The sequence below is a fragment of the Nerophis lumbriciformis genome, linkage group LG01 (genome assembly GCF_033978685.3).
Source record: "Nerophis lumbriciformis linkage group LG01, RoL_Nlum_v2.1, whole genome shotgun sequence".
Classification (NCBI taxonomy): Eukaryota; Metazoa; Chordata; class Actinopteri; order Syngnathiformes; family Syngnathidae; genus Nerophis; species Nerophis lumbriciformis.
In genome coordinates this window covers 5,951,735-6,095,913 of record NC_084548.2, presented here as the reverse complement: position 1 = coordinate 6,095,913, position 144,179 = coordinate 5,951,735, and the positions used below count along the sequence as shown (strand labels likewise).

General features: G+C 41.1%; 5 protein-coding genes across 7 annotated transcripts in view; all 5 read left to right on the top strand.

The window, feature by feature from the left end:
* The window catches only part of LOC133612727 (interleukin-17 receptor D-like), a 35,549-nt gene extending 2,679 nt beyond the window's left edge, over window positions 1–32,870 (top strand). Inside the window, exons 2-12 of the mRNA XM_061970394.1 lie at window positions 6,592–6,736; window positions 10,389–10,473; window positions 14,139–14,297; window positions 18,867–18,985; window positions 22,179–22,302; window positions 26,224–26,262; window positions 26,338–26,483; window positions 28,807–28,881; window positions 30,460–30,520; window positions 32,106–32,249; window positions 32,323–32,870. Of these exons, the coding sequence (XP_061826378.1) occupies window positions 6,641–6,736; window positions 10,389–10,473; window positions 14,139–14,297; window positions 18,867–18,985; window positions 22,179–22,302; window positions 26,224–26,262; window positions 26,338–26,483; window positions 28,807–28,881; window positions 30,460–30,520; window positions 32,106–32,249; window positions 32,323–32,444 (1,170 nt within the window). The 5' untranslated portion in view covers window positions 6,592–6,640 and the 3' untranslated portion in view covers window positions 32,445–32,870. The remainder of the gene's footprint in view (window positions 1–6,591; window positions 6,737–10,388; window positions 10,474–14,138; window positions 14,298–18,866; window positions 18,986–22,178; window positions 22,303–26,223; window positions 26,263–26,337; window positions 26,484–28,806; window positions 28,882–30,459; window positions 30,521–32,105; window positions 32,250–32,322) is intronic.
* An 18,721-nt stretch (window positions 32,871–51,591) lies between these two features.
* Window positions 51,592–95,591, top strand: LOC133612720 (interleukin-17 receptor D). The gene is made up of 12 exons (XM_061970380.1): window positions 51,592–51,721; window positions 67,521–67,605; window positions 67,853–68,011; window positions 73,689–73,807; window positions 76,388–76,511; window positions 84,013–84,051; window positions 84,128–84,273; window positions 84,416–84,490; window positions 88,120–88,180; window positions 90,456–90,599; window positions 90,670–90,848; window positions 93,980–95,591. Exons 1-12 carry the CDS (start codon window positions 51,626–51,628, stop codon window positions 94,523–94,525), a joined length of 1,773 nt encoding a protein of 590 aa, XP_061826364.1. The 5' UTR covers window positions 51,592–51,625; the 3' UTR covers window positions 94,526–95,591.
* A 6,847-nt stretch (window positions 95,592–102,438) lies between these two features.
* Window positions 102,439–123,585, top strand: sars1 (seryl-tRNA synthetase 1). The gene is made up of 11 exons (XM_061974022.1): window positions 102,439–102,615; window positions 106,049–106,119; window positions 106,198–106,278; window positions 106,353–106,511; window positions 115,099–115,242; window positions 115,336–115,491; window positions 117,330–117,551; window positions 117,629–117,758; window positions 120,303–120,460; window positions 120,623–120,752; window positions 122,939–123,585. Exons 1-11 carry the CDS (start codon window positions 102,480–102,482, stop codon window positions 123,082–123,084), a joined length of 1,533 nt encoding a protein of 510 aa, XP_061830006.1. The 5' UTR covers window positions 102,439–102,479; the 3' UTR covers window positions 123,085–123,585.
* Window positions 123,586–123,595: 10 nt separating this feature from the next.
* Window positions 123,596–128,058, top strand: LOC133615445 (PTB domain-containing engulfment adapter protein 1-like). Of its 2 annotated transcripts, XM_061974035.1 has the most exons (7): window positions 123,596–123,654; window positions 123,725–123,783; window positions 123,870–123,941; window positions 127,337–127,435; window positions 127,514–127,651; window positions 127,723–127,827; window positions 127,899–128,058. In XM_061974035.1, the coding sequence occupies exons 2-7, from the start codon at window positions 123,739–123,741 to the stop codon at window positions 127,965–127,967; spliced, it is 528 nt and encodes a 175-aa protein (XP_061830019.1). In that variant the 5' UTR covers window positions 123,596–123,654; window positions 123,725–123,738; the 3' UTR covers window positions 127,968–128,058. The 2 variants fall into 2 exon arrangements, with proteins under 2 accessions (XP_061830019.1, XP_061830027.1); XM_061974043.1 differs by lacking the exon at window positions 123,870–123,941 and having other exon boundaries at window positions 123,611–123,654.
* A 14,382-nt stretch (window positions 128,059–142,440) lies between these two features.
* Window positions 142,441–144,179, top strand: part of tns2a (tensin 2a) — a 220,920-nt gene continuing 219,181 nt past the window's right edge. For both annotated transcript variants that reach the window (XM_061974002.1, XM_061973993.1), the window contains exon 1: window positions 142,441–142,950. In XM_061974002.1, the coding sequence (XP_061829986.1) occupies window positions 142,822–142,950 (129 nt within the window). In that variant the 5' untranslated portion in view covers window positions 142,441–142,821. The remainder of the gene's footprint in view (window positions 142,951–144,179) is intronic.

Here is a 144,179-nt window from a genome sequence, read left to right as displayed (position 1 = left end):
ACTATTATGTTAGATCCACTATGGACTGGACTCTCACAATATTATGTTAGATCCACTATGGACTGGACTCTCACTATTATGTTAGATCCACTATGGACTGGACTCTCACACTACTATGCTAGATCCACTACAGACTGGACTCTCACAATATTATGTTAGATCCACTATGGACTGGACTCTCACACTATTATGTTAGATCCACTACGGACTGGACTCTCACACTATTATGTTAGATCCACTATGGACCGGACTCTCACACTATTTTGTTAGATCCACTACGGACTGGACTCTCACACTATTATGTTAGGTCCACTATGGACCGGACTCTCACACTATTATGTTAGATCCACTATGGACTGGACTCTCACACTATTATGTTAGATCCACTATGGACTGGACTCTCACACTATTATGTTAGATCCACTATGGACTGGACTCTCACACTATTATGTTAGATACACTATGGACTGTTCTCTCACACTATTATGTTAGATCCACTATGGACTGGACTCTCACACTATTATGTTAGATCCACTGTGGACCGGACTCTCACACTATTATGTTAGATCCACTGTGGACCGGACTCTCACACTATTATGTTAGATCCACTATGGACTGGACTCTCACACTATTATGTTAGATCCACTATGGACTGGACTCTCACAATATTATGTTATATCCACTATGGACTGGACTCTCACACTATTATGTTAGATCCACTATGGACTGGACTCTCACACTATTATGTTAGATCCACTATGGACTGGACTCTCACTATTATGTTAGATCCACTATGGACTGGACTCTCACTATTATGTTAGATTCACTATGGACTGGACTCTCACTATTATGTTAGATCCACTATGGACTGGACTCTCACTATTTTGTTCGATCCACTATGGACCGGACTCACACTATTATGTTAGATCCACTATGGACTGGACTCTCACACTATTATGTTAGATCCACTATGGACTGGACTCTCACACTATTATGTTAGATCCACTATGGACTGGACTCTCACACTATTATGTTAGATCCACTATGGACTGGACTCTCACACTATTATGTTAGATCCACTATGGACTGGACTCTCACACTATTATGTTAGATCCACTGTGGACCGGACTCTCACACTATTATGTTAGATCCACTATGGACTGGACTCTTACACTATTATGTTAGATCCACTATGGACTGAACTCTCACTATTATGTTAGATCCACTATGGACTGGACTCTCACACTATTATGTTAGATCCACTATGGACTGGACTCTCACACTATTATGTTAGATCCACTATGGACTGGACTCTCACACTATTACCGGTATGTTAGATCCACTATGGACTGGACTCTCACACTATTATGTTAGATCCACCGTGGACTGGACTCTCACACTATTATGTTAGATCCACTATGGACTGGACTCTCACACTATTATGTTAGATCCACTATGGACTGGACTCTCACACTATTATGTTAGATCCACTATGGACTGGACTCTCACTATTATGTTAGATCCACTGTGGACCGGACTCTCACACTATTATGTTAGATCCACTATGGACTGGACTCTCACACTATTATGTTAGATCCACTATGGACTGGACTCCCACTATTATGTTAGATCCACTATGGACTGGACTCTCACACTATTATGTTAGATCCACTATGGACTGGACTCTCACAATATTATGTTAGATCCACTATAGACTGGACTCACTATTGTTAGATCCACTATGGACTGGACTCTCACACTATTATGTTAGATCCACTATGGACTGGACTCTCACAATATTATGTTAGATCCACCATGGACTGGACTTTCACACTATTATGTTAGATCCACTATGGACTGGACTCTCACAATATTATGTTAGATCCACTATGGACTGGACTCTCACTATTATGTTAGATCCACTATGGACTGGACTCTCACACTACTATGCTAGATCCACTACAGACTGGACTCTCACAATATTATGTTAGATCCACTATGGACTGGACTCTCACACTATTATGTTAGATCCACTACGGACTGGACTCTCACACTATTATGTTAGATCCACTATGGACCGGACTCTCACACTATTTTGTTAGATCCACTACGGACTGGACTCTCACACTATTATGTTAGGTCCACTATGGACCGGACTCTCACACTATTATGTTAGATCCACTATGGACTGGACTCTCACACTATTATGTTAGATCCACTATGGACTGGACTCTCACACTATTATGTTAGATCCACTATGGACTGGACTCTCACACTATTATGTTAGATACACTATGGACTGTTCTCTCACACTATTATGTTAGATCCACTATGGACTGGACTCTCACACTATTATGTTAGATCCACTGTGGACCGGACTCTCACACTATTATGTTAGATCCACTGTGGACCGGACTCTCACACTATTATGTTAGATCCACTATGGACTGGACTCTCACACTATTATGTTAGATCCACTATGGACTGGACTCTCACAATATTATGTTATATCCACTATGGACTGGACTCTCACACTATTATGTTAGATCCACTATGGACTGGACTCTCACACTATTATGTTAGATCCACTATGGACTGGACTCTCACTATTATGTTAGATCCACTATGGACTGGACTCTCACTATTATGTTAGATTCACTATGGACTGGACTCTCACTATTATGTTAGATCCACTATGGACTGGACTCTCACTATTTTGTTCGATCCACTATGGACCGGACTCACACTATTATGTTAGATCCACTATGGACTGGACTCTCACACTATTATGTTAGATCCACTATGGACTGGACTCTCACACTATTATGTTAGATCCACTATGGACTGGACTCTCACACTATTATGTTAGATCCACTATGGACTGGACTCTCACACTATTATGTTAGATCCACTATGGACTGGACTCTCACACTATTATGTTAGATCCACTGTGGACCGGACTCTCACACTATTATGTTAGATCCACTATGGACTGGACTCTTACACTATTATGTTAGATCCACTATGGACTGAACTCTCACTATTATGTTAGATCCACTATGGACTGGACTCTCACACTATTATGTTAGATCCACTATGGACTGGACTCTCACACTATTATGTTAGATCCACTATGGACTGGACTCTCACACTATTACCGGTATGTTAGATCCACTATGGACTGGACTCTCACACTATTATGTTAGATCCACCGTGGACTGGACTCTCACACTATTATGTTAGATCCACTATGGACTGGACTCTCACACTATTATGTTAGATCCACTATGGACTGGACTCTCACACTATTATGTTAGATCCACTATGGACTGGACTCTCACACTATTACCGGTATGTTAGATCCACTATGGACTGGACTCTCACACTATTATGTTAGATCCACCGTGGACTGGACTCTCACACTATTATGTTAGATCCACTATGGACTGGACTCTCACACTATTATGTTAGATCCACTATGGACTGGACTCTCACTATTATGTTAGATCCACTATGGACTGGACTCTCACTATTATGTTAGATTCACTATGGACTGGACTCTCACTATTATGTTAGATCCACTATGGACTGGACTCTCACTATTTTGTTCGATCCACTATGGACCGGACTCACACTATTATGTTAGATCCACTATGGACTGGACTCTCACACTATTATGTTAGATCCACTATGGACTGGACTCTCACACTATTATGTTAGATCCACTATGGACTGGACTCTCACACTATTATGTTAGATCCACTATGGACTGGACTCTCACACTATTATGTTAGATCCACCGTGGACTGGACTCTCACACTATTATGTTAGATCCACTATGGACTGGACTCTCACACTATTATGTTAGATCCACTATGGACTGGACTCTCACACTATTATGTTAGATCCACTATGGACTGGACTCACACTATTATGTTAGATCCACTATGGACTGGACTCTCACACTATTATGTTAGATCCACTATGGACAGGACTCTCACTATTATGTTAGATCCACTGTGGACCGGACTCTCACACTATTATGTTAGATCCACTATGGACTGGACTCTCACACTATTATGTTAGATCCACTATGGACTGGACTCCCACTATTATGTTAGATCCACTATGGACTGGACTCTCACACTATTATGTTAGATCCACTATGGACTGGACTCTCACAATATTATGTTAGATCCACTATAGACTGGACTCACTATTGTTAGATCCACTATGGACTGGACTCTCACACTATTATGTTAGATCCACTATGGACTGGACTCTCACACTATTATGTTAGATCCACTATGGACTGGACTCTCACAATATTATGTTAGATCCACCATGGACTGGACTTTCACACTATTATGTTAGATCCACTATGGACTGGACTCTCACAATATTATGTTAGATCCACTATGGACTGGACTCTCACTATTATGTTAGATCCACTATGGACTGGACTCTCACACTACTATGCTAGATCCACTACAGACTGGACTCTCACAATATTATGTTAGATCCACTATGGACTGGACTCTCACTATTATGTTAGATTCACTATGGACTGGACTCTCACTATTATGTTAGATCCACTATGGACTGGACTCTCACTATTTTGTTCGATCCACTATGGACCGGACTCACACTATTATGTTAGATCCACTATGGACTGGACTCTCACACTATTATGTTAGATCCACTATGGACTGGACTCTCACACTATTATGTTAGATCCACCGTGGACTGGACTCTCACACTATTATGTTAGATCCACTATGGACTGGACTCTCACACTATTATGTTAGATCCACTATGGACTGGACTCTCACACTATTATGTTAGATCCACTATGGACTGGACTCACACTATTATGTTAGATCCACTATGGACTGGACTCTCACACTATTATGTTAGATCCACTATGGACAGGACTCTCACTATTATGTTAGATCCACTGTGGACCGGACTCTCACACTATTATGTTAGATCCACTATGGACTGGACTCTCACACTATTATGTTAGATCCACTATGGACTGGACTCCCACTATTATGTTAGATCCACTATGGACTGGACTCTCACACTATTATGTTAGATCCACTATGGACTGGACTCTCACAATATTATGTTAGATCCACTATAGACTGGACTCACTATTGTTAGATCCACTATGGACTGGACTCTCACACTATTATGTTAGATCCACTATGGACTGGACTCTCACACTATTATGTTAGATCCACTATGGACTGGACTCTCACAATATTATGTTAGATCCACCATGGACTGGACTTTCACACTATTATGTTAGATCCACTATGGACTGGACTCTCACAATATTATGTTAGATCCACTATGGACTGGACTCTCACTATTATGTTAGATCCACTATGGACTGGACTCTCACACTACTATGCTAGATCCACTACAGACTGGACTCTCACAATATTATGTTAGATCCACTATGGACTGGACTCTCACTATTATGTTAGATTCACTATGGACTGGACTCTCACTATTATGTTAGATCCACTATGGACTGGACTCTCACTATTTTGTTCGATCCACTATGGACCGGACTCACACTATTATGTTAGATCCACTATGGACTGGACTCTCACACTATTATGTTAGATCCACTATGAACTGGACTCTCACACTATTATGTTAGATCCACTATGGACTGGACTCTCACACTATTATGTTAGATCCACTATGAACTGGACTCTCACACTATTATGTTAGATCCACTATGGACTGGACTCTCACAATATTATGTTAGATCCACTATGGACTGGACTCTCACACTATTATGTTAGATCCACTATGGACTGGACTCTCACACTATTATGTTAGATCCACTATGGACTGGACTCTCACAATATTATGTTAGATCCACTATGGACTGGACTCTCACACTATTATGTTAGATCCACTATGGATTGGACTCTCACTATTATGTTAGATCCACTATGGACTGGACTCTCACACTATTATGCTAGATCCACTATGGACTGGACTCTCACAATATTATGTTAGATCCAATATGGACTGGACTCTCACACTATTATGTTAGATCCACTATGGACTGGACTCTCACACTGTTATGTTAGATCCACTATGGACTGGACTCTCACACTATTATGTTAGATCCACTATGGACTGGACTCTCACACTATTATGTTAGATCCACTGTGGACTGGACTCTTACACTATTATGTTAGATCCACTATGGACTGAACTCTCACTATTATGTTAGATCCACTATGGACTGGACTCTCACACTATTATGTTAGATCCACTATGGACTGGACTCTCACACTATTATGTTAAATCCACTATGGACTGGACTCTCACACTATTATGTTACAAACCCCGTTTCCATGAGTTGGGAAATTGTGTTAGATGTAAATATAAACGGAATACAATGATTTGCAAATCATTTTCAACCCATATTCAGTGGAATATGCTACAAAGACAACATATTTGATGTTCAAACTGATAAACACTGACGCCCCCTTGCAAGGTATTTCCTGACTTCACGCCTACTTTTCAATCACACCAGCCTGCTCTCTGTTCTCTCCTCAGTGTTGCCGCTTGTTTTGACTTGTGCCGACGCTAAAGGTTTGACAGAAAAATGCGGATCGCACTGTTGGTGTCCGGTTGCCTGTTCGTGTTTGCTGATCTCCAGTCTTCGAATCCTGGGAACTGTTCCCTGACGTGCATTCGCCAGGTAAGCTCCTACACTTTTTTTGGCGCAATTTCCCTTGTAGATGGATGAAGTTTGTCTAAGTCTAAGGATCCAGTGACAACATCAACACAGAAGCTGCTCAGTAACTTTGAGTCAATGGCTGATATAGGTCAACACATTTGTGTGTATAGTCCAACTAAAAAGACACATATATTTGTGTATAGTTGTCTTTATATATGGTGATTTTCTTTTCCATATTAGGACATAAAAATTATAATTCAAAATAAGTTCTTGTTTGGCTAATTGTGTTACTGCTTTAATGACGCGGACCACACAAAATGAGTTTGACACCTGTGCTCTAACTTGTGATTTCTCTTACATCACATTGAAAAGCAGCAGCATCACTCAAAGTTTTAAACCGGCCGCGGCCTTTCTGCAAATTCTGTTTTCAAAAAACACATGTCAATGTTTAAACGTTGTTTCTGGGTTTTTTTCAACTCGGACAAGAGCCGATAGTTGCTAAGAACGGAGTCAAGGGGTCAATGACGTAAGACTTCTTAAAAAGAGGCTGATCTGCCGGCTTGACGTGAGACGGCAGATCAGCAAAAGATTGTAGAGCGCAGGGATGGACCAATAGTGCCATCAAACTTCCTGAACAAAGTTGTGAGCAGGCTGTCATGCCATGCCTCTCGTCCAATCAGAGTAGGTCTGATCATTTCTTTCTTCTGCTCACAACCAATAGGGGGAATATTTATTTTTAGCTGTGATTCCACCACTTAACATGCGCGGCTCCTCCCCTCTGGATGAGGACATGCCATCTTGCTTATTTAATTGTATTTCAATTTTCATGTTGTCATAATGTCGTTGTCTTCTTTTTGGATCTTTGCAGTAATAAAAAGTGTCAGTTGACATTAGCACTACACTTTAGTGATTATTCGCTTATTGTTCATGTATACAAACCCCGTTTCCATATGAGTTGGGAAATTGTGTTCGATGTAAATATAAACGGAATACAATGATTTGCAAATCCTTTTCAACCCATATTCAGTTGAATATGCTACAAAGACAACATATTTGATGTTCAAACTGATAAACATTTGTTTTTTTTTTGCAAATAATCATTAACTTTAGAATTTGATGCCAGCAACACGTGACAAAGAAGTTGGGAAAGGTGGCAATAAATACTGATAAAGTTGAGGAATGCTCATCAAACACTTATTTGGAACATCCCACAGGCGAACAGGCAAATTGGGAACAGGTGGGTGCCATGATTGGGTATAAAAGTAGATTCCATGAAATGCTCAGTCATTCACAAACAAGGATGGGGCGAAGTTCACCACTTTGTCAACAAATGCGTGAGCAAATTGTTGAACAGTTTAAGAAAAACCTTTCTCAACCAGCTATTGCAAGGAATTTAGGGATTTCACCATCTACGGTCCGTAATATCATCAAAGGGTTCAGAGAATCTGGAGAAATCACTGCACGTAAGCAGCTAAGCCCGTGACCTTCGATCCCTCAGGCTGTACTGCATGAACAAGTGACATCAGTGTGTAAAGGATATCACCACGTGGGCTCAGGAACACTTCAGAAACCCACTGTCAGTAACTACAGTTGGTCGCTACATCTGTAAGTGCAAGTTAAAACTCTCCTATGCAAGGCGAAAACCGTTTATCAACAACACCCAGAAACGCCGTCGGCTTCGCTGGGCCTGAGCTCATCTAAGATGGACTGATACAAAGTGGAAAAGTGTTCTGTGGTCTGACGAGTCCACATTTCCAAATTGTTTTTGGAAACTGTGGACGTCGTGTCCTCCGGACCAAAGAGGAAAAGAACCATCCGGATTGTTATAGGCGCAAAGTTGAAAAGCCAACATCTGTGATGGTATGGGGGTCTATTAGTGCCCAAGACATGGGTAACTTACACATCTGTGAAGGTGCCATTAATGTTGAAAGGTACATACAGGTTTTGGATCAACATATGTTGCCATCCAAGCAACGTTATCATGGACGCCCCTGCTTATTTCAGCAAGACAATGCCAAGCCACGTGTTACATCAACGTGGCTTCATAGTAAAAGAGTGCGGGTACTAGACTGGCCTGGCTGTAGTCCAGACCTGTCTCCCATTGAAAATGTGTGGCGCATTATGAAGCCTAAAATATCACAACGGAGACCCCCGGACTGTTGAACAACTTAAGCTGTACATCAAGCAAGAATGGGAAAGAATTTGCAAATCATTGTATTCCGTTTATATTTACATCTAACACAATTTCCCAACTCATATGGAAACGGGGTTTGTATACAAACCTCCGTCAAGGTTAGTTTATGCTGTTTAACGTCTTATAAACTCTATCGCAGTAGTGTCAAACTTGTTTTCATTGAGGGCCACATCGCAGTTTTGGTCGCCCTCAGAGGTCCGCTTTTAACAATGAGTAATATATGAATATACATGCGTATATATAATACATTAACAATATATTTTTTTACATAAGCTGCAAAAAAAATGTTGAAATTTTACTTTAAAAACTGGAACCTCAGTGACCAGAGTTTTTCAGTAAAAGCAGTGGTTTTTTTTTACAATATATACATTTTTTTTATAAATGGAATGGAATGGAAAAACAATACCACTATTGTTAGTGGTAAAATTCAAGCAACAGAGCTGCCAGGGTTTTTTTTGTTTTTACCGTAAAATCTTGTTTAGGTGTTTTTTGTTTGTTTGTTTTTTAAGGTTTTAGTGTCTTACTGAATATGGAAAAAAACAGTACCAAAGTTGATTTTACGGTAAAAACCTCAGTCGGCGGAATTCAACCGATTTTGTCAATTTTACAGTCTACAATTTGATTGATCATTTGTTTTGAAATCACAAGTCAAGCAGATATTTAAGTACAGTATTTATCTTTTATTTTAACAAAAAATATTTTTGGAATACATGATGATATAATATTTTGATTTTGATAATATTGAATTTGAAAAGATATGCAATTGCATGCAGTACATGATTTTTAATGTCAAAAGGGAAAAGATTAAGCATTTTATTAACGCATTATATTTCCAGGCTTTCGCGGGCCACATATAAAGTTAAAAAGTTAAAGTACCAATGATTGTCACACACACACTAGGTGTGGCGAAATTATTCTCTGCATTTGACCCATCACCCTTGATCACCCCCTGGGAGGTGAGGGGAGCAGTGGGCAGCAGCGGTGGCTGCGCCCGGGAATCATTTTGGTGATTTAACCCCCAATTCCAACCCTTGATGCTGAGTGCCAAGCAGGGAGGTAATGGGTCCCATTTTTATAGTCTTTGGTATGACTCGGCCGGGATTTGAACTCCCAACCTACCGATCTCAGGACGGACACTCTAACCACTAGGCCAGATTTGGCCCAGATTTGGCCCCCGGGCCTTGAGTTTGACACCAGTGCTCTATCGCGATAGCTTATAGTTACTGTTTGGTTTGAGAAAATATCCGCTGGCTTCAAATCAAATAATTGTGCTTTGTTTTAGTTAGTTAGATGACACAAATACATCATTTACACACACAAAAGAAAATATTTTACGCAAATACTCTTGTCTTGTTCACTCTTACACATTTTAAAAAGGGGCTCGGTCTTTGTATACAGGAGGACATTAAAGATATAGAAGTAGTCCAAAGACAAGCCTCATGTCTAGCCTAATCTTGAAAGTATTTCTGCCACCTACAGGGAGGACCAGGATGTCACTATTGCCGGATAAGCAACGATGAAGTGGACCAAGTGCTGGGCTTGAAGTATAGAAGTACTTTGGGAAGTGAGTGGAATCCTTACTGCCTTTCTATCAGAATTTAAAAAAAAAAAAAAAAAGGATGTGGTGGGGTGCACTTTGAAATATTTTGAGCGTTAAAGATCCTCCCTTTCAAATAGTAGTCGATACCAGACTGATACTTTTGTACTTGAAATGTCATCATCATTGAATCATTTTATATATGAAGTGGGTATGGAATGTATTCAGACCCTTTTTTTATGTTTCACTCGTTGCTTCATTGCAGCCATCCATCCATCCATCCATCCATCTTCTTCCGCTTTTTTTTTTATCCGAGGTCGGGTCGCTGGGGCAGCAGCCTAAGCAGGGAAGCCCAGACTTCCCTCTCCCCAGCTACTTGGTCCAGCTCCTTCCGGGGGATCCCAAGGCGTTCCCAGGCCAGCCGGGAGACATAGTCTTCCCAACGTGTCCTGGGTCTTCCCTGTGGCCTCCTACCGGTCGGACGTGCCCTAAACACCTCCCTACGGAGGCATCCTGACCAGATGCCTGAACCACCTCATCTGGCTCCTCTCCATGTGGAGGAGCAGTGACTTTAGTTTGAGCTCCACCCGGATGACAGAGCTTCTCACCCTATCTCTAAGGGAGAGCCCCGCCACCCGGCTGAGGAAGCTCATTTCGGCTGCTTGTACCGTGATCTTGTCCTTTCGGTTCTTACCTCAAAGCTCATGACCATAGGTGAGGATGGGAACGTAGATCGACCGGTAAATTGAGAGCTTTGCCTTCCGGCTCAGCTCCTTCTTCACCACAACGGATCGATACAGCGTCCGCATTACTGAAGACGCCGCACCGATCCGCCTGTTGATCTCACGATCCACTCTTCCCCTACTCGTGAACAAGACTCCGAGGTACTTGAGCTCCTCCACTTGGGGCAAGATCTCCTCCCCAACCCGGAGATGGCACTCCACCCTTTTCTGGGCGAGAACCATGAACTCGGACTTGGAGGTGCTGATTCCCATCCAAGTCGCTTCACACTCGGCTGCAAACCGATCCAGTGAGAGCTGAAGATCGTGACCAGATGAAGCCATCAGGACCACATCATCTGCAAAAAGCAGAGACCTAATCCTGCAGCCACCAAACCAGATCCCCTCAACGCCCTGACTGCGCCTAGAAATTCTGTCCTTAAAAGTTATGAACAGAATTGGTGACGAAGGGCAGCCTCACTGGAAACGTGTCCGACTTACTGCCGGCAATACGGACAAAGCTCTGACACTGATCATACAGGGAGCGGACCGCCACAATCAGACAGTCCGTTACCCCATACTCTCTGAGCATTCCCCACAGGACTTCCCGGGGTACATGGTCGAACGCCTTCTCCAAGTCCACAAAGCACATGTAGACTGGTTGGGCAAACTCCCATGCACCCTCAAGGACCCTGCCAAGAGTATAGTGCTGGTCCACAGTTCCACGACCAGGACGAAAACCACACAGTTCCTCCTGAATCCGAGGTTCGACTATCCAGCGTAGCCTCCACTCCAGTACACCTGAATAGACCTTACCGGGAAGGCTGGGGAGTGTGATCCCACGATTGTTGGAACACACACTTCGGTTCCCTTTCTTAAAGAGAGGAACCACCACCCCGGTCTGCTAATCTGCAGCCATTTGCTAAAATCAAAAATCATTAATGTACACTAAGCATCCCATCTTGACAGAAATGTAGAAATGATTGCAAATGTATTAAAAAATAAAAAATAAAAACAAACGTGGTATTTAGACCCTTTGCTCAGTATTTAGTGGAAGCACCCTGTTGAGCGAGTATTCTTCCTTGCAGAGCCTCTCCAGTTCTGTCAGGTGGGATGGTGAACGTTGGTGGACAGCCATTTTCAGGTCTCTCCAGAGATTGTCAATTGGGTTTAAGTCAGGGCTTTGGCTGGAATGGTCACCAAGTTGTTCTAAGGGCTGAGCACTGTGGAAGAGGTTGTCTTCCAGGATAGCTCCGATTTTGGCAGCAATGATCTTTTTTTCCAATTGCAACCAGTCATTCTGTCCTGGCAGCTGAAAAACATCCCCGTAGCATGATGCTACCACCACCATCTTTCACTGTTGTTGGATTGTATTGGACAGATCATGAGCTGTGCCTAGTTTTCTCCTCGCATACCATTAAGCAAAAAAGTTGGATCTTGTTCTCATCAGGATAATCTTAAAATTATTTAATGGTTATGACATTTCAAGTAAAAAGTTTAAGCCTGGTATCGACTATTAGGAAGCTCACATCCGCCTCGCGATGCTAACACCAGTCTAACATATGTCAACATATCAAGATTCAAGATTCAAGATGCTTTATTATTGTCCATTCTTTAACCTGTACAAGACACATAAGAACTGAAATAAAATGTTCGGCACTGTCCCACTAAGAGCAGACATACGTTACAAGGGGACAAGACGGGACCGCCAACGGATCAGCCACTTACAGCGCTCCTTAAAAAAGGTGGGAAAAAGGTGATATTGGGAAAGGGGGGAAGAGTAAAAAAAGTATCAGTCTAAGGCTGGACCCTCGGGAGGGGTCCAGACTGAGTCCAAGGAAAAAACCTCACATAACATAGCACACATAAACATGATACATATAATCACAACAACTCGCAACAGGGAGGGATTTGGGGCCCTGGAGGCCGGCTGCCGCTATAAAGCGCTACTCAGCCGTCCACAACCCCGAAGAGGAATTAAGCAGTGGTGAAGGTGTTGACTGGGGGAGGGGCGGGTGCGTGCATGTATGCCCAATTAACTTGGGTGAGATGTTGAAATGTTTTTGTGGACTGGGGCCGATCTCAAAGTTCGACACCAGGTGTTATTGGAAAAAAAAGAAGGTCAAAAGCGTCCATCGTTGAGGAGTCCTCGGGGGAGTTTTTCAGAACAGCCTGTTCCTGATAGCGTCAAGGCCATTTGACGGAGTCAAATCGTAGATTAGGATGTTGTTTTCTTCAAGCAGTCAAAACAATGACATTCCTGCTCTGTGTCCGTGCTAGTTCTCTCAAATTTAATTTAATTCTTCCTTCTTAGCAAGCTTCACCATGATGAGATCCATTTTGCGATTCAAATCAGAAATCGCCACAGTCTGTGTTCCCACAGCCCGACCCAATCCTTCCATTGCGATGAACAGCCGGTGGGCTCCTTGAGTGGCTGCCATCGTCTTCTGAATTTGACGATACACCAGAGCAATGCCCAGCCCAATCAGCAGGTGCCCCGCGATCACGGTTCCAAATAGGTAGATGTCTTCCACGTCCTCGATGGAAAGGACTGAGAGGCACATGATTCTCCATTTATCCCAGGAGTCTCTCACGTACCCCGCAGCAATGGTTCCGTCAGGGCAGCCAGGCTCCCCCGAACCTCTTTTCCTTGTCGAAAAGACTTTGTCAATTGCGTCGAGAGTCCAGCTGATCATATTCATGTTTGATGTTTAGATTTGAGGAAAGCGCAAAGAAAGAGGCATATGCTCAGATCCATCCATCCATTTCCTACCGCTTTGGGGATATCAGTACATGATATCCACATCAAAGCTTTGTGTTAATAGTGATGAAGGAAATTAGGGTTAGTATCTATTATTAATCTACATTCAAATAACAATGAATTAAATGTATTTGTAAAATATGTAAAAACTAAATGTTTTAATAGTTGAAAATGTCATAAAAAGAAAACCTTCTTTTTTTTTTCCTCCTCAGGTTGTACTCCTTGGCCATGCCTTCAACTGCTGGCAGAAGAGGACCCTGTAATGTGTCAACACTTCGTTCCAGCACCGCACGACATCAAGATTGAGTTTGTATCCAGCACAGACCTTCATTCGGATGCTGTGGTGATCTCCTGGAGGCCCAGTGAACATGGTGTGTTGATCTGAATCCTACATAAACTTTACACATGGCATTCTATATTTTTATAGCCACGTTCCGTAGATCACGTCTATAGCGCCGCCTTTGAAATTTGATGAAATTAGCCCCACCTACCAGTTTCTCGTGTCAACACAAAAACGATGACAGGACTCACAAAAAAAGTCTCAGGAACCTATACCTGAAAACAAACAGGAAGTCGGCCATCTTGGGTTTCGTCTTTCATTTTTCGCAAAAAAAAAACAGGGATCGGAACTACACATTGAGGTGTTGATAAACTGCCAACAATTTTATACCTACGCCGAAAGATGTGGGTGTGACATGGCGCCAAACATTGCTCCATTGATTCGCCACAAAATGCCAAACGTTAATATCTCGGCTCTACGACTTCAGATCTTGATCTTATTTGGTGGAAATGATGATGATGACACCCTGAAGTGCCCAATGGCTACTGTTGCATCTGACCAGTCTTCTCTCCCAGGGAATTAAAGTCACTGGTCAATCCCAAGTTCTTTCATATGACATATATGCAGAGTAAGAAGGACCATCAAGACAGAATAGGAATATTAACAAGTTTTACTGAAGCTTCAGGAGACCAGCCCACACCAATACATTCATATCAGCTTCTCGAATTGGTCTAACATTCAAACAGAAGAGACAACTTCTTGCATACCAAGAAAGTCCCACCCCCCTCTCGAGAAAGGAATACAGGCTCATTGTTCTACTACAGATAAAATATAAGGTAGTACTCAAACTCCTACATTGCAAGCCTTCAAGGTAACACACACAGTTTACTTGCGGACATAAAATAAAAAGAGTACAAATGGAAAAACACTAGCTAATTTAAACATGACTATGAATAAAGAAAGAACTCTTAAACATATGTGCATTCTCCACACTACCTACTCGTAATGGGTGGAGCCTAACGATGAAAACTGCCCCACGCCATCACCAATCTGTCATTTCTGCACTTTAGCTGATGAGAGACGTACACTAAACTGATGGGTGATGATAAATTGCTAAAAATGTTTTGCAAATTACAGGATGTGGGTGTGGAGTGCCGCCAAACTTTGATTTGGTGGTTCGCCACAAAACACGAAACAAGTTCAGATCTTGATCCTAATTGCTACAAACGATGACTGTCTGAAGTGAATTTATTTAATTAGAATTTAATCTAATTAATTTATTTTATTTTATGATCAAGTGCCGTGTGGGTCAGTACCTGCTCGTGGTCTTCTTTAGTGGGCGGAGCCTGGTGGCGAATACCGCTCCAAAGCTTCCCGAATCAAACTGGTCTTACATCACTATGTAGAATCAGACACAGGTATTAAACTAAAGGGCGATAACACGTTAAACACATTAAACGCATTACAAACGCAGTTGCACAAGTTCAGATCTTGATCCTAATTGAAGTGCTAGATGGGTCAGTACCTGGTCATAGCATTTTGAAGTGGGCGGAGCCATCCATCCATCTTCTTCCGCTTATCCGAGGTCGGGTCGCAGGGGCAGCAGCCTAAGCAGGGAAGCCCAGATTTCCCTCTCCCCAGCCACTTCGTCCAGCTCCTCTCGGGGGATCCCGAGGCGTTCCCAGGCCAGCCGGGAGAAATCGTCTTTCCGACGTGTCCTGGGTCTTCCTCGTGGCCTCCTACTGGTCGGACGTGCCCGAAACACCTCCCTAGGGAGGCGCTCGGGTGGCATCCTGACCAGATGCTCGAACCACCTCATCTGGATCCTCTCCATGTGGAGGAGCAGCGGCTTTAGTCTGAGTTCCTCCCGGATGGCAGAGCTTCTCACCCTATCTCTAAGGGAGAGCCCCGCCACCCGGCGGAGGAAACTCATTTCGGCCGCTTGTGCCCGTGATCTTGTCCTTTCGGTCATAACCCAAAGCTCATGACCATAGGTGAGGATGGGAACGTAGATCGAGCGGTAAATTGAGAGCTTTGCCTTCCGGCTCAGCTCCTTCTTCACCACAACAGATCGATACAGCGTCCGCATTACTGAAGCCTGTCGATCTTACAATCCACTCTTCCCTCACTCGTGAACAAGACTCCCAGGTACTTGAACTCCTCCATTTAGGGCAGGGCACTTGGGGAGGTGGGGGAAGCCTGGCTGCTAAACCTGCCCCATGCCATCACCAATCAAACTGTCAATACGGCACTTTTAATGATCGGATGGGAAGTGAGAAGGTAATTATGTTTATATAGCACTTTTCTCTAGAGACTCAAAGCGCTTTACATAGTGAAACTCATTATCTAAACGACCATTGCCCCCTTGTGGTGGAAAATTATTGCAGTCATAACTTCCTTCGACATGCACCGATCTTCCTCAAAATTTTGATGGCGGGTGAAGGTGTCGGGTGGGATGCAACTGCATTAATGCAGTGGCGCCATTGTCGCCCTCTTGTGGTGTAAAATGATAAAAGTTAGAAATTTCTAACACATGCTCCAATCTGCCTGAAATTTTTGATGGTGGGTCGGGGCGTTGGGTGGGACGCAACTGCATGACTACTGCGCCACCATTATCGCCCCCCTTGTGGGGAAAATGATAAAAGTCAGAACTTTCTAACACATGCTCCAATCTTCTTGAAATTTTTGATGGTGGGTCGGGGGGTTGGGTGGGACGCAACTGCATGACTACGGCGCCACCATTTTCGCCCCCTTGTGGGGAAAAACTATAAAAGTAATAACTTCCTTATATAATTTTATTCTCCGATCTTTGGTGGTGCGTCGGGTTGGAACACAACTGCATGCCATTATCCCCCCCTTGTGGTGGAAAATGATAACAGTCATAACTTCCTTCGACATGCTCCGATCTTTCTCAAAATTTCGATGGCGGGTGAAGGTGTCGGGTGGATGCAACTGCATTCATGCAGTGGCGCCATTGTCGCCCTCTTGTGGTGTAAAATGATAAAAGTCAGAACTTTCTAAAACATGCTCCAATCTTCCTGAAATTTTTGATGGTGGGTCAGGGCGTTGGGTGGGATGCAACTGCATGACTACTGCGCCACCGTTATCGCCTCCTTGTGGGGAAAAACTATAAAAGTTATAACTTCCTTATTTAATTTTATTCTCCGATCTTTGCTTGTGCGTCGGGTTGGAACACAACTGCATGCCATTATCGCCCCCTTGTGGTGGAAAATTATTGCAGTCATAACTTCCTTCGACATGCACCGATCTTCCTCAAAATTTCGATGGCGGGTGAAGGTGTCGGGTGGGATGCAACTCCATTAATGCAGTGGCGCCATTGTCGCCCTCTTGTGGTGTAAAATGATAAAAGTCAGAACTTTCTAACACATGCTCCAATCTTCCTGAAATTGTTGATGGTGGGTCGGGGCGTTGGGTGGGACGCAACTGCATGACTACTGCCCCACCATTTTCGCCCCCTTGTGGGGAAAAACTATAAAAGTAATAACTTCCTTATATAATTTTATTCTCTGATCTTTGCTGGTGGGTCGGGTTGGAACACAACTGCATGCCATTATCGCCCCCCTTGTGGTGGAAAATTATAACAGTCATAACTTCCTTCGACGTGCTCCGATCTTCCTCAAAATTTCGATGGTGGGTGAAGGTGTCGGGTGGGATGCAACTGCATTAATGCAGTGGCTTCATTGTCGCCCTCTTGTCGTGTAAAATGATAAAAGTCAGAACTTTCTAAAACATGCTCCAATCTTCCTGAAATTTTTGATGGTGGGTCGGGGCGTTGGGTGGGACGCAACTGCATGACTACTGCACCACCATTTTCGCCCCCTTGTGGGGAAAAACTATAAAAGTAATAACTTCCTTATATAATTTTATTCTCTGATCTTTGCTGGTGCGTCGGGTTGGAACACAACTGCATGCCATTATCGCCCTCTTGTGGTGGAAAATTATTGCAGTCATAACTTCCTTCGACATGCACCGATCTTCCTCAAAATTTTGATGGCGGGTGAAGGTGTCGGCTGGGATGCAACTGCATTAGTGCAGTGGCGCCATTGTCGCCCTCTTGTGGTGTAAAATGATAAAAGTCAGAACTTTCTAACACATGCTCCAATCTTCCTGAAATTTTTGATGGTGGGTCGGGGCATTGGGTGGGATGCAACTGCATGACTACTGCCCCACCATTATCACCCCCTTGTGGGGAAAAACTATAAAAGTTATAGCTTCCTTATTTAATTTTATTCTCCGATCTTTGCTGGTGCGTCGGGTTGGAACACGACTGCATGCCATTATCGCCCCCTTGTGGTGGAAAATGATTGCAGTCAAAACTTCTTTCGACATGCACCGATTTTCCTGAAACTTTGGATCTCGGGACTTAACTGAATGACTACTGTGGCACCAATATCGCAACAGTCATAACTTCCTTACACATACTCTAATCTTCCTGAAATGGGAAATTGGTGGTGGATCAGGGCATCAGGAAGGACGTGACCGCGTGCGTCATGCATGCCCGCCAACTTTCGTGAACCCCTGCGGTGCAAGTGGGTTGAGGGCCCGTTTAACGCTGTTCACGGTTTAACTAATTTAGTTTTTTCCCCATGGTGTTGATGAATGATCATGTATTTGTAGTTATTGTTTTCCTTTTCTGCAGGTATCAAATTCTTGCGAGGCTTCCAAGTGTCCTTGCAGTCCTTAAGAAGGTCCGATCTTGCCTGTCATCTTTTTCTCTTTCAGCAAAACCTCACAGTCCCAACTTCATACGCTCAAAAGGTATTTTTGTGTTGGTTAAACTTGGAAGAAACTATTTACAAATGCTTTATTCATTCCGTGCGTCTGCAATCCGATTCAGGTGTCCGTATCTCAATGTGTGTTTGTAATCAGATCAGCGTGTGCCTGTCTTGATTTGTCTGTCCAATTTGTGTGTGTGTAAAAAAATATATACATATCAGTATTTTGAGTTTGTTTGTGTAAAAAAAAAAAAAAAATGTGTCTTGTGTATTCAGATTCATGTGACGTAGGAACCCCTGATTGGCTGTATTTTTACACGTGACTTTGCAACACTTCTGCCGTGTAAGACTTAGGTGTTCGTGTCAAAAGACGTGTCTGTCCGCAATTTCACTTTTTCTTTACCTATACTCACCACTACTCGGCGCCTTGCACCCACTCATGTCTGGCAACTTTTTATGGCAATAGAGGAGACAATGAAATGGTAAGAAATAACAGTAGGGAAGAAATGTGTGAATTGCACATTATCTCGAGATGTTTGGCAGCTAGTTTAGCCTTCTACTATAAGACAATAGCATCGCCGTCCTCGGGCAAAATAAAGAAGGATTTTCCTAAAAAAGCTACCCTTTCGTCCACCGGGTTGAACTCCAACGTGCAGGCTCTGAGCCGGGGGGCAACAAGAATTGCCACCCCAGCCCGTCGCCTCTCACTGCCGGCAACGCCAGAGTGGAAGAGAGTCCAGCCCCTCTCGAGAGAACTGGTTCCAGAGCCCTTGCTGTGCGTCGAAGTGAGTCCGACTATATCTAGCCGGAACTTCTCGACCTCGCGCACTAGCTCAGGCTCCTTCCCCCCCAGCGAGGTGACGTTCCACGTCCCAAGAGCTAGCTTCTGTAGCCGAGGATCGGACCGCCAAGTGCCCTGCCTTTGGCTGCCGCCCAGCTCACACTGCACCCGACCTCTATGACCCCTGCTATGGGTGGTGAGCCCTTTGGAGGGGGGACCCATGTTGCCTCTTCGGGCTGTGCCCGGCCGGGCCCCATGGGGACAGGCCCGGCCACCAGGCGCTCGCCATCGTGCTCCGCCTCCGGGCCTGGCTCCAGAGGGGGGCCCCGGTGACCCGCGTCCGGGCGAGGGAAATCTGGGTCCTTTATTTTTATTCTTCATGGAGGTCTTCGAGCTGCTCTTTGTCTGATCCCTCACCTTGGACCAGTTTGTCTTGGGAGACCCAACCAGGGGGCATAAAGCCCCCGGACAACATAGCTCCTAGGATCATTGGGACACGCAAACTCCTCTACCACGGTGGATCAGCGTCAACTGTGTTTGGCAATGGACTAGTTAGTAATATAATCCGTTATTACGTTCTCGATGTAGCTCGTAGGGTGAACCTCTGTTGTTTACAAGTGTTCTAAGCAGCAGTAGTGAAAGTATTAACATGATATAGAATAGAAAAACATTTAACTGTCAATAAAGAGAGAAAGACTTGATAGAAGTTTAACCTTAGCTAGGGCATCACGGCGGAAATTTCCGACCGGACTTCCTAACTTTCTGTCCGCGGCGTTGACTCCTCCCTCCTTGAGCCGACAACAAACCACTGTGTGTCGCTGGTCTCGTTATATCATCTGTGATGTTTTGTTGTCGTGAAAGTCAAGTACAAATTAGATGGCTGGTGGCTATCACCGGTGTACATATTCCATTTGGTTTTAGCTAGAGATGTCCGATAATATCGGACTGCCAATATTATCGGCCGATAAATGCTTTAATATGTAATATCTGAAATTATCGGTATCGGTTTCAAAATTATCGGTATCTGTTTCAAAAAGTAAAATTTATGACTTCTAAACGCCGCTGTGTACACGGACGTAGGGAGAAGTACAGAGCGCCAATAAACCTTAAAGGCACTGCCTTTGCGTGCCGGCCCAATCACATGATATCTACGGCTTTTCACACACACAAGTGAATGCAATCATACTTGGTCAACAGCCATACAGGTCACACTGAGGGTGGCCTTACAAACAACTTTAACACTGTTACAAATATGCGCCACACTGTGAACCCACACCAAACAAGAATGACAAACACATTTCGGGAGAACATCCGCACCGTAACACAACATAAACACAACAGAACAAATACCCAGAACCCCTTGCAGCACTAAGTCTTCCGGGACGCTACAATATACACCCCCTGCTACCCCTTACCTGAAAATCCCAACCCCCTCAACCCCGCTCACCTCAACCTCCTCATGCTCTCTCAGGGAGAGCATGTCCCAAATTCCAAGCTGCTGTTTTGAGGCATGAAAAAAAAAATAATGCACTTTGTGACTTCAATAATAAATATGGCAGTGCAGTTCCATAACTTGAGTTGATTTATTTTGGAAAACCTTGTTACATTGTTTAATGCATCCAGCGGGGCATCACAACAAAATTAGGCATAATAATGTGTTAATTCCACGACTGTATATATCGGTATGGGTTGATATCGGAATCGGTAATTAAGAGTTGGACAATATCGGGATATCGGCAAAAAAGCAATTATCGGACATCTCTACTAATAACGGATTATATCACTAACTGGTCCATTGCCAAACACAGTAGGTACTGATCCAATTAAAGTTGTTTTTAGGTAAATCATTCTTTATTTTGCCAGAGGAAAGTGAAGCTATTTTACAGTAGAAGGCTAAGCTGGCTACAAAACAACTCAAGCTAACATATCATTCACACATCTCTTACTAAGTTTCATTGTCTCCTCCAGAGCCATACTGTAAATAGTCACCAAGCCCGCCATTTAAAGTAGTTTTTCAGAAAATCCAGCTTTTTTGTGAAAGTTTGTGGGTGAAGCGAGACTCTTCTTTGCACACACTCGAGGTAACGTCTTCACAGTTGAAGGCACATTGCCACGAATCATAAAAGTTAAAAGTGCGGCACTTGTCACTGAACGTTTGTGTAGTGACATGTGCTGATTGAAGCAACAAAACAACGATGCATTTGTCGTCATTGGGTTTCATCGTTGAGATGAAAGCCAGATTTACATCCATTTAAATCGGCTGACTGGCGCAAGGATGTTTTTCGGGTAAATTTCTACCGTATATGGATAACCCGCTGACGTCACGTCAAGATTTGTTAGTGTATGACACGCTGCGATATGTTAATTTGATATTTTATTGGACAACATATACACTGATGTATTACTGTATAGGGTTGAAATGAAATGACTCACACAGGGATTTGTCCTGTTACAGGTGTACAAGTCGGACGTTTTCTCGGGCCTCTCTCTTGGCTCCAAATATGCTGTGACCGTCATGGCCCTGCCTGTGCCTCAGGAGTGGGAGAAGTACTATCACAGCAAGATCTTCTCCACACGCTGTAAGTCGCATCATTTTACAAACACATAATACTGCAACTGCCATATTACCGCTTTTAAGTTTTATTTGGCCCAAATTTATTGTGAACCCAAAGTTGGCAAGTTGTGTAAATGGTAAATAAAAACAGAATACAATGATTTGCAAATCCTTTTCAACTTATATTCAATTGAATAGACTGCAAAGACAAGATATTTAATGTTCGAACTGTAAATGTTTTTATTTTTTTTTGCAAATAATCATTAACTTAGAATTTAAAAGCAATATACAGCTTAAGTTGTTCAACAGTCCGGGGGTCTCCGTTGTGGTATTTTACGCCTCATAATGCGCCCCACATTTTCAATGGGAGACAGGTCTGGACTACATACAGGCCAGTCTAGTACCAGCACTCTTTTACTACGAAGCCACGTTGTTGTAACACGTGCAGAATGTGGCTTGGCTTCTGTTAGAATACTTTTATCTAAGTTATCACAAAAACTTTGTGTTGAAATGAGTTCCCAGCGAGAAGACCAAAAGCTGTCTTTGAAACCTACCAAGAAGGCTTGTAAAACTCCACTGTGTAGGGGGGGAAGCAACATGAAGGTGTTCTGTTTTCTTTCATGTATTGTAATCAACAGAAAAATATTGTTTTAACTCAAGGACTACAAAGCGGAGAGAAGGCAGGATCTGCCCAAGTTCCAGACGACCTCTTTTTGAACCTCCTTTTTCAACTGTTTTACGAACCTCTTTTTGAACTCTTTTACGACCTTTTCTGTGAACTGTTTACGACCTCTTCTTTTGAACTGTTGTAATCAAAGGCGATGGCTGTTTACGACCTCGTCCCTTAGGAGCAGCTGTTGTTATGTGGTCAGAGAAAGTCCAAATAAAGGAGGAGTACAATCTTTTCGCCAGAGTAATGACACTGTACAAGGGTACAGACGTCCAAGCGTCTCTCCTCAAATTGAGCCAAAATTTAATTATGTCTCTGTTTAATTCTTTGCTTCTTGTCTTGTTTAATAGATGTCATCAGTGTTTGAACCTGGCAGCATCGTCTTGCTGAAATAAGCAGGGGCGTCCACGAAAAACACGTTGCTTGGATGGTCTTTGCAGTCTATTCAATTGAATATACCGTATTTTTTGGAGTATAAGTCGCACCGGAGTATAAGTCGCACCTGCCAAAAATGCATAATAAAGAAGGAAAAAAACATATATAAGTCGCACTGGAGCCCGACCAAACTATGAAAAAAAACTGCGACTTCTAGTCCGAAAAATACGGTAAGTTGAAAAGGATTTGCAAATCATTGTATTCTGTTTTTATTTACCATTTACACAACGTGCCAACTTCACTGGTTTTTGGGTTTTGTACAATCGTACGGCATTGTAATAAATAATATCAACTTATTTCATAAAGGTAGGCCCCCTGACAAATAGTTTAAATCACACACTTGTGCAGGAAGTTGTTGCTAGGTAGAATTCTTATTAGGACTTGTAGGATCCAGGAATGTGTAAATGACGTCAGGTGGTGTGTTTCTTGGTGTGTATCCACAGACAAAAGTATGTGTCACATAGTATTAGAAGCAGGCACTATAAAATGGGCGTTGTTACCTGCATGTTGCGTGGCGAGAGGAGAAAGTTGAGCTGAGTGACCCTCATTTTTGTTGGCTGCTGCTAGACGCTATATTGCATGATTTATAAGAGACTTTGGACGCTTCATTGAGAGCTTTGAACACTTTAACGGACACACGAAGCAAGTTTCTTTTCATACATTCTGCTACATCCGATGCTTTACTGGCAAAACAAGAAGCGCGTCAGACAAATACTAAACCCCGCTTTTTACTTTGAAGCAACAGGCCAGAGTTGTGACAGATTTAATGGATAACTGCAACACAGGCCAATAAAAATGGTGTTTATTTATCTAAAACCTATGTGTCAAAGTCAAGGCCCGCGGGTCAGATCCGGCCCGCGACTGAATGGTCTATGGCCCCCGGGATGATATTTGATTAGTATTGGAGCCGGCCCGCAGGCCACAGTCACCTGCTGCTGTTTTGCACCCACCAATACTCCATCAGTGTTGGTGCTAGGAATTGTCAAAACCCAATCAAGTCATAACAGTAAATTTCCCACATTTTTGTAACCATTTTGAAAATAATTGATAAATGTATGCATTATCCTGTTATATCTCACATGTGTTTTGGAAAAAGGTTGCCATAAACATTACTTAATCCATCCATCCATCCATCCATCTTCTTCCGCTTATCCGAGGTCGGGTCACGGGGGCAGCAGCCTAAGCAGGGAAACCCAGACTTCCCTCTCCCCAGCCACTTCGTCCAGCTCTTCCCGGGGGATCCCGAGGCGTTCCCAGGCCAGCCGGGAGACATAGTCTTCCCAACGTGTCCTGGGTCTTCCCCGTGGCCTCCTACCGGTCGGTCGGATGTGCCCTAAACACCTCCCTAGGGAGGCGATCGGGTGGCATCCTGACCAGATGCCCGAACCACCTCATCTGGCTCCTCTCCATGTGGAGGAGCAGCGGCTTTACTTTGAGCTCCCCTCGGATGACAGAGCTTCTCACCCTATCTCTAAGGGAGAGCCCCGCCACCCGGCGGAGGAAACTCATTTGGGCCGCTTGTACCCGTGATCTTGTCCTTTCGGTCAACACCCAAAGCTCATGACCATAGGTGAGGATGGGAACGTAGATCGACCGGTAAATTGAGAGCTTTGCCTTCCGGCTCAGCTCCTTCTTCACCACAACGGATCGATACAGCGTCCGCATTACTGAAGACGCCGCCTGTCGGTCGCACGATCCACTCTTCCCTCACTCATGAACAAGACTCCGAGGTACTTGAACTCCTCCACTTGGGGCAGGGTCTCCTCCGCAACCCGGAGATGGCACTCCACCCTTTTCCGGGCGAGAACCATAGACTCGGACTTGGAGGTGCTGATTCTCATCCCAGTCTTAATTCATTAAAAAAAATAATACAAAAGAAAACAAATGTTTATGAATCTGTAAATTCATTCAGTTCCAAACATTCATTCACTTTCTTCTTTCCTTCATGGATCCAAACTTTACCGCTGCCGTGTTTTTTTTTCTATATTTGTATTGTAATATTTTCAGAATGTGTTTGTTCTATTTTTTGGCCAAAGTAAGTGTCAGGTTCAAACACTGATGACATCTATTAAACAAGACAAGAAGCAAAGAATCAAACAGAGACAGAATTCAATTTGGCTCAATTGAGGAGAGACGCCGGTACACTGTACTCTTGTACAGTCTCCAGCATGCTCTGGCGAAAGATTGTATGCCTCCTCCTTTATTTGACTTTCCCTGACCACATGACCTCAGCTGCTTCCAAAAGGGAAGTGGGTCGTAAACAGCGTTGCCTTTGGTTACAGAACAGTTCAAAAGAAAAGGTCGTAAACACTTCACAGAAAAGGTCATAAAACAGTTCAAAGAAGAGGTTTGTAAAACAGTTCAAAAAGAAGTCGCCTGGAGGGGAGTCTGGTCCTGCTTCCTCTTCGCTTTTGTAGTCCTTGGGTCAGACAATATCTTTCTGTTTGATTACAATACATGAAAGAAACAGAACACCTTCATTTTGCTTCCCCCCCTACACAGTGGAGTTTTACGAGCCTTACTCTTGGTAGGTTCCAAAGACAGCTTTTGCTTCTCACCAGACAAAGTTTTTGTGATAACTTAGAAACAATTATCCTGACAGTAAGACAAAGAAAACAATTTGAAGTTGTCTTTAGTTTTTAGTTTTAATGCCATGATTTTAATAGTCCCTGATCTAAAACAAGGCAATTGAAAGGCTACTTTGTATAATATTCACCTTGAAAACGGCACCATCTGCTGGGTTTAGTGGGACACTGCATTGAACCGACCAAAATGAATGTGTCAAATGTAAAATAATGTAATAATAATAAGTAGCAATGTGTGCATGTTGTGATTTTGCAGCGTGTGAAGAGAAAAGTGGTTTTCCCGAGTGCAAAGCAGGTAAGAAAGTATTGTTTTCTACATTACTACTTTTGATTCTCTATCTAATGTCAAATACTGGTTTTGTCAACCTAGACTGGTACCCCAAGTATGTTGCTGTGCAGCAAAAAGAGGCCGTGGTCATCGTCACCTTCAACCTGGCTCCTCCTATCATGGGCATCACGAGCTACTTCTGCATCTGTACAGCAAACGGCAAGACGACATCCAGGGACATAATTCCTGTGAGTAAGCAAAATATTAGAAAAGCTTTAACGTATCCTTTAATTGTGTTATGACTAAGGGTGTAACGGTACGTGTATTTGTATTGAACCGTTTCGGTACGGGGGGGGTTCGGTTCGAAACGGAGGTGCACCGAACGAGTCTCCAAACGGACATATTAAGTAGCGCACCGCACGGACGGAGGTAAGTAGTTGTGTAAACAATGCACACACTTCGACTTTGCGGTGCGATACAACAATGGAGGACGAGAGGTGTACAAAGCGAAAGCGGTTTGCCGACATTGTTCAGCAGCAATAGGGTACGTCAAACATGCTAACCCTTTTAAAGCGGCACCACCCCCAAGTGAACATCGCTTCAACGAAGAGAAAGAAGAGCATTGTGCAAACACCGCATTCAAGCAGCCTCTCCTCGGCGAGTCAGGCAGGGCTAAAGCAATACCAAATGTTTTTATAGCAGTAGACGTAGGACCATATTGCATTAAAAACTAGATTCTGACCCACTTCTATGGTGGAAGAACAATGAGCCCACATATCCTCTTACTGCCAAGTGAGCCAGGCACTACCTCGCCATACCTGCGAGCTCCATTGTAACTGCAAGCAGGTCTGCTCTTTCTGCACACGATGTGGATGAACTCATTTTTTAGGCAAAAAACATGAAAATTGAGTGAAAGTCACCAGGGTTAAAGGCTGGGGGGGGGGGGGAAGAAAAGTTAATCTGAAGCTGAGTTGACTTGAAGCAGTTTAATGTTGCACTTTATATATAGAAAGGTTTTGTTCAGATCAGTGTCAGAGCTTGGTCCGCATTGCCAGGCAGTAAGTCGGACCCGTTTCCAGTGAGGGTTGGACTCCGCCAAGGCTGCCCTTTGTCACCGATTCTGTTCATAACTTTTATGGACAGAATTTCTAGGCGCAGTCAAGGCGTTGAGGGGATCCGGTTTGGTGGCTGCAGGATTAGGTCTCTGCTTTTTTGCAGATGATGTGGTCCTGATGGCTTCATCTGGCCAGGATCTTCAGCTCTCACTGGATCAGTTTGCAGCAGAGTGTGAAGCAACTGGGATGAGAATCAGCACCTCCAAGTCCGAGTCCATGGTTCTCGCCCGGAAAAGGGTGGAGTGCCATCTCCGGGTTGGGGAGGAGATATTGCCCCAAGTGGAGGAGTTCAAGTATCTCGGAGTCTTGTTCTTGAGTGAGGGAAGAGTGGATCGTGAGATCGACAGGCGGATCGGTGCGGCGTCTTCAGTAATGCGGACGCTGTATCGATCCGTTGTGGTGAAGAAGGAGCTGAGCCGGAAGGCAAAGCTCTCAATTTACCGGTCGATCTACGTTCCCATCCTCACCTATGGTCATGAGCTTTGGGTTATGACCAAAAGGACAAGATCACGGGTACAAGCAGCCGAAATGAGTTTCCTCCGCCGGGTGGCGGGGCTCTCCCTTAGAGATAGGGTGAGAAGCTCTGTCATCCGGGGGGAGCTCAAAGTAAAGCCGCTGCTCCTCCACATGGAGAGGAGCCAGATGAGGTAGTTCGGGCATCTGGTCAGGATGCCACCCGAACGCCTCCCTATGAAGGTGTTTAGGGCACGTCCGACCGGTAGGAGGCCACGGGGAAGACCCAGGACACGTTGGGATGACTATGTCTCTCGGCTGGCCTGGGAACGCCTCGGGATCCCCCGGGAAGAGCTGGACGAAGTGGCTGGGGAGAGGGAAGTCTGGGCTTCCCTGCTTAGGCTGCTGCCCCCGCGACCCGACCTCAGATAAGCGGAAGAAGATGGATGGATGGTTTTGTTAAGAAACCAATTCTGAGCCTTATCTTATTTAGTTTTATTTAGTTTTTATTTGATATATGTTGACCACATGAACCCTGGCAATGCACCCTGTGTGTATATGTATGTTATTATTATGTGTGTGTGTATATGTGTGTGTGTATATGTATGTTATTGTTATGCTTAGCATTCATGACTGCCTGCTGGTGCACTGATCAGCCTAGTGGTGGCTCACATCCATCACACACACAGCTATTTCTATTTTTGGGCAAAATTATTATAGTGTTCCCAACGTTAAAAGGATGAAGCCATTGTTTACAAATTTGGTAAATAAACAACCAGAAAATGTATATTTTGTCGTTTTCTTACCGTACCGAAAATGAACCGAACCGTGACCTCTAAACCGAGGCACGTACCGAAGCGAGATTTTTGTGTACCGTTACACCCTTAGTTATGACTGCTGTTTAAAGTGCATTAACTCTTTCTTACCTGTGTGAATGTGTTTTTTTTTACATACAGTAGAGTTGTTATTAATAAGCATTTAAATTCAATGTGCATTTCTCCAGAATGTCTCCAGAAACAAAACACACCACAACTTCGCACTCAGAGACCTCGAAGAAGGAAGTAATTACACATGCGAGGTAAATACCAACATGCAAAATCAACTAAATGGCCAACATAGTTAACATTGTTATGAATAAATATCATAGAGCATGACGAATATAAAGGATGATCAATAAAAGACTTTTTGAAACTTCACACTTTACAGCACAGTATATCAATTGTAAAAAAAAATACAGTCTTTATTAAAGCTTACAGAAGAGTATGATGACAGATTGTTGTGGCTATAATAATAATTACATGTTTCATATATTGTTGAAATCAATACAGTTTTACTTTTAATTATTTTTTTTTATAAAAATAAAATTGACAGGAATTTAGTTAGTTCAGTCTTTTTTTGAAGGGACAATGCACAGAAACATTAAGCTCAAAGACATATATGTTCTGTACCAGATTATAGCTAAATAGCTCATTTCCACCTGCAGTCCCTGGCTACCTAAATTAAAGGGATACAAAAATCATGCAACAAAATTATGTAATCAAATTAAGAAAAGTCATAAAATGCCCTTTCATGGACACATACTTAATATACAATACAACCACACCTCATTTACATCATCACACAAAGGCAATACATGCTCTTGTTCACATCTGTCATCATTTGTAAAAACAAACCATGATTTTAACAGACACACCTCACAATTTACAACAAAAATGCTCTCATGGATAAATATGATACACATTAAGTTGACGTGTCAAAGATGGTGGCCACCTTATTGACCGTGTGAGCAGCTTTGATTGCTCCAAAGCCACTTTTTAACTTCAATTGTGAATGAAGAGTAATCTGTTAGACTTTTCAAGTTTGTTGTGAGGTCGTTCCATTCCTATATATATATATATATATATATATATATATATATATATATATATATATATATATATATATATATATATATACATATATATATATACATATAAATAATGTATGTGTGGGAAAAAATCACAAGACTACTTCATCTCGAGATGAAGTAGTCTTGTGATTTTTTCCCACACATACATATATTGCGCTCTACTACGGTATCGAGCACTATTTTTTGGATAACCTTATTAAGACATATGTATATATATATATATATATATATATATATATATATATATATATATATATATATATATATATATATATATATATATATATATAAAAATCTCCTGATGATTGAGGGAACCCCTCATGAAACAGGCCTGTAGAGATGAAGTAGTCTTGTGATTTTTTTCCCACACATACATACATACATATATATATATATATATATATATATATATATATATATATATATATATATATATATATGTTTATTTTACCATTTTTTCCTCATTTGCTTATAAATAACATCCACAATAATTCTTACAGTATTAAACCCCCATTGAAGTCATTGAATTTAAATGAAACATGGACAGAACTTGAAGTGACGCTCGAAAGCATCAAAACGTGTCTAACAATCATTAAATCTGTCATATTCAATTAATTAAGTAAGATTTCATACAAAAAGTGAAGAAAACTAACACTTTTTGTTTGCCAAAAAAAGTGAACGCCATACCCCCTATCTTGATTTTAAGTAATAATGTATGCAGTATGATATTTTCACATTTGCATGCAGATTGCAGCCAATCAAGCAGACGCAGTGAGGAAAAAATACAACATCTATGTCAAGAAGCGAGGTAGGTGACGTCTGGGGATGTGCACACTTGAACATTAACATACAAACCCCAAAACCAGTGAAGTTGGCACATTGTGTAAATGGTAAATAAAAACAGAATACAATGATTTGCAAATATTTTTTAACTTATATTCAATTGAATAGACTGCAAAGACAAGATATTTAATGTTCCAACTGAGAAACTTAATTTTTTTGGAAAATAATCATTAACTTAGAATTTAATGGCAGCAACACGTTGCAAAAAAGTTGGTTTTACCACTGTGTTACATGGCCTTTCCTTTTAACAACACTCAGTAAACGTTTGGGAACTGAGGAGACACATTTTTGAAGCTTCTCAGGTGGAATTATTTCCCATTCTTGCTTCAACAGTCCGGGGGTCTCCGTTGTGGTATTTTAGGCTTCATAATGCGCCACACATTTTCAATGGGAGACAGGTCTGGACTACAGGCAGGCCAGTCTAGTACCTGCACTCTTTTACTATGAAGCCACGTTGATGTAACACGTGGCTTGGCATTGTCTTGCTGAAATAAGCAGGGGCGTCCATGCTTGGATGGCAACATATGTTGCTCCAAAACCTGTATGTACCTTTCAGCATTAATGGTGCCTTCACAGATGTGTAAGTTACCCATGTCTTGGGCACTAATACACCCCCATACCATCACACATGCTGGCTTTTTCAACTTTGCGCCTATAACAATCTGGATGGTTCTTTTCCTCTTTGGTCCGGAGGACACGACGTCCACAGTTTCCAAAAATTTTTAGAAATGTGGACTCGTGAAACCACAGAACACTTTTACACTTTGCATCAGTCCATCTTAGATGAGCTCGGGCCCAGCGAAGCCGGCGACGTTTCTGGGTGTTGTTGATAAATGGCTTTTGCTTTGCATAGTAGAGTTATAACTTGCACTTACAGGTGTAGCGACAAACTGTAGTTACTGACAGTGGTTTTCTGAAGTTTTCTTGAGCCCATGTGGTGATATCCACACATTGAATTTTGATGCAGTACCGACTGCCTCTTACGTGCAGTGATTTCTCCAGATTCTCTGAACCCTTTGATGATATTACGGACCGTAGATGGTGAAATCCCTAAATTCCTTGCAATAGCTCGTTGAGAAATGTTGTTCTTAAACAATTTGCTCAGGCATTTGTTGACAAAGTGGTGACCCTCGCCCCGTCCTTGTTTGTGAATGACTGAGCATTTCATGGCAGCTGCTTTTATACCTAATCATGGCACCCACCTGTTCCCAATTAGCCTGTTCACCTGTGGGATGTTCCAAATAAGTGTTTGATGAGCATTCCTCAACTTTCTCAGTCTTTTTTGCCACTTGTGCCAGCTATTTTCGAAACATGTTGCAGGCATCACATTCCAAACAAGCTGAAATTTGCAGAAAATAACGTTTTCCAGTTCGAACGTTAAGTATCTTGTCTTTGCAGTCTATTCAATTGAATATAAGTTGAAAAGGATTTGCAAATCATTGTATTCTCTTTTTATTTACCGTTTACACAACGTGACAACTTCACTGCTTTTGGGTTTTGTACTTTAATGCACAATACTTAAGTAACATATTGTCCTATCTGGCCCTCAGAAGCTACATTGGGACGTCACAGCTTTCCCTACTGGAGTCTGGTGTTCCTTTTCGTGTTTGCCGGGGCGACTATTTACGCTGTCACCCTGGCTATGTTCACCCGTAACTGCTACACACAAACAAAGAAACCTATCATCGATCCAGGTTGTTATTATTGTTATATTATTATTATGTACTACATTCAGCACTGTGTTTAAATATTGTTCCCCCTGCTTAGAAAACCTTATAAAGGAAGGGACGAAGATGAATGAAGAAGGGCCCCGAGCGGACGTACCGTGTGACGAGCAGGTCCGCAGACCCGAGACCCGGCAGCAGGGGACAATTTGCGGCGTGGTGTAAAAACGATACATTTGACAAAAAAAAGGCAAACTTTTTTTTTGCACTTCCATATATTCACTTATGGCAGGGGTCGGCAACCCGCGGCTCCGGAGCCGCATGCGGCTCTTTGATCATTCTGATGCGGCTCAGCTACATACTTGCTGACTCCCCCAATTTCCCGGGAGACATCCTGATTTTGGTGCCTCTTGCAGAAACCTCCCGGGATTAATATCCTCCAACATTCACCCTAACAATGATGATAATGTCACCCCGACAATGATGATAGGGGCGTGCCGTGATGGTACAGCATTTAGCGCCCTTTACAATCTGTATTAATAGCGTGCCAGCTCAGTAACTTTTTACTGCATCTTTTGCTTGCACACGTAAACGACAGCCAGGCATACTTGATCGACAGCCACACAGGTTACACTGACGGTGTCTATATAAAACAACTTTAACACTCTTACTAATAATGCGCCACACTTTGAACCAAAACCAAACAAGAATGACAAACACATTTCGGGAGAACATCTGCACCTTAACACAACATAAACACAACAGAACAAATACCCAGAATCCTATGCAGCCCTGACTCTTCCGGGCTACATTATACACTCCTGCTACCACCAAACCCCGCCCCCACCCCAACCCTGCTCCCTCACACATAATGTAGCACGGAAGAGTTAGGGCTGCATGGGATTCTGGGTATTTGTCCTGTTGTGTTTATGTTGTGTTACGGTGCAGATGTTCTCCCGAAATGTGTTTGTCATTCGTGTTTGGTGTGGGTTCACAGTGTGGCGCATTATTAGTAAGAGTGTTCAATTTTTTTATACCTTCACCGTCAGTGTAACCTTTGTGGTTGTTGACCAAGTATGCCTTTGCTGTCACCTACGTGAGCAAGCCGTAGCCCTATACACCGTGTAGCTCGGCCGGCACGCTGGGTGTAGTGGGCGTTAAATGCCGTACCTTCACGGCACGTTCGAGAGAACAGTTGCCTTGAAATTCGTAGTCTGCCGGAAAAACCGGGACGGTTGACAAGAATGATGCTGTCGAGCGCCATTCATATAAAACCCATTCATATAAAACGCGCGGGCCGCACTAACATCCAATTTTCATATTAAGGTTTGGACTGCGTGTCTGAAACCCTTGCTTTATACATAGCAAAAAGCAAAAAAAAAGTCTTTGTATGCAGTGTTATTTCATGTTAAATTTCAAAAGATTTTTTGTGGCTCCCATTGTTTTCTTTAATTTGTGAAACTGGTCAAAATGGCTCTTTGACTGGTAAAGGTTGCCGACCCCTGACTTATGGAAACCAAAATTCACCACTTTTATGAATATCTACGGAAGTTTGTTGCTCAAACCTTAAACGCAAATGAAAAAAAAAACGAAAAAAAAAAACATTGGCAACAGTTGTAACAGTTAAAGAAAGGGATATTATGTATGAATCTACGAGGAAACACAGTTTCCCCATTCAAAGCATGCAGCAAAACTGCAGACGCTGCGGCTGAAACGTATGTCGTGGTTAAAAGATGGGAACAAATAATAATAATAATAATAATAGATTTTATTTGTAAAAAGCACTTTACATTGAGTAAACAACCTCAAAGTGCTACAGTGTATTAAAAAAATAAAATAAAAAATAAATAAAAATAAAAACTAGAACAGCCAAACCGCTAAAACTAGTGTGCTTATATCTAAAAAAAAGTTTTTTTTAAAAAGAAGGATTTTAACGTTTTTTTTAAAAGCATCCACAGTCTGTGGTACCCTCAGGTGGTCAGGGAGAGCGTTCCACATTGTTTGTAGCTTTGTCCTCGGAGGTTGGAGGAGTTTAGCCTGTCCGGAGCGGAGGTGTCGTGTGGAGGATTTGGGGGTGAGTAGTTCTTTAGGTAGAGGGGAGGCATTTCCATGGAGACACTGGTGGGTTAGTAGTCAATCCTGAGTGGAACAGGAAGCCAGTGAAGGGATTTGAGCGTTGGTGTGATATGGTCATATTTCCGCACTCCTCATCAGGATCCTAGCAGCACTATTCTGTATGTATTGCAGCTTCTGGGTGTTCTTGCTGGGGATCCCGACAAGAAATGCGTCGCAGTAGTCTAGCCTGGAGGAGACAAAGGCGTGGACGAGCCTCTCGGCATCAGACAGAGTAAATAATTACGATTTTAATTGTTGGCTACTTTCGTTTCAGGATTCAGGATTCAGGATGCTTTATTATTGTCCATTCTTTAACATGTACAAGACACATAAGAACTGAAATGACATTTTGGGTACAGTCCCACTAAGAGCAGACATACGTTACAGGGACACAAGACTGGGACCGCCAACGGATCAGCCACTTACGGCGCTACTTAAAAAAGGTGGGAAAAAGGTGATATTGGGAAAAGGGGGAAAGAGTAAAACATATCAGTCAAAGGGTCCAGACTGAGTCCAAGAGACAAAAAACCTCATTTGCTATAGCACACATAAACATGTTACATATAATCACAACGACTCGCAACAGAGGGGGGGAGTTGAGGCCCTGGAGGCCGGCCTGCTGCTATAAAGCGCTACTCAGCCGTCCATAACCCCGAAGGGGAATGAAGCGGCGGTGAAACACTGATGACATCTATTAAACAAGACAAGAGGCAAAGAATTAAACAGAGACAGAATTCAATTTGGACTCAATATATTGAGGAGAGTCGCCCGGACATTCTATCCTTCTACAATCTCCAGCACGCTCTGCCAAAAGATCGCATGCCTCCTCCTTTTTATTTTGGACCCTCCCCGACCACATGGCCACCGCTGTTTCCAAAGGACAAAGGTCGCAAAAAGTTCACAGAAAAAGGTTGTAAACAATTCACAGGAAAGGTCAGTGCAAAAAGAGTTTGTAAAATAGTTCAAAAAGAGTTCCATAAAATAGTTCAAAAAGAGTTCGTCTGGAAATTGGGCAGATCCTGTCATCTCTCCGCTTTGAAGTCCTTGGGCCAGAACAACATCCTTACGGATGAGAAAAATGTGGCTCTCCCCCTTACGCAGTGGACTTTTACGAACCTTACTCTTGGTAGGCCTCAAAGACAGCCCCTGCCCTTTTGCCTGGAACTCATTTCAACACAAAGTTTTTTGTGATAACTTACAATTATTCTAACAGTGTTAGTGTATATGCCCATTGTCTTTGGGTGTAGTGGAGTTGTGTTCATAGGCCCGGGGTCATTCTGCATGCAATGCAAGCAAAGCACTTTCAGGTGTCGTTGAGGAGGGACGGAGGGAGGTCAAAATCTTTGAAATTCCTCAGGGGATGATTACAGAACAGCCTTTTCTTGTCGGGGGAGTCAAATCGTTGATAAGAATTTTTGTTTTTTCTCGAGCAGGCATTACAATGGCTTGCCTGTTCTATTCGTCCATGCTGGCCGTTCTCATATCCAATGTTTCCTTTACAGCGAGCTTCTCCATGATGTTTGTTCGGATTCCCATCAGTCTTTCTTCTTAGGGTCCGGCAAAAATTGAACACACGAACAGAAAATTGCTAAAAACATAACAAAAAAAAGCAGCAACAAAAAACATTTATTTTTTTAAACGTCTTTGAAGTTTACTTGAGTAGTTAAAGGCCACAACGGTGAACTTTGACCTTAAATGAAGTGATGTATTTGCTGTTATATTAGAGTTAAGTCACTGATTGCCAAAACAATGCACTTTGCGAGCTATACTGTATGTGCCCTCAGAAGGCTGCATCAACACTTCATGTCGGCTCACTATTTATTTACTGTTAAATTATTTTAAAGTATTTTAAAGTGTATATGTATTACATTGAAGTATGTGTTTAAAATGTTAAATACTTAATTACTGTACATGTAAAATGAGGTACTTTTTTACATTGTATGTATTTTTTAAGTGCAATGACAACATGAGCTGTGAAACATATGTAGGGAAAAGAAGCTAATGGTTTTGATGCACTCTGTTGGAATATGTTATCCTTTTCCTACTGTTCTTTGTATTTATTACATGTTTTTAATGTCTAAATATCTGACAATAAAGCAAAAAACACCAGTTCACATGCAGATTTGTATTAAATGTATAGATGTCATGCAACTTCACCCTTTTTTGCAGCAGATTACCCAAAACAGCAGCGTTCCTGTCAAGTAGAGGATCTTTGACTGAATCCTTAAAAACAGCAGAAGGTGTCTGTAACATAGAGGATCTTTGACTGAATCCCTAAAAACAGCACGTTTCTAACACGTTAGAATGGATGAAAAGCGGACGTGACGACAGCTTGTAGAGGACGTCAAAGAATGACAAACACATTTCGGGAGAACATCTGCACCTTAACACAACATAAACACAACAGAACAAATACCCAGAATCCTATGCAGCCCTGACTCTTCCGGGCTACATTATACACTCCTGCTACCACCAAACCCCCCCCAACCTCTGTGCGTAGGTTGAGGTGAGCGGGGTTTGGTAGGGAGGGGGTGTATAATGTAGCACGGAAGAGTTAGGGCTGCATGGGATTCTGGGTATTTGTCCTGTTGTGTTTATGTTGTGTTACGGTGCAGATGTTCTCCCGAAATGTGTTTGTCATTCGTGTTTGATGTGGGTTCACAGTGTGGCGCATTATTAGTAAGAGTGTTCAATTTTTTTATACCTCCACCGTCAGTGTAACCTGTGTGGTTGTTGACCAAGTATGCCTTTGCTGTCACCTACGTGAGCAAGCCGAAGCCCTATACACCGTGTAGCTCGGCCGGCACGCTGGGTGTAGTGGGCGTTAAATGCCGTACCTTCACGGCACGTTCGAGAGAACAGTTGCCTTGAAATTCGTAGTCTGCCGGAAAAACCGGGACGGTTGACAAGAATGATGCTGTCAAGCGCCATTCATATAAAACCCATTCATATGAAACCCGCGGGCCGCACTAACATCCAATTTTCATATTAAGGTGTGGACTGCGTGTCTGAAACCCTTGCTTTATACATAGCAAAAAGCAAAAAAAAAGTCCTTGTATGCAGTGTTATTTCATGTTAAATTTCAAAAGATTTTTTGTGGCTCCCATTGTTTTCTTTAATTTGTGAAACTGGTCAAAATGGCTCTTTGACTGGTAAAGGTTGCCGACCCCTGACTTATGGAAACCAAAATTCACCACTTTTATGAATATCTACGGAAGTTTGTTGCTCAAACCTTAAACGCAAATGAAAAAAAAAAGGAAAAAAAAAACATTGGCGACAGTTGTAACAGTTAAAGAAAGGGATATTATGTATGAATCTACGAGAAAACACAGTTTCCCCATTCAAAGCATGCAGCAAAACTGCAGACGCTGCGGCTGAAACGTATGTCGTGGTTAAAAGATGGGAACAAATAATAATAATAATAATAATAATAGATTTTATTTGTAAAAAGCACTTTGCATTGAGTAAACAACCTCAAAGTGCTACAGTGTATTAAAAAAATAAAATAAAAAATAAATAAAAATAAAAACTAGAACAGCCAAACCGCTAAAACTAGTGTGCATATATCTAAAAAAAAAGTTTTTTTTCAAAAAGAAGGATTTTTAAGTTTTTTTAAAAAGCATCCACAGTCTGTGGTACCCTCAGGTGGTCAGGGAGAGCGTTCCACAGGAAGGGAGCGGTCTCCCATTGTTTGGAGCTTTGCCCTCGGAGGTTGGAGGAGGTTAGCCTGTCCGGAGCGGAGGTGTCGTGTGGAGGATTTGGGGGTGAGCAGTTCTTTGAGGTAGAGGGGAGGCATTTCCATGGAGACACTGGTGGGTTAGTAGGGCGACTTTGAATTCAATCCTGAGTGGAACAGGAAGCCAGTGAAGGGATTTGAGAGTTGGTGTGATATGGTCATATTTCCGCACTCTCATCAGGATCCGAGCAGCATTATTCTGGATGTATTGCAGCTTCTGGGTGTTCTTGCTGGGGATCCCGACAAGAAATGCGTCGCAGTAGTCTAGCCTGGAGGAGACATCAGACAGAGTAAATAATTACGATTTTAATTGTTGGCTACGTTCGTTTCAGGATTCAGGATTCAGGATGCTTTATTATTGTCCATTCTTTAACATGTACAATACACATAAGAACTGAAATGACATTTTGGGTACAGTCCCACTAAGAGCAGACATACGTTACAGGGAGACAAGACTGGGACCGCCAACGGATCAGCCACTTACGGCGCTACTTAAAAAAGGTGATATTGGGAAGAGTAAAACATATCAGTCAAAGGCTGGACCCTCAGGAGGGGTCCAGACTGAGTCCAAGAGACAAAAAACCTCATTTGCCATAGCACACATAAACATGTTACATATAATCACAACAACTCGCAACAGAGGGGGGGAGTTGGGGCCCTGGAGGCCGGCCTTCTGCTATAAAGCGCTACTCAGCCGTCCATAACCCCGAAGGGGAATGAAGCGGCGGTGAAACACTGATGACATCTATTAAACAAGACAAGAGGCAAGGAATTAAACAGAGACAGAATTCAATTTGGACTCAATATATTGAGGAGAGTCGCCCGGACATTCTATCCTTCTACAATCTCCAGCACGCTCTGCCCAAAGATTGCATGCCTCCTTCTTTTTATTTTGGACCCTCCCCGACCACATGGCCACCGCTGTTTCCAAAGGACAAAGGTCGCAAAAAGTTCACAGAAAAAGGTTGTAAACAATTCACAGTTCAAAAAGAGTTTGTAAAATAGTTCAAAAAGAGTTCCATAAAATAGTTCAAAAAGAGTTCGTCTGGAAATTGGGCAGATCCTGTCATCTCTCCGCTTTGAAGTCCTTGGGCCAGAACAACATCCTTACGGATGAGAAAAATGTGGCTCTCCCCCTTACGCAGTGGACTTTTACGAACCTTACTCTTGGTAGGCCTCAAAGACAGCCCCTGCCCTTTTGCCTGGAACTCATTTCAACACAAAGTTTTTTGTGATAACTTACAATTATTCTAACAGTGTTAGTGTATATGCCCATTGTCTTTGGGTGTAGTGGAGTTGTGTTCATAGGCCCGGGGTCATTCTGCATGCAATGCAAGCAAAGCACTTTCAGGTGTCGTTGAGGAGGGACGGAGGTCAAAATCTTTGAAATTCCTCAGAGGATGATTACAGAACAGCCTTTTCTTGTCGGGGGAGTCAAATCGTTGATAAGAATTTTTGTTTTTTCTCGAGCAGGCATTACAATGGCTTGCCTGTTCTATTCGTCCATGCTGGCCGCTCTTATATCCGATTTTTCCTTTACAGCGAGCTTCTCCATGATGTTTGTTCGGATTCCCATCAGTCTTTCTTCCGAGGGTCCGGCAAAAATTGAACATACGAACAGAAAATTGCTAAAAACACAACAAAAAAAAGCAGCAACAAAAAACATTTATTTTTTTAAACGTCTTTGAAGTTTACTTGAGTGGGTAAAGGCCACAACGGTGCACTTTGACCTTAAATGAAGTGATGTATTTGCTGTTATATTAGAGTTAAGTCACTGATTGCCAAAACAATGCACTTTGCGAGCTATACTGTATGTGCCCTCAGAAGGCTGCATCAACACTTCATGTCGGCTCACTATTTATTTACTGTTAAATTATTTTAAAGTATTTTAAAGTGTATATGTATTACATTGAAGTATGTGTTTAAAATGTTAAATACTTAATTACTGTACATGTAAAATGAGGTACTTTTTTACATTGTATGTATTTTTTAAGTGCAATGACAACATGAGCTGTGAAACATATGTAGGGAAAAGAAGCTAATGGTTTTGATGCACTCTGTTGGAATATGTTATCCTTTTCCTACTGTTCTTTGTATTTATTACATGTTTTTAATGTCTAAATATCTGACAATAAAGCAAGAAACACCAGTTCACATGCAGATTTGTATTAAATGTATAGATGTCATGCAACTTCACCCTTTTTTGCAGCAGATTACCCAAAACAGCAGCGTTCCTGTCAAATAGAGGATCTTTGACTGAATCCCTAAAAACAGCAGAAGGTGTCTGTAACATAGAGGGTCTTTGACTGAATCCCTAAAAACAGCACGTTTCTAACACGTTGTTAGAATGGATGAAAAGCGGACGTGACGACAGCTTGTAGAGGACGTCAAAGGCACACGCCCCCAAGACTGTGGTCCGGGACGGACTACGAGATATAATGACTGATGAACACATCGACGTCCCACTGGGGTGAGTTTTTCCTTGCCCTTATGTGGGCTTTGTACCGAGGATGTCGTTGTGGCTTGTGCAGCCCTTTGAGACACTTGTGATTTAGGGCTATATATAAATAAACATTGATTGATTGATTGATTCATTCGATAATGAAGGTTGCCTCAGCTCAAAGCCTGAGCCCCGACATTAATGAACTAGCATCCAAGAAAAGATGGCAGGTATCTGGCTTGGGCACATCAGATTAGATCAGTGTGTTGCAAACTGAGCAGTTTAAAGTCCTGAATGGTTGGTTTATTCATTGTTATTTTATTTTTAAATTTATTAGCCTGTGGAAAAAGTTAATGTTGATATTTACCTCAGAAGGCTGCAAATAGAAAAGATGCATTCAATTTTTATTTAAATTGTATTTGATATGCCATTGATATTTTTCAATTATTATTATTATTATTTGAAACTCGATTTTGCATGTCACTATAAAGTTATATAAGCCTTGCTTGTTCAATATTTAATGCAAAACTTGTTTGGGTCCCTATTAAAAGGTTAATTTGTTCAACCTTTGTTCAGTTTTAAATTTTGGCCCACTCTGTATTTGAGTTTGACACCCCTGTTTTAGGGGCTCCGTAGGTCATAGAAGGAAACTGTTCAAATATATTTATTGTGCAAAACTGTGATTATAAAATAATGTTGCTGATCAATTTGTCTAAGACTCGTGTGTGCGCAAAGAATCCTTCTTACATGTGACTTTTGCGACACCTGCCGTTTAAAAGTTGTGTGTTTGTGCAACGGTCCGATTGTAAAAAAAGACTTGACTATGTAACTTCACCTTGTCTTTCCCTATACTCACCACTAGTCGGCGCCTTGCACCCACTCACACTCCTAATGGAGTTGGAGCCAAGAACAAGTCTAATGGACTTTCCATCACTTGATGTAAATAAAAGGTGAAGTGTGTTGCTCAAGGACACAACGGACATGACTGGGGGATCAACCCTTAGGTGTATGTTTTGAAATCGCAGTATTTATTCTTTGACTTGAACAGCGAATGTTGTGTTTGTGTGAATAGGTGTTAGATATACGTTTAAACTTCTTCTGCTCCTTTTTAAATGTTGAATCAACTATTTGTATTTGATATTGTGTGAATGAATTGAGAATAAAAATGGAAAAAATGAAAGTGTTGCCCAGTGTGAGAATAATTATGTATATATTATCACACAACTCTTATGCTTAAGGGCCGTTGCTATAGTTATTATCAATTGTGCTGAAGTTGTACTTTTCTATCTGTGCAAAGGGACAGCTGGCCAATCCAAAAGATTGCAAGTCGTCTCGTATCAGTGTTTGTGTCCGGACTCGGCCTGCTGACTGCCAAGGCCAGACATCGAGTACCGTGACGCAGACAAAGCAGAGACAGGGCGATATCCATCCATCCATCTATTTTCCACCGCTTATTCCCTTTGGGGTCGCGGGGGGCGCTGGAGCCTATCTCAGCTACAATCGGGCGGAAGGCGGTGTACACCCTGGACAAGTCGCCGGGTGATATCATATCCCAAATAAATAGAGGAGCACGTGGGCCGGATTTTAGAGCGTAGCTTGGATCTGTAACTAGAGTACAGCCCAAAAACGTCTCTCCTCATTGAGCCAAATTGAACTCTGTCTCTGCATGATTCCTTGCTTCTTGTCTGTTTAATAGATGTCATCAGTGTTTGAACCTGACAGCTGCTAACAGTCTTATTGGCGTCCCATCGAGTCGTCCCACCACCTCTAGCTGCTGCCTTTTCAAATCGCTCACGTCAAAGGTGTGACGTTATTGGTGAGGCAGGAGTCATAAATTAAGTGCATAGACTGTTATTTCAATTTTTCCGAATGTTAACAGCGAACCCTCCTGTTAACTCAGAAACAAAAAAAATACAGTAAAGTGGAAATTTTGAAGTGCCATGTGGCGAGGACGACTACGCTCTTTTATATACGTTTATATCAGTGACGTGCAGTCACTAGAGGCAGGTGAGGCGGGGCCTCACCTGCCATCATGGAAAGAAAAATTTTTTTTAAATTGTTATATGTATCCAGTGATTATACTATACCGTTATTTTCCATTTAACTTCACCAGTTTTAGATTATTTTTATTCAAAATCGCTGAATTTTCACATTTGCCGTTCAAATACTGAGAAGAGACGGTGCGGTGAACAGCAGCCAGTCGAGGCACGTCACTCAGTGCCTCAACATGGACGGACTCGGCTAACTGCTGGCCTGCTGTGCAGTGAGACCGTATTGCTATATGAATTATATTATACATTTCCATAGTTTAGTTAGCTGAGGTGTATAATGTACAGTGTATTTTGTCAACAACTGTATGTGTGTAACGTATTTCTTGTGCTGAGCGATCATAAAACGGCTGCAAAAGACGCACTGGCTGAGGCTCCAGTAATCCCGCCTCCTGCACCCCCGCCGTAGAATTGTTATATCAACTAAAGCCCACACTTAAACTTTCCACGTGCAAGATTGAATCTATTTAAAAAAGTTATTTCATAAGAAGCCAAAAAGTGCAAAAACAATAATGTTCGTGTTGGAGCAGTTGTGAATGACTGCAGGGCCACAACATTAGGTACACCTGCAGACTGCAGGTGTACCTAATTCACAACTCCTCCAACACGAACATTATTGTTTTTGCACTTTTTGGCTTCTTATTAAATAACTTTTGTAACCTATTTTTATGGGCTTTCCTATTTGTGATGTTAAGTTCCTGTTATGCGCTGTTATACAGTATATGCCTTGAGCTCTTATTTTGAAGGCGCCAAGAGCGGAAGTGATGACATGTTGTAGTGGAGCGGAGGTTTTTGAAAGAAGGTAAATAAAGTGGTCCTCGTGTAAACTGGAGCCTCCGTGTTTGTTATTTTGTAGTTTCATACAGTATAGGCGACATTTATAAACCCTCGGTTACACTTTTTTAAATAGATTCAATCTTGCACGTGGAAAGTTTAAGTGAGGGCTTTAGTTGATGTAACACTCCCGTCAGGGGGTGCATTAATCCAGCACAACAGCGGCGAATGGACTTTATTTATAAGTAAAGGTAAGACCATAATAACGTTTTTTTTTATTAAATGTGCTTTTTTGTGTGCTACAGTTTGTATGTGTAAAGTTAAAGTTAAGTTAAAGTACCAATGATTGTCACACACACACTAGGTGTAATGAAATTTGTCCTCTGCATTTGACCCATCCCCTTGATCACCCCCTGGGAGGTGAGGGGAGCAGTGGGCAGCAGCGGTGCCGTGCCCGGGAATAATTTTTGGTGATTTAACCCCCAATTCCAAGCCTTGATGCTGAGTGCCAAGCAGGGAAGAATGCTGGTATGAGCTTTTAAACATAACCCGTTAACTGCTGCCAATCAAATGGTGAATAAGATACTCTTTAGGGTTCATTTGTTTGTAAATCTGACTGTGATGAAGTCAGTGCCTCACCAGCCATCAACCTCACCGCACGTCACTGGTTTATATATATGTTTATATATACAAACCCCGTTTCCATATGAGTTGGGAAATTGTGTTAGATGTAAATACAAACGGAATACAATGATTTGCAAATCCTTTTCAACCCATATTCAGTTGAATGGTGTGGGGAATAGCGCTTAAAGGAAGACATGAAACTGCAGGAAAATACTAACAAAACGGGAAAAACCAACAAAATAGGAGAGCAAGACAAGAACTAAAACACGAAAAACAGTAAAAAAAAAAACTCAAAATAAGTCATTGCGTGATGTGACAGGTGGTGACAGTACACCTACTTTGAGATGCTTAGTTATGGTTTAAAGTCCTATCCGACGACTTTTTATTGGCAATATCGAGTTTCCTATTTTAATGATTTCTGCTGGTGGTGTGCCTTTGGATTTTTTCAATGAAAAAAAATGTGCCACGGCTCAAAAAAGGTTGAAAAACACTGACATGTAGGACATGCTATACGTTTACCAAACAATCTGTCACTCCTAATCGCTAAATCCCATGAAATCTTATACGTCTAGTCCAGGGGTCGGCAACCTTTACCAGTCAAAGAGCCATTTTGACCAGTTTTACAAATTAAAGAAAACAATGGGAGCCACAAAACTCTTTTGAAATTTAAAATGAAATAACACTGCATACAAAGTTTTTATTTTGCTTTGTGCTATGTATAAACCAGGGGTCTCAGACACGCAGCCCGCACCTTAATATGAACATTTTATGTTAGTGCGGCCCGCGAGTTTTATATGAATTGCACTTGACAGCGTAATACTTGCCAACCCTCCCGATTTTTCGAGGAAACAAGAATGACAAACACATTTCGGGAGAACATCCGCACCGTAACACAACATAAACACAACAGAACAAATACCCAGAATCCCATGCAGCCCTAACTCTTCCGGGCTACATTATACACCCCCGCTACCACCAAACCCCGCCCACCTCAACCGACGCACGGATGGGGGTGGAGGGTTGATATGTGGGGGAGCAGGGCTGAGGGGGCGGGGTTTGGTGGTAGCGGGGGTGTATAATGTATCCCGGAAGAGTTAGTGCTGCATGGGATTCTGGGTATTTGTGCTGGTCTAGTCTCTTACGTGAATGAGATAAATAATATTATTTGATATTTTACGCTAATGTGTTAATAATTTCACACATAAGTCGCTCCTGAGTATAAGTCGCACCCCCAAACTACGAAAAAAACTGCGACTTATAGTCCAAAAAATATGGTATATTTATTAAGATACACTTTTTTTTAAACAAAACAACCGGCATGATGTCATGCAAGTAAAGGTGATGTGCGACATATATTTGCTAAAAATGGTTGATTTCCAAATTGTGCCACCTGAGGGACATTCAGACGTTCCACCTTGTTGAAGCAAAGGGTAAAATGTAATGAGTTGGCAGAGGCAGCTCAGTCTTTTCTTGTCGTTTGTCTTCTTTTTAACTGTCTTCTTGTTCTGGCACGCACCCCGCCCACTCGGCAACACCGGTCCATCCACATGTCTGACTTTTGTTTTGTTTTCAATCTTCCTTCTATGGTTTTCTAGCAACTTAACCCTGTTCTTTTTTTGTTTTTTTTCCAGATCTGGTCTAAATTGCATCAAACGTCTTCTGTATTGTAACATATTTCCTTGGAACTTCTTAAGTTGGTCAAAATGCTAACTTAAATGCTTGTGGTTGAATGACGGTTAAAAGAGCCAGAAATGGTACTGAAATTCTGTGGTCCCATACCCGTCTCTCCCTGACTGAGGTTGCCAGATACACGGCCGAATCCGGCTTGATTGACTGGGCTATTCCAAAGAACTTCAAACTTCCAATGCTTCTTACTAGGAGTTGAGGTGCTGGGACTATAATAACTGAATAGACAAGCGTTTTGTCAATAACAAATCAGTTGATCTGCTGTTTCTTTTCTTTTCCGCTCTGCCCCCCTCTCCCTTGTGGAGGGGGGAGGGGGGGTGCACAGGTCCGGTGACCATGGATGAAGTGCTGGCTGTCCAGAGTTGGGACCTGAGGTGGACCGCTCGCCTGTGCATCGGTTGGGGACATCTCTGTGCTGCTGACCTGTCTCCGCTCGGGATGGTCTCCCTGCTGGCCCCACTATGGACTGGACTCTCACTATTATGTTAGATCCACTATGGACTGGACTCTCACTATTATGTTAGATCCACTATGGACTGGACTCTCACTATTATGTTGGATCCACTATGGACTGGACTCTCACTATTATGTTAGCTCCACTATGGACTGGACTCTCACACTATTATGTTAGATCCACTATGGACTGGACTCTCACTATATTATGCTAGCTCCACTATAGACTGGACTCTCACACTATTATGTTAGATCCACTATGGACTGGACTCTCACTATTATGTTATATCCACTATGGACTGGACTCTCACACTATTATGTTAGATCCACTATGGACTGGACTCTCACTATTATGTTAGATCCACTATGGACTGGACTCTCACTACTATGTTAGATCCACTATGGACTGGACTCTCACTATTATGTTAGATCCACTATGGACTGGACTCTCACTATTATGTTAGATCCACTATGGACTGGACTCTCACACTATTATGTTAGATCCACTATGGACTGGACTCTCACTATTATGTTAGATCCACTATGGACTGGGCTCTCACTATTATGTTGGATCCACTATGGACTGGACTCTCACTATTATGTTAGATCCACTATGGACTGGACTCGCACTATTATGTTAGATCCACTATGGACTGGACTCTCACACTATTATGTTAGATCCACTATGGACTGGACTCTCACTATTATGTTAGATCCACTATAGACTGGACTCTCACACTATTATGTTAGATCCACTATGGACCGGACTCTCACACTATTATGTTAGATCCACTATGGACTGGACTCTCACACAATTATGTTAGATCCACTATGGACTGGACTCTCACTATTATGTTAGATCCACTATGGACTGGACTCTCACAGTTATCAGTCAATCAATGTTTATATATATATCCCTAAATCACAAGTGTCTCAAAGGGCTGCACAAGCCACAACGACATCCTCGGTTCAGATTCCATATCAGGGCAAGGAAAAACTCACAACCCAGTGGGGCGACCGGTGCAATGGACGTCGAGTGGATCTAGCATGATATTGTGAAAGTCCAGTCCATAGTAGATCTAACATAATAGTGTGAGAGTCCAGACCATAGTGGATCTAACATAATAGTGAGAGTCCAGTCCATAGTGGATCTAACATAATAGTGTGAGAGTCCAGTCCATAGTGGATCCAACATAATAGTGAGAGTCCAGTCCATAGTGGATCTAACATAATAGTGAGAGTCCAGTCCATAGTGGATCTAACATAATAGTCTGAGAGTCCAGTCCATAGTGGATATAACATAATAGTGAGAGTCCAGTCCATAGTGGATCTAACATAATAGTGAGAGTCCAGTCCATAGTGGATCTACCATAATAGTGAGAGTCCAGTCTATAGTGGATCTAACATAATAGTGAGAGTCCAGTCCATAGTGGATCTAACATAATAGTGAGAGTCCAGTCCATAGTGGATCCAACATAATAGTGAGAGTCCAGTCCATAGTGGATCTAACATAATATTGTGAGAGTCCAGTCCATAGTGGATCTAACATAATAGTGTGAGAGTCCAGTCCATAGTGGATCTAACATAATAGTGAGAGTCCAGTCCATAGTGGATCCAACATAATAGTGAGAGTCCAGTCCATAGTGGATCTAACATAATAGTGAGAGTCCAGTCCATAGTGGATCTAACATAATAGTGAGAGTCCAGTCCATAGTGGATCTAACATAATAGTGAGAGTCCAGTCCATAGTGGATCTAACATAATAGTGAGAGTCCAGTCCATAGTGGATCTAACATAATAGTGTGAGAGTCCAGTCCATAGTGGATCTAACATAATAGTGAGAGTCCAGTCCATAGTGGATCTAACATACTAGTGTGAGAGTCCAGTCTATAGTGGATCTAGCATAATATAGTGAGAGTCCAGTCCATAGTGGATCTAACATAATAGTGTGAGAGTCCAGTCCATAGGGGAGCTAACATAATAGTGAGAGTCCAGTCCATAGTGGATCCAACATAATAGTGAGAGTCCAGTCCATAGTGGATCTAACATAATAGTGAGAGTCCAGTCCATAGTGGATCCAACATAATAGTGAGAGTCCAGTCCATAGTGGATCTAACATAGTAGTGAGAGTCCAGTCCATAGTGGATCTAACATAATAGTGAGAGTCCAGTCCATAGTGGATCTAACATAATAGTGTGAGAGTCCAGTCCATAGTGGATCTAACATAATAGTGAGAGTCCAGTCCATAGTGGATCTAACATAATAGTGTGAGAGTCCAGTCTATAGTGGATCTAGCATAATATAGTGAGAGTCCAGTCCATAGTGGAGCTAACATAATAGTGAAAGTCCAGTCCATAGTGCATCCAACATAATAGTGAGAGTCCAGTCCATAGTGGATCTAACATAATAGTGAGAGTCCAGTCCATAGTGGATCTAACATAATAGTGAGAGTCCAGTCCATAGTGGATCTAACATAATAGTGAGAGTCCAGTCCATAGTGGATCTAACATAATAGTGAGAGTCCAGTCCATAGTGGATCTAACATAATAGTCTGAGAGTCCAGTCCATAGTGGATATAACATAATAGTGAGAGTCCAGTCCATAGTGGATCTAACATAATAGTGAGAGTCCAGTCCATAGTGGATCTACCATAATAGTGAGAGTCCAGTCTATAGTGGATCTAACATAATAGTAAGAGTCCAGTCCATAGTGGATCTAACATAATAGTGAGAGTCCAGTCCATAGTGGATCCAATATAATAGTGAGAGTCCAGTCCATAGTGGATCCAACATAATAGTGAGAGTCCAGTCCATAGTGGATCTAACATAATAGTCTGAGAGTCCAGTCCATAGTGGATCTAACATAATAGTGTGAGAGTCCAGTCCACAGTGGATCTAACATAATAGTGAGAGTCCAGTCCATAGTGGATCTAACATAATAGTGTGAGAGTCCAGTCCATAGTGGATCTAACATAATAGTGTGAGAGTTCAGTCCATAGTGGATCTAACATAATAGTGTGAGAGTCCAGTCCATAGTGGATCTAACATAATAGTGTGAGAGTCTAGTCCATAGTAGATCTAACATAATAGTGAGAGTCCAGTCCATAGTGGATCTAACATAATAGTGAGAGTCCAGTCCATAGTGGATCTAACGTAATAGTGAGAGTCCAGTACGCTCGGGATGGTGTCCTGCTGGCCCCACTATGGACTGGACTCTTACTATTATGTTGGATCCACTATGGACTGGACTCTCACAATATTATGTCAGACCCACTCGACATCCATTGCATTCGGTCTCCCCTAGAGGGGGGGGTTACCCACATATGCGGTCCTCTCCAAGGTTTCTCATAGTCATTCACATCGACGTCCCACTGGGGTGAGTTTTTCCTTGCCCTTATGTGGGCTCTGTACCGAGGATGTCGTTGTGGCTTGTGCAGCCCTTTGAGACACTTGTGATTTAGGGCTATATAAATAAACATTGATTGATTGATTGATAGTGGATCTAACATAAAAGTGAGAGTCCAGTCCATAGTGGATCTAACATAATAGTGAGAGTCCAGTCCATAGTGGATCTAACATAATAGTGAGAGTCCAGTTCATAGTGGATCTAACATAATAGTGAGAGTCCAGTCCATAGTGGATCTAACATAATAGTGAGAGTCCAGTCCATAGTGGATCTAACATAATAGTGTGAGAGTCCAGTCCATAGTGGATCTAACATAATATTGTGAGAGTCCAGTCCATAGTGGATCTAACATAATAGTGAGAGTCCAGTCCATAGTGGATCTAACATAATAGTGTGAGAGTCCGGTCCACAGTGGATCTAACATAATAGTGTGAGAGTCCAGTCCATAGTGGATCTAACATAATAGTGTGAGAGTCCAGTCTATAGTGGATCTAACATAATAGTGAGAGTCCAGTCCATAGTGGATCTAACATAATAGTGAGAGTCCAGTCCATAGTGGATCTAACATAATAGTGAGAGTCCAGTCTATAGTAGATCTAACATAATAGTGTGAGAGTCCAGTCCATAGTGGATCTAACATAATAGTGAGAGTCCAGTCCATAGTGGATCTAACATAATAGTGAGAGTCCAGTCCATAGTGGATCTAACATAATAGTGTGAGAGTCCAGTCCATAGTGGATCTAACATAATAGTGTGAGAGTCCAGTCCATAGTGGATCTAACATAATTGTGTGAGAGTCCAGTCCATTGTGGATCTAACATAATAGTGTGAGAGTCCGGTCCACAGTGGATCTAACATAATATTGTGAGAGTCCAGTCCATAGTGGATCTAACATAATAGTGTGAGAGTCCAGTCCGTAGTGGATCTAACATAATAGTGAGAGTCCAGTCCATAGTGGATCTAACATAATAGTGTGAGAGTCCGGTCCACAGTGGATCTAACATAATATTGTGAGAGTCCAGTCCATAGTGGATCTAACATAATAGTGTGAGAGTCCGGTCCACAGTGGATCTAACATAATATTGTGAGAGTCCAGTCCATAGTGGATCTAACATAATAGTGTGAGAGTCCAGTCCGTAGTGGATCTAACATAATAGTGTGAGAGTCCAGTCCATAGTGGATCTAACATAATAGTGTGAGAGTCCGGTCCACAGTGGATCTAACATAATAGTGAGAGTCCAGTCCATAGTGGATCTAACATAATAGTGTGAGAGTCCGGTCCACAGTGGATCTAACATAATATTGTGAGAGTCCAGTCCATAGTGGATCTAACATAATAGTGTGAGAGTCCGGTCCACAGTGGATCTAACATAATAGTGAGAGTCCAGTCCATAGTGGATCTAACATAATAGTGTGAGAGTCCGGTCCACAGTGGATCTAACATAATATTGTGAGAGTCCAGTCCATAGTGGATCTAACATAATAGTGTGAGAGTCCAGTCCGTAGTGGATCTAACATAATAGTGTGAGAGTCCGGTCCACAGTGGATCTAACATAATATTGTGAGAGTCCAGTCCATAGTGGATCTAACATAATAGTGTGAGAGTCCAGTCCATAGTGGATCCAACATAATGAGTCCAGTCCATAGTGGATCTAAAACAATAGTGAGAGTCCGAGCGGAGACGGGTCAGCAGCGCAGAGATGTCCCCAACCCATGCACAGGCGAGCGGTCCACCCCGGGTCCCGACTCTGGACGGTCAGAACATGATTTATTAATGCCTTTTGACATTCAGTATCAGGGCCATTTAATGATGACTTGACATTCAATTTTTACATATGGCTCTTTTAATAAATGTATCCTGTAATGACAATTAGGTGTTCTTGGACTCCTTCTTGTGTTCATTAATTACAGTTTTGGAAGGATGTAGTCTTTAATGTGCAGCAGTCACGTTAGAGACGCTGATCACGCCAGCCTCGCCTGCTAAAGACACCACGCCCCCCCCGGCAAGATATTTCCTGACATCACGCCTCCTGTCGCAATCACAACTCTGACACCTTAGCCTGCTCGCTGTTTCTCTACTCAGTGGCGTGGTGTGTTTTGACTCGTGGAGTCGGTCGTGACAAAAATGTGGATTGGAGCCTTGGTGTTGTGTCACCTCCTGATGGTGGCCGATCTCCAATCGTCCAATCCTCAGAACTGTTCGCTCACGTGCCTTCGCCAGGTAAGGTCCCACACTTATTTGTGCAGGTCTTCCATTCATGAATAAATAATAGTCCGGTGGTGAATTGAGAAAAGGCAAAGAGATGACGATGTGAACATGAGTTAGTACATTTAAAGTGACGGATTAGATTCAGAGTTAGTTCACGGCGTAAATCAGATTGATAGCCTGGGGGAAGACATGAAACTGCTACAGTTCTCGAGACAGGTTGTTTTGCTGTACAGTGATTTGTAAAAGCCCGCTGGAGGGAAGGACTTTGAACGGTTTGTGACCAGGGTGTCAGAGCTCTGCAGTGATGCTACCTGCCTGTTTCCTGACCATGGTCAGATATAAGTCCTGGATGGGGGGGAAGGTTGACACAATGATCCTAATTGTCCGTTGCAGTCTGTCAAACCAGACAGTGATGGAGGTGTGCTGTAGAAACATGATCAGCCGCTCCTGGGTCTGGTTAAACTTCTGGAAGTACATCCTCTGCTGTGCCTTTTACCTGATTGTGTGTATAGGTCCGGTGAGGTTGTGGATCCCAGGAACTTGATAGAGTTCACAGCTCCATATGGTTCTTACAGCACCAGAGAGCCAGCTGTTCCACCTCCCTTCTGTAGGCAGGCGTGTTGCCGTTCAGCATGAGACTGATGGCGGTAGTGTAGCCTGCAAACTTCAAGAGTTTTGCAGAAGGATCCTCTGAGGTGCGGTCATTGCTGTAGAGAGAGAAAAGCAGTGGGGAGTGAAGACACCACAGGGGGGCACCTGTGTCCTGGTGCTGGATGTGATGCTACCCAGCCTTACCTGCTACCTCCTGTCAGTCAGGAAGTTGGAAGTCGGCACTGTGAGCTAGCTGAGTTTGCTGTGCAGGATATCCAGGATCCATCCATCCATCCATCCATCCATCTTCTTCCGCTTATCCGAGGTCGGGTCGCGGGGGCAGCAGCCTAAGCAGGGAAGCCCAGACTTCCCTCTCCCCAGCCACTTCGTCCAGCTCCTCCCGGGGGATCCCGAGGCGTTCCCAGGCCAGCCGGGAGACATAGTCTTCCCAACGTGTCCTGGGTCTTCCCCGTGGCCTCCTACCGGTCGGACGTGCCTTAAACACCTCCTGAGGGAGGCGATCGGGTGGCATCCTGACCAGATGCCCGAACCACCTCATCTGGCTCCTCTCGATGTGGAGGAGCAGCGGCTTTACTTTGAGCTCCCCCCCGGATGACAGAGCTTCTCACCCTATCTCTAAGGGAGAGCCCCGCCACCCGGCGGAGGAAACTCATTTCGGACGCTTGTACCCGTGATCTTGTCCTTTCGGTCATAACCCAAAGCTCATGACCATAGGTGAGGATGGGAACGTAGATCGACCGGTAAATTGAGAGCTTTGCCTTCCGGCTCAGCTCCTTCTTCACCACAACGGATCGATACAGCGTCCGCATTACTGAAGACGCCGCACCGATCCGCCTGTCGATCTCACGATCCACTCTTCCCTCACTCGTGAACAAGACTCCGAGGTACTTGAACTCCTCCGCTTGGGGCAGGGTCTCCTCCCCAACCCGAAGATGGCATTCCACCCTTTTCCAGGCAAGAACCATGGACTCGGACTTGGAGGTGCTGATTCTCATCCCAGTCGCTTCACACTCGGCTGCGAACCGATCCAGCGAGAGCTGAAGATCCTGGCCAGATGAAGCCATCAGGACCACATCATCTGCAAAAAGCAGAGACCTAATCCTGCAGCCACCAAACCAGATCCCCTCAATGCCTTGACTGCGCCTAGAAATTCTGTCCATAAAAGTTATGAACAGAATCGGTGACAAAGGGCAGCCTTGGCGGAGTCCAACCCTCACTGGAAACATGTCCGACTTACTGCCGGCAATGCGGACCAAGCTCTGACACTGATCATACAGGGAGCGGACCGCCAAAATCAGACAGTCCGATACCCCATACTCTCTGAGCACTCCCCACAGGACTTCCCGAGGGACACGGTCGAATGCCTTCTCCAAGTCCACAAAGCACATGTAGACTGGTTGGGCAAACTCCCATGCACCCACAAGGTGCATGGGATAATAGTGTTAAATGCAGAGTTGAAGTCCACAAACAGGATCCTGGCCTAGGTCCCTGGGGAGTCAAGGTGATACAGGATGTGGTTCAGTTGACTGCATCGTCCACCTACCTGTTTGCCCTGTGATGACCTAAGGGTGGCTTAACGCCAGTCTCTCAAAGGACTTCATGACCACAAACGGCAGGGTGACGGGTCTCTAGTCATTGAGTCCTGGGATGGCAATTTCTATTATTGTTATTTCATTTTCAAGCTCTAGTAAACGTTCCTTTTTTTTCTTGTATCAATCAATCAATCAATGTTTATTTATATAGCCCTAAATCACAAAAGTCTCAAAGGGCTGTACAAGCCACAACGACATCCTTGGTACAGAGTCCACATAAGGGACGTCGATGTGAATGACTTTGAGAAACCGCATATGTGGGTAACCTCCCCTCAAGTGGTCAAGTGACCGAAAGCAATGAATGTCGAGTGACATAATATTGTGAAAGAACAGTCCTTAGTGGATCTAACATAGTAGTGAGAGTCCAGTCCATAGTGGGGCTAGCAGGAGACCATCCCGAGCGGATACGGGTCAGCAGCGCAGAGATGTCCCCAACCGATGCACAGGCGAGCGGTCCACCCCGGGTCCCGACTCTGGACAGCCAGCACTTCATCCATGGTCACCGGAACCGGAATAACCCGGCGAGGAGGCAGAGGAGAAAAGAAAAGAAACGGCAGATCAACTGGTCTAAAAAAGGGGGGTCTATTTAAAGGCTAGAGTATACAAATGAGTTTTAAGATGGGACTTAAATGCTTCTACTGAGGTAGCATCTCTAACTGTTACCGGGAGGACATTCCAGAGTATTGGAGCCCGAATGGAAAACGGTCTATAGCCCGCAGACTTTTTATGGGCTCTGGGAATCACTAATAAGTCGGAGTTCTTTGAACGCAGGTTTCTTGCCGAGACATATGGTACAATACAATCTGCAAGAAAGGATGGATATGATGAATAAGAAATAATTTTTCCTCGCATAACTACTTTTGCCGTCTCCCACAGAACGCACGCCGTGATTTCTGGTTGATCATTAAAATCTAAAAAATCTGTCCATTCTTTCTCAAAATAGTCTAGGAAGTCTGGGTCCTTTCGTAATGATGTATTAAGTCTCCATTGTTTTATAGGTGCAGTGATAGTTTTGTTGCTGAGGGAAAGTGAGACAGGTGCATGGTCACTGATGATGATAGGATGGATGTGTCAGATAAAATTGAGCTACTAGTTAAAAAGTAATCAATGCGAGAGAATGAGTGGTGAACTGGGGAAAAATAAGTGTATTCCCTAAGAGTGCGGTGATAAGAACGCCAGGCATCGCAAAGACCATAATCCTTCATATATTGCTTAAAGGGGAACATTATCACAATTTCAGAAGGGTTAAAACCATTCAAAATCAGTTCCCAGTGGCTTATTTTATTTCTCGAAGTTGTTTTCAAAATTTTACCCATTACGCAATATCCCTAAAAAAAGCTTCAAAGTGCCTGATTTTAACCATCGTTATATACACCCATCCATTTTCCTGTGACGTCACATTGTGATGCCGACACAAACAAACATATAGCGACATTAGCTCGGATTCAAACTCGGATTTCAGCGGCTTAAGTGATTCAACAGATTACGCATGTATTGAAACGGATGGTTGTAGTGTGGAGGCAGGTAGCGAAAACGAAATTGAAGAAGAAACTGAAGCTATTGAGCCATATCGGTTTGAACCGTATGCAAGCGAAACCGACGAAAACGACACGACAGCCAGCGACACGGGAGAAAGCGAGGACGAATTCGGCTATCGCCTTCTAACCAACGATTGGTATGTGTTTGTTTGGCATTAAAGGAAACTAACAACTATGAACTAGGTTTACAGCATATGAAATACATTTGGCAACAACATGCACTTTGAGAGTGCAGACAGCCCAATTTTCATCAATTAATATATTCTGTAGACATACCCTCATCCGCGCTCTTTTCCTGAAAGCTGATCTGTCCAGTTTTGGAGTTGATGTCAGCAGGCCAGGGAAGCTAGGGTCGATAGGGGGTTTAGCTCGCTCGTCTGCGGGAACAAACTGCCGCCATTGCTTGCCGTGCTACCGAGGGCCTTTGTCCCTGAATTGCTCACACACTGCGGCAGATTCAATGGGGGTCTGGCGGCAGATTTCTTTGACTTTATCGTTGGAAATGCATCTGCTTTGAGTGTCGCAGGATATCCACACATTCTTGCCATCTCTGTCGTAGCATAGCTTTCGTCGGTAAAGTGTGCGGAACAAACGTCCAATTTCTTGCCACTTTCGCATCTTTGGGCCACTGGTGCAACTTGAATCCGTCCCTGTTCGTGTTGTTACACCCTCCGACAACACACCGACAAAAGTGAGAAAATGGCGAATTGCTTCCCGATGTGACGTCACAAACATCGCTCCGAGAGCGAATAATAGAAAGGCGTTTAATTCGCCAAAATTCACCCATTTAGAGTTCGGAAATCGGTTAAAAAAATAAATGGTCTTTTTTCTGCAACATCAAGGTATATATTGACGCTTACATAGGTCTGGTGATAATGTTCCCCTTTAAGTATTACCACTGACTGAGACTCACGGTGACTCCCAGTCACTGTGGACCGATCTATATATGGATTAAATACTAAGTTGAGGTCCCCTCCTAGAATCAAGCAGTGGTTTGAGTGAGGAGAAAGTGAAGAGAAGAAAGTGTGAAAAAAGGAGGGGTCATCAACATTTGGACCATAAATGTTGGCGATACATAAGTTTCTCCCGTCAACAGAAATCATACTTGCCAACCCTCCCGGATTTTCCGGGAGACTCCCGAAATTCAGCGCCTCTCCCGAAAACCTCCCGGGACAAATTTTTCTCCCAAAAATCTCCCGAAATTCAGGCGGACTCAGGTCCTCCACAATATAAAAAAGCGTACCTGCCCAATCACGTTATAACTATAGAATGATGGAGGGCGAGTTCTTGGTTTCTTATGTGGGTTTATTGTTAGGCAGTTTCATTAACGTCCTCCCAGCGCGGCAACAACACACAACAACAGCAGTCACTTTTTTGTATACCGTAAAGCAGTTCGTCTGCCGTAAACAGCAATGTTGTGACACTCTTAAACAGGACAATACTGCCATCTAGTGCATTTGATGAAAGCACTTTTGTGCGTGCCACACAGCAATACATCATCAGAGAGGGTGTTCAGCATGGTTTGAAAAATAGTGACAGAGAATAGAACAAGGATGGACAATTCAACCCTTAACTCAACAATGAGTAGATGAGTGGTATGTGTGTGTATATGTGTAAATAAATGAACACTGAAATTCAAGTTTATATATATATATATATATATGAAATACTTGACTTGGTGAATTCTAGCTGTAAATATACTCCTCCCACCCCGCCACGCCCCCGTCCCACCCCGACCACGCCCCCCGCCACCCCCACCCCCCAGCTCCCGAAATCGGAGGTCTCAAGGTTGGCAAGTATGACAGAAATATTAAGAATGATGTATCTTCCCTCTATGTCAGTAATGGAGTTATGGAATGTAAAGTTGACCTTTCTACTAATGAGAACGGCGACGCCTCTCTGTTTGGAGTTGTAACTAGCAAGGTATGTGTGTGGGTATTGCCATGAATGCAGTTTTGAGGTATCGGACTTGGAGAGGTGAGTCTCTTGTAGTAAAGCAATGTCTGCTTGCATGCTCTTCAAATGATTAAGAATTTTTATTAAAAATCACGTCACTCAGTGCCTCAACATGGATTGCTGACTCGGCTAACTGCTGGCCTGCTGTGCAGTGAGACCGTATTGCTATATGAATTATATTATACATTTCCATAGTTTAGTTAGCTGAGGTATATAATGTACAGTGTATTTAGTCAACAACTGTATGTGTGTAAAGTATTTCTTGTGCTGAGCGATCATAAAACGGCTGCAAAAGACGCACTGGCTGAGGCTCGCAGTAATCCCGCCTCCTGCACCCCCGCCGTAGAATGCACCCCCTGACGGGAGTGTTATATCAACTAAAGCCCACACTTAAACTTTCCACGTGCAAGATTGAATCTATTTAAAAAAGTTATTTCATAAGAAGCCAAAAAGTGCAAAAACAATAATGTTCGTGTTGGAGGAGTTGTGAATGACTGCAGGGCCACAACATTAGGTACACCTGCAGACTGCAGGTGTATCTAATTCACAACTCCTCCAACACGAACATTATTGTTTTTGCACTTTTTGGCTTCTTATTAAATAACTTTTGTAACCTATTTTCATGGGCTTTCCTCTTTGTGATGTTAAGTTCCTGTTATGCGCTGTTGTACAGTATATGCCTTGAGCTGTTATTTTGAAGGCACTAAGAGCGGAAGTGATGACACAGTGGAGCGGAGGTTTTTGAAAGAACGTAAATAAAGTGGTCCTCATGTAAACTGGAGCCTCCGTGTTTGTTATTTTGTAGTTTCATACAGTATAGGCGACATTTATAAACCCTCAGTTACACTTTTTTAAATAGATTCAATCTTGCACGTGGAAAGTTGAAGTGAGGGCTTTAGTTGATAAAACACTCCCGTCAGGGGGTGCATTAATCCAGCACAACAGCGGCGCATGGCCTTCATTTATAAGTAAAGGTAAGACCATAATAACATTTTTTATTAAATGTGCTTTTTTGTGTGCTACAGTTTGTATGTGTAAAGTTAAAGTTAAGTTAAAGTAGCAATGATTGTCACACACACACTAGGTGTAATGAAATGTGTCCTCTGCATTTGACCCATCCCCTGGTTCACCCCCTGGGAGGTGAGGGGAGCAGTGGGCAGCAGCGGCGCCGCGCCCGGGAATCATTTTTGGTGATTTAACCCCCACTTTCAACCCTTGATGCTGGTATGAGCTTTTAAACATAACCCGTTAACTGCTGCCAATCAAATGGTGAATAAGATACTCTTTAGGGTTCATATGTTTGTAAATCTGACTGTGATGAAGTCAGTGCCTCACCAGCCATCAACCTCACCGCACGTCTCTGGTTTTTACCCTTCGCGTTCATATTTCACTGTTTGTGTTGCATTTCGCTTGATTGTAAAATATGTGGATGGAGTGTATGACGTTCATATGTTGTCAATATTCAGTGTTTTATCGTTCATAGTTAATATTGTAAATCCCACATACTATATTTTCATGTACATTCTGGGTGTCTCATTCAGTAAAAAAAAATTTTAAATTCCTTTCCGTTTTTTAAGGCGGTCTGTCATAATGTTTTGAGCATTCAATCAGACATTATTGTGAGGTTTTGTTTTCGTGTTCCTAAAAATCAGATATACCCAGTGTTGGGTTAGTTACTGAAAACCAGTAACCAGTAACAGTTACGAGTTACTTTATTTCAAAAGTAACTCCGTTACTAACTCAGTTACTTACACCAAAAAGTAATGAGTGAAAAGTAACTATTTAGTTACTTCTTTTTCCCCCCCTTTTTTTAAGGCTCCCATTAATGCCCTTTTAGCCTTCATTTCAGTACTGTTATTGCACTGGAGAATAATACAATGTGTTGATCAACTTGACATGCATTTGTATCACTGAACTCTGCTGAGCAATGTGGTCTACATACAACACACAAACAATGTGGTCTACATACAACACACAAACAATGTGGTCTACATACAACACACAAAGACAAAGATATGTTTCAAAGGGCCAATTTATTTCAGGCCAGAACAAATTGACAAAACTATTTTAAATAGCTGCAACATAATGGCACTTTAACTTTAAGTAGATAGGATCTTTGACCCAAGACACAACTTACATTTAACTAAAATGTTTTTTTCTTTGTGCTCGACAAACGAAAAGTATTGAGAATGTCTCCATGTTAAGAAACTCGACTTCTGGCTTCGCCATGATGTCTTGTTAGTTGTTATGAGAGTAGCGTATGTGTGTGTGTGTGGCCCTTTAAGATATGAAAGCATGTGAGGTGAGTGAAGTGAGTGAGTGGGCGAGAGAGGTGAGCGAGCGGCGACAGTGAGTGCGTGCAGGTGCTCTAGCTTGGTGGATGGCTGCGTCCAATAAAGTCACAAAGTTGCAACAAACCGCCGGCCTCGAGGAACGTCTCCCCTGCACTCCTCAACTGCGGTATGGGAGTACCCCCCGCCCCCACCCACACAAAGCACGCCTTTTCTTTCCCACCGCAGCGCTGCAATAAAACACACTCAGATCTTCTGTTTCTATCCGATACTACATGAAAAATAACATAAAATAACGCAGAAACGCATCATGTAGTAACGGTAACTGAGTTACTGAATATAAAAAATAACGCGTTAGATTACTAGTTACCGCCGAAACTAACGGCGTTACTACGTAACGCGTTAGTCCCAACACTGGATATACCGTCGCCCAGACACATTTTTTTCTCAAAATTTGGCCACTCAAGGCAAAATAATTGCCCAGGCCTGGGAACGACTGATGGGTTGCCACCTAGCGGCGTCCCATAAAGGGGTCAGAAGGAAAGGTAAACATGGGGGCAGGAGGAGGAGAAAAAAAAGCAACTCCCAAACCATACTTGCCAACCTTGAGACCTCCGATTTCGGGAGGTGGGGGGGTGGGGGCGTGGTCGGGGGTGGGGCGGGGCGTGGTTGGGGGCGTGGTTAAGAGGGGAGGAGTATATTGACAGCTAGAATTCACCAAGTCAAGTATTTCATATATATATATATATATATATATATATATATATATATATATGTATATATATATATATATATATATATATATATATACTGAAAATATGCAAACAAAACTGTGTTTGGATAATTGATACTTCAAACTTGCATAAATAAATATTGAGGAATATAACATAACTTGGCTTCTGAGAGCTTCAAAATGTAATGAATAAAATACTAAAGTTGTTGATAAACAAGCAATTATTTTAATAATTAAATATGGTCATTTTAAATGAATTATTATGATAATTTAAAATTTATTATTTCAAATATGTTTATTTTAATGTAAAATTCTATGGCTGGATGTAATAAGGAGTCAGAAAAAATAAAAATAAAAATACAATTAATTTTGATGTTTTTAGCAAAATATAGTAAAAATGTATTTAGTTGTTTTTTTTAAAATTAATAAATATCTATTTATTTTTAGGTAAGATAAACATAATAATACAATGTATCTCTAGTCTGGATGATTTAGTTCTTGTCACCCTGTTGTCCCCCGTAGTGAAAAAAGACTGTCCTCACTCAGGTCCGCATGGAGCTGGAGGGGGCGTGGCCTCCAGCTCCGGCTGAAAATCGGGAGATTTTCGGGAGAATATTTGTCCCGGGAGGTTTTCGGGAGAGGCGCTGAATTTCGGGAGTCTCCCGGAAAATTCGGGAGGGTTGGCAAGTATGTCCCAAACTAAGCTCCAATTGGGGGTAAAAGAGGGGCTCAGTAGCAGCATAAGCACATATGAGCACATACGACACGCAAAACTTGAGACTTGCAACGTCCATCAAAAATATGTTATAATGACAACAACATTTTTGTTTTCTCATTGATAATCTGCTACATTTGTTTTGGAAGGCTGCGTGACTCATTACTTTTGACCATCTTAACAATGACATTATATCTGCATGAAGATTGGCGGATGATACAACAATGATGTCATGCCATTGCCTCCCGTCCAATCAGATCTGATCTGATCATTTCCTTGTTCTGCTCACATATGGAGGAAATATTTGTTCATTTCTGTGATTTTCTATAATGTGCTGGAATGAAACAACAACCCAAGATGCATGGCTCCTCCCCTCTGGATGACGACATGTCATCAGTCTATTTAATTATATTTAATTAGCTGTTTGTTTTTCTGCCAGTAAATGTTGTCATGTAATTGTCGTCGTGCAACTTGCTCATCTTCTTTTTCTAAAAATATAATTCCTCAGACAGTAACGCTACACTTTTAATGATTATTCGCTTTTTGTTCAGGTGTACAAACACCTGTCAAGCTTAGTTTATTCATAATCTTTCATGTCTTATAACATTGTATTTTGACGGTTTACCAAGTTACTGTCAGGTTCAAACACCAAACTATCTACTACACAAGACAAGAAGGAGGAATCACGCAGAGACAGAGTTGAATTTTGCTCATGAGGAGAGACGTATTGGGCTGTACACTCAGTTACAGTTTCCCCCTACGCTCTAAGGTACAGTCCCACGCAAGCAGCCCCAGTAGACACAATACATGATTATTCAGAATTTAATTAAATTGTTATATGTATGCAGTGATTATACTATAAAGTTATTTTCCATTTAACTTCACCAGTTTTAGATGATTTTTATTCAAAATCGCTGAATTTTCACATTTGCCGTTTAAATACTGAGAAGAGACGGTGCGGTGAACAACAGCCAGTTGAGGCACGTCACTCAGTGCCTCAACATGGACGGACTCTGCTAACTGCTGGCCTGCTGTGCAGTGAGACTGTATTGCTGTATGAATTATATTATACATTTCCATAGTTTAGTTAGCTGAGGTATATAATGTACAGTGTATTTTGTCAACAACTGTATGTGTGTAACGTATTTCTTGTGCTGAGCGATCATAAAATGGCTGCAAAAGACGCACTGGCTGAGGCTCACCTCCTGCACTCCCGCCGTAGAATTGTTATATCAACTAAAGCCCACACTTAAACTTTCCACGTGCAAGATTGAATCTATTTTAAAAAATGATTTCATAAGAAGCCAAAAAGTGCAAAAACAATAATGTTCGTGTTGGAGGAGTTGTGAATGACTGCAGGGCCACAACATTAGATACACCTGCAGACTGCAGGTGTATCTAATTCACAACTCCTCCAACACGAACATTATTGTTTTTGCACTTGTTGGATTCTTATTAAATAACTTTTGTAACCTATTTTTATGGGCTTTCCTCTTTGTGATGTTAAGTTCCTGTTATGCGCTGTTATACAGTATATGCCTTGAGCTCTTATTTTGAAGGCGCTAAGAGCGGAAGTGATGTCACGTTGCGGAGGTTTTTGAAAGAAGGTAAATAAAGTGGTCCTCGTATAAACTGGAGCCTCCGTGTTTGTTATTTTGTAGTTTCATACAGTATAGGCGACATTTATAAACCCTCGGTTACACTTTTTTAAATAGATTCAATCTTGCACGTGGAAAGTTTAAGTGAGGGCTTTAGTTGCGGCCCATGGACTTAATTTATAAGTAAAGGTAAGACCATAAGAACGTTTTTTTTATTAAATGTGCTTTTTTGTGTGCTACAGTTTGTATGTGTAAAGTTAAAGTTAAGTTAAAGTACCAACGATTGTCACACACACACTAGGTGTAATAAAATTTGTCCTCTGCATTTGACCCATCCCCTTGATCACCCCCTGGGAGGTGAGGGGAGCAGTGGGCAGCAGCGGCGCCGCGCCCGGGAATAATTTTTGGTGATTTAAACCCCAATTCCAACACTTGATGCTGAGTGCCAAGCAGGGAAGAATGCTGGTATGAGCTTTTAAACATAACCCGTTAACTGCTGCCAATCAAATGGTGAATAAGATACTCTTTAGGGTTCATATGTTTGTAAATCTGACTGTGATGAAGTCAGTGCCTCACCAGCCATCGACCTCACCACACGTCACTGCTTTGTACAGATAGAAAAGTTCAACTTCAGCACAATTGATAATAACTTTAGCAACGGCCTTTCAGCATAAGAGTTGTGTGATAACTTATACATAATTATTCTAACAGTTACTGTTTGATGTATAAGAAAATAGCCACTGGCTTTATTGCATATTCAGTAATCTGTGCAATTAAGGTGCAACAATAATGTATTGGAAGTGTGTTGACCAAACCCAGACTGAAATTGGTATTTAAACAACTTAAAAGTGCTTTTAATAGTTGGCTTTATTTTTAAGATGTGCAGAAAAGCCTTTTTTTGTGCAAAGCTGTTTTTGTGAAAGTATGAGCATACGTACAGGGATGTCTTATCTAACTAGTGGCGGGTCACCTCCGTGTTTGAAATGTGCCTGAGTGGCGACGATATGCTTAATTATCGTCTTCGTGTCAGTGACTTGTTACTCTTCAAAGGCGCTCCCGCGGCTGCTATGAGCTGATGACTTGACAGCTTGACTATCTGTGAATTATGCACACACACACAAGAAAATGTCACGGTATTCAATCAGAATACTTTTGCCTTGTTGACTTGCACTTCTACATTTTTAAAAAGTGCTCAGTCTTCGTATACCGTATTTTCCGGACCATAGGGCGCACTGCCGATGAGCGGGTCGAGTCGGGTCTATTTTCATCCAAAAGGTGCACCGGATTATAAGGCGCATTACAGGGGTCATATTTTATTTATTTTTTCTAAATTGAAGACACTTCCTTGTGGTCTACATAACATATAATGGTGTTTTTTTGGTCAAAATGTTGTATAGATCGCTTCAAGGTGCGCCGTTTTGTGGGCCTTTGGCGGCGTCTTCTCCCCGTCATTTTTGTTGTAGCGGTGTAGCGTGCAAGGACGGGAGTGGAAGAAATGTCAAAAGATGGCGCTAACTGTTTTAATGACATTCAGACTTTACTTCAATCAATAACGGAGCAGCATCGCCTCATCCGTGGCTCACTAGTGCAACAACAACGCCGGAAATGTGTCCCGTGGAAAAAAACGTTCGACCAGAACTCTCTAATAAATAAAGTTCCTTGGGTGAATAATGTAAACTCACTACACCGGTATGTTTTAGCGCTTTCATGGCGAGTTTACTGACAGATATAAGTAAGAACTTTACACTACTTTATATTAGAAATGGCAACTTCAGAGGATGAACGTCCCATAACAAGATAGAGAAAAAGAAGAAGCTTATCAAATATGGTGTCGCCACGGACTACAAAGGCGGATGCAGGCAAATTTTCAGGACTTATGCAGATCCCAAATACAGATCAGCAGGTACCAGAAGGTAAGAAAAGTCGCTTTTGTATACAAACCCCGTTTCCATATGAGTTGGGAAATTGTGTTAGATGTAAATATAAACGGAATACAATGATTTGCAAATAATTTTCAACCCATATTCAGTTGAATATGCTACAAAGACAACATATTTGATGTTCAAACTCATAAACATTTTTTTTTGTGCAAATAATCATTAACTTTAGAATTTCATGGGTGCAACACGTGCCAAAGTAGTTGGGAAAGGTGGCAATAAATACTGATAAAGTTGAGGAATGCTCATCAAACACAAATTGGGAACAGGTGGGTGCCATGATTGGGTATAAAAGTAGATTCCATGAAATGCTCAGTCATTCACAAACAAGGATGAGGCGAGGGTCACCACTTTGTCAACACATGTGTGAGCAAATTGTTGAACAGTTTAAGAAAAACCTTTCTCAACCAGCTATTGCAAAGAATTTAGGGATTTCAACATCTACGGTCCGTAATATCATCAAAGGGTTCAGAGAATCTGGAGAAATCACTGCACGTAAGCAGCTAAGCCTGTGACTTTCGATCCCTCAGGCTGTACTGCATCAACAAGCGACATCAGTGTGTAAAGGATATCACCACATGGACTCAGGAACACTTCATAAACCCACTGTCAGTAATTACTGTTGGTCGTTACATCTGTAAGTGCAAGTTAAAACTCTCCTATGCAAGGCGAAAAACGTTTATCAACAACACCCAGAAACGCCGTCGGCTTCGCTGGGCCTGAGCTCATCTAAGATGAACTGATACAAAGTGGAAATGTGTTTTGTGGTCTGACGAGTCCACATTTCAAATTGTTTTGGATACTGTGGACGTTGTGTCCTCCGGACCAAAGAGGAAAAGAACCATCCGGATTGTTATAGGCGCAAAGTTGAAAAGCCAGCATGTGTGATGGTATGGGGGTGTATTAGTGCCCAAGACATGGGTAACTTACACATCTGTGAAGGTGCAATTAATGCTGAAAGGTACATACAGGTTTTGGAGCAACATATGTTGCCATCCGAGCAACGTTACATTGGACGCCCCTGCTTATTTCAGCAAGACAATGCCAAGCCACGTCTTACATCAACGTGGCTTCATAGTAAAAGAGTGCGGGTACTAGACTGGCCTGCCTGTAGTCCAGACCTGTCTCCCATTGAAAATGTGTGGCGCATTATGAAGCCTAAAATATCACAACGGAGAACCCCGGACTGTTGAACAACTTAAGCTGTACATCAAGCAAGAATGGGAAAGAATTCCAACTGAGAAGCTTAAAAAATGTGTCTCCTCAGTTCCCAAACGTTTACTGAGTGTTGGTAAAAGGAAAGGCCATGTAACACAGTGGTGAACATGCCCTTTCCCAACTACTTTGGCACATGTTGCAGCCATGAAATTCAAAGTTAATTATTATTTGCAAAAAAATAAAATGTTTATGAGTTTGAACATCAAATATGTTGTCTTTGTAGTGCATTCAATTGAATATGGGTTGAAAAGGATATGCAAATCATTGTATTCCGTTTAAATTTACATCCAACACAATTTCCCAACTCATATGGAAACAGGGTTTGTAATATTGCGAAACAAAACGCCATATAATTTGTCTTACTTTACACACACCATAATAATACTCCTATGTTGAAGCACAGTACAATCCATCAAGTAGTGTGGCTTCATAGCTTACCAAAGTCCTATTAAAACATTTTGATAGATTTTTGAGCGCCATGTGTAATGTTCTATATTTTCAATGGAACATATAAAATGTTGGCGTTGTTTACTTGAGTCATATTGCAGTCTACACGTATCTCTTATGTTTGACTGCCATCTACTGGTCACAATTAACATTTCACCATGTACCAAATAGAATAGCTTCGAGGTCGGTGAGCACAACCAAAATGATTCCGTACATTAGGCGCACCGGGTTATAAGGCGCACTGTCGAGTTTTGAGAAAATGAAAGGATTTTAAGTGCGCCTTATAGTCTGAAAAATACGGTACGGCATTGGCGTTGTTAGGCCTATTTTAGGGGGGCTCAAGCCCCCCTAAAATATTCTTAAGCCCCCCCCTAAATAATTTGGTGTTATATTTATTTATTTTTTAATTTTTTTTTTTTTTACAAATACATGCCGACATATTATAAAGTGGCCCAAATATGAGTTTAAATAATCATATAACCTGTCATTATTCACTCAGTTTCCTCACTTCATAGTGTAAGGTAGAGAGCCCCTTTAGTGTGTCGGTGTCCAATCCATTCCACTTGTTCGTATAGAAAATGCCCACATCACTCAAACTCCAGTCCGCATTTTCTCTGCGACCTTGCCTGCGGTCCTTGGACTTGTTCATATAAAAAATGCCCACATCATTTGTAGAATCTATATCAAGTAAAATACATAAAATAATGAAAAAAAAACATCATTAAATATATTTGTTTTATTGTATTGTTACATTAATAGCTGGTGTATTATAGCTTGTTATTTCACAGGACTTTCAGAGGGAGAAAAAACCAAGACATTTAATATAAAATGTAAAATTAATAAATACATAAAAAGAAAAAGAAAAAAATGGTTAAAACCATCGTCCCGGGGAGCATTTCATTTCGTCCCGTGCATTTAAAAAAATAAAATAATAATAACAATGAATAATTTCTAAGTCTTTGTTAGCCGTTTGTGAAGTTTTGTGCTCGTGCGCTACTCGCTTGCATCCTGTGCATCTCCTGGGGGCTAAGCCCCCCCCTGTCCTTAAAAGCTAGTGACGCCCCTGCGGTACGGTAAATATATAGAAGTAGTACAAAGACTCATGTGTTTTGTCTCAGTAAGTGTGTATAACATAACTTTTAATACATATATTAAGTACCTCTGCCACCTACAGGGAGGACCAGGATGTCACTATTGCAGAATAAACAGCGATGAAGTGGACAAAGTGCTTGGCTTGAAGTACAAAGGTACTTTAGGAAGTAAGTGGAATTCTCACTGCCTTTCTATCAGAATGAAAGAAAAGAATGTGGACTTTGAAACACTCATTTCCGTCTGTAGTCCCCCATACCAGTGTAAGGGGCACTGGGAGCCAGGTGGGCTAAGAGCCTTTCCCAAAGACACAATGAAAGTAACTCTAATGGCCAAAGCTGGACTTGTACCAGGAACCCGGCCTAAAGTTTCGAGAGCCACGCCGTCCGTCTTAATGATCATATTTTTTCTCCTCAGGTTGTATTCCTTGGCCGTGCTTTCAACTGCTCGGAGAAGAGGACCCTCGTTTGTGTCAACACTTCGTTCAAGCACCGCACGACATCAACATTGAGTCGGTACCCAGTTCGGACCCTAATTTGGATTCTGTGGTTGTCTCCTGGAAGCCCAGCCAATACGGTGTGTTGATCTGAACCCTAGACATTCTGTACTTGTGTCATTCTACATCTTACCATCTTACCATCTTACCATATATCTACCATGAATTGATTAACGTGGACCCCGACTTAAAGGGGAACATTATCACCAGACCTATGTAAGCGTCAATATATACCTTGATGTTGCAGAAAAAAGACCATATATTTTTTTAACCGATTTCCGAACTCTAAATGGGTGGATTTTGGCGAATTAAACGCCTTTCTAATATTCGCTCTCGGTAAGCAATCCGCCATTTTCTCAAACACCGAGTCAAATCAGCTCTGTTATTTTCCGTTTTTTTCGACTGTTTTCCGTACCTTGGAGACATCATGCCTCGTCGGTGTGTTGTCGGAGGGTGTAACAACACGAACAGGGACGGATTCAAGTTGCACCAGTGGCCCAAAGATGCCAAAGTGGCAAGAAATTGGACGTTTGTTCCGCACACTTTACCGACGAAAGCTATGCTATGTTGCTCATTGCAGATTACAGGGCCGCCATGACACAAATGTGATACAAAACATCAAAATTTCAAGTTCATGTTGTTTTTTCTAATAATAAAAAAAAGCAAGGGTGGCGTATATTTAAGTGCTGGTTTACTGGAAGATGAGCCAGAACATGAGAATGTTAGCAAATAGCTGGGAATTTATTGTAAAACCTTTCATGGGTTCGCACAATTTAGAATTCAGGTTTCAGGTAGAAAAATCAAAAAATTTGGAATTCAAACTGACATTAAAGGGGAACATTATCACCAGACCTATGTAAGCGTCAATATATACCTTGATGTTGCAGAAAAAAGACCATATATTTTTTTAACCGATTTCCTAACTCTAAATGGGTGAATTTGGGCGAATTAAACGCCTTTCTAATATTCGCTCTCGGATCGGGAAGCAATCCGCCATTTTCTCAAACACCGAGTCAAATCAGCTCTGTTATTTTCCGTTTTTTTCGACTGTTTTCCGTACCTTGGAGACATCATGCCTCGTCGGTGTGTTGTCGGAGGGTGTAACAACACGAACAGGGACGGATTCAAGTTGCACCAGTGGCCCAAAGATGCCAAAGTGGCAAGAAATTGGACGTTTGTTCCGCACACTTTACCGACGAAAGCTATGCTATGTTGCTCATTGCAAATTACAGGGCCGCCATGACACAAATGTGATATAAAACATCAAAATTTCAAGTTCATGTTGTTTTTTCTAATAATAAAAAAAAGCAAGGGTGGCGTATATTTAAGTGCTGGTTTACTGGAAGATGAGCCAGAACATGAGAATGTTAGCAAATAGCTGGGAATTTATTGTAAAACCTTTCATGGGTTCGCACAATTTAGAATTCAGGTTTCAGGTAGAAAAATCTAAAAATTTGGAATTCAAACTGACATTAAAGGGGAACATTATCACCAGACCTATGTAAGCCTCAATATATACCTTGATGTTGCAGAAAAAAGACCATATATTTTTTTAACCGATTTCCGAACTCTAAATGGGTGAATTTGGGCGAATTAAACGCCTTTCTAATATTCGCTCTCGGATCGGGAAGCAATCCGCCATTTTCTCAAACACCGAGTCAAATCAGCTCTGTTATTTTCCGTTTTTTCCGACTGTTTTCCGTACCTTGGAGACGTCATGCCTCGTCGGTGTGTTGTCGGAGGGTGTAACAACACGAACAGGGACGGATTCAAGTTGCACCAGTGGCCCAAAGATGCGAAAGTGGCAAGAAATTGGACGTTTGTTCCGCACGCTTTACCGACGAAAGCTATGCTACGACAGAGATGGCAAGAATGTGTGGATATCCTGCGACACTCAAAGCAGATGCATTTCCAACGATAAAGTCAAAGAAATCTGCCGCCAGACCCCCCATTGAATCTGCCGGAGTGTGTGAGCAATTCAGGGACAAAGGCCCTCGGTAGCACGGCAAGCAATGGCGGCAGTTTGTTCCCGCAGACGAGCGAGCTAAACCCCCTATCGACCCTAGCTTCCCTGGCCTGCTGACATCAACTCCAAAACTGGACAGATCAGCTTTCAGGAAAAGAGCGCGGATGAGGGTATGTCTACAGAATATATTAATTGATGAAAATTGGGCTGTCTGCACTCTCAAAGTGCATGTTGTTGCCAAATGTATTTCATATGCTGTAAACCTAGTTCATAGTTGTTAGTTTCCTTTAATGCCAAACAAACACATACCAATCGTTGGTTAGAAGGCGATCGCCGAATTCGTCCTCGCTTTCTCCCGTGTCGCTGGCTGTCGTGTCGTTTTCGTCGGTTTCGCTTGCATACGGTTCAAACCGATATGGCTCAATAGCTTCAGTTTCTTCTTCAATTTCGTTTTCGCTACCTGCCTCCACACTACAACCATCCGTTTCAATACATGCGTAATCTGTTGAATCGCTTAAGCCGCTGAAATCCGAGTCTGAATCCGAGCTAATGTCGCTATAGCTTGCTGTTCTTTCCGCCATGTTTGTTTGTGTTGGCATCACTATGTGACGTCACAGGAAAATGGACGGGTGTATATAACGATGGTTAAAATCAGGCACTTTGAAGCTTTTTTTAGGGATATTGCGTGATGGGTAAAATTTTGAAAAAATCTTCGAAAAATATAATAAGCCACTGGGAACTGATTTTTAATGGTTTTAACCCTTCTGAAATTGTGATAATGTTCCCCTTTAAACAAGTTGAAAAACTTATTCGGGTGTTACCATTTAGTGGTCAATTGTACGGAATATGTACTGTACTGTGCAGTCTACTAATACAAGTTTCAATCAATCAATCAATCAATTAATCAATCAATCAATCAATTTCAATCAAACTTATAGCCACATTCCATAGATCATGTCCGACTACACTAAACCTTCCCTGCAGTTATTTTGATGTATGTCAATGTTAAGTTAAAGGTAAAGTACCAATGATTGTCACACATACACTAGGTGTGGCGAAATTATTCTCTGCATTTGACCTATCACCCTTGATCACCCCCTGGGAGGTGAGGGGAGCAGTGAGCAGCAGCAGTGGCCACGCCCGGGAATCATTTTTGGTGATTTAACCCCCAATTCCAACCCTTGATGCTGAGTGCCAAGCAGGGAGGTAATGGCTCCCATTTTTATAGTCTTTGGTATGACTCGGCCGGGGTTTGAACTCACAACCTACCCATCACAGGGCGGACACGCTAACCACTAGGCCACTGTACAGATTGACATTGACATTGTGTGTACTATATGCAAATGAGTACACTTACTTTCAGTATGTGTGTATAAGAAAGGACTTTCTTTGGGGCAGCATGGCGTAGTGGGTAGAGCGGCCGTGCCAGAAACCTGAGGGTTGCAGGTTCGCTCCCCGCCTCTTACCATCCAAATCGCTGCCGTTGTGTCCTTGGGCAGGACACTTCACCATTGCCCCCGGTGCCGCTCACACTGGTGAATGAATGATAGGTGGTGGTCGTAGGCGCAAACTGGCAGCCACGCTTCCGTAAGTCTACCCCAGGGCAGCTGTGGCTACGAAAGTAGCTTACCACCACCAGGTGTGAATGAATGATGGGTTCTCACTTCTGTGAAGCGCTTTGAGTGTCTAGAAAAGCGCTTATATAAATCTAATCCATCATTCATCATTATCATTATTATTTGAAATGTGAACGGAAAAAGTGACTTGTGATGTGGGGGCTCGTCCGGGTCGATGACGTGTCCCAGGTCGCTCATTGAACACAACAAAAATGAGGGGTAACAACAAACTATACGCCGATAAAAAAAATAGTGTTTATTGTAAACCGTAAGAAAGGGAACCAAGAACACAAAACATAAGGCATACTTGCCAACCCTCCCGAATTTTCCGGGAGACTCCCGAAATTCAGCGCCTCTCCCGAAAACCTCCCGGGACAAATATTCTCCCGAAAATCTCCTGATTTTCAGCCGGAGCTGGAGGCCACGCCCCCTCCAGCTCCATGCGGACCTGAGTGAGGACAGCCTTTTTTCAAGACGGGAGGACAACAAGGTGACAAGAACTAAATCATCCAGACTAGAGACAAATTGTAATATTATGTTTATCTTACCTAAAAATAAATATATTTATTAATTAAAAAAAAAAAAAAAAAAACATTTTTACTATATTTTGCTAAAAACATCAAAATTAATTGTATTTTTTTTGTATTTTTTCTGACTGATATATATATATATATATATATATATATATATATATATATATATATATATATATATATATATATATATATGTATGTATATATATATATGTATATATATATATATATATATATATATGTCTTAATAAGGTTATCCAAAAAATAGTGCTCGATACCGTAGTAGAGCGCAATATATGTATGTGTGGGAAAAAAAAAATCACAAGACTATTTCATCTCTACAGGCCTGTTTCATGAGGGGGGGTACCCTCAATCAAAATCTCCTGATGATTGAGGGTACCCCCCCTCATGAAACAGGCCTGTAGAGATGAAATAGTCTTGTGATTTTTTTTCCCACACATACATATATATATATATATATATATATATATATATATATATATATATATATATATATATATATATACCCACATATGCGGTCCTCTCCAAGGTTTCTCATAGTCATTCACATCGACGTCCCACTGGGGTGAGTTTTTCCTTGCCCTTATGTGGGCTTTGTACCGAGGATGTCGTTGTGGCTTGTGCAGCCCTTTGAGACACTTGTGATTTAGGGCTATATAAATAAACATTGATTGATTGATTGATTGATATATATATACTGTATATATATATATATATATATATATATATATATATATATATATATATATATATATGTATATATATATATATATATATATATATGTATGAAATACTTGACTTGGTGAATTCTAGCTGTCAATATACTCCCCCCATCTTAACCACGCCCCCAACCACGCCCCAACCCACCCCGACCACGCCCCCCCACCTCTCGAAATCGGACCTCTCAAGGTTGGCAAGTATGACATAAGGGTTTACCCGGAGGAGCAGAGAGAAAAGCTATTAATGGAAACCTGCTTTATAGGGGAGCCTAGGTGGCTCCAATTAAAATGGGCTTACCCCCGTCTGCAGGGGTAGGGCCATTGCCCACATTCTGTGTGCGCATATGCACCACCCCCACCCCACGCCTTCGCCACAGCTTGAGTCCCCTTAGGGGCGATTGACGGCTGACTAGTGCTTATACAGCAGAAGCCGGCCGCCGTAACTCCCACTCCCTACCCTCTGTTGCAAGTTTTGTTGATTCTATATAACTTGTTTATATGTGTTATGGCAATGAGGTTTTTTTTCCTTGACCTCAGTCTGGCCCCTTTCCCTGGGGTCCAACTTGTGACTGAATATTTTTATTACTCTCCACCGCCCCTTCCCCAACATTTACCTGTTTCTGACCCTTTTTTTTTTGCAAGGGGCGCCGGAAGTTGTCAGCGATCCTTTTTCTGTCTCCCTGTAATGTTTGTCTGATCTTGAATGGGATTGTGCTGAAAATCTCAATTTCCCCTCGGGGATTAATAAAGTACTTCTGATTCTGGTTCTGATTCTGAGGAGGCGGGTCAGAGGAGTGGGCTGTGATAACGCACAATAGAGGGAGGAGAGAGATGGACATTTTTTCTAGATGGAAATACAGATATTATCATGTATTTATAGTTATTGTTTTTCTTTTCTGCAGGTATCGAGTTCCTGCGAGGCTTCCAGGTGTCCTTGCAGTCTTTGGGAGGGTCCGGTTTTGCCTGTCAGCTTTTTCTCTTCCAGCCAAACCTCACACTCTCTGCTTCACACGCTCAAACGGTATTTTTCCCGGCAATTACACATCGACGAATGCTTTTTCGTGGTTTTCCTGCATTTTTTTTTTTCTCTAAAAACCGATGTTATTCTGCACCGTCATAATAGTTACTGTGGAGATAAAACGTGCGTTGTCAATCTGCAATGAAAAGCAAAAATGTTCACATTTGTTTCTTGCTTTGGATGAAAAAACAACATACATGTGGAGATACACAACATAAAGTGAATATTTTAATGTTGCTCTCAGATGGAAAATCCTGGTTCTATATCTCTGCAATTATTGTTTTTTTTTCCACTGATACATGAATTTCATATTTTATTAGACAACGTAAAGTACAGTAGCTGTATATGCCTGTCTTGCCACATTTGGGTCTTTTTGGGAGATAAATAATAGAGATGTCCGATAATATCTGACTGCCAATATTATCAGCCGATAAATGCTTTAAAAATGTGAAATCGGAAATTATCGGTATCGGTTTCAAAAAGTAAAATGTATGACTTTTTAAAACACCGCTGTGTAGGGAGAAGTATAGAGCGCCAATAAACCTTAAAGGCACTGCCTATGCGTGCCGGCCCAGTCACATAATATCTACGGCTTTTCACACACACGAGTGAATGCAAGGCATACTTGGTCAACAGCCATACAGGTCACACTGAGGGTGGCCGTATAAACAACTTTAACACTGTTACAAATATGCGCCACACTGTGAACCCACACCAAACAAGAATGACAAACACATTTTGGGGGAACTTCCGCACCGTAACACAACATAAACACAACAGAACAAATACCCAGAATCCCTTGCAGCACTAACTCTTCCGGGATGCCACAAGGAAGAGGGGAGCAGAGGAGAAAAAAAAAGAAACGGCAGATCAACTGGTCTAAAAGGGGGGTCTATTTAAAGGCTAGAGTATACAAATGAGTTTTAAGATGGGACTTAAATGCTTCTACATCCGCACCGTAACACAAAATAAACACAACAGAACAAATACCCAGAACCCCTTGCAGCACTAACTCTTCCGGGACGCTACAATACACACCCTCTGCTACCCCCTACCTGAAAACCCCGACCCCCCCTAACCCCCGCCCACCTCAACCTCCTCATGTTCTCTCAGGGAGAGCATGTCCCAAATTCCAAGCTGCTGTTTTGAGGCATGTTAAAAAAAAAAAAAATGCACTTTGTGACTTCAATAATAAATATGGCAGTGCCATGTTGGCATTTTTTTTTTCCATAACTTGAGTTGATTTATTTTGGAAAACCTTGTTACATTGTTTAATGCATCCAGCGGGGCATCACAACAAAATTAGGCATAATAATGTGTTAATTCCACGACTGTATATATCGGTATCGGTTGATATCGGAATCGGTAGTGTCGGAGGCAGATATTTACATATATCCGAATTTAAGTGTTACTTCTTTTTATTTCATAATCATATTACAAAATAGCTAGTGTTTTTCTTCCAATTGTGGTCTTTTGGTTGTCTGCAAAACGGTGTGCTTAACCTTGAATGAGGAATGTTACAAAGAGAGATAATGGGCATTTGTTTTGGCTAGAGAGACATGACTGCCAGGGACTTAAGAGGGGAGAGGGTTTTTCGGGGGGGCAGACCATCTTAGCGAAGCGATTGAATGTTCTATGCTGGACTGGTCTCAATGTATATATGCAAAGCTTTGCAAATATATTACAAAATACCTATTCTGTCTCTGGTGGTTTTTCTACTCAGCTTTAAGTGTCGTAAAGAGCTTGGGAGCGACTTGTGACTTGAATTCCCTGGGAGGAACAACTGGTCCAAAACGCAACAGCAGTTAAGAGTTGGACAATATCGGAATATCGGCAAAAAAGCCATTATCGGACATCTCTAATAAAAAAAAATTAAAATGTGGCGGTACATGTGTTTCATTGCTCAGCGTAAAGTGGTTTTATATTGTCATATTTGGCCTCATTTCTTGTTTTGTTTTTATCCAAATGAAGTTAAAGTTAAAGTACCAATGATTGTCACACACACACTCGGTGTGGCGAAATTATGAGTTCAAACCCCGGCCGAGTCATACCAAAGACTATAAAAATGGGAGCCGTTACCTCCCTGATTGGCACTCAGCATCAAGGGTTGGAATTGGGGGTTAAATCACCAAGTATGATTCCCGGGCGTGGCCACCGCTGCTGCTCACTGCTCCCCTCACCTCCCAGGGGGTGAACAAGGGATGGGTCAAATGCAGAGGACAATTTTCATTACACCTAGTGTGTGTGTGACAATCATTGGTACTTTAACTTAACTTTAACTTTACACATACAAACTGTAGCACACAAAAAAGCACATTTAATTAAAAAAAACATTATTATGGTCTTACCTTTACTTATAAAATAAATCGTTGTTTCTTGTGTTTTGGGATTCAAAAATACTGATCTGGATTTATTAGACAGTCTTCAGTGTCTCTGAACATCATGTACCTCCACATTTATGTTCATGTTTTTCTGCTTCAAACAAAATGATGTGTGGAAATAAAGGACATTTTAAAGTGTATTCATATTTGAATGAAATAGATTTAAATGAAATGACTCACGCAAGGATTTGTCCTGTTACAGGTGTACAAGTCGGACATGTTCTCCGGACTCTCCCTTGGCTCCGATTATGCTGTGACCGTCATGGCCCTGCCTGTGCCCGAGAAGTGGGAGAAGTTCTATCACAGCAAGATCTTCTCCACGCGCTGTGAGTCGCATCATCTTACAAACACATAATACTGCAAATACTACAGCGCTGATTTTTGTTTTATTTGGTATGATTTATATGTAGTGCAGTCATCCGTTACAATCTCGCTGTCCCTCTCCTAGGCTTAAATTGATTGTGGACTAGAGATGCGCGGTTTGCGGACACAACCGCGGAGTCCGCGGATTATCCGCGGGTCGGGCGGTTGAAATAAAAAAAAATTAGATTTTATCCGCGGGTCGGGTCGGGCGGTTGAAATAAAAAAAAATTAGATTTTAAATAGATTCAGGCGGGTGGCAGTTAAACCAATTGGGAAATATATATACATAGTTAAATGTTGTTACCCACATACGAAAAACGAGCAGGCACCTGCAGCATATGCCACAACAGAAGAAGAAGAAAAAAAGAGATGGCAATGCCGGCAGCAAACGTGGTACGCGACAAACTAAAAAAGGGAATACTAAAGACCAGGGGGAAAAAAAGGCCAGAAAAGTTCAGCGTGGACTCGTTTTTATGAGGTTGTAAATCAGGATGATAGTAATGCTGGCTACGTGATTTGCAAGAGCTGCGACGCTGTTTATGTCTACGACAGTCACGAAACCGGGACATCTAACATGGTGCATCACATTTGTGCAAAACCCCGAATCTCCACAAACACCCTGAGCATGAGCAGTTTCGTCCGCCGTGATCCCAGAAGAGTGCCAGAGGATGTTAAAACAAGATAGAACGCAGCTGCCTGCAGCAGTTTGAGTGGCGCGAGCGCGCTTGGAGGTGCGCTCAGCGCGGCTCCCAGATGATTGCGCACTGGTGTGCGTCTGGGCCGTGACAGCGTGGCACGCATTGAATGTCTCTGCTGAATTGGATCAGTCTCCTTTCTTTAACAGGCAAAAGCTTTATAACCTCACTAATGCCTTGCATCGTCTATATTAGATATATAACAATGGGCGGGTGCGGTTTTGATTAAATGTTAGTTCGGGTGGATGCGGATGGTTGACGACTTTTGTGATGCGGTTGAAGATGAAATAATTGCCTATCTGCGCATCTCTATTGTGGTCCCTTATAAATATGCATGCTTACTAGGGGTGTGGGAAAAAAAATCGATTGTTATTTTATTTTTATTTTTATTTATTTATTTATTTTTTATTTTTTTATTTTTTTTAAATAAATCAATCCAACAAAACAATACGCAGCAATACCATAACAATGCAATCCAATTCCAAAACCAAACCCGGCCCAGCAACACTCAGAACTGCAATAAACAGAGCAATTGAGAGGAGACACAAACACGACAGAACAAAGCAAAAGTAGTGAAACAAAAATGAATATTATCAACAACAGTATCAATATTAGTTACAATTTCAACATAGCAGTGATTAAAAATCCCTCATTGACATTATCATTAGACATTTATAAAAAATAAAATAAAAAAAACAATAGTGTCACAGTGGCTTACACTTGCATCGCATCTCATAAGCTTGACAACACACTGTGTCCAATATTTTCACAAAGATAAAATAAGTCATATTTTTGGTTCATTTAATAGTTCAAACAAATGTACATTATTGCAATCAGTTGATAAAACATTGTCCTTTACAATTATAAAAGCTTTTTACAAAAATCTACTACTCTGCTTGCATGTCAGCAGACTGGGGTAGATCCCGCTGAAATCCTATGTATTGAATGAATAGAGAATCCTTTTGAATCGGGGAAAAAAAATCGTTTTTGAATCGAGAATCGTGTTGAATCGAATCGAATCGTGACCCCAAGAATCGATATTGAATCTAATCGTGGGACACCCAAAGATTCGCAGCCCTAATGCTTACCCCAGGTATATGTCCCAATAGTCACATGTTTACTTCTTCATGGCATGTTAATAAAGATAAGGCCTCTGACAAATAGTTAAAAGTCATAGGAGTTGTTGCTAGGCAGAATTAGCAGTGTGAGTCTGAGTCTAAAACTTTTTTCACCAAGTACCACTTCAGAAAACTCACCAACATAATGACCAACATTAAAATGCAGTAGTGTAGTAGGCCTAAGTATTTATTAAAAACAAGGCAGAGTTTTTTTTTTTTTTTTTAAAGGATATTTAATATTGTGGCCACTGCAACATTACACAGAGTTTGAACGGCAACACTGTTTGAATGTAGGAACATAAAACACTGTACTTTAATCAAGTGATTGTGTGGTGTTAGATCCACTATGGACTGGACTCTCACACTATTATGTTAGATACACTATGGACTGGACTCTCACTATTATGTTAGATCCACTATGGACTGGACTCTCACAATATTATGTTAGATCCACTATGGACTGGACTCTCACTATTATGTTAGATCCACTATGGACTGGACTCTCACACTATTATGTTAGATACACTATGGACTGGACTCTCTCACTATTATGTTAGATCCACTATGGACTGGACTCTCACACTATTATGTTAGATCCACTATGGACTGGACTCTCACACTATTATGTTGGATCCACTATGGACTGGACTCTCACAATATTATGTTAGATCCACTATGGACTGGACTCTCACACTATTATGTTGGATCCACTATGGACTGGACTCTCACTATTATGTTAGATCCACTATGGACTGGACTCTCACTATTATGTTAGATCCACTATGGACTGGATTCTCACACTATTATGTTAGATCCACTATGGACTGGACTCTCACAATATTATGTTAGATCCACTATGGACTGGACTCTCACTATTATGTTAGATCCACTATGGACTGGACTCTCACAATATTATGTTAGATCCACTATGGACTGGACTCTCACACTATTATGTTGGATCCACTATGGACTGGACTCTCACTATTATGTTAGATCCACTATGGACTGGACTCTCACTATTATGTTAGATCCACTATGGACTGGATTCTCACACTATTATGTTAGATCCACTATGGACTGGACTCTCACAATATTATGTTAGATCCACTATGGACTGGACTCTCACTATTATGTTAGATCCACTATGGACTGGACTCTCACACTATTATGTTAGATCCACTATGGACTGGACTCTCACTATTATGTTAGATCCACTATGGACTGGACTCACACTATTACGTTAGATCCACTATGGACTGGACTCTCACACTATTATGTTAGATCCACTATGGACTGGACTTTCACAATATTATGTTAGATCCACTATGGACTGGACTCTCACAATATTATGTTAGATCCACTATGGATTGGACTCTCACACTATTATGGTAGATCCACTATAGACTGGACTCTCACACTATTATGTTAGATCCACTATGGACTGGACTCTCACTATTATGTTAGATCCACTATGGACTGGACTCTCACACTATTATGTTAGATCCACTATGGACTGGGCTCTCACTATTATGTTAGATCCACTATGGACTGGACTCTCACACTATTATGTTAGATCCACTATGGACTGGACTCTCACTATTATGTTAGATCCACTATGGACTGGACTCACACTATTACGTTAGATCCAGTATGGACTGGACTCTCACACTATTATGCTAGATCCACTATGGACTGGACTCTCACAATATTATGTTAGATCCACTATGGACTGGACTCTCACAATATTATGTTAGATCCACTATGGATTGGACTCTCACACTATTATGGTAGATCCACTATAGACTGGACTCTCACACTATTATGTTAGATCCACTATGGACTGGACTCTCACTATTATGTTAGATCCACTATGGACTGGACTCTCACACTATTATGTTAGATCCACTATGGACTGGACTCTCACACTATTATGCTAGATCCACTATGGACTGGACTCTCACACTATTATGTTAGATCCACTATGGACTGGACTTTCACAATATCATGTTAGATCCACTATGGACTGGACTCTTACTATTATGTTGGATCCACTATGGACTGGACTTTCACAATATCATGTTAGATCCACTATGGACTGGACTCTCACACTATTATGCTAGATCCACTATGGACTGGACTCTCACAATATTATGTTAGATCCACTATGGACTGGACTCTCACTATTATGTTACATCCGATATGGACTGGACTCTCACACTATTATGTTAGATCCACTATGGACTGGACTCTCACTATTATGTTAGATCCACTATGGACGGGACTCTCACACTATTATGTTAGATCCACTATGGACTGGACTCTCACAATATTATGTTAGATCCACTATGGACTGGACTTTCACACTATTATGTTAGATGCACTATGGACTGGACTTTCACAATATTATGTTAGATCCACTACAGACTGGACTCTCACTATTATGTTAGATCCACTATGGACTGGACTCTCACACTATTATGCTAGATCCACTATGGACTGGACTCTCACACTATTATGCTAGATCCACTATGGACTGGACTCTCACAATATTATGTTAGATCCACTATGGACTGGACTCTCACACTATTATGTTTGATCCACTATGGACTGGACTCTCACTATTATGTTAGATCCACTATGGACTGGACTTTCACAATATTATGTTAGATCCACTACAGACTGGACTCTCACTATTATGTTAGATCCACTATGGACTGGACTCCCACTATTATGTTTGATCCATTATGGACTGGACTGTCACTATTATGTTAGATCCACTATGGACTGGACTCTCACACTATTATGTTAGATCCACTATGGCCTGGACTCTCACAATATTATGTTAGATCCACTATGGACTGGACTTTCACACTATTATGTTAGATCCACTATGGACTGGACTCTCACAATATTATGTTAGATCCACTATGGACTGGACTCTCACTATTATGTTAGATCCACTATGGACTAGACTCTCACTATTATGTTAGATCCACTATGAACTGGACTTTCACAATATTATGTTAGATCCACTATGGACTGGACTCTCACACTATTATGCTAGATCCACTACGGACTGGACTCTCACAATATTATGTTAGATCCACTATGGACTGGACTCTCACTATTATGTTAGATCCACTATGGACTGGACTCTCACTATTATGTTAAATCCACTATGGACTGGACTCTCACAATATTATGCTAGATCCACTATGGACTGGACTCTCACAATAGTATGTTAGATCCACTATGGACTGGACTCTCACACTATTATGTTAGATCCACTATGGACTGGACTCTCACACTTTTATGTTAGATCCACTATGGACTGGACTCTCACACTATTATGTTAGATCCACTACGGACTGGACTTTCACAATATTATGTTAGATCCACTATGGACTGGACTCTCACTATTATTTTAGATCCACTATGGACTAGACTCTCACTATTATGTTAGATCCACTATGGACTGGACTTTCACACTATTATGTTAGATCCACTATGGACTGGACTCTCTCACTATTATGTTAGATCCACTATGGACTGGACTCTCTCACTATTATGTTAGATCCACTATGGACTGGACTTTCACAATATTATGTTAGATCCACTACAGACTGGACTCTCACTATTATGTTAGATCCACTATGGACTGGACTCTCACTATTATGTTTGATCCATTATGGACTGGACTCTCACTATTATGTTAGATCCACTATGGACTGGACTCTCTCACTATTATGTTAGATCCACTATGGACTGGACTTTCACAATATTATGTTAGATCCACTACAGACTGGACTCTCACTATTATGTTAGATCCACTATGGACTGGACTCTCACTATTATGTTTGATCCATTATGGACTGGACTCTCACTATTATGTTAGATCCACTTTGGACTGAACTCTCACACTATTATGTTAGATCCATTATGGACTGGACTGTCACTATTATGTTAGATCCACTATGGACTGGACTCTCACTATTATGTTAGATCCATTATGGACAGGACTCTCACTATTACATCTGCGGCCCCCTCCAAGGTTTCTCATTGTCCCATTGGGTTGAGTTTTTCCTTGCCCTGATGTGGGATCTGAGGATGTCGTTGTGGCTTGTGCAGCCCTTTGAGACACTCGTAATTTAGGGCTATAAAAATAAACATTGATTGATTGATTGATTGATATATAAGGCTTTTAATTTTTTGCGCCTCCAGAAGGATTTATTTTTAATAATAATAATAATAATACATTTTATTCATAAGGCGCCTTTCTGGGCACTCAAGGACACCGTACAAAATCAAAACAATAAAATCAAATTGGATAAAAACAACAATAATAACAACAACAAAGATAGAGAAGAAAAGATGATTACAATGAATAAGCAGTCAGGAATAGGTGTGTTTTGAGTCTTGATTTGAAGAGGGATATTGAGTCCAAGTTACAAAGGTCTGGTGGCAAAGAGTCCAGTATGACTCTTTCAATATTTTGGGTTGGCGACACCTGCCCTAGATGAAGCCCATATGACACAGTTGAATCTAAAATAATGGCAATTGAAGGGCAATTCATTATTACGTGCACCTTAGAGATGCGCGGTTTGCGGACACAACCGCGGAGTCCGCGGATTATCCGCGGGTCGGGCGGTTGAAATAAAAAAAAAATTAGATTTTATCCGCGGGTCGGGTCGGGCGGTTGAAATGAAAAAAAATTAGATTTTAAATAGATTCAGGCGAGTGGCAGTTAAACCAATTCGGAAATATATATACATAGTTAAATGTTGCTACCCACATACGAAAAACGAGCAGGCACCTGCAGCATATGCCACAACAGAAGAAGAAGAAAAAAAGAGATGGCAACGCCGGCAGCAAACGTGGTACGCGACAAACTAAAAAAGGGAATACTAAAGACCAGGGGAAAAAAAGGCCAGAAAAGTTCAGCGTGGAATCGTTTTTATGAGGTTGTAAATCAGGATGATAGTAATGCTGGCTACGTGATTTGCAAGAGCTGCGACGCTGTTTATGTCTACGACAGTCACAAAACCGGGACATCTAACATGGTGCATCACATTTGTGCAAAACCCCGAACCTCCAAAAACACCCTGAGCATGAGCAGTTTCGTCCGCCGTGATCCCAGAAGAGTGCCAGAGGATGTTAAAACAAGATAGAACGCAGCTGCCTGCAGCAGTTTGAGTGGCGCGAGCGCGTTTGGAGGTGCGCTCAGCGCGGCTCCCAGATGATTGCGCACTGGTGTGCGTCTGGGCCGTGACAGCGTGGCACGCATTGAATGTCTCTGCTGAATTGGATCAGTCTCCTTTCTTTAACAGGCAAAAGCTTTATAACCTCACTAATGCCTTGCATCGTCTATATTAGATATATAACAACGGGCGGGTGGCGGGTGGCGGATGGCGGGCGGGTGCGGTTTTGATTAAATGTTAGTTCGGGTGGATGGCGGGTGGTTGACGACTTTTGTGATGCGGTTGCGGATGAAATAATTGCCTATCCGCGCATCTCTAGTGCACCTTGAAAACAGCATCACCTGCTGGTTTTAGTGGGACACTGCACTGAACAGATGAAGATGAACGTGTGTCAAATATGGCATCCGTGTAATATAATGCAATGTAATAATAATAACATGTGTGATTTTGCAGCGTGTGAGGAGAAAAATGGCTTTCTGCAGTGTAAAGCAGGTGAGTCAATATTAGTTTCTGTATTACTACTTTTTCCTTCTCTATCTAATGTCAAATACTGGTTTTGTCAACCTAGACTGGTACCCCAAGTATGTTGCTGTGCAGCAAAAAGAGGCCGTGGTCGTCGTCACCTTCAACCTGGCTCCTCCTATCATGGGCATCACGAGCTACTTCTGCATTTGTAGAGCAAACGGCAAGACGACATCCAGGGACATAATTCCTGTGAGTGAGCAAGACTGATGTTTGAAGTGCATTAACTCTTTATTACCTGTGTGAATGTGTTTGGTTTTTTTTTTACATACAGTAGTTGTTATTAATAAGCATTAATGCAATGCACATTAATATTCAATGTGCATTTCTCCAGAATCTTTCGAGAAACAAAACACACCACAGCTTCGCACTCGAAGACCTCGAAGAAGGAAGTAATTACACATGCGAGGTAAATACCAACATGCAGTATATGTGTATGTATATATTGTGAGTCATACCAAAGACTACAAAAATGGGACCCATTACCTCCCTGCTTGGCACTCAGCATCAATGGTTGGAATTGGGGGTTAAATCACCAAAAATGATTCTCGGGCGTGGCCACCGCTGCTGCTCACTGCTCCCCTCACATCCCAGGGGGTGATCAAGGGTGATGGGTCAAATGCAGGGAATAATTTCGCCACACCTAGTGTGTGTGTGACAATCATTGGTACTTTAACTTAAGTATATATATATATATTGTCAGGACGTGGACTATGGTGTGTTTGTTTTCCCGAGATGCAGGTAAAGCTGGACTGGCCATGGCGTGAAGGTGAAGACATATTTAATTTGAACACTCAAAAAAAAAGAAACAAACAAAAGGCGCTCACAGTGGAGGTACAAAACTTGGCTATAAACACAAAACGTGCACAAAGGCAGAAACTATGAACAATGAAACAAAAGCACTAACTGTGGCATTGATAAACAAAAACTTACTTGGACGTGGCATGAAGTGCGCAGAGGTAAACAGATCGTGACGGGTATGAATGTGGGATGTCGCCAGAACGACGAACTGAAAACAATGAACTTAAATACTATAGACATGATTAGTGAAAGCAGGTGCGTGACTCAATACGTGAAACAGGTGCGTGACGTGACAGGTGAAAACTAATGGTTGCTATGGTGACAAAACAACAAAAGTGCACAAAAAGTCCAAAAACAAAACCGAACATGACTAAAACAAAACATGATCACACAGACATGACATATATATATATATATATATATATATATATATATATGTATGTATGTATATGTGTATATATATATATATATATATATACGTGTATGTATATATATATATATATATATATATATATATACGTATATATATATATGTATATATGTATGTATGTATTAGAGATGCGCGGTTTGCGGGCACAACCGCGGAGTCCGCGGATTATCCGCGGATCGGGCGGATGAAATTAAAAAAAATAAGATTTTATCCGCGCGCGGGTCGGGTCGGGCGGATTAATTAGATTATTTTTTTTGATTTTTTTTTTTTTTTTTTGCGGGTGGCAGTTAAACCAATTCGGAAATATATATACATAGTTAAATGTTGTTACCCACATACGAAAAATGAGCAGGCACCTGCTGCATATGCCACAACAGAAGAAAAAAAAAGAAAAGAGATGGACACTTTTACGGAGCGGAGAAGGGACGCCTCGCCGGGGTCCGGGACCGAGGCCCCTTCCCCCGAGAGGGCCCCACCGGGAGCCGTAGCTGAGGCGATCCGCGAGAAGGGCCCGACGCACGTCCAGGGTCACCACCGCGCCCACCGCACCGACACCCCGCCTCGTCCGCCTTCGCCGCGGCCGGCGTCACGCGCAGCAGGTAAGCAGCTTACCTGCCCGCCACCCCTGTGGCCGGGGGCTCGTAACAGGGGTCACTCCGCGCGCTCCGCCCGCGCAGCTTACCTGCCCGCCACCCCTGTTGCCGGGGGCGCGTAACAGGGGTCACTCCGCGCGCAGTGCGCTCACGAAAGGGGTGGGGCTCACCCTGGTTTACATAGAGAGCAGGACGGTGGCCATGGAAGTCGGAACCCGCTAAGGAGTGTGTAACAACCCACCTGCCGAATCAACTAGCCCTGAAAATGGATGGCGCTGGAGCGTGGGCCCATACCCGGCCGTCGCCGGCAGCGAGACGCGCTTGGAGGTGCGCTCAGCGTGGCTCCCATATGATTGCGCACTGGTGTGCGTCTGGGTCGTGACAGCGTGGCACGCGAAAGTCTGTGCTGCATTGGATCAGTCTCCTTTCTTTAACAGGCAAAAGCTTTATAACCTCACCATACCTGCCAACTTTTGAAATCAGAAAAACCTAGTAGCCAGGGTCCAAGGGCCGCAGGCCCCGGTAGGTCCAGAACAAAGTCCTGGTGGAGGGTTCAGGGCTTCGCCCCCCGACGCAAAATGATTATTAGCATTCAGACAGGTTAAAATGTTGCTAAAACCATCACTTTTCTATCAGTCACAGTGACTTTTCAAAACAAAAATATTACAGCAAAAATCATATGGGTTGATTGGCATGTTTATTCTGTAAGCTAACTTCAATAGTTTGAAATTATTTTGACAGTTAATGCCAGTTATCCTGTCAACCTTTCACAAGACTTCAATTTGTTAATTGAAAGTATAAACAGTATAAACACTTTTTACAGTAAACAAATGGTAAAACAGTACTAAACAATTCCATAAAAAAAAAAATTGGTGTCATTATTAACTTTCTGTCCAAGCTTGTATAATCTACTGCCTTGTTCAATTGTAAAAAATATTCTGTGCCTAAAATTCACATTTCTATCACAATTATCATACTGTAAACATGGTAAGCTAACTTCATTAAAATTAATAGTCCTGTCAATAGCATGGAATTACAATTCAAATGTAGTTTTTTTGTAAGCCTTTCAAAAGAATTCAAAATATGAAAAATTAATGAAAATTAATTTAAGCCATCAGACACTTGAAAAGTGGCACATCACATCTCTAATGTAATCATTTGAACTTTTCAACAGAAATAGCACTGCAAAAATATTAAGGACATACTTCTGTATTTTGGTAGTTATGCTGTCAACATTTAACAAGATTTCTTCAACTTGGACTTGAAAGCATAAATAGTATAAACACTTTTAACAGTATGTCGTGCTGTGAAATACAGCCGACAGGATTGCGCACCAAACACGAAGCAAGGCCAAAGCGCACGCGCGCATGGTGCAGGAGAACAAAGGACTTCTTTCATTTAAGGTTTGTGATAAACCATCAAACTCATTCGTTAAAAGGACTCTATAGTAATATAAAGCAAATTTTTCTGGACATTATCATGCAAGAAAAGTTTATTTTTGGGACCGCGATCACCGCGTAATGATTTTTAAAGGTTGCATTACAAACATTTAACTGTCCCATGTGATCAGCCAGTGCGATTGGAAATCCATGCTCAATTATTGCCTCCGTAAATAAAACTTCGGGCGGGTGCGGGCGGATGGCGGGCGGGTGCAGTTCTGATCAAACGTTACATCGGGTGGATGGCGGATGGTTGACGACTTTCTGACGCGGTTGCGGATGAAATAAATTGCCTATCCGCGCATCTCTAGTATGTATGTATATATGTATATGTATTAATATATGTGTGTATATTTATATATATATATATATATATATATATATATATATATATATATATATAGTCACTCTTTTCACTTTTTTATGGATATTCCTTATCTTATTTCTACTGCTGCCTTTTTTTTCATTACCAATGTATTGTTTGCTTTGTTTAGCTGTGATTTTATTTAAACATGTTTACCTTTTTGTTTTTAATTTTTGCAGCACTTTGGGGAAATAGTGGCTGTTTTTAAAATAAATGATTAAACCCTGACGTCCTTTAAACCTTTATTTGGCATTTTTACTGTATTACACGCTCATCGAAGGCTTTGAATTCAAATTAAACATGAACAGAACGTCAGTGTGACGCTTGAAATAGTCAACGTTTAAATGTCTAACAATCATTTCAATCTGTTAGCTAAAAAAAAACACAATACATTTCCTCATTTCCATGCAGATTGCAGCCAACCAAGTAGACGCGGTGAGAAAAGTATTCAACGTCTACGTCAAGAAGCAGGGTAAGTGACATTTTGAATGATAATATGTAGATGTGCACTGCAAAAACTGAAATCTAAGTAAGATTTATAAAATAAGGGTGATATTTGCTTATTTTCTGTCTGATACGATAATTCTTCTCACTAAGCAGATTTTATGTTAATGTGTTTTACTTGTTTTAAGGGTTTTGGTCCTAAATGATCTCAGTAAGATATTACAGCTGAGATTTGATGACCTATATTGAGTAAAACATGCTTGAAACTAGAATATCAACTGTTGCAAAGCTGTGTCATCAACACTCACAAGTATAAAACTACTTTTTTAAAGTAATCATTTCTTATTTCAAGCATGAAAAAAAAAAATCATGACTTTGACACAATTTACTGTTTTATTTTCAATGAAACAATAGAAAACACGTACTCATATAGTAGTACAGTTGGCACAGTACAGTAAACTGACAGTTAATATTTAAACATTTAACGTTTCTAACAATTTTGAACAGAAATAGTTCATGCACATTCAGATAAATTCTTCAAAATGACAATTAAAAACGTTTTGGCCGGGGGCCGGGCTGTATATATGCGCACTAATTGACTGAAAGAGCACGCACTTGGCGCGATGATGTCATGTTATCCATGGAAAAATGCATTTTTAGACAATATGATTTGCCTGAGCGGCTAGGAGACCCCGAGAGTAACAAGCGGTTGCCTTGTTGCCTTTCCATTAAGAATAATAAATTCGTTTTTAGTATAAGTTTGCTGGTTTCAAGAAATGTAATGCCGAGCGCATATCATTATGTCAAGATAATGGCACTAGCATTTACTTAATTTTAGAATATTTTTCAACATATTGAGAAAAAAGATCTCTTTTTTTTCTACCAAGAAAAGTGCACTTGTTATTAGTGAGAATATACTTATTTTAAGATATTTTTGGGTTCATTGAAGTTAGCTAATTAGGGCCCGCATGGCCCATTGTATAAGGACTCCCAAAGGGAGTCCTTATGCAATGGGACATAAGGACCTATTGAATTTGTAAGGTTTTATTCTTTATTCTTCCGCCGCCACATGAAACTGTAATTTGACCCACTTAACATGCTTCAAAACTCACCATATTTGACCCACACATCAGGACTTGCGAAAATTGCCTTTTTTTTTAAAAAAACGAACCACAAAACTCAAAATTGCGCTCTAGGGCCCCCTAGGAAAAAAAAAACTAGACTGCCTGTAACTCCCACTAGGAAGGTCGGAGAGACATGAAACAAAAACCTCTATGTAGGTCTGACTTAGACCTACATTTCATAATAGTACATTCTCGGGCTAAAATCAACAGGAAGTTGGCAATTCCCCCTTCAAGACAAAAAAGTACTAAAAACAGTAACTTTTGCCTCTTTGAGCTGTATTTTGACCCCCTTAACATGCTTCAAAACTCACCAAACTGAACGCACACATCAGGACTGTCAAACATTGCGATCTAAAAAAAAAAACCTAACCCCAAATCTCAAAATTGCGCTCTACTGCAATTTTTTAATAAAACGCAAAAAAAAACTGCTCCTCGGAAGAAAAAAATGACAAAACTGCCTGTAACTCCCACTGGGAAGGTCGGAGAGACATGAAACAAAAACCTCTATGTAGGTCTTACTTAGACCTACATTTCATAAATTCACAACCCCCAGCAAAAATCAACAGGAAGTTTGCTATTCCCCCTTCAAAACAAATTTTTTGTAAAAACCGGTCACCTTCCTTCAAAAACGAACTCCTCTGAGCGCGTTTGTCGTTTCGCCTTCAAACTAACACAGGAGAGAGATTGAACCCTTGTGATTACAATGACAGAAGCGCTTTTTTTTCTAACTGCTCCGGTTTTGATTTTATGACCCTTCAAAGACCCGCTGCGCTGCTGTTTTTTTAAGATGGCTGCTTAAAAGCAGCAAGCACCAGCGTGCCCACACAATGCAGACAAGGTAGGTACACTAGACAAAAGTCTTGGGACACTTCAGACTAAAAGTAGACAAAAGTATTGGGACACTTATGACTATCACTGGACAAAAGTATTGGGACATTTAGGACTAGCACCTGCCAAATACGCGGGCCCGACCAATGCTGCTTGCAGCTTTAATTTTACTTGTTTTGGAAAGTCTTGACAAAATGTTTTTGTTCTATTGGCAGATAATTTTGCTTAGTTCAAATAAAATACCCCTCATTTTTGTATTTTTTTTTTCTTGCTTTTGAACACTGACTTTTTGCAGTGTGGACACTTAAAGATGATTATATAATACAATGTATTGTCCTATCTGGCCCTCAGAATCTACACTGGGACATCACAACTTTCCCTACTGGAGTCTGGCCTTTCTTTTTGTGTTTGCTGCAGCGATCATTTTTGTTGTCATCCTGGTTCTGCGCATGAGGAAACGCGACACGCAAACAAAGAAACGTATCATCCAACCAGGTTGTTATTATCTAATTATATTATTATGTGCTACATGCAGCTGTTTGTAATTATTTTTGTTCCTGCTTAGAAATAATGATCAAGCACCATGAAGACGAGACTGCCAAGAAGGAAGAAATAGTACCGCTGTGCGGAAATAGGAAGACTCCTCCCACTCTTCTTATTTGCTACAGCAGGTGTGATGGCCCCGCCCACATGGACGCTGTCATGAAGTTGGCATCCTTCATACAGCAGCACATGGCCACCAAGGTACAGTAGTAGCTTTGCTTTTATAATCCACCTCAATGTGATTGTTTCTTACAAATATAATGCGAAAAGTTGAGAAATTATTATTCCGTGAAACAACATTTATATAATTTGCTTTTTTTGTGTGTTATTATTTATTAATTGTGTTTTATTTCCGGACTGAAATATTTAATGCCGCTCCCAGTCTGTGGAACGCTCTCCCTGACCACCTGAGGGCACCACAGACTGTGGATGCTTTTAAAAAAAGCTTAAAAGTCCTTCTTTAAAAAAAAAAATTTTTTAAAAGCCTTTTTTTTTAGATGTATGCATACTAGTTATAGCTTATTTTTATTTATTTATTTATTATCTTTTTATTTATTTATCTATTTTATTTTATTTATTTATTTTCAATACACTGTAGCACTTTGAGATTGTTTACTCAATATAAAGTGCTTTTTACAAATAAAATCTATTATTATTATTATTTGTGAGTGTGAATGTTGTCTGTGTATCTGTGTTGGCCCTGTGATGAGGTGGCGACTTGTCCAGGGTGTACCCCGCCTTCCGCCCGATTGCAGCTGAGATAGGCTCCAGCGACCCCAAAGGGAATAAGCGGTAGAAAATGGATGGATGGATGGATGTTAAATGTTTATGTTTTTTAAATAGTGCTTGTAAACCATCATAATTCCACAGGACAGTGCCAATATTGTGTCCTTTATTCGTTTATCGTTCGCTGTTGACTGGCAATCATTTTGTCCCTATTGTCATTACTTTTATTTTTATATTTTTTGCAGTCCAATGAAAAGTGGGTGTTAATTATTCATTATTATAACTGTATTTCATTAACATCATCAACATGAACACATTTTTCTTGGTGATATGTTTGCCCGACAAAATTAATAATATTACACACATTGTACTATATTAGAGGTGGGCAGGGTTGGGGGGCGGGGGTTTGGTGGTAGCGTGGGGGTGTATATGCAAGGGGTTCTGGGTATTTGTTCTGTTATGTTTATGTTGTGATGTTCTCCCGAAATGTGTTTGTCATTCTTGTTTGGTGTGGGTTCACAGTGTGGCGCATATTTGTAACAGTGTTAAAGTTGTTTATACGGCCACCCTCAGTGTGACCTGTATGGCTGTTGTCCAAGTATGCCTTGCATTCACTTGTGTGTGTGTTAAAGCCGCATATATTATGTGACTGGGCTGGCACGCTGTTTGTATGGAGGAAAAGCGGATGTGACGACAGGTTGTAGAGGACGCTAAAGGCAGTGCTTCTAAGGCACGCCCCCAATACGGGAGAAATTCGGGAGAATGGTTGCCTCGGGAGATTTTTGGGAGGATTGAAAATAACACGCCGTCATGCCCGGGAACCGGTACTTTTCAAACAGAGTATAGTACCGTTTTTGATTCATTAGTACCGCGATACTATACTAGCAGCGGTATACCGTACAACCCTAATTTGTACTCATTTTCACCACTGAAGCAGTGCTCAGTATTACATATGAATTAATTGGGGAAACAGCAGCATCTGCTGGTTGTAGTGAGGCACTACATCTTGTCTTTAATTAACCTCTTAAGGCCCAAGCTGTTTGTTTACATGCTTTTTTTATTTCTCTTTGCTATTTGGGCTTATTGGACCCTAAATAGGATAAAAATTAGAGATAAATGCGTTAAAATGTAATGTAATATCGGAAATTATCGATATTGTTTTTTTTATTATAGGTATCGTTTTTTTTTTTTTTTTTTATTAAATCAACATAAAAAACACAAGATACACTTACAATTAGTGCACCAACCCAAAAGGGTTGTTTCTTTCTGTTATTAATATTGTGGTTCCTACATTATATATCAATATATATCAATACAGTCTGCAAGGGATACAGTCCGTAAGCACACATGATTGTGCGTGCTGCTGGTCCACTAATAGTACTAACCTTTAACACTTAATTTTACTAATTTTCATTCATTACTAGTTTCTATGTAACTGTTTTTATATTGTTTTACTTTCTTTTTTATTCAAGAAAATGTTTTTAATTTATTTATCTTATTTTATTTTATTATTATTTTTTAAAAGTACCTTATCTTCACCATACCTGGTTGTCATGACTTGGTCTTGGGTGTGTGCTTTTCCGGGATGCAACGGAAAGTTGGCTCGGGCGAGACGGGAATGAAGGTACATGATTTATTAATTATTATCAAAAAAAAAGGAATAAATGAAAGCGCGCACAGTGGCGGAGAATAAACTATGAAATCAAAAGACTATAGCAAAAAGTACAAACGAAAAACACGCACAATGGCGGAGAACAAACTATGAAACCAAAAAGACTATAAACATGGAACAAAAACTTACTTGGCTTGGACAAAAATAGTTGCATGGAGAATGGACATGGAAAGAAGTATCAGGCATGGACAGAGCATAAATGTGGTGGTGTCGTCAGCCGAACAACAGAAAATGAAAAGCTTAAATAACACAGACATGATTAACGAAAACAGGTGCGTGACTCAAAACGTGAAACAGGTGCGTGACGTGACAGGTGAAAACTAATGGTTGCTATGGTGACAAACAAGAGTGTACAATGAGTCCAAACGTGGAACAGGTGAAACTAATGGGTAATCATGCAAACAAGACAAGGGAGTGAAAAGCCAGAAACTAAACTAAACATGACTTAAAACAAAACATGATTACACAGACATGACACTGGTTGTCCAAATTAGGCATAATAATGGGTTAATTCCAAGACTGTATATATCGGTTGATATCGGTATCGGTAATTAAAGAGTTGGACAATATCGGAATATCGGATATCGGCAACAAGCCATTATCGGACATCCCTAATAAAAAAGAATAATTATCTTTCGATATGATGTACTTAGTCCATAGGTAACAAATGTGTACTCCATGTTTAGTGACATGCTAATTCTTATTTTTACACTTTTTTCCCCCCAAATTCCATTGTATGTTATACTCTTCTGACACCACCAGATGGCAGTATAAGTGTCCACATAAGCGGCCATAAGACCCCAATTCAGTAGTGTACACAATTTTGGAAATAAGAGCTAAAAGGTGCTGTCCACGCATGTGGCCACTAAGGCCTTTAGAGTGCAAACCAAAGCCTTGGCTGAGGTCTCATCGCCTGCTTCCTTCCTCCCACCAGGTGTCCCTGGATCGTTGGGATTCTTTGGAAATGTCCAAGGAGGGACAAATGGCCTGGTACTGCCGCCACATCCGTGACAGTGACTTCATCTTAGTGGTCTGTTCTGGGGGTCTTTGCCAGAGACCCCTGCCTTCACCACAGGGGGTGCCTAAAAATATGTCAGAAATGAGCTGTGAGGCAACCTTACACAGCGAGGTGATGGTACGCCTCGTGGGAGAGGAAGTGGGCCGAGCTATATCCGGCGGCGAGGACCTGTCTAAATACATGACGGCCACTTTTGACTACTCTGAGGAGAAGGACGTCCCCATGGAGCTCCGGCCGGTGGTGCGGTACAAGCTGACCGCTGACTTGCCGCTGCTTTTCTCGCGCCTTCACCAAGTGCCGCTTCACAGTCCCGGTCGCTACGTGTCCATAAAGTACATCTCGGACGAAGAGTTCACTGAGATGCCCGCCGGACAAGCTTTGCAGCAGGCTATCAGTAAAGCAAAGAAGGCCATGACAGGACTTCCCCAAAAGCAAGACGTACGTCTAAAAATACCCGAGTGATGCAGAAATAGCTGGCTAACACAGCCCCTCCAGGAATTGTCCAATCTCTCCAATATACTCGAAACATTTTGGCCAATCAAATTCGACAATACATCAACTCTTTATTGCTCAACTAACTGTACACAATCATCATCCTCTCGCATTCTACAGCGCTAAGCCTTCTGGTTAATGTAGGATAGGATAGGACTTTATTGTCATTGCACAAGTACAACGAAACTATGTTTTCAGCACAAACCCGTTCAAGATTAGACAAACAAACAGTGTACAGGGTTACAGAACAGGAACGCTGTTCTGTAACAGCCCCGTAAAAGATAAGAAAAAGGTAAAACGCTGGGGAAGAAGATGAGTAAAAAAATACAATCTAGACTGGGCTCCTAAGGGGGCCTAGTCTGGAGTGGGAAAAAACCTCCATGCCATGCACACATAAACATGTTACATTTAATCACGACAACTCACAACAGAGGGGCAGGGAGTTGGGGCCCTGGAGGTCGACTGCTGCTATGAAGCGCTGCCAGCCGACCATCACCCCGAGGGGAATCAAGCGGTGGTGAAGGCGTGGGGGATATATGCCCATTGTCTTGGGTGTGTTGTAATGTAGTATGTAACATTTACACGTATTTATGTATTTATTCAACTTCTGTTCATCCAGGGTGAGGCAATTAAGATCAGATTCTCCTTAGACTTAGACTTAGACTTCCTTTTTATTGTCATTCAAATTTGAACTTTACAGTACAGATAATAACAAAATGTCATTGCATTAGCTCATTGTAGTGCAAGATAAAAAAGCAATAAGGTGCATATATAAATAAATAGATTTCTGTACAGATAAATATATTGCACTTTTGCATATGCATCCACGTTTATGGATGTATGTTATATTGTCTTTATATTCCAGCCAGTTAATCCATTTTTTGTGGGGAATTGAGGGGATTATTTTTAATGCGTTCAAGAGTCTTACGGCCTGAGGAAAGAAACTGTTACAGAACCTGGAGGTTCTGCTACGGAGGCTGCAGACCTCTTTCTAGAGTCCATCAGGGAAAACAGAGAGCAAAGAAGCAGTATTTAAGTTAAAGTTAAAGTACTAATGATTGTCAAACGCACACACTAGGTGTAGCAAAATTATTCTGCATTTGACCCATCACCTTTGATCACCCCCTGGGAGGTGAGGGGAGCAGTGAACAGCAGCGGTGGCTATGCCCAGGAATCATTTTTGGTGATTTGATTCATTCATTCCAACCCTTGATGGATGCTGGGAGGTAATGGGTCCCATTTTTATAGACTTTGGTATGACTCGGTTTGGTGGCTGCAGGATTAGGTCTCTGCTTTTTGCAGATGATGTGGTCCTGATGGCTTCATCTGGCCAGGATCTTCAGCTCTCACTGGATCGGTTCGCAGCCGAGTGTGAAGCGACTGGGATGAGAATCAGCACCTCCAAGTCCGAGTCCATGGCTCTCGCCCGGAAAAGGGTGGAGTGCCATCTCCGGGTTGGGGAGGAGACCCTGCCCCAAGTGGAGGAGTTCAAGTACCTCGGAGTCTTGTTCACGAGTGAGGGAAGAGTGGATCGTGAGATCGACAGGCGGATCGGTGCGGCATCTTCAGTAATGCGGACGCTGTATCGATCCGTTGTGGTGAAGAAGGAGCTGAGCCGGAAGGCAAAGCTCTCAATTTACCGGTCGATCTACGTTCCCATCCTCACCTATGGTCATGAGCTTTGGGTTATGACCGAAAGGACAAGATCACGGGTACAAGCGGCCGAAATGAGTTTCCTCCGCCGGGTGGCGGGTCTCTCCCTTAGAGATAGGGTGAGAAGCTCTGTCATCACGGAGGAGCTCAAAGTAAAGCCACTGCTCCTCCACATCGAGAGGAGCCAGATGAGGTGGTTCGGGCATCTGGTCAGGATGCCACCCGATCGCCTCCCTCGGGAGGTGTTTAAGGCACGTCCGACCGGTAGGAGGCCACGGGGAAGACCCAGGACACGTTGGGAAGACTATGTCTCCCGGCTGGCCTGGGAACGCCTCGGGATCCCCCGGGAGGAGCTGGACGAAGTGGCTGGGGAGAGGGAAGTCTGGGCTTCCCTGCTTAGGCTGCTGCCCCCGCGACCCGACCTCGGATAAGCGGAAGAAGATGGATGGATGGATGGATGGTATGACTCGGCCGGGGTTTGAACTCACAGCCTACCGATCTCAGGGCGGACACTCTAACCACTAGGCCACACGTTGGAGGTGTTGTAGTGTGATGATCATTTCTCATTAGCTATCATTCACCGACAAAAATGTCTGCGATAGATTGTTCTCCACAGTTCACAAATGCTTTAACTGGAACATAAATGAATGTATAAGATAGACAAACACTTTTTAAGCGGAAAAAAACACGGAAAATGTCTGCGGAGCAGACATTAAAGAAGCCCGTGGTGTTTCTTTCTGTAAATATAGTTCATTATAAGTATTACGTGCTTTTACTGCCATCTAGTGTCTACTTTTAAGTCTGTGCTGTGTAAAAGGAGTAAAACTACAATTTCCTATATTTGTTGAAATCATGTGCTTTTTGATGTTAAGGTTACAACACTTAAAAACATGTAAAACAATTTCATAACATCACAAGTGGATTCGATTTTATTGAATAAAAAAATAAACCTCAGATCATCATAACTTATGCCGCATTTTTCTAAAAAAGGATCAAGCATTTTAGGCGGCAACAATCACAAAAAGCCCCCAAAATCCTGGAGCGACTGAATTTAGTTCCAGAGCGAACAGCTTGCAGACTGACACTTCACCACCGGGTGTCGCCAGATCCTACTTTACACTTTTTCTGAGCAAATTGGCACAATCATCAACCATTGACCCCTGTTAAAAGTTGATTGAATGTAAATTGGAAAAAGGCCTGAAAACTTTCTGAAGAACCTGCCGTAAATTCAAGCACTTTAAGCCTCAACAATCACAGAGTTTAGTTGTCAAGTCAGTGATGGACACAAAACGTGACCAAATGAGATGATGCTTGGATACTTCAGTTGTGTATCGAGAACAAGCAGCATGTTTGCAGTGCACTTTGACCTATGAATTTTATAGGAGGTATGTGCCCTCAAAATAATGCATGAACACTTCAGTTAAGCTAAGCATATATATATGTGTGTGTATATCCCTTTTGACACTCGGGCCATGCCGTAGCAGGGGGAACTTGGCTGCAGTTCACTTGCTCCTGATGAGCATACTTGCCAACCCTCCCGAATTTTCCGGGAGACTCCCGAAATTCAGCGCCTCTCCCGAAAACCTCCCGGGACAAATATTCTCCCGAAATTCTATTTTCAACCGGAGCTGGAGGCCACGCCCCCTCCAGTGAGTGAGGACAGCCTTTTTTCACGACGGGAGGCCAACAGGGTGACAAGAACTAAATCATCCAGACGAGATAAATTGTATTATTATGTTTATCTTACCTAAAAATAAATATATTTATTTAATTTAAAAAAAAAAAAACGAAATAAATGTTTACTATATTTTGCTAAAAACATCAAAATTAATTGTATTTTTATTTATATTTTTTCTGACTCCTTTTTACATCCAGCCATTAGAATTATACATTAAAATAAACATATTTGAAATAATTAATTTTAAATTATCATAATATTTCATTTAAAATGACCATATTTAATTATTGAAATAATTGCTTGTTTATCAACAACTTTAGTATTTTATTCATTACATTTTGAAGCTCTCAGAAGCCAAGTTATGTTATATTCCTTAATATTTATTTATGCAAGTTTGAAGTATCAATTATCTAAACACAGTTTTATTAGCATATTTTCAGGATGTAGAGATATATATATACATATATATATATATATATATATATATATATATATATATATATATATATATATATATATATATATATATATATATATATATATATATATATGTATGTATATGTGTATATATATATATATATATATATATATATATATATATATATATATATATATATGTATGTGTATATATATATATATGTGTATGTGTATATATGTATATGTATATATATGCGTATATGTATGAAATATTTGACTTGGTGAATTCTAGCTGTCAATATACTCCTCCCCTCTTAACCACGCCCTCAACCACGCCCTGCCCCACCCCCGACCACGCCCCCACCCCCACCTCCCGAAATCGGAGGTCTCAAGGTTGGCAAGTATGCTGATGAGGCACAAGCGAACAGTGCAGAAATGGAAAAAATAAAGTATACCTTCTGGAAATATCAGGGTCAAAGCCATGGCAAGTTGTTCTCCCGACAAGAAAGGACTATTTTTTGCCGTGAGAAGAGGAGACGCCCCTGCAGCAAACACCTGCTGCGCGTGTCGTTCTCGGGTGGGTTGGTGTATATATACATATAGAAATATATATACTGTACATATATGCATATATATACATATGTATTTATATACATATATATGTCTATATATACACATATGTCTATATCAGTGGTTCTTAACCTGGGTTCAATCGAACCCTAGGGGTTCGGTGAGTCGGCCTCAGGGGTTCGGCGGAGCCTCTACCACGGAGGTCAAGACTTGTAAATAAAAACTTCTCCCTATCGGCGTATTATGGATACCCCCAAATGATGTTCCCTCTAATTTTCCATATGCTTGAGCAAACGCAAAAACTCCTTGAGCATTCAGTGGAGCAACATGTGAGCGACGAGATGTTTCTGGAATCAGAGACATTTCTGTACCCATGGAACTGAAGCAAACAATTGCCACGCACTTAGATGAGCTTGCAAAGTCTCTCGACGGATATTTCCCTACAAGAGAGTCATATCCGGCATGGGTGAGACAGCAAATGTCAATGATGAATACCTCGACGAAATCATTGAAATTCAGCAGAGCCAGGTTCAACAGCAACTCTTTAGAACAACAACGCTCTCAACCTTTTGGTGTCGACAAATGCAAAAGTCTCCAGTTATTGCTGAGAAAGCCCCGGAATTTTTTATACCATTTGTTACAACATATCTTTGCGAGCAATCCTTTTCGAGGATGCTGGAAATAAAAACGAAGAAAAAGAACAGACTAGGGACCATTTAGTGTTGCCAATCAACCTATCCCTAGGTGCATGTCTTTAGAGGTGGGAGGAAGCCGGAGTACCCGGAGAGAACCCACGCAGTCACGGGGAGAACATGCAAACTCCACACAGAAAGATCCCGAGTCCGGGATTGAACTCAGGACTACTCAGGACCTTTGTATTGAGAGGCAGATGCACTAACCCCTGTTCCACTGTGCTGTCCATATATGACATACTTGCCAACCCTCCCGGATTTTCCGGGAGACTCCCGAAATTCAGTGCCTCTCCCGAAAACCTCCCGGAAGAAATTTTCTCCCGAAAATCTCCCGGAATTCAGCCGGAGCTGGAGGCCACGCCCCCTCCAGCATGCAGACCTGAGTCCAGTGTGCGCACACAAGGAGACGAAGCAGAAGAACGAGACCATAGTCGAAGAGCGCAGGGGAGACACTTCTCCAGGGCCGATGTATGCTCGGGGCAACACCCTTCACCTTACCCGGCAGTGGGTCTCCACAGCGGACGACTTTAGGGTGAATGATGAGTCCGGCGATTAGTTGCAAATCTTGCTTTATTGATTGCTTGCACACAGCCAATCCAACACAAAACCAACTAGTCCCTCTCACGCTACCGCTCCCTCTCTTCTCTCGCCCACACACTCACTGACGTCACTCACCTCACATGCTGTCACCTATTAAAGGGCCACACACACACATACTCTACTCTCATAACACACAGTACAGTTAGTAGAACAACTGTGTTTTCATTACTGTGTATTTGATAGGTGCCATTGCCCCGGAATTGTATTGCATTGTACTTTCAAGTACAACAATGAGTAGATGAGTGTTATGTGTGTGTGTATATGTGTAAATAAATGAACACTGAAATTCAAGTATTTCTTTTATTTATATACATAATAAAATAAATAAATATATATAGCGAGAATTGACTGAAAGTCAACTATTTCATACATATATATATATATATATATATATATATATATATATATATATATATATATATATATATATATATATATATATATATATATATATATATATATATATGTGTGTATATATATATATATATATATATATATATATATATATATATATATATATATATATATATATATATGTGTGTATATATATATATATATATATATATATATATATATATATATATATATATATATATATGTATATATATATATATATATATATATATATATATATATATGAAATACTCGAGTTGGTGAATTCTCGCTGTAAATATACTCCTCCCCTCTTAACCACGCCCCCCACACCCCCCATCTTCGGGTTGGGGAGGAGATCTTGCCCCAAGTGGAGGAGTTCAAGTACCTCGGAGTCTTGTTCACGAGTGGGGGAAGAGTGGATCGTGAGATCGACAGGCGGATCGGTGCGGCGTCTTCAGTAATGCGGACGCTGTATCGATCCGTTGTGGTGAAGAAGGAGCTGAGCCGGAAGGCAAAGCTCTCAATTTACCGGTCGATCTACGTTCCCATCCTCACCTATGGTCATGAGCTGTGGGTTATGACCGAAAGGACAAGATCACGGGTACAAGCGGCCGAAATGAGTTTCCTCCGCCGGGTGGCGGGGCTCTCCCTTAGAGATAGGGTGAGAAGCTCTGCCATCCGGGAGGAGCTCAAAGTAAAGCCGCTGCTCCTCCACATCGAGAGGAGCCGGATGAGGTGGTTCGGGCATCTGGTCAGGATGCCACCCGAACGCCTCCCTAGGGAGGTGTTTAGGGCACGTCCGACCGGTAGGAGGCCGCGGGGAAGACCCAGGACATGTTGGGAAGACTATGTCTCCCGGTTGGCCTGGGAGCGCCTCGGGGTCCCACAGGAAGAGCTGGACGAAGTGGCTGGGGAGAGGGAAGTCTGGGCTTCCCTGCTTAGGCTGCTGCCCCCGCGACCCGACCTCGGATAAGCGGAAGAAGATGGATGGATGGATGGATGGCATTGACCGAAGAATAATAATAAACTAAACTAGGGATGTCCGATAATGGCTTTTTGCCGATATCCGATATTCCGATATTGTCCAACTCTTTAATTAGCAATACCGATATCAACCCATACCGATATCAACCCATACCGATATATACAGTCGTGGAATGAACACATTATTATGCCTAATTTGGACAACCAGGTATGGTTAAAAAATAATAAAATAAAAGATAAATAAATTAAAAACATGTTCTTGAATAAAAAAGAAAGTAAAACAATATAAAAACAGTTACATAGAAACTAGTAATGAATGAAAATGAGTAAAATTAACTGCTAAAGGTTAGTACTATTAGTGGACCAGCAGCACGCACAATCATGTGTGCTTACGGACTGTATCCCTTGCAGACTGTATTGATATTTATTGATATATAATGTAGGAACCACAATATTAATAACAGAAAGAAACTGTGGGATGGAGGTTTTTTGGGTTGGTGCACTAATTGTAAGTGTATATTGTGTTTTTTATGTTGATTTAATAAATTTAAAAAAAATAAAAATAAAAATAAAAACGATACCGATAATAAAAAAACGATACCGATAACTTCCGATATTACATTTTATCATTTATCTCTAAACTAAACTAAACTAAACATTCCCACAATGGTGACGCTTTGGTGGGTTGCCAGGATTTCCAGGATCCTTCTTTTGATTTTAGACAAACAACATTAAACATAGCGATATAAACCAAATGTGATTTACAATATTTTAATGGCATTACAGTTGTACTTGCGTAACTTGTAAATAAAACGTTTTTATTAATGAAGAGTACCGGTAGTTGATTTAAATGTTTAATTGTAATTATTTTTTTAATCGGTCATGAGCGGTCTCTGGCAACCCGGCCAGGCGGCGGCAGTTCACTGAAAAAGGCAGTCAGCGTGGAACTGCAGCTATGGTGCTCGACTTGGACCTCTTTCGTACCGACAAAGGCGGCGACCCCGAAATTATCCGGGAGGTCCAAAGAAAGCGTTTCAAAGATGTCACGCTCGTCGACAAGCTGGTAGCAGCGGACACAGAATGGAGAAAGTGTAAGTTGTTTGTTTTTGCCCCCCACGGAAGCTAATGCTAACCAGGCTAAAGCGAGTGACGCTGACGTCATCGCTGTGGCGAGAGCCGCTCACGCCCAACTCCGTTGAAAATGTGAACGATTGTAATGTTTATCATCCAGTTGTATCTTAAAAGTGTTTTTAATAGATAACTGACATGTGTCCATCATTATTTTGATTTGATTAACTGTTCGGCGTTATATTGCACGAATAATACTCTTGGAAAATGAGCTTTTAGGCAATGTTTCATCTAAATCTGCAGCGACTTAAACGCCAGAATGATGCAGCGACACAGAGAGTACTTTAACCAAGTTAGCAGCGGGTCTTCTTGTGATGGGTTGGTTTTATCCACCCCGAACATACCGAATTTCATCCACTTTGAGCTTGAGGTAACTTAATTTGAACGAGCATTGATGTCAAGCGTTTTAATAGGGTTTATCTTAAAGTCGCAAGCTCCAGATGTTAGTACGCAATGGGACTAAACATGAGCATCGTTTACTTAGCAAATGCAGCAATATACGCCAATTGTAATGGTGCACACTACTATTATTCCTTATTTGAAGTCCAAATTGTACACTCCATTGCGTATCCTTGTATAATTTAGAATAATGGCGCTGCAAATGGCTTTATGTTGAGTTAGCTTAGCTTCGCCGGCTCGCAACGTGCAATCTGATGCAATCCCCAGCTAGCAGGTTGCCAGCCTCACCCACGTATGTCATTGTGACTTTTTTTTATTTAGCCTTTATTTAACCAGGTAAAAATCCCATTTAGATCAAGGATCTCTTTTCCAGGGCCAAGAGGGCAGCAGCAAGGTTACATTAAAAAACAGTAAACATCACATAAAACATCACACATCAAGTGTATCTTGTGTTTTTTATATTGATTTAATAAAAACAAAACAAAAAAAACGATACTGATATTTTCCGATATTACATTTTAAAGCATTTATCGGCCAATAATATCGGCCGATAAATGCTTCTAATTGTGACTAGGGGTGTGGGGAAAAAATCGATTCGAATTCAAACCGCGATTCAGTATCGATTCTCATTTTTTAAAAATCGATTTTTTTTTTTGATTTTTTTTTTTTAATTTTTAAAACTTTTTTTTTTTTTTTTAATTAATCAATCCAACAAAACAATACACAGCAATACCATAACAATGCAATCCAATTCCAAAACCAAACCCAGCCCAGCAACACTCAGAACAGCAATAAACAGAGCAATTGAGAGGAGACACAAACACGACACATCCATTTTCTACCGCTTATTCTCTTTGGGGTCGCGGAGGCGCTGGAGCCTATCTCAGCTACAATCGGGCGGAAGGCGGGGTACGCCCTGGACAAGACAGACAACATTCACACTCGTATTCAGACACTAGGGCCAATTTAGTGTTGCCAATCAACCTATCCCCAGGTGCATGTCTTTGGAAGTGGGAGGAAGCCGGAGTACCCGGAGGGAACCCACACAGTCACGGGGAGAACATGCAAACTCCACACAGAAAGATGCCGAGCCCGGGATTGAACCCAAGACTATTCAGGACCTTCGTATTGTGAGGCAGACGCACTAACCCCTCTAATACCGTTCTGCCCAAACATGACACAGAACAATCCAAAAGTAGTGAAACAAAAATGAATATTATCAACAACAGTATCAATATTACCGTATTTTCCGCACTATAAGCCGCCCCGGGTTATTAGCCGCACCTTCAATGAATGGCATATTTCAAAACTTTGTCCACCTATAAGCCGCCCCGGACTATAAGCCGCGCCTACGCTGCGCTAAAGGGAATGTCAAAAAAACAGTCAGATAGGTCAGTCAAACTTTAATAATATATTAAAAACCAGCGTTCTAACAACTCTGTCCCAAAATGTACGCAAATGTGCAATCACAAACATAGTAAAATTCAAAATAGTGCAGAGCAATAGCAACATAATGTTGCTCGAACGTTAATGTCACAACACACAAAATAAACATAGCGCTCACCTTCTGAAGTTATTCTTCATTCGTAAATCCTTCGAATTCTTCGTCTTCGGTGTCCGAATTGAAAAGTTGGGCAAATGTGGGATCCAAAATGGCCGGTTCCGTCTCGTCGAAGTCATCGGAGTCAGTGTCACTGTTGTCCAGCAGTTGCTGTGAAATAGGGGTCCGTGTGCGGATGGAGAGATTGCGTCTTTTCATGAACCGGAAACACCAAGAAGCACCACCTTTAAAATCATCCAGGTGAAGTTCGCTTGCTAGCGTTGTTGCCTTCATTCGAATAGTGATGGTGCTGACACTTCTGCTTGCTGCTCTCTGCTCAACAACCCACTGTTCGAGTTTGTCCTCCAACAGTAGCCATCTTGCTTTGTTCCCTCGGAAACTCTGTTTTGTCTTCTTTACCTGGCGCAGGTCATCTTCTTGCTTCCTCCACCTACGCACCATTGATTCATTTATGTTATATTCTCTTGCTGCTGCTCTATTTCCGTGTTCTTCGGCATGACTTATTGCCTTAAGTTAAAATTCTGCGTTATACGCGTGTCGCTTAGTAGGAGCCATTTTGTGGTCTGGTCTTTACAGATGTAAACACACAAAGGAAATGAAACGAAAATCCGCGCGCTTCTTCTTCTTCCGGGGGCGGGTGGTTGCTTACAGTAGAAGAAGAAGCGCTTCCTGTTCTATGGGGGCGGGTGCTTACCTTGGCGGTTGCTTGCGTAGAAGAAGAAGCGCTTCCTGCTCTACCGGGAAAAAAGATGGCGGCTGTTTACCGTAGTTTGCGAGATCGAAACTTTATGAAAATTAATCTTAATATTTATCCATATATAAAGCGCACCGGGTTAAAAGCCGCACTGTCAGCTTTTGAGTAAATTTGTGGTTTTTAGGTGCGGCTAATGGTGCGGAAAATACGGTAGTTACAATTTCAACATAGCAGTGATTAAAGATCCCTCATTGACATTATCATTAGACATTTATATAAAAAAAATAAAAATGAACAATAGTGTCACAGTGGCTTACACTTGCATCTCATAAGCTTGACAACACACTGTGTCCAATATTTTCACAAAGATAAAATAAGTCATATTTTTGGTTCATTTAATAGTTAAAACAAATTGACATTATTGCAATCAGTTGATAAAACGTCCTTTACTGTACAATTATAAAAGCTTTTTACAAAAATCTACTACTCTGCTTGCATGTCAGCAGACTGGGGTAGATCCTGCTGAAATCCCATGTATTGAATGAATAGAGAATAGTTTTGAATCGAAAAAATATCGTTTTTGAATCGAGAATCGCGTTGAATCGAGAGAAAAAAAATCGATTTTGAATCGAATCGTGGGACACCCAAAGATTCGCAGCCCTAATTGTGACTCACACTTCGGTTAAATTATGTTTGTGTGTGTCATGATGCACCATTCACTCTGTCCCATTTCTCAAAACAGGCCGCTTCACTGCAGACAACCTCAATAAAGCAAAAAACCTCTGCAGCAAGAGCATTGGGGAAAAAATGAAGGTATTGACGCACCGTGACATTGCATGAGAAAGTCAACAAATTTGAGACGTGAGTAAAATGTGCCGTTTCTGACCAAAGCGAAAAGAACCGGTCGGGGAGGATGAGTCTGTACCCGAAGCGGCGCAGAATCTGGAAGCCCTCACGGCAGAAACGTTCTCGGTATGTGTGTGTTTGCGCCTGCGTTAAACACATCTTTGAAAATCATAATTGGTGTCTTCCTCGCTGTGTTGTAGGCACTGACGGTGACCCAAATCAAGAAGGTGCGAGTGCTGGTAGATGAAGCCATGGTGAAAACCGACAGTGAACGACAGAAGCTGGAGGCGGAGCGCTTCTCCTACCTGCGGGAGATCGGCAACCTCCTGCACCCGTCTGTGCCCATCAGCAACGACGAGGTGGGTGGCTTCTTTTTATGGCAGAAGACCCCCCCCCACAAAACAACATTTTAAACAATTTCCATAATCGACACAATTGCTTCCAACACAACAGGAAGTAAGACTCGAGTGTCTTTTGTTTACAATTCACACATTTATCCTGGCATTTTAGATCGCCCTTTCATTTCCATGAGGGAACTCTCCTGGAGGAATCAAATTACTATCTATCTATCTACATAGGTGATGTCCCACCTCTGAAAGGTGGAAGTTGATTCTCTAAACCAGGGGTGCTCACACTTTTTCTGCAGGCGAGCTACTTTTCAATTGATCAAGTCGTGGGGATCTACCTCATTCATATATATAATTTATATTTACTTATTTATGAAACATATGTTTTTGTTAACAAGTTAAAGGTGTTTAATGATAATACAAGCATGTTTAACACATATAGTTAATATTGTTAATAAATTAAAGGTGTTTAATGAAAATACAAGTATGTTTAATACATATAGTTAATATTGTTAACAAGTTAAAGGTGTTTAAAGATAATGCAAGCATGTTTAACACATATAGTTAATATTGTTAACAAGTTAAAGGTGTTTAATGATAATACAAGCATATTTAACACATATAGTTAATATTGTTAATAAGTTAAAGGTGTTTAAAGATAATGCAAACATGTTTAACACATATAGTTACTATTGTTAACAAGTTAAAGATGTTTAGTGATAATGCAAGCATGTTTAACACATATAGTTAATATTGTTAATACATTAAAGGTGTTTAATGATAATACAAGAATGTTTAACACATAGTTAATATTGTTAACAAGTTAAAGGTGTTTAAAGATAATACAAGCATGTTTAACACTTATAGTTAATATTGGTAATAAGTTAAAGGTGTTTAGAGATAATGCAAGCATGTTTAACACATATAGTTAATATTGTTAACAACTTAAAGGTGGTTAAAGATAATACAAGCATGTTTAACACAAATAGTTAATATTGTTAACAACTTAAAGGTGTTTAAAGATAATACAAGCATGTTTAACACATATAGATTCCTTTCTTTCATGAAGACAAGAATATAAGTTGGTGTATTACCTGATTGTGATGACTTGCATTGATTGGAATCAGACAGTGGTGCTGATAAGGTCCGCATTTTCGAATGGAGGAGAAAAAATGTCCTCCTTTCTGTCCAATACCATGAAAGTGGTTGGTTTTTGGCATCTTATTTATCCAGCTTCCGTACTCCTTTGTATACACTTTACAAGAAATACATTGTTGGCAAACTCCGTAGCTTGCTAGCTTGTGCACGCCAGCTTTCTGAGACTCTTATTTTGGTAGCGCAGGCAGTCGGTCTTTGGAGTTTTGACGACAGGTACGGCGCCAGAGTCTGTTGAAATAAAGTGTTTCTCGCCTTCCAGTCGGTAATTTTAATGAGCTGGCAGCAGCCAGCGTCATCTCAGAAGACCCTCTGGTGCCGTGAATGTCAATCAAGTGACGAAAGTGACGTCATAGTGAAGATTTATGATCGCTCATTTTTAGGACTATTTTTTTAATGCCTGGCTGGTGATCGACTGACACACCCTCCGAGATCGACCGGTAGCTCGCGATCGACGTAATGAGCACCCCTGCTCTAAACCTAGACATGTCCTATAATTAAATACCGTATTTTTCGGACCATAAGGCGCACTTAAAAATAATTTTTCTTTTTCTCAAAATTCGACAGTGAGCCTTATAACCCGGTGCGCCTAATGTATGGCATAATTATGGTTTTGCTTGTTGTTTAGTACATGGTGTAATGATAAGTGTGACCAATAGGTGACAGTCAAACATATGAGATACGTGTAGACTGCACTATGACTTAAGTAAACAACACCAACATTTTATATGTTCCATTGAAAATATAGAATATTAGACACGGCGCTCAAAAATCTATCAAAATGTTTTAGTGCGACTTTGGTAAGCTATGAAGCCGCACCGCTTGATGTGCTTCAACATAGGAGTATTATTATGGTGTGTGTATGAGGTAAGACATATTATCTGGCATTTTGTTTCGCAATATTATGCAAAAGCAACTTTTCTTGCCTTCTAGTACCGTACCTACTGATCTGTATTTGGGATCTGCATAAATCCTGACAAATTGTGGGCGTCCGCCTTTGTAGTCCGTGCCGACACCGCAGTCGATAAGCTTCTTCTTTTTCTCTATCTTCTTGTTATGGGACATTCATCCTCTGTTGCCATTTCTAATATAAAGTGGTGTAAATTTCTTACTTATACCTGTCAGTAAACCCGCCATGAAGGCACTAAAACATACCGGTGTAGTGAGTTTACATTATTCACCCAAGGAACTTTAGTTACCGTATTTTCCGCACTATAAGGCGCACCTAAAAACCACAAATTTTCTCAAAAGCTGACAGTGCGCCTTATAATCCGGTGCGCCTTATATATGGGTTAATATTAATATTAATTTTCATAAAGTTTAGGTCTCGCAACTACGGTAAACAGCCGCCATCTTTTTTCCCCGTAGAAGAAGCGTGCGGTGCATGCTGGGATATGTGACGTTTCATTTCCATTTGTGTGTTTATGTAAAGACCCCAAAATGGCTCCTATTAAGTGTGTTGTCTGTCTAATTATAAATAATGCAGACGAGGCGTGTTAACTGAGTTCTCAACGTTTACTCACAGCGTGCTCATAACCACATTCTAACTGCCAGCACATACAACAACGCTTCTCAGGGCTACCGCGCATGCTCGTCACTATCGTTGCATGCTGGGTAGTGTAGTTGTTATATTTGCTAGCTCATAACATCACATTAAGAGACACGCTTACGCGCTTAATTCAATACTCGCCGTCATTCCGGGTGGATTGACAAAAGACCTCCAGCCGCTAGATATTGGTGTCAACAGGGCATTCGAAGCTAGACTGCTAACTGCGTGGGAACAGTGGATGACAGAAGGCGAACACACGTGACGTTCACCAAGACAGGGAGACAGCGCCGGACGACATACGCCAACATCTGCCAGTGGATCGTAAATGCCTGGGCAGATATTTCGGTCACAACTGTGGTCCGAGCTTTCCGGAACTGCTGGACAACAGCGACACTGACTCCGATTACTTCGACGAGACGGAGCCGGCCATTTTGGATCCCACATTCGCCCAACTTTTCAATTCGGACACCGAAGGAGAATAATTCGAGGGATTTATGAATGAAGAATAACTTCAGAAAGTGAGCGTTATGTTTATTTTGTGTGTTGTGACATTAACGTTCGAGCAACATTATGTTGCTATTGCTCTGCACTATTTTGAATTTTACTATGTTTGTGATTGCACATTTGCGTACATTTTGGGAGTGAACAGAGTTGTTAGAACGCTGGTTTTTAATATATTATTAAAGTTTGACTGACCTATGTGACTGTTTTTTTGACATTCCTTTAGCGCAGTTAGATGCGGCTTACAACACGGGGCGGGGCGGCTTATAGGTGGACAAAGTTTTGAAATATGCCGTTCATTGAAGGCGCGGCTTATAACCCAGGGCGCCTTATGGTGCGGAAAATACGGTATTAGAGAGTTCCGGTAGGACGTTTTTTCACGAAACCCATTTCCGGTGTTGTTTCCGAATGAGGAGATGCTGCTCCATTATTGATTGAAGTAAAGTCTGAATGTCATTAAAACAGTTCGCTCCATCTTTTGACACTTCTCCCACTCCCGTCCTTGCACGCTACACCGCTACAACAAAGATGACGGGGAGAAGACGCTGTCGAAGGTGAGCCACGTAAATAAGACCGCCCACAAAACGGCGCATCCTGAAGCGACTGTCAGAAAGCGACTTGAAGATGATCTGTAAAACATCACCTTTGCAACATTTTGACCAAAAAAACACCATTACATGTTATGTAGACCATATGGAAGTCTTTTACATTTAGAAAAAAAAAAATATGACTCCTTATAATGCGCCCTATAATCCGTTGCACCTTATATATGAAAAAAGATACAAAAAAATAGACCATTCATCAGCAGTGCGCCTTATAATCCGGTGCATCCTATTGTCCGGAAAATACAGCAAGTAGAAAGACTTGAGATAATGTACAACATAAACCGCGCGGTCGCTCATACTTCAGCAAATGCACATCACAAACTTTAGAAAGCCCATAATTATCCCCATTCGCAGTTTCCGACCACCTTGTGTCATAGAAATGAATAGAAAGACACAAAATAATCTACAAAATCAAAACCATACTGTGCTTGATCACATATGAGGAAGGGCAGCAACTTGACCTAAACAGTAAGACTACAAATAACCCACAGCAAGTCCAAGGAAGCACATGCACACACGTCCTTACTTGTCTAAAGTCTGCTCACTGTGGTGAAATCAAGTGCACCTTCAGTGCTGTTTTATTGTGCGGAAATCAGGTCTGCATTTATCTATTATCAGTAATCGAATAAAACACACTTTATAGCCTCAGTGCGTCTTTCAGAGAAAATAGTTGAAATAAACAATATTTTTGATGATTTATTAAATTTTTTTAGTTCTTCTAAAATGCACATAGCATTAAAATTGCAATTTTATCACGGCAGTGTAGCTATATGTTACTTACCGTATTTTTCGGAGTATAAGTCGCACCGGAGTATAAGTCGCACCGGCCGAAAATGCATAATAAAGAAGGAAAAAAACATAAATTAGTCGCACTGGAGTATAAGTCACATTTTTTGGGGAAATTTATTTGATAAAAGCCAACACCAAGAATAGACATTTGAAAGGCAATTTAAAATAAATAAAGAATAGTGAACAACAAGCTGAATAAGTGTATGTTATATGACTCATAAATAACCAACTGAGAAGGTGCCTGGTATGTTAACGTAACATATTATGGTAAGAGTCATTCAATTAACTATAACATATAGAACATGCTATACGTTTACCAAACAATCTGTCACTCCTAATCGCTAAATCCCATGAAATCTTATACGTCTAGTCTCTTACGTGAATGAGATAAATAATATTATTTGATATTTTACGGTAATGTGTTAATCATTTCACACATAAGTCGCTCCTGAGTATAAGTCGCACCCCCGGCCAAACTATGAAAAAACTGCGATTTATAGTCCGAAAAATACGGTGCATTTAAAAACAAAAACAAGATACTGTTTAGCCTGCAACCAGGTAATAGATACCGTATTTTTCGGAGTATAAGTCGCCCCGGAGTATAAGTCGCACCGGCCGAAAATGCATAATAAAGAAGGGAAAAAACATATATAAGTCGCACTGGAGTATAAGTCGCATTTTTTGGGGAAATTTATTTGATAAAAGCCAACAGCAAGAATAGACATTTGAAAGGCAATTTAAAATAAATAAAGAATCGTGAACAACAGGCTGAATAAGTGTACGTTATATGACGCAAAAATAACCAACTGAGAACGTGGTATGTTAACGTAACATATTATGGTAAGAGTCATTCAAATAACTATAACATATAGAACATGCTATACCTTTACCAAACAATCAGTCACTCCTAATCGCTAAATCCGATGAAATCTTATACGTCTAGTCGCTTACGTGAATGAGCTAAATAATATTATTTGATATTTTACGGTAATGTGTTAATAATTTCACACATAAGTCGCTCCTGAGTATAAGTCGCACCCCCGGCCAAACTATGAAAAAAAGTGTGACTTATAGTCCGAAAAATACGGTAATAAAGATCCAAACGAAAGAAAACGACTCATTAAGAATAATACATTGAGTGACAATGTGTTTACCAATTCAACACATATATTTGAAAGGTATTAATTGGAGGAGTGATATTTGATTTTTGGACAAACAACTTGTAAATGCTAACATGTCCTCACAAGTGTTTGAATAAAACATTCCTCATGTAAGTTAAAAGTATAAGATGGTGTCAGCTAACAATATATACTTTTACATTGTTTCTGTTTGTTCGCTGTTCTTAAAGATTAAGGATGTTTTCTGGTAATGTACTGCATCATTTATTTCGTACTATTGTGAAATGCCAGGTCCGTTTGACAATACAAATATTTCACCACATTGTACCGTATGTTTTTTTTCCTTTTTTTTTTTTTTTAAATTATCGCAAAATGTTTGAGAGCTTCTCTCGTCTTCTTTGGGCCTTTTGCTCTCTTTCTCCCTCTTCTTTGAGACATCAGTCTTGGCACTTCGCTTGTCCCGCCACACACACTCACACATTACACAGGGTAAGGTCTATACTGGGGCTGCAACTAACGATTCATTTGATAATCGATTAATCTGTCGATTATTACTTCGATTAATAGTCGGATAAAAGAGACAAACTACATTTCTAGCATAGCATAGATCCAACAAATCGATGACTAAATTAATCGCCAACTAAAATAATGCTATTTGGTAACAGTGGAAGAGAAAGTCAAACACAAATACAAATAGACGGAATAGAAATTGAAAGAGTAAATGAAACCAAATTTTTTGGTATAATGATTGATGATAAATTGAACTGGAAATCTCACGTAAAAAATATACAACATAAAGTAGCAAGAAACACGTCAATAATGAATAAAGCAAAACATGTTCTAGACAAAAAATCACTTCATATTCTCTACTGCTCACTAGTGTTACCATATCTGAGTTACTGTGTAGAACTATGGGGAAATAATTACAAAAGTACACTTCATTCATGAACGGTGTTACAAAAAAGATCAGTCAGAATAATACATAATGTTGGATAAAGAGAACACACAAATCCTTTATTTATTGAATCAAAGATACTGAAATTCTACGACATAGTGAATTTGCAAACAGCTAAAATTATACACAAAGCAAACTATAACCTGCTACCCAAGAATATACAACAATTCTTCTCAAAAAAAGAGGAGAAATATAATCTTAGAGAGAAATGTAATTTAAAACATTTGTATGCACGTCCAACACTTAAGACCTTCAGTATATCAGTATGTGGAATTAAATTATGGAATGGATTAAGCAAAGCAATCAAACAATGTACTAATATGATCCACTTCAAGAAACTCTTCAAACTTAAAGTGTTTACAAAGTACAAAGAAGAAGAACCATGATAAACATTCTGAATTTATTTAACTCATCCATTCTTTCATTCTTTCACTCACAAAATAATCTTACTTATCTCAACATATTAAATGTAACTTACTTCACCAATTATTATTTATTTACTTATTTTTATTGTGATTACTTATGGAGTACCGTATTTTCCGCACCATAAGGCGCCCTGGGTTAAAAGCCGCGCCTTCAATGAACGGCATATTTCAAAACTTTGTCCACCTATAAGCCGCCCGGTGTTGTAAGCCGCATCTAACTGCGCTAAAGGAATGTCAAAAAAACAGTCAGATAGGTCAGTCAAACTTTAATAATATATTAAAAACCAGCGTTCTAACAACTCTGTTCACTCCCAAAATGTACGCAAATGTGCAATCACAAACATACGTATATCAACATGGACAGAGCTGCGTGAAAAAAGCCACCCGGCCTCTTCGCGTAAACTTAAACTTACCTTAACCACTCGCTCATCTTTTCTTCATCCATCCCTTCGAGTTAGCTTTTTATGATGACGCCGGCTGGAAAGGTCTCTTTTGGCAAGGTCTTCCTTTTGAATATAACCATGGGTGGAAGTTTCTGGCCATTACCATGGAAAGCTAGAACCACAGTGAAGGATGACTTCTCATTCCCTGTGGTGCGAATATTCACCGTACGTGCTCCCGTTGTATCCACAGTGCGGTTCACAGGAATATCAGTTGCTGTGAAATAGTAATCCGTGTGCGGACGGAGAGATTGCGTCTTTTCATGAACCGGATCCCTGACGCTTAGTAGGAGCCATTTTGTGGTCTTTACAGATGTAAACACACAAAGGAAATTAAACGTACGGTATATCCGCGCGCTTTTTCTTCTTCTACGCGGGCGGGTGGTTGCTTACAGTAGAAGAAGAAGCGCTTCCTGTTCTATGGGGGCGGGTGCTTACCTTGGCGGTTGCTTGCGTAGAAGAAGAAGCGCTTCCTGTTCTACCGGGAAAAAAGATGGCGGCTGTTTACCGAAGTTGCGAGATCGAAACTTTATGAAAATGAATCGTAATATTAATCCATATATAAAGCGCACCGGGTTAAAAGCCGCACTGTCAGCTTTTGAGTAAATTTGTGGTTTTTAGGTGCGGCTAATAGTGCGGAAAATACGGTATATTGTGAATAAATTGAGAACAGGAAGTGAACAAAAGTTTTAGCAACTGTTATGTAAAAGAAAAGGGGTAGGATTAAATAAGCTCTGCTTCTTCCTACTCCTTTTCGAACATGTTGAAAAGAGAAACTGGAGATTGTGATGTATCATGTTGTATGCTTGCATGTTCGAAATAAACTCAAACTCAAACTATTTTTATAATCGATTTAATCGATTAGTTGTTGCAGCCCTAGTGCACACGAGGGCAATGCATCTACCTCTATTGGCATGTCTGGATTGTATATTTTTTTAACAACTAAACAAATAATAAAAACAAAAAAAAATGCAAATCAAAGATTCTTCTAATGGAATTAATCGATGAATCGTGGCAGACGTAGCTGCTTGTATCTGAGCTGTCCAGTGCTTGTCTGTGCAGGATGCAGACAACAAGGTGGAGCGTACGTGGGGCGACTGCGGCACACAGAAGAAGTACTCCCACGTCGACTTGGTGGTCATGATTGACGGCTTCGAAGGGGACAAGGGGGCCATCGTGGCCGGGAGCAGAGGTTACTTCCTAAAGGTGAGCCATTTTTTGGTCCATGTTAGTTTCATTTGCACCCTAAGAAGTGACTTTCTATAGTGGACATTTTCGCATTTTGTGTGTTGAGTTTAGGGCCCGCTAGTGTTCCTGGAGCAGGCTCTGATCAACTACGCCATGAGGATCCTTTACAGCAAGAACTACACCATGCTGTACACACCCTTCTTTATGAGGAAGGAGGTCATGCAGGAGGTGGCCCAGCTCAGCCAGTTTGACGACGAGCTCTACAAGGTACATACCTGCCAACTACTCCGGTTTTCCCGTAATTAGTACGGTTTTCATCAACCTATTCCGGGTTACGGTTGCAGTGATAAAAAATACGTTTTTTCATTAATTAAAAATTTATTTATTTTTTAAAGTTTTATTCACGAAATCGCGTAACAACAATGACAATCGACACTGCTTCCCGTAACTTCCTATCGAGCCATTCCGAATGCCATGCGCGAGGCTATTTATAGCACCGCTGCCAAGCACGAGGCACCAGTTGCCATTGTTTCCAAACGAGCGAACGATCATGGAATCAGCCGGAGAAAAATCGCAAACGAGTCTTTAACCGAAAAGAAAACTGCAGTCATTCCGTGAAGAATATTCAAAAGCCTATCCGGGAATAATTATCCGTTCCAAAAAGGGTGAAAACTACGCGAATTGCACCTTGTGCAGACAAGATTTTTCGATCGGACACGGAGGAATTAGCGATGTAAAAGACCACGTTGGGACAAAAAAACACAAGTCTAATGCCGTTGCTAGCGATACAAGTGGAAAACTTTCAACGTTTTTCGTCGCCCAAACAGATTCTTTGGATGTGATAAATGCCGAAGTTTTATTTATGATGCTATTGAATTACATTTTAATGAAGTAAACTTATCATAAAGTTACCATATCATTTTTGCAGTATGATCAATCTGATAGAATACATTTGGATTTTAGCCACAAAAAGGTAATGACACCAATGTCATCTATTGGAATTGTTTAGTACTGTTATACTGTTAAAAGTGTTTATACTATTTATGCTTTCAAGTCCAAGTTGAAGAAATCTTGTAAAATGTTGACAGCATAACTACCAAAATACAGAAGTATGTCCTTAATATTTTTGCAGTGCTATTTCTGTTGAAAAGTTAAAATGATTACATTAGAGATGTGATGTGCCACTTTTCAAGTGTCTGATGGCTTAAATTAATTTTCATTAATTTTTCATATTTTGAATTCTTTTGAAAGGCTTACAAAAAAACTACATTTGAATTGTAATTCCATGCTATTGACAGGACTATTAATTTTAATGAAGTTAGCTTACCATGTTTACAGTATGATAATTGTGATAGAAATGTGAATTTTAGGCACAGAATATTTTTTACAATTGAACAAGGCAGTAGATTATACAAGCTTGGACAGAAAGTTAATAATGACACCAATTTTTTTTTTAATGGAATTGTTTAGTACTGTTTTACCATTTGTTTACTGTAAAAAGTGTTTATACTGTTTATACTTTCAATTAACAAATTGAAGTCTTGTGAAAGGTTGACAGGATAACTGGCATTAAAATAATTTCAAACTATTGAAGTTAGCTTACAGAATAAACATGTCAATCAACCCATATGATTTTTGCTGTAATATTTTTGTTTTGAAAAGTCACTGTGACTGATAGAAAAGTGATGGTTTTAGCAACATTTTAACCTGTCTGAATGCTAATAATCATTTTGCGTCGGGGGGCGAACCTGAACCCCCCACCAGGACTTTGTCCTGGACCTACCGGGGCCTGCGGCCCCTGGACCCTGGCTACTAGGTTTTTCTGATTTCAAAAGTTGGCAGGTATGAAGGTACAACAGCTCCAATGACTTGATTACACCAAAACTAATTGGACTTATTTAATTCTTGAAGTTGTTTCTCAAACCCCCGAAGTAACGATGAAGTCTGAAATTATACAGATCTGTAGATTCTTTCCTTTTAAAGGTGAGGTGTGAAGAGCTGTAAGACTGCCTTCAACCATAAATGCCAGGATGTTCTCATACAAGCAATCCTGTAAATTGCCTTTCATCATCTTATGTCCTCTCTTTGCCTTTTTCCCCCCCAAGGTGATCGGTAAGAGCAGCGAGCGGGCCGACGACAGCTCGGTCGACGAGAAGTATCTGATTGCCACCTCTGAGCAGCCCATCGCCGCCTTCCTGCGGGACGAGTGGCTCAAGCCAGAGGACCTACCCATGCGCTACGGCGGCTTCTCCACCTGCTTCAGACAGGAAGTGGGCTCCCACGGCCGAGACACGCGCGGCATCTTCCGTGTGCACCAGTTTGAGAAGGTAGGCACCTTCCGGAAAGGAGCGGAACTTGGACCTGTCAGACTGTCGAGATAATAATCATTATTTTCCCCCCTTAGATTGAGCAGTTTGTTTACGCTTCGCCACATGACAATAAATCGTGGGAGATGTTCGATGAAATGATCGAGACAGCGGAGGATTTCTATAAATCGCTTGGCATTCCTTATCGCATTGTCAACATCGTCTCTGGTAGGTTTGACCTTGCGTTGATATCGTCGCAGATTGCTCCTGTCTTCTAGGTCAGTGTTTTTCAACCACTGTGCTGTGAGATACAGTCCGGTGTGCCGTGGGAGATTATCTAATTTCACCTATTTGGGTTAAAAATATTTTTTTGCAAACCAGTAATTATAATCCGCAAATAATGTGCCGTTGAGTGTCTGGAGATCAGCAGAGTAACCGTGTAATACTATTCCATATCAGTAGGTGGCAGCAGGTAGCTAATTGCTTTGTAGATGTGGGAAACAGCGGGAGGCAGTGTGCAGGTAAAAAGGTGTCTAATGCTTAAACCAAAAATAAACAAAAGGTGAGTGCCCCTAAGAAAAGGCATTGAAGCTTAGGGAAGGCTATGCAGAACGAAACTAAAACTGAACTGGCTACAAAGTAAACAAAAACAGAATGCTGGACGACAGCAAAGACTTACTGTGGAGCAAAGACAATGTACATCCGAACATGACATGACAATCAACAATGTCCCCACAAAGAAGGATAAAAACAACTGAAATATTCTTGATTGCTAAAACAAAGCAGGTGTGGGGAATAACGGTCAAGGAAGACATGAAACTGCTACAGGAAAATACCAAATAAAGAGAAAAAGCCACCAAAATAGGAGTGCAAGACAAGAACTAAAACACGACACACAGGAAAACAGCAAAAAACTCATAATAAGTCATGGTGTGATGTGACAGGTGGTGACAGTACACCTACTTTGAGACAAGAGCCCTCCACAGCACAGAGTCAGCGCTTCTAAAAGTTTTTAACGATATCCTCCTGTCAACTGATTCTGGTAAATATGTTGTCCTGGTGATTCTGGTAAATATGTTGTCCTGGTGCTTTTAGATCTGTCTGCTGCGTTCGACACCGTCGACCACGCCGCCTTAATCACTCGTCTTGAGAACTGTGTGGGCATTAAGGGCGCCGCCCTCAACTGGTTCCGGTCGTACCTAACCGACAGGAGTTTTTGTGTAAAAGTAGACAGTTTTATGTCTTCCACAGCTCCTTTACCACATGGGGTCCCCCAGGGCTCAATCCTTGCCCCAATTTTATTTGCGCTTTACCTTCTCCCCCTTGGTTCTATTTTTAGGAAGTACAGTATTGCTTTTCATTTTTATGCCGATGATTGCCAGATTTATTTTTTTCCATGGCACAAAATAACACGGTTCAACGTCTTATTGACTGCCTGCACGACATCAAAGTCTGGCTTTCAGCTAACTTCCTGAGCCTAAATGAAGACAAAACAGAAGTTATGTTGTTCGGTCCAAGTCGGTCTCCCTCCCCCAACGTTGACCTCGGCACTCTGACCCCGTATGTCAGCGACTGTGTCACAAACCTGGGGGTAAAGTTCGACTCAGATTTTAAATTCGAAAAACAAATCAGCAGCGTCGTTCAAAACAGCTTTTATCAATTACGCCAAATAGCGAAAGTGAAACCGCTTCTATCAGGACATGATCTCGAGAAATTAATCCACGCCTTTATCTCGACTCGTCTAGACTACTGCAATGCCCTGTATGTAGGCATTAGCCAGGCCTCCCTCGCCCGCCTGCAGCTCGTGCAGAACTCTGCTGCTCGTCTGCTAACACAGACCCGCAGACGTGAGCACATCACCCCTATATTAGCGTCCCTTCACTGGCTCCCTGTGCGTTATCGAATCAATTTTAAACTCCTTTTATTTGTTTTTAAATGTCTAAACAACCTCGCGCCAACCTATCTCTCCGACCTCCTTCGGCCTTACTGCCCCACCCGATCCTTAAGATCAGCCGATCAGCTGCTGTTGACGGTCCCTGACACAAGGCTGAAGCTTAGAGGTGACAGAGCTTTCGCCGCTGCTGCTCCCAAGCTCTGGAACAACCTACCTCTGAGTATTAGACAAGCCTCTTCTCTTCCTGTTTTTAAATCTCTCTTAAAAACATACTTTTATTCCATGGCTTTTAACACTGAGTGATATCCATCCTGCAATGGCGCCCCATAATACACATGCTGTGAACCTGTTTTTATGTTTTTATTTATTCTATTTTATTTATTTATTTTTTATCGTGTTTTGTTTGTGTTGTGTTTGCTCGGTACTCGTTTTATCTTTTAACCTGCCCATTGTACAGCACTGTGGTAAATTTTAAATGTGCTTTATAAATAAAGTTGATTTGATAAGAGCTATAGTGATGCATGCTTGGTTATGGTTTAAAGTCATATCCAACAGTTGCGACGACAACTTTTTATTGTCAATATCGGCTGCTGAGTTTCATTTTTTAATGATTTCTGCTGGTGGTGTGCCTCCGCATTCTTTCAATGACAAACATGTGCCTTGGCTCAAAAAAGGTTGAAAAACACTGTTCTAGAAGATCTATGACTATCTTTTTGCATATTTCACACTTTCATGACTGTAGTCTGTAGACCAATCAGTGAACCGTAGTTTGTCTAGCTCCACCCTTGAACAAAGGTTTGTAAGAATAAAAGCCTCCTCAACAAGACACCTCCTTCAAATAAGGTAATTATGCTTATTTTGTTTTCATTTGTTCTTAGGTGCCCTTAATCACGCCGCCAGTAAGAAGCTGGATCTGGAGGCCTGGTTCCCCGGTTCCAGTGCTTTCAGAGAGCTGGTCTCATGCTCAAACTGCACCGACTACCAGGCCAGACGCCTGCGGATCCGCTATGGGCAGACCAAAAAGATGATGGACAAGGTGAGAGGGCAACAATTTATCGCCAGCTTTGGCGGGATAATAGATGTCAGTACTTGGCAGCAACCACCAGAGGGCGCAATTGATCTCAGGGCCAGCTATATATATATATATATATATACATTTGTAAATATCTAAAGACAGTTCCTGCTTCTGTGTTTTCAGGCAGAGTTTGTTCACATGTTGAACGCAACCATGTGCGCCACCACACGAGTGATGTGCGCCATCCTGGAGAATTACCAGACGGAGGAAGGTATTGTCGTTCCAGAGAAGCTCAGGGAATTCATGCCTCCTGGTAAGCAAATACAGCTGGACTTAAGTGGTTCCACAATCTGTTAGAACAACAATCAAGAACTTGATCCAATGTCCAACAATTGAAAATTATAATTTTCAATTACATGTTTATTATAATTGGAAATATTTTTTCAGTTTAATATGTCCTTTTTATTTAAATTTTTTAATTTATATATTTTTTATGCCTGTTAAATCTACTCTGCAACAAATTAAACTCTTATTAAATGGTAAATGGGTTATACTTGTATAGCGCTTTTCTACCTTTTTAAAGAACTCAAAGCGCTTTGACACTATTTCCACATTCACCCATTCACACACTGATTATTGATTATATTATGATTACATTTTAAATGTATTTTTAGATTTGATTCATGTATGTAAAATGAATGTATTTTGATTCTTTTTTTTTAATTATTTTATCATACACAAATGCATATTAACGTATTTATAATTTTGATTAAATTTGAGATTTTTTTTCAAATAAAGTAATTATGTAAATGTACCTTATTTTTAATATTATATATTCTTACACTACTGCATATTAATAAATTATTAATAAAATGTTAATTACATTTAAAATGTCTTTTTCAATTAAATTTTTGTAATTTAAAAAATTAGTGTTTTTTTATTCCTTTTGTATAATTGTATTTTACACTACTGCACATTAATAACTCAATTCAATTTTGATTACCGTATTTTCCGCACCATAAGCCGCCCTGGGTTATAAGCCGCGCCTTCAATGAACGGCATATTTCAAAACTTTGTCCACCTATAAGCCGCCCCGTGTTATAAGCCGCATCTAACTGCGCTAAAGGGAATGTCAAAAAAACAGTCAGATAGGTCAGTCAAACTTTAATAATATATTAAAAACCAGCATGATGTGGGCGCGCATGGAGTCGTATATCAACATGGACGGAGCTGCGTGGAAAAAAGCCACCCGGCCTCTTCGCGTAAACTTCCCTTAACCACTCGCTCATCTTTTCTTCATCCATCCATCCCTTCGAGTTAGCTTTTATGATGACGCCGGCTGGAAAGGTCTCTTTTGGCAAGGTCTTCCTTTTGAATATCACCATGGGTGGAAGTTTCTGGCCATTAGCATGGCAAGCTAGAACCACAGTGAAGGATGACTTCTCATTCCCTGTGGTGCGAATATTCACCGTACGTGCTCCCGTTGTATCCACAGTGCGGTTCACAGGAATATCAAAAGTCAGTGGAACCTCGTCCATGTTGATAATGTTCTTTGGCCGGATCTTTTTTTCAGCTATCTTGTTTTTACAATATGCACGGAAAGTAGCCAGCTTTTCTTGAAAGTCTTTAGGCAGTTGCTGTGAAATAGTAATCCGTGTGCGGATGGAGAGATTGCGTCTTTTCATGAACCGGAAACCTGTCGCTTAGTAGGAGCCATTTTGTGGTCTTTACAGATGTAATCACACAAAGGAAATGAAACGTAATATCCGCGCGCTTCTTCTTCTTCTACGGGGGAGGGTGGTTGCTTACAGTAGAAGAAGAAGCGCTTCCTCTTCTATGGGGGCGGGTGCTTACCTTGGCGGTTGCTTGCCGTAGAAGAAGACGCGCTTCCTCTTCTACGGGGAAAAAAGATGGCGGCTGTTTACCGTAGTTGCGAGACCTAAACTTTATGAAAATGAATCTTAATATTAATCCATATATAAAGCGCACCGGGTTATAAGCCGCACTGTCAGCTTTTGAGTAAATTTGTGGTTTTTAGGTGCGGCTAATAGTGCGGAAAATACGGTACATTTAAAATTTATTTTTAGATTAAATGAATTAATCTAAAATAATGTATCTTTATTCTCCCTATATATAATTTTAGATTACACTACATTTTAATGATTTATTAATTACATTTTAATTATATTTAAGATTTATTTTTCAATGAAATTAATAGATTTAAAAAAAAAAAATTCACACTATTATATTTTTTTACACTGTACTGCATAATAACTTATTAATAAAATGTTGATTACATTAAAATTTTATTTTTTTCAATTTAACACATTTATCTAAAATGTATGTATTTTTTTATTCTCCGTATGACATCTTCTTTTACACTACAACTTAATTTACTATAATTCTGTATGTGTGTAAAAGTAAACTTCAACAATTAAAATCTCCTTAAAGCATTCAATACCACCTTTGTCCACTTGTCTGTGCTGTTTACCCGCCCAGGTTTGACAGAGCTCATCAAGTTCGTCAAACCCGCTCCCATCGACCAGGAGATGATCAAAAAGACAAAGAAACAGAAGAACAAGCAGGCGGGAGATCAGCAAACCCTCAACAACGCCGTGGAGGAAATGTCTGTCAACGACTCTTAGATACATAAATGAAAGAAAATAAAAATGATGGGATGGAGCCTTACTCATACAAAATGAGTCTTATTACCCATATTGGTTCTCCAATGCATCTGGTGGCTCTTGTCTCCATGTCATCATTGTGTACAAAAACAGACAAAGGGATCACTCTGTGTGCTGTCTACTTTTTCACATTCAGGGTCTAAAATTATGATGGGTTGTGTCTGGAATCTTCAGCTACTTGTTAAAGACCAAAAATCTTCATTTTTATTTTATTTTTCCAACAAATCTGCTAGAATCTAAAGTAAATATCTGGTTTTGTTTTACGCTCTGGATCCCCCCTCATGTTGCCTTTGTTGCTTACTTTTATCATGTCAACCATTGGGCTCTTCTACCTATGGGAATTATGAAGTGTCTCTTACTGTAAGCATGTATAAAAGACCAATCCTATGGAAGGTATTTGTGTGTGTCTTTAAATGCCTCTGGTGATAAGACATAATAAAGAAGACATAAGTTAGTCATTAACTCTGGCAGACTTTACTCCCATCTACTTGTATTGCATTAAGACAGCGCATATTGTCTACTTCCAATAAGGTAAGATGAAGTTGTTTCATATTGTTAGGTTGATTTTTGGGTTAATATGTGATTGTGTGTCTTTGTGTAGTTGTACCAGGGAAGATGAGTGACACAGAGGACGACAATGAGATTTCCTTTACAGTGAAGGTAATCGCACTCCTTAAAACATAAGAGTTAATGTGAGTTGTCATGTTGCTGTTTTGTGTAACTTCCTGTATGGGTCTATATTGTAGTTTATTGGCCGAGTTGAGGTGGTCAGCCCTAATGGACTTAATATCCTGGAGGAAGCAGCTCAGAGCCTTAAGGTCAGTCTTAAAGGTGCTACTTAAGTATTATTTTTCAACAACTTTAGAGAAGTTGAGGTACAACAATACTGTTTTGGAAGTGTGTGTTGCCCAAAATCTAGCCTAGGAATCTAGGACATAGTTTAAAAGTGCATTTTAGCATTACAAAGAAAAGTGGGGATGTACCTGTGGGCCAAACATTTTTTGGGGTTTTTATTCAGTCAAAAAAAACGACATTAATGCAGTGGTGGGCCGTCAGGGCCAGCAAGGCCTTGTCTGCACTACAAAAAGCCAGTGTTCGAAAACAAGAAAAAATTAGGGGTATTTTATTTGAACTAAGCAAAATTATCTGCCAATAGAACAAGAAAATTTGGCTTTCCAAAACAAGTAAAATTAGCTAACCTCAATGAACCCAAAAATACCTTAAAGTAAGTATATTCAATATACTTACTTACGAGCGAATGTTACGCACGAGCACAAAACTTCACAAACGGCTAACAAAGACTTAGAAATTATTCATTGTTATTATTTTTTTTAAATGCACGGGACAAAATGAAATGCTCCCCTGGACGATGGCTTTTAACCATATACTTTTTTTTTCTTTTTATGTATTTATTCATTTTACATTTTATATTAAATGTCTTGGTTTTCCCTCCCTCTGAAAATCCTATTAAATGTTTAACAAGCCATCCTATAATAATAAAACCGCTATTAATGTAACAATACAATAAAACAAATATATTTAATGATGTTTTTTTCATTATTTTAACAATAGGCTTATGTATATTACTTTATATAGATTCTACAAGAAACACAAAACTTAAAAAATAAATGGTTTACAATTGCACACACAAGGTTTTGTGCAGCTTCACTCATTGTAAAGGAAGATAATGTGCTTCGTACACCTGCAGGACCGCAAGCAAGGTCGCAGAGAAAATGCGGGCTGGAATTTGAGTGATGTGGGCATTTTCTATATGAACAAGTGGAATGGATTGGATACCGACGCACGAAAGGGGCTCTCTACCTTACGCTACGAAGTGAGGGGAAACTGAGTGAATAATAACAGGTTATATGATTATTTATTTAAACTCATATTTGGGCCACTTTATAATGAATATGTCGGCATTTATTTGTAAAAAAAAAACAAAAAAACACCAAATTATTTAGGGGGGCTTAAGAATATTTTAGGGGGGCTTGAGCCCCCCTAAAATAGGCCTTACAACGCCAATGAGTTAAAGTACCAATGATTGTCACACACACTAGGTGTGGTGAAATTTGTCCTCTGCATTTGACCCATCCCCTTGTTCACCCCCTGGGATGTGAGGGGAGCAGTGGGCAGCAGCGGCGCCGCACCCGGGAATAATTGTTGATGATTTAACCCCCAATTCCAACCCTTGATGCTGAGTGCCAAGCAGGGAAGAATGCTGGTATGAGCTTTTAAACATAACCCGTTAACTGCTGCCAATCAAATGGTGAATAAGATACTCTTTAGGGTTCATATGTTTGTAAATCTGACTGTGATGAAGTCAGTGCCTCACCAGCCATCAACCTCACCGCACGTCACTGGTATATTCTCACTAATAACAACTGTACTACTATATGAGTACGTATTTTCTATTGTTTCATTGAAAATAAAACCGCAAAGTCCATTTGGCTGTCATCTGTTTTAATTATGAGACACAATTGTGTCAAAGTCATGATTTTTTTTTTCATGCTTGAAATAAGATATTCTTACTTTAAAAAAGTAGTTTTATACTTGTCAGTTTTCTACCGCTTGTCCCTTTTGGGGTCGCGGGGGCTGCTGGAGCCTATCTCAGCTGCATTCGGGCGGAAGGCGGGGTACACCCTGGACAAGTCGCCACCTCATCACAGGGCCAACACAGATAGACAGACAACATTCACACTCACATTCACACACTAGGGACCATTTAGTGTTGCCAATCAACCTATCCCCAGGTGCATGTCTTTGGAGGTGGGAGGAAGCCGGAGTACCCGAAGGGAACCCAGGCAGTCACGGGGAGAACATGCAAACTCCACACAGAAAGATCCCGAGCCCAGGATTGAACTCAGGACCTTTGTATTGTGAGGCACATGCACTAACCCCTTTTTCCACCGTGCTGCCCGGTTTTATAATTATTTAAATTCATATTTCGGCCACTTTATATTGAATTTGTTTGCACACTAAATTAATTAATTCTATGGGTATGTTCTAGATCTGTTGTTTTCAAACTTTTTACCAAAAAAACTTGGCTCACCAAGTACCACCATGATGACCAATCAAAATACTGTAGCGTACTAGGCCTAAATATTCATTAAAAACAAGTTGGAGGTTTTAACAAGTATATTTGATATTTTTGGCCACTGTAACATTGTGATTTATTGACGTACCACTAGATGGTGCCCATGTACCACAGTTTAAGAGTCCCTGCTCTAGATACTGTATTATTTCCATGTTTAAAAAGTAAAACATTTTGAGGTTTTTACATATGTTTTAAAAAGATGATTTAATCCAAATAAATGCAATCAATAGTTTTTTTTAGCACATGTAAAAATATCAAGTGTGTGTGTATGGGGCGGGTGGAATAGAGGCCTAGTGGTTAGTGTCCGCCCTGAGATCGGTAGTTGTGTGTTCAAACCCCGGCTGAGTCATACCAAAGACTATAAAAATGGGAGCCATTACCTCCCTGCTTGGCACTCAGCATCAAGGGTTGGAATTGGGGGTTAAATCACCAAAAATTAGAGATGATAAATGCTTTAAAATGTAATATCGGATATTATCGGTATCGGTTTCAACCTCACGATTTTCTCGGGAGAATTTCCGTGCCCCTCCCGAAAATCTCCCGGGGCAACATTAATGGGGGCGTGCCTTAAATGCACTGCCTTTAGCGTCCTCTATAACCTGTCGTCACGTCGCTTTTCCTCCATACAAACAGCGTGCCGGCCTAGTCACATAATATATGCGGCTTTTACACACACACAAGTGAATGCAATGCATACTTGATTAACAGCCATACAGGTCACACTGAGGGTTGCCGTATAAACAACTTCAACACTGTTACAAATATGCGCCACACTGTGAACCCACACCAAACAAGAATGACAAACACATTTCGGGAGAACATCCGCACCGTAACACAACAGAACAAATACCCTCATCTTGAGTATGGGGGGGGGGGGGGCTCAGAATTTAGTGCTACATCCTTAAAGCGCTAACCTTAAACTCACACTTTTGACAGCAACATCTCGCTAGCATGTTGACATATTTGCCAAAGAAATGTACAACTCCCATGTCTGTATCTGACTGGCCGGTGGCAGGAAGAGCTCATATATTTCTGTTGCTGTTTAAGATGTGTAGCGAAGCCTGTAAGCGTAAGAAAGGTGAACCTCCATGAAGTGTCTTCCCCTGCCATCCTCAGACACCTGATCCTTACGCCTCTGAGAAGACCGCCAAGAAGAGCAAGGTCCACCTCTTTGTCTCCCAGAATGGTGTCGACATTTTGGAGAACAAAACCAAGGTGCATGTGCAGCAAAATATAGAGTTCAAAGCAAGCATCCTTGCATCGAACTGATCATCTTTTCCCCCCGCTTCCTAGTTTCTGCTGTACACCTGCCCGCTCGCCACCATCTCCTTCTGCGCCGTCATGCCGTCGTCGCCCAAAGTGTTCGGCTTCGTGGCCAAGCACCCTGCGGTGGACATGTACCACTGCTACCTGTTCAAAAGCGACACCTTGGTGAGTATGTCGCCAACACCTCTGAGCGTACACGCGGCCTCCGCAGCAACATTCCAACACGCCTTCCTCAGTCCCACGTGCTGGTCTCCGCTGTCGGCGACGTCTTCCGAACCGCCAAAAAGGAGGAGAGGGCGAGAGGAGGTCGAGATCTGATTGTAGAGGCGCTCAGGCATAAGGTCAGCAGCCCTCATTTTAATTGGATAGGAGCTGCTGTGATAAAAGATAACACCGGCTCACTCTCCCGCAGAACAAAATGCTGCAGAAGCAGAATTCCGAGCTCAAGAGGAGGCTTGCAGAAAAAAATGGCCAACAATAAGGTGCTGGTGTGTTAAACATACGTAATACATACAGTACAGGCCAAAGGTTTGGACACCTTCTCATTCAATGGGTTTTCTTTATTTTCATGACTATTTATATTGTAGATTGTCACTGAAGGCATCAAAACTATGAATGAACACATGTGCAGTTATGTACTTCACAAAAAAAAGTGAAATAACTGAAAACATGTTTTATATTCTAGTATCTTCAAAATAGCCACCCTTTGCCCTGATTACTGTTTTGCACACTCTTGACATTCTTTCCATGAGCTTCAAGAGGTAGTCACCTGAAAGGGTTTTCACTTCACAGGTGTCATAGTTCAGTGACTATAATGTAAACAGTCATGAAATAAAGAAAACGCATTGAAATGAGAAGGTGTGTCCACATTTTGGGCCTGTACTGTATATAATATTCACAGTTTTTCTGTAAAACTATCAAGATTATGGTAAAATGGTGGTCAGAATAGATGAAAATGACAAATTAATCCATTCTGTATTCAACCTAAATGTTTATTGTTCAGTCTATACATTCATTGACTTCAGCCAGGAAGATTGTTTTATATTGACATGTTTTTCTTACTTTGTGATTATATACTGAATATTTCATATGTATGACAAAAATCAAATGGGGTGGAGGTGCAAAAGTCTGCCCTCCACTGCTGCTAATCATGTTTAAGGGGGAACATTATCACAATTTCAGAAGGGTTAAAACCATTAAAAATCAGTTCCCAGTGGCTTATTTTATTTTTCGAAGTTTTTTTCAAAATTTTACCCATCACGCAATATCCCTAAAAAAAGCTTCAAAGTGCCTGATTTTAGCCATCGTTATATACACCCGTCCATTTTCCTGTGACGTCACATAGTGATGCCAACACAAACAAACATGGCGGAAAGAACAGCAAGCTATAGCGACATTAGCTCGGATTCAGACTGGGATTTCAGCGGCTTAAGCGATTCAACAGATTACGCATGTATTGAAACGGATCGTTGTAGTGTGGAGGCAGGTAGCGAAAACGAAATTGAAGAAGAAACTGAAGCTATTGAGCCATATCGGTTTGAACCGTATGCAAGCGAAACCGAGGAAAACGACACAACAGCCAGCGACACGGGAGACAGCGAGGACGAATTCGGCGATCGCCTTCTAACCAACGATTGGTATGTGTTTGTTTGGCATTAAAGGAAACTAACAACTATGAACTAGGTTTACAGCATATGAAATACATTTGGCAACAACATGCACTTTGAGAGTGCAGACAGCCCATTTCAGGCGCGCTAAGAACATATATTTTTCCACGATTTCAGCACTCAGGTTAACCATACCCAGAGGTGGGTAGTAACGCGCTACATTTACTCCGTTACATCTACTTGAGTAACTTTTGGGATAAATTGTACTTCTAAGAATAGTTTTAATGCAACATACTTTTACTTTTACTTGAGTATATTTATAGAGAAGAAACGCTACTTTTACTCCGCTACTTTTATCTACATTCAGCTCGCTACTAATTTTTATCGATCTGTTAATGCACGCTTTGTTTGTTTTGGTCTGTCAGACAGACCTTCAAAGTGCCTGCCTTACTGGTGACGTTTCATTCCGTTCCACCAATAAAATGCAGTCACTAGTGAGGTTTGACTCCGTTCCACCAATCAGATGCAGTCACTGGTGACGTTGGACCAATCAAACAGAGCCAGGCGGTCACATGACCTGACTTAAACAAGTTGAAAAACTTATTGGGGTGTTACCATTTACTGGTCAATTGTACGGAATATGTACTGTACTGTGCAATCTACTAATACAAGTTTCAATCAATCAATCAAAAGTGTGAAGGAAAAAAGACACTTTTTTATTTCAAACGTACATCCCGTCACAAGCCTAAAGACTGACTGCACAGTTCCTGTCTTCACAATAAAAGTGCCGCTCCATCGCGCATGCGCTTTCAAAATAAGAGTCTCCGAAAGCCAGCGCAAACAAGCTAGCAAGCTACGGAATTTGCCGCCAATGTATTTCTTGTAAAGTGTGTGAAAACGAATATGGAAGCTGGACAAATAAGATACCAAAAACCAACCACTTTCATGTGGTATTAGACAGAAAGGAGGAACTTTTTTTCTCCTGCATTTGAAAACGTGGACGTTAAGCACTGCTGTCTGATTACAATCAATGCAAGTCATCAGAATCAGGTAATACACCAACTTATATTCTTGTCAACATGAAAGAAAGGAATCTATATGTGTTAAACATGCATGTATATTCATTAAAACACCTTAAACATGTAAACAAAAATGGCAAAATAAATAAATATAAATGATATACTGTATATATCAATGTATGTGTATATATGTATATGTATGTATATATATATATATATATATATATATATATATATATATATATATATATATATATGATATGTGTGTGTATGTTACTCATCAGTTACTCAGTACTTGAGTAGTTTTTTCACAACATACTTTTTACTTTTACTCAAGTAAATATTTGGGTGACTACTCCTTACTTTTACTTGAGTAATAAATCTCTAAAGTAACAGTACTCTTACTTGAGTACAATTTCTGGCTACTCTACCCACCTCTGACCATACCTAAATAGACACAAAATACTGCATTACACAAGACTACCCGAATGTACTCGAATGATTGAAAAAAATAAATGTTTCTAAGCTAAATTATTGGTTTATGTATAATAATTTACGTAAAACCGCGAGTAATGAATAAAGTTTTCATCAATTAATATATTCTGTAGACATACCCTCATCCGCTCTCTTTTCCTGAAAGCTGATCTGTCCAGTTTTGGAGTTGATGTCAGCAGGCCAGGGAAGCTAGGGTCTTTATCGTTGGAAATGCATCTGCTTTGAGTGTCGCAGGATATCCACACATTCTTGCCATCTCTGTCGTAGCATAGCCTTCGTCGGTAAAGTGTGCGGAACAAACGACTAACCATTTCGTCGGCTTTCCCCTCAGCCTCGTATTTTGAACAAATTCCGTCCAATTTCTTGCCACTTTCGCATCTTTGGGCCACTGGTGCAACTTGAATCCGTCCCTGTTCGTGTTGTTACACCCTCCGACAACACACCGACGAAAGTGAGAAAATGGCGGATTGCTTCCCGATGTGACGTCACAACGTCATCGCTCCGAGAGCGATTAATAGAAAGGCGTTTAATTCGCCAAAATGCACCCATTTAGAGTTCGGAAATCGGTTAAAAAAATATATGGTCTTTTTTCTGCAACATCAAGGTATATATTGACGCTTACATAGGTCTGGTGATAATGTTCCCCTTTAAAGTTGTCATTTTTTGTTTTGTTTTCGAGTCACTTAGACTCAAATCCAACAAAAAACGTTTTAAGAATAGCCTACTGTAATAGATCAATGATACTTCAATAAAAAAAGAAAGAAAATACAGTTTGAGTGTAAGTGTGCACTTTAGCCAAAAGGGGGCGCCAAAGATGAGGCCAAATTGTCAGGTTGAAAAAACTATTTCTATTGAAATCTGTCTCATTTTAATACTATATCAAATAATAAACTCATTATGCTATGTATTTATTTGCACCATAATAGTTGTGTTCTTAAAATTGTAAAGGACTTAAAATATTAAATACTCTGTTTGTATTGGAATTTAAGGGAAAAATATTAATTCAGGCAAGTGAAATTTTAAACATTAATTTTTGCATCAAAATATCACTGTTTTTAATGAAATACCAATAAAAATGATTTAGACACAATTTGTTGACAGCTCGTTTCAGCCGTAGGTATTCGCTGTTCCTCCTCCCTTCTAGAGTATTTACTAGTAGCCACTGAGAAGGTATATTTTTGATGTTTACAGTTTCCAAATGGTAAAAAAAAAGTGTAGAAATGCTCCCAATTGCAGGAAATGTGGTCTTGATTTTCAAAATGTTCTTTCGGTGTTTGTGTGGCAGCACTTGTGATTATAGAAATGTTCCTCTTTTTTTCCTCAACTTTTCTCTTTTTTTCTCCTCAAAGATGCTCATATCCCTGTAATTCCTACTATCATATTATTTACCAATATTTTTTGTTAAAAATTAGGGTGACATACAGTACAGGCCAAAAGTTTGGACTTTCCTTTCTCATTGAATGCGTTTTCTTTATTTTCATGACTATTTACATTGTAGATTGTCACTGAAGGCATCAAAACTATGAATGAACACATGTGCAGTTATGTACTTAACAAAAAAAGGTGAAGTAACTGAAAACATGTTTTAAATTCTAGTTTCTTCAAAATAGCCACTATTTGCTCTGAATAATGCTTCGCACACTCTTTGCATTCTCTCAATGAGCTTCAAGAGCATACTTGCCAACCTTGAGACCTCCGATTTCAGGAGGTGGGGGTTGGGGGGGGGTAGGGGGGCGTGGTTTAGAGGGGAGGAGTATATTTACAGCTAGAATTCACCAAATCAAGTATTTCATATATATATATATATATATATATATATATATATATATATAAGAAATACTTGACTTTCAGTGAATTCTAGCTATATTTATATATGTATATTTATTTTATTATATATATATATAAATATATATATATATATATATATAAGAGAAATACTTGAATTTCAGTGTTCATTTATTTACACATATACACACACATAACACTCATCTACTCATTGTTGAGTTAAGGGTTGAATTGTCCATCCTTGTTCTATTCTCTGTCACTATTTTTCTAACCATGCTGAACACCCTCTCTGATCATGCATTCTGCTTCGTCTCCTTGTTGTGTGCGCAGTTGTGCACTGCACTCTCTAAAAGCCGTAGATGTTATTGTCACATATGCATGTACAGTAGATGGCAGTGTTGTCCTGTTTAAGAGCGTCAAAACATTGCTGTTTACGGCAGACGAACTGCTTTACGGTAGACGAAAATGTGACTGCTGTTGTTGTGTGTTGTTACCGCGGTGGGAGGACGTTAATGAAACTGCCTAATAATAAACCCACATAAGAAACCAAGAACTCGCCCTCGATCATTCTACAGTTATAACGTGATTGGGCAGGCACACTGTTTATATTGTGGGAAAGCGGACGTGAAAACAGGCTGTCGACACGTCACTCAGGTCCGCCTGAATTTCGGGAGATTTTCGGGAGAAATTTTGTCCCGGGAGGTTTTCGGGAGAGGCGCTGAATTTCGGAAAATCCGGGAGGGTTGGCAAGTATGTTCAAGAGGTAGTCACCTGAAATGGTTTTCACTTCACAGGTGTGCTTGCGTTCATGTGTAATGGCTTAAAACATAACAATTCAATAAAACCAAAATTTGGCATGATGTAAAAGTTTGTAGGTTAAGATTTGAAAGTGAAATATGAGCTAAAAAATAAGTGAACTATCGATGTATAATGAGTTGAATGTGTACATGCTGTAAAAGTTCATAGGTTAAGATTTGAAAGGGAAATTTTTAACTTAAAAATAGTTTATAATGAGTTGAATATGTAATTTCCTTTTCACAGCATAAATAATTGTCTAAAAAACATTTCTCAGGCAGTATAAAGGAGATTACAACATAATCACTTTAACGGGGTGTGTTTACAGAAGCTTGGAAGAAAGTGAACTCTGACATCACTTCAGCCTGTTGGCCTGGCTGTTAAAATACTGCAGTGTTACAAATGTGGAATTTGAAATATGTGAGTTTTTACCGGGCAAGAGATCATCCACAATTACCAGTATATTACTGCTACTCAGTCTTATTATATATACAGCCTTTTTAAAACATTCTGCTGTTATGACAAGGATTTGTGCATATTCATCCCATTGTTTGGCATTGTTGTTGATTTATTATCTACTTTTCATGATTTTGGACATAAGTGGGCTTGACCTGACTTTTAGTATCAACTTCCTGTGGTCTTTTCCATGATGACATGACAACCTCAACAGTCTGTTTCCTTCTTTTGTATTCAGCAGCGTTCCTAACCTTTTGAGCTTGAACAAAAACATTTAGCCGATTAAATTACTGTTAAACATGAGCACCGCTTTTTGCAACTCTTACAAGAATATTTACCGGGCAGTTTTTTCTGAATATACAGTACTGGAAAATTGCCGATTTTCTATATAGGGAACTTGTGTCTGCATTCTTGGCCAATTAAGCTCATTCGGATTCAGATATCACCCAAAAATTGCCTCATTTATTGCACATTTTATATCTAAATCATTTTAACCGTGACCAATGCCAGGTGAAACTATGAAATGAACACAACAATTAAACTATTGAAATAATGACTATAAATAGTACTAATTAACAAATCCATTTTTATGTTTAAATATTGTGATTGTAATATACAAACCCTGTTTCCATATGAGTTGGGAAATTGTGTTAGCTGTAAATATAAACGGAATACAATGATTTGCAAATCTTTTTCAACCCATATTCAATTGAATGCACTACAAAGACAACATATTTGATGTTCAAACTCATAAACTTTTTTTTGCAAATAATAATTAACTTAGAATTTCATGGCTGCAACACGTGCCAAAGTAGTTGGGAAAGGGCATGTTCACCACTGTGTTACATGGCCTTTCCTTTTAACAACACTCAGTAAACGTTTGGGAACTGAGGAGACACATTTTTGAAGCTTCTCAGGTGGAATTCTTTCCCATTCTTGCTTGATGTACAGCTTAAGTTGTTCAACAGTCCGGGGGTCTCCGTTGTGCTATTTTAGGCTTCATAATGCGCCACACATTTTCAATGGGAGACAGGTCTGGACTACAGGCAGGCCAGTCTAGTACCTGCACTCTTTTAGTATGAAGCCATGTTGATGTAACACGTGGCTTGGCATTGTCTTGCTGAAATAAGCAGGGGCGTCCATGGTAACGTTGCTTGGATGGCAACATATGTTGCTCCAAAACATGTATGTACCTTTCAGCATTAATGGCGCCTTCACAGATGTGTAAGTTACCCATGTCTTGGACACGAATACACCCCCATACCATCACAGATGCTGGCTTTTCAACTTTGCGCCTATAACAATCCGGATGGTTCTTTTCCTTTTTGGTCCGGAGGACACGACGTCCACAGTTTCCAAAAACTATTTGAAATGTGGACTCGTCAGACCACAGAACACTTTTCCACTTTGTATCAGTCCATCTTAGATGAGCTCAGGCCCAGCGAAGCCGACGGCGTTTCTGGGTGTTGTTGATAAACGGTTTTCGCCTTGCATAGGAGAGTTTTACCTTGCACTTACAGATGTAGCGACCAACTGTAGTTACTGACAGTGGGTTTCTGAAGTGTTCCTGAGCCCATGTGGTGATATCCTTTACACACTGATGTCACTTGTTGATGCAGTACAGCCTGAGGGATGGAAGGTCACGGGCTTAGCTGCTTACGTGCAGTGATTTCTCCAGATTCTCTGAACCCTTTGATGATATTACGGACCGTAGATGGTGAAATCCCTAAATTCCTTGCAATAGCTGGTTGAGAGGTTTTTCTTAAACTGTTCAACAATTTGCTCACGCATTTGTTAACAAAGTGGTGACCCTCGCCCCATCCTTGTTTGTGAATGACTGAGCATTTCATGGAATCTACTTTTATACCCAATCATGGCACCCACCTGTTCCCAATTAGCCTGTTCACCTGTGGGATGTTCCAAATAAGTGTTTGATGAGCATTCCTCAACTTTATCAGTATTTATTGCCACCTTTCCCAACTTCTTTGTCACGTGTTGCTGGCATCAAATTCTAAAGTTAATGATTATTTGCAGAAAAAAAAAAAAGTTTATCAGTTTGAACATCAAATATGTTGTCTTTGTAGCATATTCAACTGAATATGGGTTGAAAATGATTTGCAAATCATTGTATTCCGTTTATATTTACATCTAACCCAAATTTCCCAACTCATATGGAAACGGGGTTTGTAATATAGTCTGGTCAAGTATTTCATGTTCTGTTTTTGTTTTTTTCTTTATACTTTTTTTAATATATTGGAAAATGGCCAAATTGCCAGTTTTCTATATCAGGAACTTAATATTAATAATAATAATACATTTTATTTGGTATAGCGCTTTTCAGAGTACTCAAAGACGCTTTACGGCAGAGGTGCTCATTACGTCGATCGCGATCTACCGGTCGATCTCGGAGGGTGTGTCAGTCGATCACCAGCCAGGCATTAAAAAAATAGTCCTAAAAATGAGATATCATAAATCTTCACTATGACGTCACTTTCGTCACTTGATTGACATTCACGGCACCCGAGGGTCTTCTGAGATGACGCTGGCTGCTGCCAGCTCATTAAAATTACCGACTGGAAGGCGAGAAACACTTTATTTCAACAGACTCTGGCGCCGTACCTGTCGTCAAAACTCCAAAGACCGACTGCACAGTTGCACAATAAAAGCTCTGCTTCATCCTGCCTGCGCTACCAAAATAAGAGTCTCAGAAAGCTGGCGTGCACAAGCTAGCAAGCGACGGAGTTTGCCGACAATGTATTTCTTGTAAAGTGTATACAAAGGAGTACGGAAGCTGGACAAATAAGATGCCAAAAACCAACCACTTTCATGTGGTATTGGACAGAAAGGAGGACTTTTTTTCTCCTCCATTCGAAAATGCGGACGTTATCATCACCACTGTCTGATTCCAATCAATGCAAGTCATCACAATCAGGTAATACACCAACTTATATTCTTGTCTTCATGAAAGAAAGGAATCTATATGTGTTAAACATGCTTGTATTATCTTTAAACACCTTTAACTTGTTAACAATATTAACTATATGTGTTAAACATGCTTGTATTATCTTTAACCACCTTTAAGTTGTTAACAATATTAACTATTTGTGTTAAACATGCTTGTATTATTTTTAACCACCTTTAACTTGTTAACAATATTAACTATATGTATTAAACATACTTGTATTATCATTAAACACCTTTAATGTATTAACAATATTAACTATATGTGTTAAACATGCTTGCATTATCATTAAACACCTTTAACTTGTTAACAAAAACATGTTTCATAAATAAGTAAATATAAATTATATATATGAATGAGGTAGATCCCCACGACTTGATCAATTGAAAAGTAGCTCGCCTGCAGAAAAAGTGAGCACCCCTGCTTTACGGGATAAAAAAATTAAAACAGTTCAAAGTAATAATATAAAAATACAGGAAATATAAAAGCAGTACATTGTAAAATACATAATAATACAGGACATTTACAAGACGGGACATTTCAGGACACAGAACACTAATCACTGCTTAAAAGCAGATCTGAATAGGTGTGTTTTGAGAAGGCTTTTGAAAGTAGGAAGGTCTGAGCAGTCACAGATGTTTATTTATATATATATATAGTCAGGCCTCTGATACACTATGAAGACTTGTTTTGATTGACTGAAACTTGTATTAGTAGATTGCACAGTACAGTACATATTCCGTACAATTGACCACTAAATGGTAACAACCCAATAAGTTTTCCAACTCGTTTAAGGTCCACGTTAATCAATTCATGACCTGAGACTGTTAATGCATTTTTAGCGTTATACTTGATAACAGCATGTGTGAAGAAACTTTCTGTTCCTTTTTTTTTTGTCTGTGCGGCCTCAAAAAAAACCATCACAGCTATTTCGGTCTTTTGTTTCTTTCTGCTTACCATTCCTCCCTCCGTCTCTAACTTCTTCCATATTTGGATTCAACTCAACTCCTTTCTGACCTTTTCCTTTGCTCCGTCGTTCCACCTTTTGCCCCAATCTTCCAGAAAGAAGCCATTCATCTTACTTCACGCACACCGTGTTAGCTGGTTTCGGCCGAGTATGCAACAAGACCCACTTTTAGGCAGCATATAAAGCTTTTTTTTCCCAGTTTGTTGGTGCAAAACACTGAAAGACTGGAGTGAATTCAACGCCATATGAAACAATGTTGGGGGTTTGCTGCAAACGTAAATTGCAGTCTGAGCTCATGTCTGAGAGGGGTCTGAGGGAGTTTTTTTTTTTTTTTTAGGGGGGGGCTCCTGGGGGACGTTGTTGAGGCAATAATAACAAAAAGTGGAGGCTGGGTGGAGGTGAAGGAGAATTTGCCTTTTAAGGGGGTCCGCTTTCTGTCTCTCTCTCTCTGCTTGTGCAAGCCTTGTGAGCTCATGCACACAAACACTGAGCAGGACTTTCAAAATAAACAGCAAGTTGTGGAATAGTTTCCAGACAAACATAGATCTGAGGTTGTTTACATCGTAGCAAAAACACTACGCGGTTGTCTAGGGCAGGGGTTGGCAACCCGCGGCTGTAGAGCCGATGCGGCTCTTTAGCGCCGCCCTAGTGGCTCTCTGGAGCTTTTTCCAGAAATGTATGAAAAATGGAAAAAGATGAGGGGGAAAAAAAAAATTTTTTGTTTTAAAATGTTTTCTGTAGGATGACAAACATGAGACAAACCTCCCTAATTGTTATAAAGCACATTGTTTATATCATACTTGCCAACCTTGAGACCTCCGATTTCGGGAGGTGGTCGGGGGTGGGCCGGGGGGCATGGTTAAGATATATATATATAAGAAATACTTGACTTTCAGTGAATTCTAGCTATATATAAATATATATATATATATATATATATATATATAAATAAAATAAATACTTGAATTTTAGTGTTCATTTATTTACACACACATAACACTCATCTACTCATTGTTGAGTTAAGGGTTGAATTGTCCATCCTTGTTCTATTCTCTGTCACTATTTCAGAACACACACATTATACAAATATACATTATAAAATCAATAAGAAAACGGGAGCTCTAATTTGGGAGTCTGAATTAGGATCAGAAGTTCCTATATAAACATTGCGCACTCACGTCGCCTTTTTGTATTGATTACTGCAGCTGTGCACTGGATTCATTCACGAATACAAACTACAACTCACAAACACTTTAGAGTTAGGCTCCACCATCAGAATGTGTACTTAAACTTATAAAGATCACATGGATATTATTCAGTGAGTTGATTCACCAAAACTAACCTGTTATACAGGAAGGAAAAAGCACACAGGACGTTTCAATTGTTCACAGACTGGTCGCGCTCATCAGAATGACAAGACACTTCCGGTCTGCAGGTGATAGCATTCAATTGGGTAGAAACGCCCTACTGCCCCCTACTGACCAATGTGAATACTGATAAATGTGTAATGACAGCTCCAAAAACGAATTCAAACCACAAAATAAAATAAATAAATCAACACAAAAATGTGACACATTATGGGTGGGTCACATATGCATGTACAGTAGATGGCAGTATTGTCCTGTTTAAAAGTGTCACAACATTGCTGTTTACGGCAGACGAACTGCTTTACGGGGGACGGAAACTTGACTGCTGTTGTTGTGTGTTGTTACCGCGCTGAGAGGACGTTAAAGAAACTGCCTAACAATAAACACACATAAGAAACCAAGAACTCGCCCTTGATCATTCGCTGTTTAAATTGTGGGAAAGCGGACGTGAGAACAGGCTGTCGACACGTCACTCAGGTCCGCATGGAGCTGGAGGGGGCGTGGCCTCCAGCTCCGCCTGAATGTCGGGAGATTTTCGGGAGAAAATTTGTCCCGGGAGGTTTTCGGGAGAGGCGCTGAATTTCGGGAGTCTCCCGGAAAATCCGGGAGGGTTGGCAAGTATGGTTTATATTAAACATGCTTCACTGATTCGAGTATTTGGCGAGTGCCATTTTGTCCTACTAATTTTGGCGGTCCTTGAACTCACCGTAGTTTGTTTACATGTATGACTTTCTAGGACGAGTTTTATGCCACTTCTTTTTCTGTCTTATTTTGTCCACCAAACTTTTAATGTTGTGCATGAATGCACAAAGGTGAGTTTTGTTGATGTTATTGACTTGTGTGGAGTGCTAATCAGACATATTTGGTCACTGCATGACTGCAAGCTAATCGATGCTAACATGCTATTTAGGCTAGCTATATGTACATATTGCATCATTATGCCTCATTTGTAGCTATATTTGAGCTCATTTAGTTTCCTTTAAGTCCTCTTAATTCAATGTATATCTCATGACACACTATCTGTATGTAATATGGCTTTTAATTTGTTGCGGCTCCAGACAGATGTGTTTTTGTATTTTTGGTCCAATATGGCTCTTTCAACATTTTGGGTTGCCGACCCCTGGTCTAGGCATACTTGCCAACCCTCCCAGATTTTCCGGGAGACTCCCGAAATTGAGCACCTCTCGCGAAAACCTCCCGGGACAAATTTTCTCCCGAAAATCTCCCGAAATTCAGGCGGACTCAGGTCCTCCACAATATAAAAAAGCGTACCTGCCCAATCACGTTATAACTATAGAATGATGGAGGGCGAGTTCTTGATTTCTTATGTGGGTTTATTGTTAGGCAGTTTCATTAACGTCCTGCCAGCGTGGCAACTACACACAACAACAGCAGTCACTTTTTTGTATACCGTAAAGCAGTTCGTCTGCCGTAAACAGCAATGTTGTGACACTCTTAAACAGGACAATACTGCCATCTAGTGCATTTGATGAAAGCACTTTTGTGCGTGCCACACATCAATGCATCATCAGAGAGGGTGTTCAGCATGGTTCGAAAAATAGTGACAAGAGAATAGAACAAGGATGGACAATTCAACCCTTAACTCAACAATGAGTAGATGAGTGTTATGTGTGTGTGTGTATATGTGTAAATAAATGAACACTGAAATTCAAGTATTTATTTTATTTATATATATATATATATATATATATATATATGTGTATATATATATATATATATATATTAGAGATGCGCGGATAGGCAATTATTTCATCCGCAACCGCATGACAAAAGTTGTCAACCATCCGCATCCACCCGAATTAACATTTAATCAACACCGCACCCGCCCGTTGTTATATATCTAATATAGACAATGCAAGGCATTAGTGAGGTTATAAAGCTTTTGCCTGTTAAAGAAAGGAGACTGATCCAATGCAGCAATCATCTGGGAGTCGCGCTGAGCGCACCTCCAAGCGCGTGGAGGTGCGATGTCCCTCGCACCTGCGGCGGCTCCACCCGGGCTCGCGCCCGAGGCTTCAGCGCGCACCGCGACACCGGCGACGGCCGGGTATGGGCCCGACGCTCCAGCGCCATCCATTTTCAGGGCTAGTTGATTCGGCAGGTGGGTTGTTACACACTCCTTAGCAGGTTCCGACTTCCATGGCCACCGTCATGCTGTCTATATCAACCAACACCTTTTCTGGGGTCTGATGAGCGTCGGCATCGGGCGCTTTAACCCGGCGTTCGGTTCATCCCGCAGCGCCAGTTCTGCTTGCCCCACCCCTTTCGTGAGCGCACTGCGCGCGGAGTGACCCCTGTTACGTGCCCCCGGCAACGGGGGTGGCGGGCAGGTAAGCTGCTTACCTGCTGCGCGTGACGTCGGCCGCGGCGAAGGCGGACGAGGCGGGGTGTCGGTGCGGTGGGCGCGGTGGTGACCCTGGACGTGCGTCGGGCCCTTCTTGCGGATCACCTCAGCTACGGCTCCCGGTGGGGCCCTCTCGGGGGAAGGGGCCTCAGTCCCGGACCCCGGCGAGGCGTCCCTTCTCCGCTCCGTAAAAGTGTCCATCTCTTTTTTTCTTTTCTTCTTCTGTTGTGGCATATGCAGCAGGTGCCTGCTCGTTTTTCGTATGTGGGTAACAACATTTAACTATGTATATATATTTCCGAATTGGTTTAACTGCCACCCGCCTGAATCTATTTAAAATCTAATTTTTTTTTATTTCAACCGCCCGACCCGACCCGCGGATAAAATCTAATTTTTTTTTATTTCAACCGCCCGAACCGCGGATAATCCGCGGACTCCGCGGTTGTGTCCGCAAACCGCGCATCTCTAATATATATATATATATATATATATATATATATATATATATATATATATATATATATATATATATATATAGCTAGAATTCACTGAACGTCAAGTATTTCTTATATATATATATATATATATATATATATATATATATATATATATATATATATATATATATATATATATATATATATAAGAAATACTTGACGTTCAGTGAATTCTAGCTATATATATATATATATATTTTATTGTATATATATATATATATATATATATATATATATAATGAAATACTTGACTTGGTGAATTCTAGCTGTAAATATACTCCTCCCCTTTTAGCCACGCCCCCGTCCCACCCCGACCACGCCCACCCCATCCCCTCCCCCCACCTCCCGAAATCGGAGGTCTCAAGGTTGGCAAGTATGGGTCTAGGGCCATACATTTTCAATAGCTCCATACTTTCGAAGCCTTGCAGGGTTTAATTGGATTAGCAACTTATCAATATAAACCCGAGTAATGCAAAGACCGGAGTTTTGTTTATGGCCAGAAAAGGCCTGGCCTGGTTCTCCGTACAAGAGGCTGAGTCACGGCGAGCATCCTATCAGGCGCTGTGTGCTTTTCCACACAATAGCAACAATGTGCTTTGGGATGGGAAGGCTGCCTCTGTCTTCGGGCAGGAAGCCCAAGGAGATGAGATGACGAGGGTAGGCGTGGGGGAGGCTAAGAACAGAGAGGTAATTGTATATATAAGAGAAGAGTGAGGTAAGCGAGCTGAGCGGGACGAGGCGGTAGAGCCGAGCAGATGGTATGGGACAGTCGAAGGGGGTGAGTCAAGTGTGTGGAAGGCAGTGAAAAGTGGACAGCGTGGAGTTGAGCAAGAGGTGTTTTTAAAGTGGACTCGGAAAGGAAAGAGAGGAGTCGATGAGGGGAGGGCTGGTGTTGTGAGCGTATCCTCCAGCCAGGAAAAGGGAAGGGCCTCCTCAAAAGCAGCTTCCCGGCCCGGGGAAGCACCATCGGGGAGACGGTGTGAGGACAAGAGAGGGGAGACCCGGGAGCCGTCCACCTCCATGGGTTGCGTCCTGAGCTCGGATTGGTGCGGGGAGGACGTGGTGCAAGCGGTCCCCGTGGCCAGGACCGCTTCTGTGAAGAGCAGGAGCCTGGAGAGGAGTGACAGCGGGAGGATGAGATTGATGAAGGTCAGTGCCTGCATGGCTTCATGTGGTCCGTCTTTTGGGGCGGGAGGAGGGGGGGCAGTGCACACGGGCTTGTTTACAACTTGTTTTGTCTGTAATGTTTACAGAAACGTGCGTGTGACGTTCATGGATACTCCAAATTGTCTGCAATGTTTACAAAAATAAGTAATTTTAGAAACCAAGTGCATGACGATCATTGCAGTCTTCAGAAAAACATGTACGGGACGTTCATAACAACAAAACATACCGTATTTTTCGGAGTATAAGTCGCTCCGGAGTATAAGTCGCACCGGCCGAAAATGCATAATAATGATGGAAAAAAAACATATAAGTCGCACTGGAGTATAAGTCGCATTTTTGGGGGGAAATGTATTTGATAAAAGCCAACACCAAGAATAGACATTTGAAAGGCAATTTAAAAAAATAAAGAATAAGTGTACGTTATATGAGGCATAAATAACCAACTGAGAACGTGCCTGGTATGTTAACGTAACTTATTATGGTAAGAGTCATTCAAATAACTATAACAGGGGTCGGCAACCTTTACCAGTCAAAGAGCCATTTTGACCAGTTTCACAAACTATAGAAAACAATGGGAGCCGCAAACATTTTTTTAATTTTAAATGAAATAACACTTCATACAATTTTTTTTTTTGCTTTGTGCTATGTATAAACCAGGGGTCTCAGACACGCTGCCCACACCTTTATGTGGGATTTTTAAGCTGGTGCGGCACGCGGGTTTTGAATGAATAGCGCTTGTCAGCGTCATGCGTGCCGTGATGGTACAGCATTTAGTGACCACTACAACCAGCGTGCCTGATCAGCCACATGTAGTATGGTGCTTCCGCTTGCTGACGTAGGTGACAGCAAGGCATACTTGCTCAACAACCACACAGGTTACGCTGACGGTGGCGGTATAAAAAAAACTTTAACACTCTTACTAATAATGCGCCACACTGTGAACCCACACCAAACAAGAATGACAAACACATTTCGGGAGAACATCTGCACCGTAACACAACATAAACACAACAGGACAAATACCCAGAATCCCATGCAGCCCTGACTCTTCCGGGATACATTATACACCCCCGCTACCAAACCCCGCCCACCTCAACCGACGCACGGGGTGGGGGGTTGATGTTTGACGGAGCAGGCTTGGGGTGGGGGAGGGGTTTGGTGGTAGCAGGGGTGTATAATGTAGCCCGGAAGAGTCAGGGCTGCAAGGGATT

Coding starts and splice junctions, on each gene's coding strand:
- LOC133615445 (XM_061974035.1), top strand. CDS start 123,739: ATGAGTGACACAGAGGACGACAATGAGATTTCCTTTACAGTGAAG. Junction 123,784..123,869: donor AGATTTCCTTTACAGTGAAG/GTAATCGCACTC, acceptor TCTATATTGTAG/TTTATTGGCCGAGTTGAGGT. Junction 127,436..127,513: donor TTTTGGAGAACAAAACCAAG/GTGCATGTGCAG, acceptor CCCGCTTCCTAG/TTTCTGCTGTACACCTGCCC.
- LOC133612720 (XM_061970380.1), top strand. CDS start 51,626: ATGTGGATTGGAGCCTTGGTGTTGTGTCACCTCCTGATGGTGGCCGAT. Junction 84,274..84,415: donor CATCCAGGGACATAATTCCT/GTGAGTGAGCAA, acceptor GCATTTCTCCAG/AATCTTTCGAGAAACAAAAC. Junction 84,491..88,119: donor GAAGTAATTACACATGCGAG/GTAAATACCAAC, acceptor ATTTCCATGCAG/ATTGCAGCCAACCAAGTAGA.
- sars1 (XM_061974022.1), top strand. CDS start 102,480: ATGGTGCTCGACTTGGACCTCTTTCGTACCGACAAAGGCGGCGACCCC. Junction 106,512..115,098: donor TGCCCATCAGCAACGACGAG/GTGGGTGGCTTC, acceptor TTGTCTGTGCAG/GATGCAGACAACAAGGTGGA. Junction 117,552..117,628: donor GTGTGCACCAGTTTGAGAAG/GTAGGCACCTTC, acceptor TTCCCCCCTTAG/ATTGAGCAGTTTGTTTACGC.